The sequence below is a fragment of the Pongo abelii genome, chromosome 10 (assembly GCF_028885655.2).
Source record: "Pongo abelii isolate AG06213 chromosome 10, NHGRI_mPonAbe1-v2.0_pri, whole genome shotgun sequence".
Taxonomy (NCBI): Eukaryota; Metazoa; Chordata; class Mammalia; order Primates; family Hominidae; genus Pongo; species Pongo abelii.
The window spans coordinates 21,704,254-21,848,432 of record NC_071995.2 but is presented as its reverse complement, the minus strand read 5'-3'; the positions used below and the strand labels follow the sequence as shown (position 1 = coordinate 21,848,432).

General features: G+C 35.0%; 1 protein-coding gene across 1 annotated transcript; it reads right to left on the bottom strand.

The window, feature by feature from the left end:
* Positions 1-27,696: 27,696 nt before the first annotated feature.
* Positions 27,697-108,842, bottom strand: LOC134759462 (putative solute carrier organic anion transporter family member 1B7). The gene is made up of 13 exons (XM_063711967.1): positions 108,706-108,842; positions 105,097-105,229; positions 102,886-103,007; positions 101,478-101,624; positions 101,187-101,285; positions 80,960-81,202; positions 77,307-77,471; positions 75,602-75,797; positions 72,251-72,416; positions 63,820-64,004; positions 51,082-51,146; positions 41,875-41,992; positions 27,697-27,895 (listed from the first exon to the last, which is right to left on the bottom strand). The coding sequence occupies exons 1-13, from the start codon at positions 108,788-108,790 to the stop codon at positions 27,697-27,699; spliced, it is 1,923 nt and encodes a 640-aa protein (XP_063568037.1). The 5' UTR covers positions 108,791-108,842.
* Positions 108,843-144,179: the final 35,337 nt, after the last annotated feature.

Genomic DNA, 144,179 nt, shown 5'->3' with positions numbered 1-144,179 from the left:
TGTTGCCTATAAGAAACACTTCACCTATAAAGACTCATACAGACTGAAAAATGAAGGGTTGGAAAAAGATATTCCATGCAAATGAAAACCAAAAAAAAAAGAGAAGGAGCAGTAGAAGCTATTCTCTGCACTATAGACCAAATGGGCATAATAAATATTTACAGAAGATTTCATACCATGACTGCAGAATACACATTCTTCTCCTTGGCATATGAACAATTCTCAAGAATGAACCATATGTTAGGTCACAAAACAGGTCTTAAAACATACAAATTTTGAAATTGTATCAAGTGTCTTCTCAACACAATAGAATAAAACTAGAAATCAATAAGAGGAATTTTGAAAAATATATAAACACATGGAAATTAAACAATATGGTCCTGAATGAGCAGAAAGTCAATGAAGAAATGTGAAGAAAATTGAAAAATTTCTTAAAGCAAATAGTAATGAAAATGGAACACACCAACACATGTGGGTTATAGTGAAAGCAATACTAAGAGGGAAGCAACTACATTAAAAAAGTAGAAGAAATTTAAATAAACAACCTAATGATACATCTTAAAGAATTAAAAAAGTAAGAGCAAATCAAAGGCAAAATTAGTAAAAGAAATAAATAACAATATCAGAGAAGAAATAAATAAAATTGAACTGAAGAAAACAATACAAAAGATCAACCATATGAAACTGGTTTTAAAAAAGATTAAAAAAAACTGACAAAGTTTTAGCCAGACTAAGATAAAGAAAAGATCCAAATAAACAAAATCAGAGATGAAAAAGGAGACATTACAAATGATATTGCAGAAAGCCAAAAGATCAGTAGGGGCAGCTATGAGCAAATATATGCCAATAAATTGGAAAATCTAAAATAAACAAATGCATTTCTAGACACATACAACCTACCAAGATTGAACCTTGAAAAAATCCAAAATCTGAAAAGATTAATAAGAAGTAAGAGATTGAGGCCATAATAAAATCTCCCAGCAAAGAAAAGCCTAAGACTCAATGGCTTCACTGATGGATTTTACCAAACATTTTTTTAAAATCACTCCTACTCAAACTACTCCAAAAATATACAGCAGTAGGGAATATTTTCAAAATCATTCTGTGAGGCCAGTATTATCCTGATAACCAAACCAGACAAAGACACATTAAAAAAGGAAACTATAAGCCAATATCCCTGATGATCATTGATGCAAAAATGCTCAACCAAGTAACAGAAGATCGAATTCAACAATACATTAAAAATATTCATCATAACCAAGTGGGATTTACTTCAGAGATGCAAGGATGGTTCGACATGTGCAAATTAATCAATGTGATATATCACATAAAGAGAACAAAGAACAAAAACCATATGATCATTTCAATTCATGCTGAAAACACATTTGATAAAATTCAACATCCCTTCATGATAAAAACTTTAAAAAGTAAGAATATAGGAAGAATATAGTTCAACACAATAAAAGCTGTATACCAAAGCTGTGTACCACAGATTCACAGCTAATATCATACCAAATTGGGCAAAACTGAAAGCCTTTTCTCTGAGATATGAAACATGAGGAGGATAATCACTTTCACCACTGCTATTAGACATAATATTAGAAGTCCTGTCTAGAACAGTCAGACAAGAGAAAGTAATAAAGGTCATGAAAGTTGGAAGAGAAGAAATCAAATTATCATTGCTTGTAGATGATATGATCTATTTTTAAAAACCTGAAGATTCAACCAGAAAAACTATTAGAACAGATAAACAAATTCAGTGAGGTTTCAGGATACAAAATTAACATGCAAACATCAGTATTATTTTTACAATCCAACAATAAAAATCTGTAAGAGAAATTTTAAAGCTGTCATTTACAATAGCTTATAAGTAAAATTAAATATCTAGGAATTAACTTCACCAAATAAGTGAAGTGTCTTTACAATTGAAACTATAAGACACTGAAGAAAACAATTGAAGAGGATACCAAAAAAATAAAAAATAGTCAAGGATTGGATGGATCAATATTGTTAAAATTTCTATATTACCCAAAGCAATCTACAGATTCAATGTAATCCTTATCAAAATACCAACGACATTCTTCACCAAAATAGAAAAAACCATCCTAAAATTTATATGAAACCACAAAAGACCCAGAAGAGCCAAAGATATTCTGAGTAAAAAGAATGAAACTGAAGGAATCACATTACTGACTTCAAATTATACTAGAGCTACAGTAACTGAAACAGTATGGTACTGGCCTAAAAACATACATATAGACCAATGCCACAAAATAGAGAACCCAGAAACAAATCCCTACATCTACAGTGAACTCATTTTCAATGAAGTTTCCAAGAACATACATTGGAAAGGAAAGGAGATAGTCTCTTCAGTAAATGGTGCTTGGAAAACTGGATATCCATATGCAGAAGTGTGAAACTAGACTCCTGTCTCTTGACATCTACAAAAATGAAATAAAAATACATTCAGAAATTAAATCTAAGACCTCAAACTATGAAATTACTACAAGAAAACATCATGGAAACTCTCCAGGACATTGGAGTGGTCAAAGATTTTTTGAATAGTACTCCAGAAGTACAGCCAAAGTAAAAATGGACAAATGGGATCACATCAAGTTCAAGGACTTCCATACAGAAAAAAAAGACAAAAAAACTGTAGAAACAACCAATTAAAAGGGAGAAAATATTTGCAAACTATGCATCTGACAAGGGATTAATAACGAGTATGAGGACATTAAATAACTCTACAGGAAAAAAATGTAACAACCTAATTAAATAATGGGCAAAATATCTGAATAGACATTTCTCAAAAGAAGACATACAAATGGCAAATGGGCATACAAAAAAGTGCTCAACCTCACTGATCATCAGAGAAATGCACATCAAAAGTACAATGAGATATCATTTCACCCCAGTGAAAATGGCTGTTATCCAAAAGACAAGCAATAACAAATGCTGGCAAAGATGTGGAGAAAAGGGAACCTTCATATAGTGGTGGAAATGTAAATTAGTACAACCACCATGGAGAACAGTTTGGAGGGTCTTCATAAAATTAAAAATAGAGCTACCATAAAATCCAGCAATTCCACTGCTGAGTATACACCCAAAAGAAAGCAGATCTGTATATTGAAGAGATATCTATACTTCCATGCTTGTTGCAGCACTATTTGCAATAGTTAAGATTTGGAAGCAACCTAAGTGTTCAGCAACAGACTAATCGTTAAAGAAAATGTGGTACTTATACACAATAGAGTACTATTTAACTGTATAAAAGAATGAGATCCTGTCTTTTGCAACAACATGGGTGGAACTGGAGGTCATCGTGTTAAGTGAAATGAATGAGGCACAGAAAGACAAACTTTGTATGTCGTCACTTATTTGTGGGAGGGAAAATTTTAAAAAAAATTGAACTCTCAAAATAGAGAGGATAGTTACCAAAAGCTTGAGGGGTTAGTGGGGTGCCACTAAGGGGATGTGGGGATGGCTATTGGTCACAAAAAGATAGACAGAATAAGACCTAGCACTTTGTAGCAGAATGGAGTTACCATAGTAAGCAGTAATTTATTGTATATTTTAAAATAACTAAAAGAGTAAACCTGAATTGTTTGTAACACAAAAAGGATAAATGCTTGAAGTGATGTCTACCCCACATTCTCTGATGTGATTGTTATGTGTGGTATGCCTGTATCAAAATATCTCATGTACTCCATAAGTATATATACAACTACTATGTACCTATGCAAATTTAACATAAAAGTGTTTATTTTTAAAATAGACAGATGTCTACATCAAAGCATATAAGAACAATATTAGAAAAACTCTAGTCTTTAAAGGCTGTTTGTAGTGTCAGATATTGCCAAAGGACCACTTTCCCTGGTTCAGGAGAGGCCTTAAGACCAATGTTTACACCACCCATTGTGTCTTAATTTAGAACACAAACATTACATTTCCAAAAACAATCTCAGAGAATGAAACTTTTAAAAAGTAGCTTCTATGATAAAACTGGGTTTAATAAAGGTCGAGGTACATATTAAAAACTAAATCTACTCATATTATTTAGTAACATATGGATAAAATTAAAAAGGAAAGGATTTTAGAGCTCGAAGAGGACTTACTGATTAATATAGGGCTTCTGGTACAAGAGAGTAGAATGAACAGACATATTTCTATTTACTCCTGCTTCTCCCTCCTATTGAAATGACAGTCAATATATACAAATGATGGAAATCCCTAATGCTGAATAGAATGGAGGAAGGAAGGGTGGGGAAAGTGGGTGTCAATACACTATGTTTATTTATGTGTTCTATAAGCAGGGGGTCCCCAAAGGCCACAGACTGGTACCGGTCGGTGGCCTGTTAGGAACGGGGCCACACAGCAGGAGGTGAGTCACCTGAAAGCAAGCATTACCTCCTGAGCGCTGCTCCTGTCAGATCAGTGGCAGCATTAGATTCTCATAGGAGCACGAATCCTATTGTGAACTGCACATGTGCAGGATCTAGGTTGTGTGCTCCTTAGTAGAATATATCTAATGCCTGATGAACTGAGGTGAAACAGTTTCAACTCGAAACCATCCTCCCAACCACCCACGGTGTGTGGAAAAATTGGTGCCAAAAAGATTGGGGACTGCTGCTATAAAGGGAGTGAGAGTGTCTGAAGGGATACAACAGAGTGGAGGAAGCTAGAAATACAGAATGCGCTTAGAAGGAGCCTGGATTGGAGGTGGAAAACTGAGTTGCCAGTTCAGAGTGTGAGTTGGCAGCTGGGTAGAAAGCAGGCCAGTTAATTGAAGGACTTTGTAGAGATTCTTTACAGGCTAATATGATATCCCAAATGACTGGATGCATTATCTATAAAAGAAAGCAACTGAGATGAAAAACAATGTGTAGAACAGGCTTAGGGGGAAGAATTATGGGTTAAGTTTTAAGTTCATGAAGTTTGAAACTTTATCTCTGAATGTATTAAAAATAATCAAGATTCAAGATGAGGGTAGCCTTGAAACAAGGGAGAGGAGCTCAAATCATTGGAAAAGCGGAATGTAACTTTGACGTAGGTATAGTATTAAGGTCTAAGGACATGAAATGTGAAGCTGCTTTTTGTTGGGGGCAAGGAGGGAGCAAGAATAATGTTCTGGAAGCTAAAGTGAGAAGCAAGGTCTTGCCCTTTATCCACAGAGTTGTAAGACAAAGTAAACACCCATTGTATGATAAGGTTTCAGAGGAAGCAGATTCACACTCATTTGCTGAGTGTGCAGTGGTGAACAGAATGCTCATTTATGAACTGTAAGCTGGGAGAAAAGGTGGAATATAGGAGGTATATGGAGGTTAGAGTTATGGAAATTATAAAAGAATGAAAACTAACTTGCAATTCTGGAGCTTTTCAGGTGACTGACATAAATGGGAGCAAAGGACATAATGAGATTAATTCTTATGGATTCAAGGCAGTCAGTATTGGTGAGACGGTGAGTGTCAATATTAGGGTAAGTATGCCTGGACTACTTGGCAACCCCTTGCCATGGAGGCAAATTGGAGAAGTAGTAACTCATTCAAGTACCTGTGGCCCTTTTATTGACCACTATTGATAGGTTTGAGGTGATTGGAGAAAGCTGAGTCTTTCTCTGTGCATAATTCACCCACTTAAACTCCTCCCTCAATGCAGCAATGTAGGCCCAGAGGGACATGATTGTGGACTTAGTACTGTGAGCTCACTCTTATTCCCTCATGGGGGAGATGGTATTTTACTCTGAAAGCATAGGTTTCTCCTTTGACACTTCTTTGTGGGGGAAAGCAGATCAGAGAAAGTGGGTGTTGGAGCATTTTTGGATCCCTTATGATCTCTGTCATTGGCATCCATGAGGTCTGGGAGTTCAGTTCTTATTCTGAGCACTGGCACTACCCTCATGAAGGAGGAGATAATAACAGCAGACAAATGCAGAAGAGAGAAACAAAACAGGTGGTGAGAAGCTAAGGGTCAGTTTTTTTTAAAAATTTGATATCGTGAGAAGTCTCAAGTTAATGACATTAAAAACTGTGGTTTAACATATTATTTATATTTCCAAATGCAATCAATATTTACAGTAATTTAAAAACTACTTCAAAAAATGAAAATTGGGAAAATACAAATAGAAGGAGAGGAATAATGATATCTAATACTTTATGGCATGGAGTTAAAAGGTGTTTTAAACTTGGTAAATTAAGATTTAGTAGTATACATATATTAGATTTATGGAGTTCACTACTAGTGGAACTAAAAACAAAACTGCTTAAAAGTGTTTGTCTGTGGGTCATTGGACTAGTCATAAGGAGGGTCACAGGACAATACATTTGTGTTTCATTTCAATTCCTTTTGTGTCATTTGATTTTTTTTTCTAGTACAGAAAAAAACATGATTGAAAAATAACACCTTGGCCAGATATGGTGGCTCATGTGTGTAATCTCAGCACTTTGGGAGGCCAAGGTGGGAGAATTTCTTGAGCCCAGTTGAGTCCAGGAGTTCAAGACTAGCCTGGGCAACATAATGAGACCTTATAGTTTCAGCTACTTGGAAGGCTGAGGTGAGACGATTGCTTGAGCCTAGGAGACTGAGACAACAGTGAGCCATGATTGTGCCTCTGCACTCTGGCTTGGGCTAAAGAGCAATACCCTGTCTCTAATAATAATAATAATAATAACCATGTTTATAAAGAACCTCACATCAGTAAAAATAATAATAATAAATGAAATAATGCATTTTATCAAAGGGGAAGAAACTGAGTCCCCAAATTATAAGAGTTATTGAAGATCCCCAATAGATGTTTATGGAACAATTGATTTCTCATTTCATTTCATTTCATTTCTTTATTGTAGAGGATGTTGGTGTGGGTATGGGAGGCAGGTGGTAACTTATTAAGTTGTAAGATATAGAATTCAAGTTGATATCTTTTTATTAGGATGAATAAATATACACAGAAAAGAATTACAGAACAACAAGTAAAAGTACTAGTTAATTTCAAATCCTATGGAAATGCGGTAAGTCACTAACTAGAGTTTTTTGCCTATGCTTTTAATGCAGGTCCTGGTGAGAAATGATGACTGCAGATTGATGAAGAGGAATAACAAAATCCAGTCCTTACTAATGTAATAATAGTAGCAAATATAAGAATGTCTCCTTTGCTACTGGCTACAGTTCAGTGGTTACCCCTTAGGCCAATGAGATATTGGCAGAGGCTTGCTAATTAGGAAGGAATTTCCTTCTGAAATAAACCAACAAAGCTTTCTGAGAAGACATTTTTCTTCTTCTCTTCTGAACTGGGGATACTAGCCATGGGGAGCTGTAGCCACCTTCCAGTCATGAGGAAATAAGCCTAGGGAAGAAAGACAACACAGGAAGGGCAGCGGAGCTGGGAGGCTGCTGGAGGGTCATTACCCAAAGCAGCACTGAATATTTACACCAACAGGGATAGGGGTAGGTGTTGTGGAGTTTTACGCTTCTAGGTTTTTTTTTCTTTTTCTTTTAGAGACAAGGTCTCTCTCTTGCACCAAGGCTAGAGTGCAGTGGTATGATCATAGTTTATCGTAGCCTTGAACTCCTGTGCTCATAAGATTATAAAATTTAAGGGAAGGCCTTTATAAGAAAATAATCCAAGATTATAAATAAAAATGAGCATATGAAGGAAATATTTACTTAGACTGAGAAAAAACTTACAACGAATTCCATGTGATATGCTTCGGGATATGATCATGACTTTAAAAAAAGCAAACAAATCTTACAGCAACCATTATATTAAAATGGGAAATATTAAAAGCTTTCCTGTTGATGTCATGAGTGAGAAGATAATGTCTGCTATCACCATTTCCATTAAACATTATCCTGGATGTTCTAGTCAGAGAAATGGCAAGAAAAAGAATTTAAATTTAAGAACAAGAAAAGAAAAAAATAAAATGTCAGTGACATATGGTATACGTAGATAATTTAAAAGTTACTACATATAAACTCTCAAAATTAATGTTAATTTTTACAAGTTATCTGGATAGAATAAAATATACACAATCAAATGTAGTGATTTATACATTAGAAGCAGTAGAAAATAATATTAGTAAAGTACACTACTTAGTGTAGTTTTAAAAAAATTGAAGCCCAAGGAATCGATTTCATAATGAATGCCCCAGACCACTACTCCCAAACTACAAAACATTATTTAAAGACATTAAAACCTATATCATGCTCATTAGTTGAAAAACAATATTGTAAAAATGTTGGTTCTCCAAAGATACATCTACAGTTTCAGTGAAATATCAAACAAAATCCCAGTAGTCTTTGAAATGTGGAAATTGATGAGATAATGTTAACCTTTCCCTTAAAATGTAAAAGGCCAAGAATAATGAAAGCAATCTTGAGGAAGAATGAAGGTGGAGGAAGCCAGCATCAGATATTAATTCCTATAAAGCCAAAGTAACTGAGTCAATGTGGGACTGACAACTCATCTGTTATCTTTTCCCCTGCTGATCTCTTCTTCACCTCACTTGGGATTCCACACTAGGAACTGGGCTACTCTCCTATCTAACCACTAGTCTAACCTTACTAAGTTTCTAACACTTCATATCAGACCTCTCCCCTGTTCACCCCCCACCACAGTGATGTCTTCCTCATCCTATTCAGGTATTAACACCCATGCTAGGATACTCCATGTATAGATATTCTCCTTGTTCTCTGTGATTTATGTCTCCACTCGGCTGAGCCAGGGTACCCAGATTTTTGGTCAAACATCATTCTAGATGTTTCTGTGAATGTATATTTAGAAGATGTTAACATTTAAATCAATAGACTTTGAGTAAAACATATTACCTTTCCTATTAAAAGTCTTAATAGGAAAAGATTAACCTTTCCCGAAGAAATCCTGCCAGCCCACTACCTCTGGACTTGAATTACAGCATCAATTCTTTTCTGGGTCTCTAGTTTGCAGGACTGCTTTGTCTCTCTCTGTCTGTATGTGTGTGTGTGTGTGTGTGTCTGTGTCTGTGTGTGTACAGCTGACCCTTGCACAACACAGGTTTCAACTTCACAGGTCCACTTATATGTGGATTTCTTCAATAAAAGTAACACCAAGTGTGCCTGCTTCTCCTAAGCCCTCCTCCACCTCCTTCACTTCTTCTACCTCTGCCACTCCTGAGACAGCAAGAGTGGCCTATTCAATGTGAAGAAACAGGAATAAAGATCTTTATGATGATCCACTTCCACTTAATGAATAGTAAATATATTTTCTCTTCCTTATGATTTTCTTAATAACATTTTCTTTTCTCTAACTTTGTTGAATGAATACAGTACATAATACATACAACATACAAAATGCATGCTAATCAAATGTTAATGGTACTGGTAAGGATTCCAGTCAACAGCAGGCAATTAGTACATAAGTTGTGGTGAGTCAAAAACTAGATGTGGATTTTCAACTGTGAGGTTGGCATTTCTAACACTCATGTAGTTCAAGGGACAACTACAAGTATACACAGATACAAACACACACATACAGACTCATGCATATGTATTAAGATATACATAGAAATGTTCTTTTTCTCTGGTGAACCCTAATTGCTTTTAGTTAGTTCAGTGGGTTCTGACACACCACTGAATTCTCACTCTCCTTGGACACTCTTCTAACACCACTTAGGCCCTTGGGCTCTGACACCACACTCAGGTGTTTATAGTTTCTCTTAGAGAACCACCCCCTTTCTTACCTGATATACAGTCCCACTTGCTAGGTCCCATCTAATAGGTCAAGTTCAAATTATTCAGAAAGAAAAATGGAAAAGATGAAAAAAGGAAAAAGAAAGGGAAAGGAATGGAATGGAATGGAGAAGAAGAAAAAAACAGAATATTTAATAAGTTTTGAAAGTGAATATTATAATGGATGACCCACGCCTAGAGAATAGATACATACATCTACTTATGTCTCACCCTTAGCTCAATTATGCCTAGGACTGGATTAACAAATGCCATTACACAATATCATGGCTTTAAAACTTAAATTCATTACACGTTTTCTCCTGCTCTAGGATGAATAGAAAGAAACACTTTGTTTATAATAATGGTCTATCTAAAATGTTTTCCAGTTTGTTCATACGGGCACAAGAAATGTTGGAAATAATTTTTAAATGTATGGTCATTTATCTAGTTTTAAAAGATATCACTCAAGTAATTTTTAGATTCAACAAATAACTATCTGAGTAGATTATTTTTATGTTTTTGAACAATGTAGCTACGTTGCTTTTATTTTTTCTAGACATACAGGACACAAATTACAGAAATGGTCCATGTGGTGAGGCAGCTGTTATTTCATATCCCAGCAAAAGATCTCAGAGCTTTGTTAAAAACAATTGTTAATAAAGTAAAGCTTCATGATGATAAAAGCAAAGTGGAAAACCTTTCTATAGTTGGTCCTAAGAAAAATGTAAGAAAAATTTATGAAAAACAAAATCAAATTAAAGACTATCACAGGACTTTTCTAGCCCTCAGATGTTTATCATTACTGTTGAAGTCAATTATTGAATAAAATACTACTTCAACCTATCTTGATAACATGAAAAATTTGAAAAATTCAAGATACCCTTCAACAACATCATTTTTGATGACTAAATGACTGCACTAGAAGTTGAAAGAGATACATTCTTTCTGTTAGTAAAGATACACTGTGCTACTTTTTTGGAATAGCTAATATGGCAGAAAGTTATATAGGTCCTTAATATGAGTTGAAAATCTTATTGTTTAATATTCTGCATGTTTTCTTAAGGCCTATGAGAAAAGTCACTTGCAGATCTAGTGTAGTATATACCTAATAACATCTAACAAGTTTGCCACCCTGGAAATGTTCTTGCAGTTATTCAAAATATCAGATATATTTGCAAAATTACACTTTTTCTTCCACCTTCAGTATTAATGGCATCATTTTATTTTTCTTTTTCAGTTGTTTAGAGACCTTATATTAATGAAAAGATTAGATTAAGAGTATGAGAGATACTGTGAGGGGAACATCACTAAAAATCTGAATGGAGAGATGTGAGGGATCAATCTTTTGGTAAAATAATCCAGGGTTACTTAAACTCTGATTGATCCTGTCTGTTTCAGTAAACTCTTTGTTTACAGAATGCATAATGTACGAATTATTAGAGACTCTATTAAGAAAAATCAGGTGAGGGAAAGGAAGAGAGGTACTCTCATATAATTCAAATTGGTTTTGAAAATTTATGAAGGCAATAGAAACATATTTCCCTTTATACTAAAGGAATAAAAATGAGACTTTCACTTTCCATCAGAGATGCAGGGAGCAGGAGTGTCTCACCTACATCCTTATGATAGGAAAAAAAGATGAATAAAATATGAATAAAATGCAAATCATAACTTTTCTTGAACCCATTAGTCATTTGAGCTTACGGGTAAACAGCTAACTTAAAATCTCGAGAGTGATGGGCTCCTGTAGGAAGAAACAGGATTTGAACACTTGTTTACCTGGGGCAGAAGTCACCCAATGCTGTATAAATAAGTATAATGAATCAGCTAGAAAATTTTAAGAAGTTGCTAAAACCAAGGATGGGTTGACAAGAGAAAGTGAAGGCCCTGAAGGCTGCAGACATAAGGGGCTTTATGCCTCTTGCAGCTGATTTCTTTAGTAGCCTCACTATGTACTCTATATGAAGATTAGAGATAATCTTTAGAGAGCCCCATCGGTACTGACTGGGGCATGAGAACAGCAACTATTCTTCAAGCCCTATTCAAGACCAATCTCTCCTTTCTCCCTTAAAGAATAAAAGTCCTTATCTTCAATAGGGAACAACAACAAAAACTATGATTTGAGGTACTGGTGAAAACGCTTGCAGCTGGGAAAGGAAGCCAGGAGAAAACTCCACTCCTCAGAAAGGAATAGATCATCCTCAAGGCCAAGATTTACAGAGCTTGCCTAATATTGAGCTTCATGGGAACATCACCCTAATGCTAATGAGTATCTAGTAAAAATCAGAGTGGAATATAGCTGGGACAGCTGCAAGATACAGATTGTTTCTGGGTAATACAGCAAAAGGGGAAACCAAATCTAGACAGGGGGGCAGATTCTATATACATATTTTTCCTAAAATATTTAAAGCTTTTGATATTCCCAGGGTAATCATAGCAACAACAAACTTGAAACTCAGCCCTATTATTGACACAATCCCCTACAATACATGCCTAGCAGAAGGAAAGATGTGATTATCTCCATGTAAAATAAATATTTACTTCAGTATTGACATTCCTATACTCCATTTGTGGATTTCAACCAAAAATTCTGAGACATCAAAAGGCAATAAACACACATACTAAACAGATATAGCAATCATCAGAACCAAACTGCAATATGACACAGATGTTGGAATTATCAGACAAAGGTAGATTTATTTTTAATGCATGTGAATCAAAGAAACATTTTTTGTAGAGAATTTAAATGTATATAATATTTTTTTGGTAAGATCAGTCCTAAACCAACTGGTGAACAGACAATTTTTTTTTGTATTTACAATCTCACTTTTCTGCTCTTTTCTCTCAGTTTGTGCATATCCTCATGTTCTATTTTCACTCCTGTCAAAAACCTGCTTCTTAAAAAAGAAATATATCACTCACAATACACAGTGAATGAAAACATTTCTTTTCCAACCTTGTTGGAGATTAAGTCTTAATTCAGAGGCATAAATTTATAATGATGGAACTTGGGACATCATCAAAGTTTGCAGTGCCAATTGGCTGGTGGTTAGAGTTGTGTATGTGGATATTAAGAAGATGTTGTCTCCATGTAGACAGAGCTCTCTTGAGGATTCTGATATCATGTCACTTTAAGGCCTTCACCAGTGGGCAGAATGGAACCATGAATTAGATGGGAGAATTCTTGCTTTCCTGGAAACACACAACCTCCCAAGTTTGAACCAGGAAGAAATTGAAACCCTAAACAGATCAATATTGAGTCCTAATTTGAATCAGTGCTAGAAACCCATCCAACCAAAAAAGCCCTTGGCTGATGGATTCACAGCCAAACTTTACATATATATAGAGAGAAGTGCTGGTACAAATTCTTTTAAAACTATTCAAAAAAAGTTAAAGAGGAGGGACTCCTCCCCAATTCATTATTGAAACAAGCATCATCCTGATACCAGAATCTGACAAAGGACACAGGGAAAAAAGAAAACCGCTGGCTAATATCCCTGATAAACATAGATGCAAAAATCCACAACGAAACACTAGCAAATCAAATTTGACTGTATAACACAAAATTAATTCACCATAATAAAGTGGGCTATATTCTTATGATGCAAGAGTGTTCAACATACACAAATAAATAAAGGTAATTCAGCACATAAACAAAATTAAAAACAAAACCCATAGGATTACCTCAATAGACACAGAGAAAGCATTTGATAAAATACAACATCTCTTCATGAAAAAACCCACCCACAACTAGGCGTTGAAGGAACATACCTCAACATAATAAGTATCATCTATGACAAACCACAGGCAATATCATACGGAATGGGCAAAAAGCTGGAAGCATTCCCCTTAAGTACTGAAATAAGAGAAAGCTGTCTTACTCTCACCACTCCTGTTAAACTTAGTACTGAAAGTTCTAGCCTGAGCAATCAGGCAAGATAAAGAAATAAAAGTCATTCAAATAGGAAAACAGGGAGTCAAATTATCTTTTTTGCTGATGATAGGATTCTATACCTCAAAAACACTAAAAATTCTGCCAAAAGACATTTCTACCTGATAAAAAACTTCAGCAAAGTCTCAGGAAGCAAAACCAACATACAAAAATCAGTAGCATTCTATATACCAATAATATTCAAGCTCAGAACCAAATCAAGAACTCAATCCCATTTACAATAACCATATAAAAATACCTAGGAGTAAACCTAATCAAGGACGTGCAAGACCTCCATGAGGAGAACAACATAACAATGTTGCAAGAAATAAAAGATGATACAAACAAGTGAAAAAACATTTGGTCCTCATGGATGGGAAGAATAATATCATTAAAATGTCCATTCAGCCCAAAGCAATCTAAATTGCATTGAATACGCTACTCCTATCAAACTACGAACATTATTTTTCACAGAATATAAAAAAACTATTCCAAAATTCATACGGAATCAACAAAGAGCCCAAATAGTAAATGCAAAAAAAACAAAGAAAGAGACATCACACTACATGACTTCATACTACACTCTAAGAATATGGTAATCAAGACAGCATGGTACTGGTACAAAATAAACACATAGACCAATGGAACAGAACAGAGATGCCTGAAATAAACCTGCTTGTCTACAACAAATTCATCTCTGAAAAAGTTGACAAAAATCAACAGTGGAGAAAGGACACCATATTCAATAAATGGTGCTGGGAAAATTGGCTAATCAGATGCAAAAGAATAGTATTGGACCCCTACCTCTCAGTGTATATAAAAGTAAACTCAAGATGAATTAAATAATTAAATGTAAGACCTCAAACCAAAAATATTCTAGAAGAAAACCTAGGAAATATTTATCTAGATCCTGGATAGGAAAATAATTTATGATAAAGATCCCAAAAGCAAGTGCAACAAAATCAAAAATAAACAATTAGAATTTAAGCCAAAGAGCTCCTAAACAGTAAAAGAAACTGTAAATGGAGCAAACAGGCAACCCACAAGACACGCAAAAAAAATCTCCATACTACACATCCAACAAAGGACTAATATTCAGTGTTTATTAGCAACTTAAATAAATCACAACACAAAAACCCAGCTGAAAAGTGAGTAAAGGATATGAGCAGACATTTTTCTAAGAAGACATAGAAGCAGCCACTGAAAATAAAAAAATAAAAAATTATAACTAATCATCAGAGAGATGAAAATCACAACCACAAGGAGATATCACTTCACACCTGTCAGAACTGTTATTATTTAAAAGTCAAAAAATATCAAGCTTTGGTGAGGTTATGGGAGAAGGGAATACTTACACATTGTTGTTGGGATTGCAAATTAGTGCAGCCTCTGTGGAAAGCAGATTGACTATTTCTCAATTGACCCAGTAATCCCATTACTAGGTATATATTCAATGGAAAATAAATCATTCTATCAAAAAGACACAGGCACTCATGTTCCTTGCAGAACTATTCACAATAGCAGAGAATGCAATGAACTTAGGTGTCCATCAATGGTGGATTGGATAAAGAAAATGTGGTATGAATACATTATGGAATACTACACGACATAAGAAAGAATAAAATCATGTACTGAGTAGCAATATGGGTGCAGCTGGAGGCTATTATCCTAAGCAAACTAAGTAAGAAACACGTTTCCACTTATAAGTGGGAGATAAATCTTACATTTCCACAGACATAAACATGAGAAAAATAGACAATGGGGACTCCAAACAGAGGGAGAGAGAGATGGGGACAAGGGACAAAAAAATCTTCCTTTGGGATAATATTTTCTTTATCTGGGTGACAGAATCTATAGAAGCCCAACCCTCAGCACCACACAATACGCTCTTGTAGCAAACCTACACATGTACCTCCGAATCTAAAATTTCAAAAGGAAATTAAAATAAATAAATTTCATCATAAATAAATGGTCCTACTAGATATTTACAGAAAACTTTACCCAATAGTTGAAGAATGCATATTCTTTTAATCAGTGCATGGAAAAAATCTCCAGGATAGAAATATGTTAGGACACAAAACAAGTCTCAAAAATTACAAAAAATCAAATTCATGTTAGGTATCTTATCTGACCATATAAAATAAAACTAACATTATAACAAGAGTAACATTAAAAACTATACAATAAGTGGAAAGTAAACAGCATGTTCTTGAATGACCAATGAGTGAAGAAATTAATAAAATTTTAAAAATTCTTTAAAACAAATGAAAATAGAAACACAATATACCAAAATCTATGAGACACAGTACAATCGGCATTAAAAGGCAAGTTGCAATAAAGGCCTACATCAAAAACCTAGAAAGATTTCAAATAAAAACCTGAGTGTACACCTCAATCAACTCAAAAAAATCCAATCACACCCAAAATTAATAGAAGAAAAGAAATAATTAAGATCAGAGCAGAACTAATTGACGAAGAGTGTAAAAAAAATAGAAAAGATCAACATAAAAATGCTGGTTCTATAAAAAGAAAATGAAAATTGACAAACCATTAACTAGATTAAGAAAAAAAGACCCAAATAAATAAAATCAGAAATAAACAAGGAAACTTTACAACAGCTACCATAGAAATATGAAGAATCATTAGAAGATGCTCTGAAGCACTATTTATTTCCAATAAATTTGAAAACCCAGAGAAAACTGATACATTTTTGACTCACAACCTATCATGACTGAATGAAGAAGGAATAGAAAATCTGACAGGCCAATCATGACTGAATGAAGAAGGAACGGCAAATCTGACAGGCCAATCATGACTGAATGAAGAAGGAACGGAAAATCTGACAGGCCAATCATGACTGAATGAAGAAGGAACGGAAAATCTGACAGGCCAATCATGACTGAATGAAGAAGGAACGGCAAATCTGACAGGCCAATCATGACTGAATGAAGAAGGAACGGAAAATCTGACAGGCCAATCATGACTGAATGAAGAAGGAACGGCAAATCTGACAGGCCAATCATGACTGAATGAAGAAGGAACGGAAAATCTGACAGGCCAATCATGACTGAATGAAGAAGGAACGGAAAATCTGACAGGCCAATCATGACTGAATGAAGAAGGAACGGCAAATCTGACAGGCCAATCATGACTGAATGAAGAAGGAACGGCAAATCTGACAGGCCAATCATGACTGAATGAAGAAGGAACGGAAAATCTGACAGGCCAATCATGACTGAATGAAGAAGGAACGGAAAATCTGACAGGCCAATCATGACTGAATGAAGAAGGAACGGAAAATCTGACAGGCCAATCATGACTGAATGAAGAAGGAACGGCAAATCTGACAGGCCAATCATGACTGAATGAAGAAGGAACGGCAAATCTGACAGGCCAATCATGACTGAATGAAGAAGGAACGGAAAATCTGACAGGCCAATCATGACTGAATGAAGAAGGAACGGCAAATCTGACAGGCCAAAAGCAAGTAACATGGTTGAATTAGTAATAAAAAGAGTTTCAACAAATACAAGTTGAGGACTGTATATCTTCACTGTTGAATTCTACTGGTTTCTACTGGTACCATTCTTTTTAAGAAGAATTAACTCATTATTCTCAAACTATTATAAAACTGTGAAGCAGAAGGAATTTTTCCTAACTCATTCTACAAGGTCAGCATAACACTGTAATCAAAACCCAATCAGGACACCAGGAAATAAGGAAACTACAGGCTAGTATTCCTGATAAACATAGATGCAGAAATACTCAATAAAATACTAGAAAACTTAATTCAACAACACATCGAAAAATAATATACAATGACTGTGTGAGATTTATCAAAGGAATGCAAGGATGATTCAAAATATGTGAATCAATAAGGTCTTATCAGTAGAATGAAAATCATGTGATCATCTTAATAGATACAGAAAATGCTGTTGACTAAATTCAATATTCCTTCATGATAAAAAATTCCTAATAAATTATGTGTGGAAGAAAAATACATCAATATACTAAAGGTCATATATGAAAAACCCACATCTAACTATTTCCTAAGTAATAGAAATCTGGGAGATTTTTCTCTAAGAAATAGAACAAGTGTGTCCACTCTCACCATTCTTAATCAACACAATACTGGAATTTCTAGCCAGAGCAAATAAGCAAAAAAAAAAAAAAAAAAGAAGGGCATTTAAATTGGAAGACAGGAAGTCAGGTTGTCCAGTTTTGCAGATGACCTGATCTCATATATAGACAATCTAGAGACTCTACACAAAATTAATATACAAAAAATTAGTGGCATTTCTATACATGAATAATGAACTAGCTGAAAAAGAAATAAAAAAGATAAACCTATTTACTGTAGCTCAAAAAAAGACCTACGAATAAATTTTCCAAAGAAGTGAAAACCTCTACAGGAAAAAGTGCAAAATACTGATGAAAAATATTGAAGAGGATACAAATAAATAGACATTCTGTGTTCAAAAATCAGAAGAATCAATATTGTTAAAATGACACTACTACCCAAAGCAGTCTTCAGATTAATGCAATTTATATCAAAATACCAACAACATTCTTCACAGAAATGGAAGAAATTTCCAAAATTTTTACAGAATCACAAAGTCCTCAAATCACCAAAGCAGTATTGCACAAAAAGTACAAAGCTAGAGTCATTAAACTATCATACCTCAAAATACACTATAAGGCTGTGGTAATCAAAACAGCATGATACACAGGCCAGTGAAACAGAATACAAAATCTAGAAATTAATTCACATATTTAAAGCCAACTGTTTTTTTTACAAAGATGCCAAGAACATTCATTGGGGCAAGATTAGTCTGCTAGATAATAGTGCTGATAAAACTGAATATACATATGCAGAATAATGAAACAGGGCTCCCATCTCTTACTTTATACAAAAATCAATTAAGAATGGATCATAGTACTAAATGTTATACCTGAAGCAACAAAACTACTATAAGAAATCATGGGGGAAATTTTTCAGGACATTGGTCTGGGAAAGATTTTATGAGTAAGACTTTTAAAGCACAGGCAACAAAAGCAAAAATGAATAAATGAGATTATAACAAACTGAAAAGCTTCTATACAGCAAACAAAATAATCAACAGGGTAAAGAGCCAGTCTACAGAATGTGAGAAAATATTTTCAAGCTACTGATTCAACAGGTGGTTAATATCCAGAGTATACAAGGAACTCAAACAGCTCAACAGCACAGAGAAGCAATTTAATTTTAAAAAGGGGGCAAAGAGTTTGTACAGACATTGCTCAAAAGAAGACATACAAATGGCTAACAAATATATCTTTTAAATCATCAACATCACTACTTAAAAGGGATGTGCAAATAAAAAACACCCTGAGGTAATATCTCACTCTAGTTAGAATGGCTATCATAAAAAAAAAAACACGCAAAAAAAAAAAATGCTGGCAAGTATGCAGAGTAAAGAGAGTTCTTACACACTGTTCATAGAAATGTAAACTAGTACAGCCACAAAGGGAACAGTATGGAGGTTACTCAATAAACTACAACGGAAAAACCTTATGATCTAGCAACCCCCCTACTGGGAATTTATCCAAAGAAAATGAAATCACAGTATTGAGGAGACATCTGCACCTTGATATTTATCTTATTCCTATTCATAATAGCCAAAATATGGCATTAACCTCAGTGTTTGACAGTAGATGAACAGATAAAGAAAATGTAAGATAGAAAGAAAGAAAGGAAGGAAAGAAAGAAAGAAAAAGAAAGAAAGAGAAAGAAAGAAAAGAATGTTCTTCCATTTGTTTGGGTCCTCTTTCATTTCATTGAGCAGTGGTTTGTAGTTCTCCTTGAAGAGGTCCTTCACATCCCTTGTAAGTTGGATTCCTAGGTATTTTATTCTCTTTGCAGCAATTGTGAATGGGAGTTCACTCATAATTTGGCTCTCTGTTTGTCTGTTATTGTGTACAAGAATGCTTGTGATTTTTGCACATTGATTTTGTATCCTGAGACTTTGCTGAAGTTGCTTATCAGCTTAAGGAGATTTTGGGCTGAGACAATGGGGTTTTCTAGATATACAATCATGTCATCTGCAAACAGAGACAATTTGACTTCCTCTTTTCCTAATTGAATGCCCTTTATTTCTTTCTCCTAACTGATTGCCCTGGCCAGAACTTCCAACACTATGTTGAATAGGAGTGGTGAGATGGGGCATCCCTGTCTTGTGCCAGTTTTCAAAGGGAATGCTTCCAGTTTTTGCCCATTCAGTATGATATTGGCTGTGGGTTTGTCATAAATAGCTCCTATTATTTTGAGATACGTCCCACCAATACCTAATTTATTGAGCGTTTTTAGCATGAAGTGCTGTTGAATTTTGTCGAAGGCCTTTTCTGCATCTATTGAGATAATCATGTGGTTTTTGTCTTTGGTTCTGTTTATATGCTGGATTACGCTTATTGATTTGAGTATGTTGAACCAGCCTTGCATCCCACGGATGGGAAGAATCAATATCGTGAAAATGGCCATACTGCCCAAGGTAATTTATAGATTCAATGCCATCCCCATCAAGCTACCAATGACTTTCTTCACAGAATTGGAAAAAACTACTTTAAAGTTCATATGGAACCAAAAAGCCCACATTGCCAAGTCAATCCTAAGCCAAAAGAAAAAAGCTGGAGGCATCATGCTACCCAACTTCAAACTATACTACAAGGCTACAGTAACCAAAACAGCATGGTACTGGTGCCAAAACAGAGATATAGTCCAATGGAACAGAACAGAGCCCTCAGAAATACTACTACACATCTACAACTATCTGATCTTTGACAAACGTGACAAAAGCAATGGGGAAAGGATTCCATATTTAACAAATGGTACTGGGAAAACTGGCTAGCCATATGTAGAAAGCTGAAACTGGATCCCTTCCTTACCCCTTATACAAAAATTAATTCAAGATGGATTAAAGACTTACATGTTAGACCTAAAATCATAAAAACCCTAGAAGAAAACCTAGGCAGTGCTATTCAGGACATAGGCATGGGCAAGGACTTCATGTCTAAAACACCAAAGCAATGGCAACAAAAGCCAAAATTGACAAATGGGATCTAATTAAACTAAAGATCTTCTGCACAGCAAAAGAAACTACCATCAGAGTGAACAGGAAACCTACAGAATGGGAGAAAATTTTTGCAATCTGCTCATCTGACAGAGGGCTAATATCCAGAATCTACAATGAACTACAACAAATTTACAAGAAAAAAACAAACAACCCTATCAACAAGTGGGCAAAGGATATGAACAGACACTTCTCAAAAGAAGACATTTATGCAGCACAGACACATGAAAAAATGCTCATCATCACTGGCCATCAGAGAAATGCAAATCAAAACCACAATGAGATATCATCTCACACCAGTTAGAATGGTGATCATTAAAAAGTCAGGAAACAACAGGTGCTGGAGAGGATATGGAGAAATAGGAACACTTTTACACTGTTGGTGGGACTGTAAATTAGTTCAACCATTGTGGAAGACAGTGTGGCAATTCCTCAGGGATCTAGAACTAGAAATACCATTTGACCCAGCCATCCCATTACTGGGTATATACCCAAAGGAATATAAATCATGCTGCTATAAAGACACATGCACATGTATGTTTATTGTGGCACTATTCACAATAGCAAAGACTTGGAACCAACCCAAATATCCATCAATGATAGACTGGATTAAGAAAATGTGGCACATATACACCATGGAATACTATGCAGCCATAAAAAATGATGAGTTCATGTCCTTTGTAGGGACATGGATGAAGCTGGAAACCATCATTCTCAGCAAACTATTGCAAAGACAAAAAACCAAACACTGCATGTTCTCACTCATAGGTGGGAATTGAACAATGAGAACACTTGGACACGGGAAGGGGAACATCACACACCGGTGCGTGTTGTGGGGTGGGGTGAGTGGGGAGGGATAGCATTAGGAGATATACCTAATGTAACTGACGAGTTAATGGGTGCAGCACACCAACACGGCACATGTATACATATGTAAGAAACCTGCACTTTGTGCATATGTACCCTAGAACTTAAAGCATAATAAATATATATATATATAAAGAAGGAAGGAAGGAAGAAAGAAAGAAAGAGAAAAAATATGCATATTTAGAGAGATGTAGAGAATACTATTTAGCTATAATAAAGAATGAAATCTTGTCATTCACAGCAACACAAATGGAATTGGACAACATTGTATTAAATGAAGTAAGCCAGGAGCAGAATGTTTTGCACCACATGTTTTTACTCATATGTAAAAGCTTAAAAAAGTTGATCTCATAAAAGTAAAAAGTAAAAAAGAGGATACTAGACTGGAAAGGGTAAGGGGAAGGGAGGAATAGGAAGAGATTTATTAAAATATACAAAATTACAGCTCAAAAAGGAGCAGCAAAATGGCAGTAGTAAGGTCTTACTTTCAATAATCACATTGAATATATATAGACTGAATTCTGCAGTTGAAAGACATAAATTTGATGGAGTGGATAAAAATAACAAGGCTCAAGTATATTTTGCCTACAAGAGACTCATTTCACCTGTACAGACATGCATATACTGAAAGTGAATGAGTGAAAAAAAGATACTCATACAAATAAAAACCAAAACAAAGCAAGAGTAGCTATACTTATAACAGATAAAATAAATCTCAAGTAAAAAATACATAAAGAGACAAACAAGGCTACTATATAATGATAAAAGGATTAATAAAAGAGCATATAACAATCATGAATATATACACAACCAACATCCATCAAAGCATTTAAATACATGGAGGATACATTAATCAATCTAAAGGGAGAGACACACAGTAATACAATAACAGTAGGGAATTTCAACACCCTGCTTTCTGCAATGGACAGATGATTTACAGAAAACCAAGAAGAAAACATCAGATTTAAACTGCACTCTAGACCAAATGGACCTAACAGATATTAACAGAACATTCCATCCAACAGCTGAAGAATACACATTCTTCTACACTGGATGTGGTATTTTCTACAGGACAGATCATATGTTAGTCTACCAAAAAAGTCTTAACAAATTCAAAAAATTAAAATCATATCAAGTATCATTTTTCATGAAAATGAAGTAAACGAGGAATTAACAATAGGAGGAGCTCTGAAATGCTACATATACATGGAAATTAAACAACATGCTTCTAAACAACCATAAATTGATAAACAAATTAAAAGAAAAATTTTAAAAATTTCTAGAGACAAAAGAAAATAAAAACACAAAATACTAAAACTTATGAAATACAGCAAAAGCAGTCATTAGAAGGAGGTCTATAGCAATAGATATCTACATCAAGAAAAGAAAAAAGCTCTCAAATGAACCACTAAATGAGGGATCTCAAGGATAGAAAAGCAAGAATAGACTACACTCACAATTAGGAGAAGAAAAGATATAATAAAGATCAGAGTAAAATAGAGACTTAAAAACAATAGAAAAGATAAATAAAATAGAAAGCTGATTTTATGAAAAGATAAGTGAAATTGACAAACTTTTAGCAAGACTAACCAAGAAAAAAAGAGAGGAGTAAAATAAATAAAAGCAGAAATAAAAAAGAAGGCATTACATCTGATACCACAGAAATACAAAAGATCATAAGAAACTACTATGATATGTCAACAATATGAGTAATCTAGAAGAAATGAATAAGTTCCTAATCACAAAAACCTACTAAGGGTGGGGCAGGTTGGGAGGAGGGGTGAGGGATAAAGACTACATATTGCTTACAGTATATACCACTCAGGTGACAGGTACATGAAAATCTCAGAACTCATCACTAAAGAAATTATCCATGTAACCAAAATCTGTCTGTAACCCAAAAACTATAGAAATACAAGCAATTTATCAAACCTGCCAAGATTGTATTAAGAAGTAGAAAATATGAACCAACAAATAATGAGTAATGAGATTTGAAGCAGTAATAAACTCTTCCATTAAAGAAAGTCCAGGACATGATGGCGTCATTGCTGAATTCTAGAAAATATTTTTAAAAGAACTAATAAATTTTTCACAAACTATTCCAAAAAAATTGAAAAGGAGGGAACTCTTTCAAACTTATTATATGAAGCCATAGTTACACTGATACCAAAACCAGAGAAAGACATAGAAGCAATACAAGTACTTGACGTCAATATCCCTGATGAACTTAAATGTAGAAATTGCCAACAAAATACTAGTAAACCAAGTTTAACAACATATTAAAAAAATTCAGTGGGATTCATATCAGGGATGCCATGATATTTCAACATATGTAAATCAATAAGCATGATACATTACATCAATAGAATCAGATAAAAATTTTATGATCATTTCAATAAATGCAGATGCATTTAACAAAATTTAACACATCTTCATAATAAAAACTCTCAACCAATTAGGTATAGAAATAACATACTTCAACATAGCAAAGGCCATATATGACAAATCCACAGGCAGCATAATGCTGAATGAGGAATTGTTGAAAGCTTTTCCTCTAAGATCGGGAACAATATGAAGCTCCCCACTCTTACCAGACCTATTCAACATATTATGGAGGTCCACAAAGGACTCTGAATAACTAAAGTAATTCTGAGCAAAAGGACAAAGCTAGAGACATCACACTACTTGCCTTAAAAATATACTACAAAGCTATAGTAATCAAAACAGCATTGCATTGGCCCCCCCCCCAAAATTAGAAAAGACAAAAAGATCAATGGAACCAAACAGAGATCCCAGAAATAAATTAATGCATTTACAACCAAAAGATTCAAAAAAGATGCCAAGAACACAAATTGAAGAAAGCTCGGTCTCTTCAATAAATGGTGTTAGGAAAACTGAATATCCACATACAATAGAATAAAGCTAGACCTCTATTTCTCACCACATACAAAATTCCATTCAAAATAGACTAAAGAGTTAAATGTAAGATCTGAAACTATGAAAGTACTAGAATAATGCAAGAAGAAATGCTACATAACTTTGGTCTGGGCAAGGATTTATTAGGTGAGATCTCAAAAACACAGGCAACAAAAGCAAAAATAGAGTAATTACATCAAACTAAAAAATTTCTGCATGGTAAAAGAAGCAATCAACAGACTAAGGAGAAATCCTACAGAATGGGAGAAAATATTTGCGAATTTATATCTGACAAGAGATTAATATCAAGAATTTATAAGGAACTCAAACAATTCAATAGGAAAAACCTAATTTAAAAATGGGCAAAGACATTTCTCCAAGGAAGATATAGAAATGGCCAACAGTTATATGAAAAAAATGCTCAATATCACTAACAATCAGCGAAATGCAAACAGAAGCCAAAATGAGATATCGCCTCACCCCAGATAGAATGGATATCATCAAAAAGGCAAAAAAAAAAAAAAAAATGCTGGCAATACTGTGGAAAATGGGAAAGTTTTATACACTGTTGGTAATGTAAATTAGTACAGGGGTTATGAAAAACAGTATGGAAGTTCCTCAAAAATTTAAAAATAGATCTATCATATGATCCAGCAATCCCACTACTGGGTATAGGGCCAAAGGAAAGGAAATAAATATGTTGAAGAGTCATTCTGCACTTTCATGTTTATTGCAGCACTATTCATATTATCCAAGGCATGGAATCAACCTAAATGCCATCAACAGAGAAAAGGATAAAGAAAATGTGATGTAGATATACATAATGAACTCCCTTCAGCCACAAAAAGAGATGAAATCCTGTCATTTTCAATAAAATAGTTGAGCCTGGTGAACATTATGTTAAGGGAAATAAGCTAGGTACAGAAAGAAAAACACTGCATGATATCATTCATGTGAAGAATCTAAACAAACTGATCTCAAAGGCATTGAGAATGGAATAGTGGTTACCAAAGATGGGAAAAACAAGGGAAGTGGAAGATGGGGAGAGGTTTGTTAATGGGTAAAAAGTTAAAGTTAGGTAGGAGGAATAAGTTGCTGTATAGTAGGGTGACTATAGCTAACAATAATGTACCTTTCAAAAAGCTAGAAGAGAGGATTTTGAACGTACTCACAGTAAAGAAATGATAAATGTGTAAGGTGATCAATATGCTAATTACCATGATTTGATCATTACACAATGTATACATGTACTGAAACATCACATTGTATTCCATAAATATGTAAGATTTTATGTGTATGTGTGTTTATGTGTGCATGTGTATGATCCCATCAAATTTGTTATATGACACCTACAAACCTGGCAAATGTGTGGTTTTCCTCAAGTTTCTGTTTGTGTGATTAATGTATCTTTTCTCTAGTTTACAGACTGGGGAAACATTAGTACATATATTAATTATATATAAATACTTTTTTATATATGTGTGTATGTATATGTGTGCATGTATATATACATATACACACACACTGGAAGTTATTTATATATGTGTATGTGTATATATGTGTGTTTATATATATGAAGTTATGTGTGTATATATATATAGGAAATTATATATATAGGTATTTGTGTATGTATATATATAACTTTCAGGCCATTTCCCAGATTCTAGTAATATTTATTTTGTGTGACTTTGCTACACTCAGATATACCTTGTTTTATCATATGGCTTTCTGTCTATCAAGGAATACTAGCATCATGCGGAATTTTTTAAAGATGTCCAAGCTATATCACAAATGCTTGAATTTGGAATCTCTAAAGTAGGTCTATAATTATATTTGTTGAAAATATATTTTTACACTTGACTCTGATACAAAAAAAATTTTTAAATCAATTAAGAATAAGAAACTACAACCTCTAGCATTCATTACAGTAGAGTTGTTCCTACTAGAAGATTCAATATTTAAATATTTGATCTCATTTTCCCTATTTCTTGCCTGGCTTGTAGAAATGTGGAAGATATCTTTTTGTGTATGATGAACCAACAAACAAGTATGCAAGAGAGTGACACAGATTTTATTTCTCTCAGAGAACAGACAGATGCAATGAAGACATACCTTATCAATGGGTTTTGTTTCTAAAGTCAAAGTCAGCTTTTCTTAAACCATTTCCTTATACAAGAAGATGGGGAGCTGAATGTGGAAAAATGCTATTCTAACAAATAATTCAATAATTGCCAATGAAGAGTGTTCTTTCTTCTCACTACAGATGAAATATAAGAGATGTATCTAAGACCAGAGCTTTTACTTTCTCTAACTGGAGTGAAATTAAAATTGATGGATATTTTGTTTTTATTTTTATTTTTATTTTTTTCTTCTTTTTTTTCCTTCTGATTGTCTTGTTTATGTTAGCCACTTAAGTACATAAAAAAAAAAACAGGCAACACTTCCTCAAAGTGAATAAAAATGGAATCAAAAATAAAAAAAAAACCCATTTCCATAGACCTAGCAGAAACTTAACACATGCTATAATATGTTGCCTGACAATTATACCTTGCAAATATTTGACTATTTCTATTTTTTTAGTAGTATCTTAATGGGAGGTTGGAAGAAAATACATCAAGGTGGCTAGCAAACACAATTTCAAATTATAAAGTAATGATATTTATAATTTCTGAGTAATGTACAATTTAACATGAAAAATAGATATCATTATAGCATAAATCCAGGCTAGATTTTAGGCCTAAGTAAAATGTCTAAATGGTTTTGTTTTGTTTTAAAAAAGGCATAAGGCTTTTCTCCTTATTTAGGCTATTAATCTATCTCCGCCTTTTTACTTCCACTTGTATTCTAGTCATTGGTTTTATTAAGAGTTACAACTACCTGAGCAAGTACTTTTTCTTCTATTACATATTAACTATTCCTCTCACTTTAAATTTTTATGAATTATCTACTCTAAACTACAAATGCTTGTGTAGCTATGTCCTAACCATGGGTACCATTTTTTATAGTTTGTTTCATTATAAATTCACAGGCTTATTCATTGTTGCATCATAAGTGAAGAATGTGGGAATTCTCAGTGAAAAGACCCAGAACACCACAAAAATAACGTCTTACTGAATCAATACATTAGTTGGAAACAGCAGCAAAATTACTTTTTTTTCCTCCTCTTAATTACATGCTTTACTGTTCTTCAGCAGAAGGTACAAAATGTTCACTGTCATATAAGAATTCTAAGTTTGCTTCATCCATTACTTGTCTTTCATTTTCTGATACTTTGGTATCCTTTCCATGGAATTTTTTCTTTACAACAAAAATAAATACAATAAGTAAAACAAGTACTGGGAATAGTAGGGCTACCTTCAAGCCGAAGAAGGCTCTTCTGTGAAAAGAGAATAAAGAAAATAGATTATTAAATTGTGTAAAATATTTTACATTTTTTTCTCCCCAGTTTGCAGACCTTAAAAGAAAAAAAAAAACAGAAGTTATACATACAAATATTAAGAAAGCAATTCTGTTTATTCTTTTCATTGGGGAATAAAAAACTTCCCTATTTTTATTTTTATTTTTAAATATGAAGCTAAAGAAACTAAACTCCGGCTTTCTCTGGCCTTCCTCTGGGAGGGAGAAAAAATACATCTCCATTCCCCTCAAACCATCTCATTCTACCTAAGGGCAAGAGAGAGAAACTGAGAAGCAAGTTCGAAGTTCACAATCCACAGGTACAGGCTCACTAAAAGATTGAGACCTTATCATAGAACTGTTGAATGCTACTTTTTCTCCAGCACCTTACACCACATTAATAAACCCTTATATACAGCTGTTCCTTTTGCCCAGTACCTTTTGTCTGGCTGTCAAGAAAAAATTGCAAGTCTCATACTAAAAGGCAATAAACACAGTCTGAAAAGAATAAGACTTAAAGCCAGATCCAGGTATATAAGGGATGTTGGAATTATCAAAATGGAAATTTAAAACAACTATTATTAATTTGCTAAGGGCTCTAACGAATAATGTAGACAGCATGCAAGAACAGGTGAGCAATGTAAGCAAGGAGATAAAAATTCTAAGAACCAAAAAGAATCACTAAAGATTAAAAAATACTGTAACAGATATGACAAATACCTTAATTTTTTTATTATTAGATAGATCACAGCTGAGGAAACTATCTCTAAGTGTATCCCAATACAAACCTCCAAAATTAAAAGCAAAGAAAAGTAAGACTAGGGAAAAAAAAAAAAAGGGATAGCCAAGAACTTTGTGATAACAACGTGTGTATAATGGAAATACTTGAAGGGGAAAAAGGAAGGAAAAAAAGAAATATTTGAACGAATAAGCACTGAAAATTTTTCTTGAATGAATGTCAGACACTAAGCTACAGACCCAGGAGGCTCAGAAAACACTAAGAAGAAAAATTGCCAGAAAAATTATGCATAGGTTTGTTGTTTTCAGACTGTAGAAAAGCAAAGATGAAGAAAATATCCTGTAAGAAGCCAGAAAAAAAAACAAACCTTATGTATAGAGGAGCAAAAGATTACATCAGACTTCTCTTCAGAAACCATGCACTCCAGAAGAGAGTGGACTGAAATATTTAGTGTTAAGAGAAAAACACCTCCAACTTAAAATTCTGTACCCCGTGTAATTATCTCTCAAAAGTCACATTGAGATAAACACATTGTCACACAATAAAAAACTGAGGGACTGTTTTGCCAGTACATCTGTCTTTCAAGAAATGTTAAAAGAAGTTTGTAAGAGAGAAGGAAAACGATATAGGTCAGAAACTTGGATATACATAAAGAAGGAAGAACATCAGAGAAGAAATCAGTTAAGGTCAAATAAAAACATTTTTATTCTAAATTGATTTAATAGAAAACAGTTTGTTCCAAACAATAATGGCAACAATGTGTTTAATAGTATTTAATTTACATGCTTATTCATATGTTTATGTATGATTACACAGAAGTGGAGTAAATGACAGCAATGACGCAATGGATAGGAAGGAAGAATGAGGGTTATTTTGGTATTATTAGGTACTCTTATTATCTGTGAATTTATAAAGTGTTATTTAAACGTAAACTTGGATTTGTTCTAAATATATGTTGCAAACTCTAGGAAAACCAGTAAATGTTTTAATTAAAATGGTACAACTAATAAACTAAAAAATAAGATAAAATAAAATTATATAAAATGCTGAAATAAAACAACAGGAAGACAAAAAGTGGAAGAAAAAAATAGGAACAAATAACAAGGGCAGCAAATAGAAAATAGTAACAAATATGATAATATTCATTCAATTGCACTGGGAATCACTTTTAATGTCAATGATCAAAATGCATCAATTAAAAGACCAAAATTAGCTGGGCATGCGGCTGATGTCTGTAATCCTAACATTTTGGGAGGCCAAGAAAGGAAGATTGTATGAGTTCAGGAATTTGAAACCAGACTGCGCAACAAAGTCAGACCCCATCTTTACAAAAATTCAAGTATTAGCCAGGCATGGTGGTGCACACCTGTGGTCCCAGCTACATGGGAGGCTGAGGCAGGAGGATCCCTTGAGCCCAGCAGGTTGAGGCTACAGTGAGTCATGTTCAAGCCACTGCTTTCCAGCTTGGGTGGCAGAGTGAGACCCTGTCTCAAAAAATATTAATAATAAGATTGTTGGTGGATTAAAACAAAGAACCAAATGATATAGTTCATAAAAAACTCACTTTAAATATGAGGACATATAGGTTAAAAATAATTAGACTGAGGAATTAATACTAACATTAATCAAAAGAAAGTGGGAATTACTATATTAATTTAAAACAGAGCAGTCTTCAAAGCAAGAAAATTGATCAAGGATTAAAAAAAGGCATTACGTAATAACAAAGGGATCAATTCTCTTATTGTCCCTTGAAAAATATAACAATTCTTAATATGTAAGCTTGTAAGAATGGAGTGTCAAAATATGTTAGGAAAAAATAATAGAACTGCAAAAAGAAATGAAGTCCTCAACATCGTCAGCAGGTTCCTGGAAACTAGTAAATTTAAGTGAAATTTTGTATTGTATAATGAAACCAATTTTACCACAGATAATTGGTGTAAACAAGAGTTAAGTTCCTATGGCATACAGTATATTGTTTTGCTTATTGTCAGTTTCTAGGAACCTACTGACAATAAGTAGAGAATTAATGTAAATGAATCCATAATTGTGTTTGGAGACTTCAAAATGCCTCTATCAGAAATGGACAGATCTAGCAGGCAAAAATCCAGTAAGGACATAGTTTAACTCAATGACACTATCAATCAACAGCATGTAATGAACATCTGTAGACTACTCCATCAAACAGCAACAGACTACAAAGTCTTCCCAAGCTCACATAGATTATTCATTGAGATAGACCACATTCTGAGCTATAAAACTTATCTTACAAAATTTAAAAGAATGGAAATCATGCAATGTCTTTCCTCAGACCACAATGGAATTAAACCAGAGATCAATAACAGAAAGATAACTGAAAAATCATAATATATGTGAAGATTAAACAATACACTTCTAAGAAACATATGAGTCAAGGTGAAATCTCATGAGAAATTTAAAAAATATTTGAAATAAGAGAAAATAAAGTTATAGTATCAAAAGTTATGGGATGACACAAAAACAGGCTTAGAGAAAAATTTGTAGCATTAATGCATACATTTAAAATGAAGGAATATCTGAAATCTAGAGCTTAATCTTTTACCTTAACAAAGTAGAAAAAGAAGAGTAAATTAAATTCAAAGTAAGCAGAACAAAAGAAATAATAAAAAGCAGAGCACATATCAATGAAATTTAAAACAGAACACGAACAGAGAAAAATCAACAGAAACAAAAGCTATTCCACTGAAAAAAAAAAAAAAAGTAGTAAAATTGATGAGCCCCTTGCCAGGCTAATTGAGATAGAAAGGAAAATAAGATTTACTAATATCAGAATTGAAAGAGGGAACATCACTGGAGATCCCATTTACCTTAAAAGGATAAAAAAAGGAATATCATGAACCGCCCTATAGCCCTAATTTTAATAACCTCAATGAAATGGACCAATTCCTTGATAGATACGATCTACCTAAATTCACACAAGAAGAAATAGACCATCTGAATAGGCCTATATATGTTAAAGAAATGAATCAATAATTAATAACCTTCTAAAATAGAAATCACCAAACCAAGATGGGCTCATGGGTGAGTTCTATCAAACAGTCATATAAGAATTCACACCAATTCATTATAATCTCCTTCACAGGATAGAAGCAGCAGGAATAGTTCCTGTCTCATCCCATGAGGTCAGCATTATCCTAATACAGAAAGCAGACAAACATATTACAAGAAAAGAAAACTACAGAGCAATACATCTCACAAATATAGATGCAAAGAGTCTCAAAAATAGCTAATTTAATCCAACATTATATAAAAAATTATATGCAACAACAAAGTGGAATGTATCTCAGGTTTACAAGACTGGTTCAACTTCAAAAATGAATTATATAATTCGTTATAGTAACAGGCTAAAGATGAAAAAAATCACATGATCACATGAGAAAATGCAGAAATGCATTTGACAAAACCAAACACACATTCGTGACTAAAACTCTCATTAAATTAGGAATAGAGAACTTTATCAACCTGATTTAAAAAAACTGCCAAAATCCTACACTTATCATACTTAATGTCAAATAACCCAAAGATTTCCTGTCAAGGCCAGGAACAAGGCAAGGATGTCGCCTCCCACGACTGATTTTCAAGATGGTACCAGAAATCCTAGCTAATATGATTTAAAAAAAAAATGAAAAGGGAATGAAATGTATACAGGTTAAAAGGAAATGTATACAGGTTGAAATGTATACTAGTACTGGAAATCCTAGCTAATGTGATTTAAAAAAAATTGAAAAGGGAATGAAATGTATACAAGTTGAAGGGAAGAAACAAAACTGTCTTTTTTTTACATATGTGTATGTAGAAAGTCTCAAATAATAGACAAAAATGCTCCTGGAACTAATAAGCTATTATAGTAAGGTTGCAGGATACAAGATTAATATAACAAAATGAAAAATTTTCCTATATATTATCAATGACCAAGTGGAATTTGAAATTAAAAACACATTACCATTTACATTGGCACCCCTGAATATGAAACATGAGGTAAAAATTTAATAAAATACATATAAAAGCTGCATGCAGAACACTATAAAATTCTGATTACATAAATCAAAGAAGAACTAAAAAAAGAAGTGATATTGCATGTTCACGTACAGTACAGACTCAATATTGTCAAGATGTCAGTTCATCCCAGCTTGATATACAGATTCAATGCAATCCCACTCAAAATCTTCATTAATTATGTTGTGGATATTGACAAACTAATTCTAAAGTTTATATGAAGAGGTAAAAGATACTGAACAGCCAAGACAATACTCAAGGAGAAGAACAAAATAATAGTGTTGATACTACCTGACCTCAAGACTCATTATAAAGCTGCAGTAATCAAGACAGTGTAATTTTGGTAAAATAATAAAAAATATATCAGTGGAAAGAACAAATAGCCCAGAAATAGACCCACTTAAATATAGTCAACTGATCTTTAATAAAGAACAAAGGCAATACAATAAAGGGTTAATATTTTCAATAAATGGTGCTGGAATAACTAGATATCCACATGCAAAACAGTGAATTTACGCTTCACAAAAATTAACTCAAAATGACAAATGTAAAATGTAAAACTATAAAAATGTAAAATGTAAAACTATAAAACTTCTACGAGGTAACACAAGAGAAAACAACCTAGGATTTGTTTATGACTTTTTAGATGCAACAGCAAAAGCACAATTCATTAAATAAATCATTGATAAGCAGGACTTCATCAAAATTAAAACCTTCTGAATAGAACAGTTATCCAGGCATGTATCTCAGGTTTGCAAGACTGATTCAACATTTAAATATGAATTTGTCTTGGCTATTCAGTATTCAACTGTCTTGGCTATTCAGTATTCAAATATCCATCATATAATTCATTATATTAATAAGCTAATAAGATAAACAATCACGTAATTACATCAATAGGAAGCTAAGACAGGAGGATCGCTTGAGCCCAGGAGTTCAAGACTACAGTGAGCCAAGAAGGTGCCACTGCACTCCTGTTTGGGCAACAGAGCAAGACCCATTTCTGAAAAAAAAAACAAAACAAATTCTTCTGAGTAAGTGAGAAATACGCTGTCAAGATGATAAAATGAGAGTCAGAGGACACAGACTGACAGAAAATATTCACAAAATACATCCAAATAAATGTTTTCTAAAATATACAAAGAACTCTTAAAACCAAACAATAAAAAAAAACCCAGTTAAAAAATGGGCCAAAGACCTTAACAGATACTTCTCCAAAGAAAATGTAGAGGTGGTAAATAAGCATATAAGAAGATGCTTCACATCTTATGTCATCAAGGAAATGCAAATTTAATGCAAATTTAAACAACAATGAAATACTACTATATACCTATTAGAATGGCCAAAATCCAGAACACTAAACATTAAATGTGGATAAGGAAGTGGAGCAGCAGAAACTCTCATTCATTGTTGGTGAAAATGCAAAATGATACTGACACTTTTGAAGCCAGTCTGGCATTTTTTAATAAAATATACATATTTTTGCCATATGATCAAGTAATTGCACTTTGGTGTTGATCCAAAGAGCTGAAATCTGTATCTACACAAAAACCTGCACACAGATATCTATAGAACTTTTAATTATAATTGCCAAAACCTGGAAGCAATCAAGATGTCCCTCAGTAGACAAAACTGTGGTGTATCTAGACAATAAATTATTGTTCAGTGCTAAAAAGAAATAACCTATCAAGCAAACACCTGGAGGAAACTTCAATGCATATTACTGAGTAGAGAAGCTACTCTGAAAAGGCTACATAGTGTATGATTTACTACTATGTGATCTGAAACAGACAAAACTATGGAACAGTGAAAAGGCTAGTGGTTTCCAGAGATTAGAGGGAAAGGAGGGATGAATTGGCAGAGCACAAAGGGTTTTTAGGGCAGCAAAACTATTTTTTATGATAGTGTAATGGTGGATTATATATCATTATACAGTCATGCAAACCCACTGAAAGTTCCACAACAAAAGTGAAACCTGATGTAAACTATGGATCATGAGTGATAAAGATATGTCAATATGGGTTGTCAATTGTAACAAATCTACCACCCTGATGGGAGATGTTGATAACAGGCAAGGCTATGCATGTGTGGGAGCAGGCAGGATATGGGAAATCTCCGTGCTTTTTTCTCAATTGTACTGCGATTCTAAAACTATTCTAAAAAATAAAGTCCTTTAATAATCATAAGATAATCATTTAACTGTGTATTAATTGGGAAATAACTGCTCTTTTAAAAATTTCCACTTTAAACAATCCAGCAGTGAACACAGGTGACTAAAATAAAAGTAGTAAGGGCCATGTGTCAGCTACAATATGCCAGGAGAGTTGTAAAGAGGGATGGTTATTTCTAGCTGGCTGAAGTGGTGCAAACTTTTGAAGAAAGGGTGTATGAGATAAGCTTGAAGTATGCACTGGATGTCAGAAGGCTAACACTTGCCTTAATTGGCTAAAATCAAGGTATTGGTAGAGCTGCATCTTTTTATTTTATTTTATTATTTATTTATTTTTGAGATGGAGTCTTATTCTGTTGCCCATGCTAGAGTACAGTGGCAAGATCTTGGCTCACTGCTACGTCCACCTCCCAGGTTCCAGTGATTCTCCTACCTCAGCATCCTGAGTAGTTGGGATTACAGGCACCTGCCACCATGCCAGGCTAATTTTTGTATTTTTTAGTAGAGACGGGGTCTCACCATGTTGGCCAAGCTGGTCTCTAACTCCTGACCTCAAGTGATCCACCTTCCTTGGCCTCCCAAAGTGCTGGGATTACAGGCATAAGCCACCGCACCTAGCCCTGCATTTTTTTTTTTCTGTAAGCTCTACAATCTGTATCCTTGTCTTTTCCCACTTCTAGAGGCGACCTACATTCCTTGGCTTCTGGGCCCTTTCCTCCAACTTCAAAACTGGCAACAATACGCATAGTCGTTCTCACATCACATCCCTCTGACCTCTTCTGTTGCTTCCCACTTACATACACACATACATATATATGTGTGGGTGTACACAACACACACACACACACACACACACACATTTCCTTTTAGTTCTACCAAAACCTTCACTAAAGGAAAAGAAACTAATATGGGTTTTTAAAAAAATTGTTTTAGAGGTCTTTTCATACTGAAACTAAAGTAAGTAAAGTAATGCTATCCTAAAATGTGATGTTAATGTTTGGACTTGGTGATCATTGCTTTGGGGAGATTCTGAGGAGCACCTTGCCAGTTGTCCTAAAATGGGTTATAATTCCAATTAAAAATAAACACTTTTGGCCAGGCACAGTGGCTCACCCCTGTAATTCCAGCACTTTAGGAGGCCGAGGCGGGTGTATCATGAGGTCAGGAGATTGAGACCATCCTGGCTAACACGGTGAAATCCCGTCTCTACTAAAAATACAAAAAATTAGCCGGGCCTGGTGGCGGGTGCCTGTAGTCCCAGCTACTCAGGAGGCTGAGGCCGGAGAATGGTGTGAACCCTGGAGGCAGAGCTTGCAGTGAGCCGAGATTGCGCCACTGCACTCCAACCTGGCCAACAGAGCGAGACTCCGTCTCAAAAAACAAACAAACAAACAAGCAAAAATAAACACTTTCTTAAAATAATGTCATTAAAGTAAATTTAGTAAGTGTTGCTTTTTTATTTCTTTCCATACTTTTATTCATGGAAATAAAATCTACCATTTAGGAAGGCATTTTATATAATAAGACTTAAAGTTAGGAGAATGTGGGGTAGTGAATGCTGCTTTACTACAATTCCAGGAAAAGCTGGATCATTACTTGTTGGGAATGTTGGATGTGAATTTACACATTAAGTGAGAGAAAGTTCTAGTAGATTTGACCCAGGGAGTTTTCTCCAGGGATTTAACCTGAACTAAGAAACATTCTCCACTTTACATAAATAATAGCATGCTCCACGTATTCTTCATGCTTTGTCTTTTTTTTTAATGTAACAATATATTGTGAATAGGGTCCATATTAGAAAATACATATCTCCTTTCTTCTTTTTTTAAGAACTCAGAATATTCATTTGTCTGCATATGTCATTATTTGATACCTTATTGATTGATATTTACATTGTTTTCAGTATTTTGGGAATATAGCTTGCTAGAGGATAAATTCCTAGAAGTACTCCCACTGGCTCAAAATCATTTACTTTCCAATCAACACCTTTGTTGACAATCTGGGTGACTTTTAATTGCAATTCTCTTATTGTCAATGAATAAAAAAATGATGTTCATATTTTCATGTTTCATAACCTCTAGTGACTTTTTTGGAAAATGTTTGATGATTTTTTTTCTTTACTAGTTCCTATATCTTTTGGCAATTTTAGTTTTACAGAAAAACTGTACAGAAAGTATGGAGGGCTCCCTGCCCAACATACGCACAGTTTCTCCTATCATTAACCCCTTGTATTAGTACAGCACATTTGTTCCAAATGATGAAAGAATACCGATACATTATTAAGTCCATATTTTACATTAGAGTTCACTTTTTATGTTGTAAATTTCCAAAGGTTTGGCAAATGCATATTATGATGCAACATTATAATATCATATAGAATAGTTTCACTAGCCCAAAAAATGTCTTGTGTCAGACCTATTCATCCATCCCTTCTCCCCACTGAGCCCCAAGAAACAACTGATCTTTTCATTGCCCATTGTTTTGCCTTTTCTACCAAGTTATACAGTTAAAATTATACAATCTGAAGCTTTGTAGGCTGCCTTCTTTTATTTACACATTTAATTTTCCTTTCTTTCTTTTTGTAGATTAATAGCTCATTTTTTTTAATTGACTGATGTGATTTGGATTTGTGTCTCTGCCCAAATATCATGTCAAATTGAAGGAGGGGCCTGGTGGGAGATGACTGGATTATGGGGGTGGATTTCACCCTTTCTGGTCTCAAGATAGTGAGTGAGTTATGAGATCTGATGGTTTAGAAGTGTGTGGTACTTCCACTTTTGCGCTCTCTCTCTCTCTCCTGTTGCCATGAGAAGATATGCTTTGTTTCCCCTTTGCCTTCTGCCATGATTGTAAGTTTCCTGAGGCCTCCCAGTCATGCTTCCTCTAAAGCCTGTTGAACTGTGAGTGAATTAATCCTGTTTTCTTCATAAATTACCCAGTCTCAGGTAGTTCTTTATAGCAACCTGAGAATGGACTAATACATTGATGACTAATATTCCATTGTATGAATGTACCACAGTTCAATTATTTGTTTACCTATTAAAGGACATCTTAAATGCTTCCACTTTTTAACATTCAAATGCAGGTTTTTGTTTGTGGACATGTTTCCAATTAATTTAGCTAAATATCTGGGAGCATGATTGCTTAATCATACAGTAAATGTATCTTTTGCTTTGTAAAAAACTTTGACTCTGTCTTCCAACATGGCTGTACCATTTTATATTACCTCCAGCAATGAAAGAAAATTCCTGTTATCTCATTCTTGCCAGCATTTGGTGGTGTTTTTGTTAATTTTTAAGAGCTTTTTATATACATAGGACATTTGTCTGTGTCTGACTTAGAAATTCTTCTAATTTATCTTTTGTTGTTGAATTTCACTTAAAATAAGTTTTGGTGATGCAGTTTTTAAAATATTTTATTATTTGTTCCTTTTCTTTATCTGTTTTGTTTTAATATTTATTTTAGGTTCACGGGTACATGTGCAGGTTTGTTATATAGGTAAATTGTATGCTATGCAGGTTTGGTGTACAGACTTGTTGTCACCCAGGTAATAATCATAGTCACTTATAGGTAGCTTTGTATCTTCACCCTCCTCTCACCCTCCACCCACAAGTAGACCCCAGTGTCTCTTGTTCCCTTATTTGTGTCCATATGTACTCAATGTTTAGTCCCACTTAAAAGGGAGAACATGTGGTATTTGATTTTCTGAATCATAGGCTCACTTATGATTCAATATCACTAATTATTAGAGAAATACAAATCAAAACTACAATGAGATACCATCTCACACCAGTTAGAATGGCTATTGTTAGCAAGTAAAAAAATAACAGATACTGACAAGGTGGTGAAAAAAAGGGCACACTTATACATTACTGGTGGGATTGTAAATTAGTTCTGCCATTGTAGAAAGCAGTCTGGTGATTTATCAGAGAATGTAAAACAAAATTACCATTCAGCCCATTAATTGTATTACTGGGTATAATCCAAAGCAATAAAAATCCTTCCACCATTTTTTTTTAAATTATCATTTGGGGCACTTGGGTCATACTTAGTGTTATGGGTTGGTTGTGTCCTCATACGAATCTCATCTTAAACTATAATTCCCATCATCCCCAAATGTCATGGAAGGGACCCAGTGAGAGGTAACTGAATTATGGGAATGGTTACCTCCACACTGTTCTTGTAGTGAGTGAGTTCTCATGAGATCTGATGGTTTTATAAGGTGTTTTTCTCCCTCTTTGCTTGGCACTTCTTGCTGCTGCCATGTGAAGAAGGATGTGTTTGCTTTCCCTTCTGCTGTGATTTTAAGTTTCCCGAGGCCTCCCCAGCCCTCCAGAACTGCAAGTCAATTAAACCTCTTTCCCTTATAAATTACCCAGTCTTGAGTATGTCTTTATTAGCAGTGTGAGTATGGACTACTACAGTAAATAGGTACCAGGTAAGGGGGCACTGCTGTAAAGATATCCCAAAATGGGGAAGCAACCTTGGAATTTGGTAACAGGCAGAGGTTGGAATTGTTTGGATGGCTCAGAAGAAGACAGAAAAATGTGGGAAACTTTGGAACTTCCTAGAGACTTGGAGGGTTCAGAAAATAGGAAAATGTGGGAAAGTTTGAAACTTCCAAGAGTCTTGTCGAATAGCTTTGAACAAAATGCTGATAGTGATATGGATGATAAAGTCCAGGCTGACGTGGTCTCAGATGGAGATGAGGAACTTGTTGGGAGCTGGAGTAAAGGTCACTGTTGCTATACAAAGAGTTGGGTGACATTTTGCCCCTACCCTGGAGATCTGTGGAACTTTGAACTTGAGAAAGATAATTTGGGGTATCTGGTGGAAGAAATTTCTAAGTGGCAAAGTGTTGAAGAAGAAGCGGAGCATAAAAGTTTGAAAAATTTGCAGCCTGATGATGCAGTAGAAAAGAAACCCATATTGTGGGGTGAAATTCAAGCCAGCTGCAGAAATTTACATAAGTAATGAGAAGACAAATGTTAATTGCCAAGATAATGGGGAGAATGTCTCCATGGCATGTCAGAGATCTTTGCGGCAGCCCCTCCCATCACAAAACAAGAGGCCTAAGAGAAGTACTGGTTTTGTGGGCTGGTCCCAGGGACCCCTGCTGTGTGTAGCCCAGAAACTTGGTGCTACAAGTCCCAGCCACTCCAGCGATTTTTAAAAGAGGCCATGGTACAGTTTGGCCCATGGCTTTAGAGGTTGCAAGCCCCAAGCGTTGGCAGCTTCCATGTGGTGTTGAACCTGTAGATGCACAGAAGTAAAGAAACGAGGTTTGGGAACCTCCACTAAGATTTCAGAACATGTATGGAACTGCCTGGATTTCTAGGCAGAAGCTTGCTGCAGGGATGGGGCCCTTATGCAGAACCTCTGCTAGGACAGTGTGGAAGGGAAATGTGGGGTTGGAACCCCCACACAGAGTCCCCACTGGGGCACTGCATAGTGTGGCTGTTGGAAGATGCTCACCATCCTCTATACCCCAGAATGGTAGACCTACCACCATCTTGCTTTGTGTGCGTGAAAAAGCTGCAGACACAATGCCAGCCCTTAAAAGCAGCCTGAAGGGAAGCTGTACCCTGCAAAGCCACAGTGGTAGAGCTGCACAAGACCATGGGAGCCCACCTCTTGCATCTGTGTAACCTGGGCGTGAGACATGGAGCCAAAGGAGGTCATTTTGGAACAATAAGGTGTAAAGACTGCCCTATTAGATTTTCAGCTTGCATGGGGCCTGTAGCCCCTTTGTTTTGGCTAATTTCTCCCATTTGGAATGGGTGTATTAACCCAATGCCTGTACTCCCCATTGTACCTAGGAAGAAACTTATCTGCTTTGACTTTACCAGCTCATAGGCAGAAGGTACTTGCTTTGTCTCAAATGAGACTTTGGACTTGGACTTTTGAGTTAATGCTGAAGTGAGTTAAGACTTTAGGGGCCTGGTGGGAAGGCATAACTGCGTTTTGAAATGTGAGGACATGAGATTTGAGAGGGGCCAGGGACAGAATGATATGGTTTGGCTGTGTCCTCACCCAAATCTCATCTTGAACTGCAGTTCCCATAATCCCCATGTGTCATGGCAGGGACCCATTGGGAGGTAAGTGAATCATGGAGATGGTTACCTCCATGCTCTTCTCATGAAAGTGAATGAGTTCTCATGAGATCTGATGGTTTTATAAGGGGCTCTTCTTTTCCTTCACTCTGCACTTCTCCTTGCTGCTGCCATGTAAAGAAAGATGTGTTGGCTTCCCTTTCTGCCATAATTGTAAGTTTCCTGAGGCCTCCCCAGACCTAAGGAACTGTCAGTCAATTAAATCTCTTTCCTTCATAAATTATCCAGTCTCAGGTATGTCTTTATTAGCAGTGTGAGAATCAACTAATACACTTAGAAACACATTTTTCCTTCCTAGATAATTAAAAGAAATCCTATGTGAGTAATTCTAATACTTATAATTTCACATGAAACGTTTGTGTATTTGGTCAATATATAAATTTCAAATTAATGTTTCTATAATTGGTAAGGTAAAATTGCAGCAGCTTCTTTTCTTCCAGATGATCATCCAGTTATCTTAATGTCACTAAGAGAATACCTTTGCCTATGAAGAGTATTGAAACACTTTTTTCCCATATTTTCCTCAATGACCATATAACCAGAGCCCAGCTGGTCATTCTATGTCTTCCTGGAGAAGCCAGAGGAGAAGAATTTTGTAATAAAAAGGGATTCAAGTACAGATCCCAGCTGTATTTCTTTTAGTTGTGCTATTTTGGACAAGTTATTCATTATTCTTGAAACTTATTTTCTTCATATTTAAAGAAGGAGAAAATAGCGATTTTCTACAGTTTCTATGATTATTAAAATGAGATACCAGAATGCCTGAAACGATACTAAATACAAAGCAAGTGTTCACTATATGGTAGCTATCATTATTAATATTATAATAAACTAAAATGATAGACTTAGGAATTAACATAGTCAAAGAAAAAATCTATTAATAAAATGTATTTACGACAACTTACCCCAAATACGTGGAATTATATATCCTACAAGCCCCTCGTGCTCCACAGCTGTTGGTGGACCACTTCATACATGTTGTATCAATCAGAGCCCCAAAATATATTGGAACTAGAATACCTCCTGCAACATGAGATAAGAAGATATCAATCCAAGGAAAATGTTTCAAATATAACTGGGTGATATTCTACATTGATATATTTTGAGTTAAAAAAAGTTTAAAATTTTGGAAAATTATTCCATTGTTTTGGCCTACATCTACCCAAGAATCAAAATTATTAGGAAGCTCAAAAGCTTAAGTCATATGGTAATGTCATAGACATAGTTGATCTACTCTTCCCTCCCTATATTCATAGGGAAGAAGGAGGATTATATACCTATATACTCTGTTCTTCCTATAATGTTGATTAACTTAAACCTGACTGGTAAAAGGGGAATGTTATTAGTAAAACATGGAAATCATGTTGATTCATATACAATTTTTCTTAGGCAAGAAAGACTGGATTACTGGGAGTCAAATTACAACCTTATGGGAAAAGGAAAAAGCTCTCACCTCAACTGCTGTAAAGTCAAAGATTTTTAATACTATTTTAAGAAAATTAAAAAGTGAATGCTTACATCAGGATTCCCTCCCCCAGAGATGTTCAGGCCTAGTTTCAAAGAGTGCTCAGCTATTGGCCAGTTTTACTTCTTTCTGGGCTCAGAACCCCATTTCCTCCTTCTTGGTGCTCTTAAAGACCACAGTCCAGCATTTTCTTTCCATTGATTTAATGCTTTTCTTGATATCTCCTAAAGCAGCTTAGGCTGTACAGGTTAGGGTTGCTGCTAAATTTTGTTTCTGTTAGTGGTCTTATCACAACAGTGCATACATTTCAGTGGTCTGTCCCTAAGTCAATTTTTATTTGTAGTGCCTGGTTTCACAGAAAGTACAGCATTCCAGGAATACATACGTTGTTTATAGGAGAGGTATACATTTTGAGATTAAGTCCTAGTTTTAAACATAGGTAATTTGGTCAAAATTTTGAAGGACATCATAGTAGAGAGCTATCCTTCAGATGTTAGAACTGAAGCATACAAGATTTTACTTTGTTCTTGTTCTATTTTGTGACTCACACTTTTCAGATTTTATTTTATCACAAAACATGACAGTGATTTATATATGGCAGTTTACTGATTCTGCTTATTTTTAATCATTCTCAATTTCTGAGAGTAAGAAATATTAGAATCACAAGGGAATGGTTTCTGAGGCCAATGTATCTGAAGCAATCTAATGCTGACAAAATGGGTGAGAAATTCTCAGATTTCAAAAACCCAGGAGCACCTTTGAAAAATAAAAAATAGATGCCAACAATTTATTTTCTTCACATTATGCCACTGGTTTAAACAAACTTTATGAAGTAAATGTGTTAACTAACACTTAATTACTGGAATTAAAAACCTCTGATGACCTATTTTCTAAATAACTTTTTCAATTTAATACACTATATATTATAATAGGCCTTCCACAATTTACACACATATCATATTTAAGACGATTGTTTGTGAATTGGAAGTTTGGTACTAAGTGTGGATTTTTCCCATAGAGGCATTTGAGCTTCATTGTGGCATATGGTGGACACATCGAAATTGGATGTTCACTATTAGGATGGCCAGATTTATTTTTTTCTATTTTATGTTGCTAAAATAATTTCTATTTTCATAGTCTCATTTCAACCCATCAAAAGAAATACTAACTACCCAGAACTATTTTCAGCCTCTGTGTTCAAGTTCCAGGAGTGAGGTATCTTCATTGAATCTGAAGGTAGAGAACTGCCAACATTATAGAGGCTGGAAGATTAGGGACACAGAAAGGGAATACTGGGAAGAGAACTGATGTAACCCTGCAGCATCTCCATCTTCTCTCTCCTATTCCCTTTGCACTTGTTTTTACCTTTCAGGATCTGTGACCTTCTCACCAAATACACTTCATGACAACTCCATTGTAATTTGGCCATACCTTTTTCTTTGCTTGCAAGGGTCCTGGAAACTGACCCCTCCCACTTCCTTTTCCTTCTGCCATCAGTGGTTACCTATGGGCCATAATCAGTCCTTTGCACCAATCCCTAGATGAATGACGCCCTCTTGCTACCTCCCAGGAATAAGCATATAAGATTTACAGTTCTTATGAAGGAGCACTCACAGGGGTTAGGCTAGACATTGTTTAACAACAGGCATCTGTGCAGTAAAAAAGGCAAATGGCAACAAGGGAGAAAGGGTAATTTTCTAAATCTTTTCTAATCAACTTTGAATATTTAAAATATAGGCCTCTAAAAGGTGGCAGATAGGAGGCAGGACTAGCTTGCAGCTCTCACTTGGACAAACAGAGCAGCATGTGGAGACTCACATTGTGAACTTTTTCTCCAAGAACTACCACAGCAACATAGTGGGAAAGCTGAGAGAATCCACAAACCCTTTGAAGAAACTGTATCACCAGCTGCAGGCTCCCTGAGATGCCAAAAAACTGAGTCAGCTTCCTTTCTCAGCAGGGAGGCTGGTGGTTAGGGGCAAGTTTTTAGCCTTCGTCACCAAATACCTGGTAATAGACTCAGTGCTGTTGGGGGTCACAGTGGCAGTGAGATCAGCCTGTAGGACTGCATGCTAGATAGGAGCAGGGTAAGGCCTGTTACTGCTGGTCCTCCCACACCCCCCTGCCACTCACCTGGCCCCCCACCACTTCTTTTGAAACCTGTGTGACTCAGCAGAGGCAGCCATAATTCCCTTGGGAACATAACTTCATTGGCCTGGGAACCACACCCTCATCCCCCACAGCAGCCACAGGAAGCCCTACCCAACGAGAGTCTGAGCTCAGACATGCCTGTCTCTGCCCCCACTTGATGATCTTTCTCTACCTGCTCTGGTTGCCCATGACAAGAACATAATCTCTTAGGAGCTCTATGGCCCTGCCCACCAACTGAGAAACCTGAATACTTAACCAGGTGACCCTAGGGCAAGTTTTCTTCCTCTCCATAGTACCGCAGCTGATGTACTCTTGAAAGCACCACCGCCTGGCTGGAGGCCAACCAACACAAAACCAGTGAACTAAACAAAAATACAACCAAGGACCCTCACACAGTCCACTTCACTCTCCTGCTACCTCTGCCAAGTAAATGCTGGTATCTATGGCTGAAAGACCTGAAGATGGATCACATCACAGGGACTCTTTGCAGACACTCCCTAGTACCAATCCAGAGCCCAGTAGCTCCACTGGGTGGCTAGACCCAAAAGAGTAAAAACAACCACTGCAGTTCAACTATCAGGAAGCCCCACCCCTAGGGGAATGGGGAGCATGCCACATCAAAGGAGCACCCTATGGGACAAAAAAATCTGAACAGCAGCCCTTGAGCCCCAGATCTTCTCTCTGTCATAATCTACAAAATGAGCAGGAACAATAAAAACAATTCTGATAATATAACAAAACAAAGTTCTTTAACACCCTCAAGAGTCACACCAGTTCACTAGCAATGGATCTAAACCAGACAAAACCTCTGAATTGCCAGGAAAATAATTCGGGAGGTCCATTATTAAGCTAGTCAATGAGGCGCCAGAGAAAGGTGAAGTCCAACTTAAGGAAATAAAAAACAGGATACAAGATATGAAAGGAAAATTTCTCAGTGAAATAGATAAGATAAATCAAAAACAATCACAACTTCTGGAAGTCAAGGACACACTTAGAGAAATGCAAAATGCACTGGAAAGTCTCAGCAATAGAATCAAACAAGCAGAAGAAAGACCTTCAGAGCTGGAAGACAAGGCTTTCAAACCAAATCAATTCATCAAAGAGAAAGAAAAAAGAATTTTTAAAAATAAACAAAGCCTCCAGGAAGTTTGAGACTAGGTTAAGCATCCAAACCTAAGAATAATTGGTGTTCCCAAGGAAGAAGAGCAATCTAAAAATCTGGAAAGCATATTTAAGGGAATAATCAAGGAAAACTTTCCCAGCCTTGCTACAGATCCAGACATCCAAATACAAGAAGCTCAAAGAACACCTGGGAAATTCATCACAAAAAGATTATCACCTAGGCACGTATTCATCAAGTTATTTAAAGTCAAGATGAAGGAAAGAATCTTAGGATCTGTGAGGCAAAAACATCAGCATCAGGTAACCTATAAAGGAAAACCTATCAGAATCCCAGCAGATTTCTCAGCAGAAACTGTGCAAGCCAGGAGGGATTGAGTTCTTATTTTTAGCCTCCTTAAAGAAGAAAGTTATCAGGCAAGAATTTTGTCTCCAGCAAAACTAAGCTTCATAAATGAAGGAAAGATACAGTATTTTCCAGACACACAAATGCTGAGAGAATTTGCCACTACCAAGCCAGCACTAAAAGAACTGCTAAAAGAGCTTTAAATCTTGAAATAAATCCTCAAAAGACACCAAAATGGAACTTCCTTAAAGCATAAATCTCACAGGACCTGTATAACAATAACACACACACACACACACACACACACACACACAAAACCCAAGGTATTCTGGCAACTAGCACGATCAATAGAATAGTACCTAATATCTCAATACTAATGTTGAATGCAACTGACCTAAATGCCCCACTTAAAATATATAGAATGGCAGAATGGATAAGAATTCACCAACCAAGTTTCTGCTGTCTTCAGGAGAGACTCACCTAACACATAAGGATTCACATAAACTTAAAGGAGTGGAAATAGATATTCCACATAAATGGACACTAGAAGTGAGCAAGAGTAGCTATTCTTATATTAGACAAAACAGACTTTAAAGCAAGGGCAGTTTAAAAAGACAAAGGGGCACATTATATAATGATAAAAGAACTAGTCCTATAGGAACATATCAGAATCTTAGATATATATGCACCTAACCCTGGAGCTCCCAAATTTATATAAAAAATTACTACTAGACCTAAGAAATGAGATAGACAGCAACTCAATAATAGTGGGGGACTTTAATACTCCACTCACAGTGCTAGACAGGTCATCAAGAGAGAAAGTCAGCAAAGAAACAATAGACTTAAACTATACCCTAGAATAAATAAGCTTAACAGATACTTACTGAACATTCTACCCAATGACTGCAGAATATACATTCTATTCATCAGCACATGGAACATTTTCCAAGATAGACCATATGGTAGGCCACAAAACATGTTTCAGTGAATTTAAGAAAGTGGAAATTATATCAAGTACTCTCTCAGACCACAGTGAAAGAAAATTGGAAATCAACAGGAAAAGGAACACCAAAAACCATGCAAATACATGGAAATTATATAACCATCTCCTGAATGATTGTTGGGTCAACAATGAAATCAAAATGGAAATTTAAAAAAGTTTTGAACGGAACAAAAATGTGAAAAAACTTACCAGAATTTCTGGGATACAGCAAAAGTGGTGCTAAGAGGAAAGTTCATAGCTTTAAATGCCTACATCAAAAAGTCTGAAAGAGCACAAATAGACAACATAAGATCACATCTTATGGAACTAGAGAAATAAGAACAATCCAAACCCAAAGCCAACTGAAGAAAAGAAATAACAAAGATCAGGGCAGAACTAAGTGAAATTGAAACAACAACAAAAAAATATAAAATATAAATGAAACAAAAATCTGGTTCTTTGAAATGATAAATGAAATTGATAGACCATTAGCAAGCTTAACCAAGAAAAGAAGAGAGAAGATCAAAATAAGCTCAATTAGAAGCTAAATGGGAGATATTACTACTGATACCACAGAAATACAAAAGATTATTCAAGGCTACTATGAACAGCTTTAAGTGCATAAACTAGAAAATCTAAAGGTGATGGATAAATTCCTGGATATAAACAACCAGGAATAAATAGAAACTCTGAACAGACCAATAAAAACCAGTGAGATTGAAATGGTAATCTAAAAACTGCCAACAACAACAACAAAAAGTCCAGAAGCAGACAGATTCACAGCTGGATTCTATGAGGAATTCAAAGAAGAATTGTTACCAATCCTATTGACACTATTCCACAGGATAGAGAAGGAAGGTATTCCTCCTAAATTTTCTATAGAGCCAGTATCTCCCTAATACCCAAACCAAGAAAGGACATAACAAAAAGAAAACTACAGACCGATATCCCTGATGAACATAGAAGCAAAAACCCTCAACAAAATACTAGCTAACTCAATCTAACAGAAGATCAAAAAGATAATACACCATGATCAAGTGGGGTTCATATCAGGGATGTAGGGATGATTTAACATCCACCAGTCAATACATCATGATACACCACAAAAACAGAATTAAAAACAAAAATCACATGATCATCTCAATAGATGCAGAAAAAGCATTTGACAAAATCGGGCATCATTTTATGATTAAAACTCTCAGTAAAATTGACATAGAAGAGACACGCCTTAAGGTAACAAAAGCCACCTATGGCAAACCCACAGCTAACATTTTATTGAATGAGGAAAAGTTGAAAGCATTCCCCCTGGAAACTGAAACAAGATAAGGATGCCTACTTTCACCACTTCCATTAAACGTAGTACTGGAAGTCCTAGCCAGAGCAATCAGACAAGAGAAAAAAATCAAGGGCATCCAAATTGGTAAAAAGGAAGCCAAACTGTCACTGGTGATGATATGATTGTAAACATAGAAAGCCCTAAGGACTCATCCAAAAAGCTCCTAGAGCTGGTGAATGAATTCAGCAAAGTTTCAGGATACAAAAATCAATGTATACAAATCAGTAGCTCTGCTATACACCAACAGTGACTAAGTGGAGAATCAAATCAAGAACTCAACCCCTTTCACAATAGCTGCAAAAATATAAAATGATTCTTAGGAATATACCTAACAAAGGAGGTGAAAGACCTTTAAAAGAAAAACTACAAAACACTGCTGAAAGAAATCATAGATGACAAAAACAAATTGAAACACATCCCATGCTCATGGATGGGTAGAATCAATATTGTGAAAATGACCATACTGCCACAAGCAACCTACAAATTCAATGCAATTCCTGTCAAAATACCACCATCATTCTTCACAGAACTAGAAAAAGTAATCTTAAAATTCACATGGAACCACATAAGAGCCTGCATAGCCAAAGCAACACTAAGCAAAATGAAAATATCTGGAGGCATCACATTACCTGACTTCAAACTATACTGTAAGGCCATAGTCACTAAAACAGCATGGTACTGGTATAAAAATAGGCACATAGAGCAATAGAACAAAATAGAGAACCCAGATATAAAGCCAAATACTAACAGCCAACTGATCTTTGACAAAGCAAACAAAAATATAAAGTGGAGAAAGAATACCCTAATCAACAAATTGTGCTGGGATAATTGGCAAGTCCCATGTAGAAGAATGAAACTGGATCCTCATCTCTCACCTTATATGAAAATCAACTCAAGATGAATCAAAGACTTAAATACAAGACCTGAAATCATAAAAGTTCTGGAAGATAACATCAGAAAAACCATTCTAGACATTGGCTTCGGCAAAGACTTCATGACCAAGAACCCGAAAGCAAATACAACAAAAACAAAGATAAATAGATGGGACTTAATTAAACTTAAAAGCTTTTGCACAGCAAAAGAAATAATTAGCAGAGTTAATAGCCAATCCACAGAATAGCAGAAAATCTTCACAATCTATACATCTGACAAAGGACTAATATTCTGAACCTACAAACAACTCAAACAAATCAGCAAGACAAAAACCAAACAATCTCATCAAAAAGTGGGCTAAGGACATGCATAGACAATTCTCAAAAGAAGATACATAAATGGCCAACGAGCATTTGAAAAAATGCTCAGCATCACTAATTATTAGGGAAATGCAAATCAAAACCACAATGCGATACCACCTCACTCCTCCAAGAATGGCCATAATCAAAAAATTAAAAAATAATAAATGTTGATGTGGATATGGTGAAAAGGGAACACCTTTACACTGTTTGAGGGAAGGTACACTAGTACAACCACTATGGAAAACAGTGTGGAGATTTCTTAAAGAAATAAAAGTAGATCTACCATTTGATCCAGCAATCCCATACTAGGTATATAGCCAGAGAAAAAGAAGTAATTATATGAAAAAGATACTTGCACATGCATGTTTATAGTAGCACAATTTGCAATTGCAAAAATATGGAGCCAGCCCAAATGCCCATCAATCAATGAGTGGCTAAAGGAAATGTGGTCTGTATATATCATGGAACACTACCCAGCCATAAAAATGAATGAAATAATGGTATTCACAGCAACCTGGATGGAATTGGACACTACTATGCTAAGAGAAGTAACTCAGGAATGGAAAACCAAACATCATATGTTCACACTCATAATTGGGAGATATGTTATGAGGATGCAAAGGCATAAGAATGATACAATAGACTTAGGGGACTCAGGGGAAAGGGTGGGATGTGGGTAAGTGATAAACGACTACACATTGGGTACGGTGCACACTTTGGTTGATGGGTGCACCAAAATCTCAGAAATCACTACTGAGAATTTATTCATGTAAGCAAACATCGCCTATTTTCCAACAACCTACTGAAATAACAAAAAATAAATTTAAAAACAATTTAAAAAGGCCTTTAGCCTCTGGAGTCTATAATCTTACTCTTCGCCAATAATAAACCACAATTTTCTGATCTTTCTTTTATTCAGAGCATGCTCTTAATCTAAGATGCCCAATTCTAGAGTCTGAATTCTCATTCCTTTTTGCATTAACTTCTGCTACTGTTTAGCTGCTCAGCCTTACAGGACCAGGTAGTGGGAAGTGGCACAGTTAATGTTATCTCCTGTTGTTTTATACAACTTCAGCCTGACCAGATTCCTAGGACTCCTAAGCTAATTGAGGCCTGTCCTAAATAATGCCTCCATTTAGAAGGAAGACTCTCCACTCTGCCTACACCTGGAAGAAATATTCTTATTTTTCTGAAAGAAGGAAAATTTCAAATACTACCTATCTTTCCGTTAGAAAAAGTATAATATAAATACAATGATTCCTTGCTCTTAACAGATTGGCTTTAATGAGAATTAACAATCAAATGCTCTGCTAGGCCACTCAATTTTCCTCTTATTATTTTCATTTATCACAACAATGGAAATGATTCTTACTTATTCCTTTTTTATACATTCTCATAGTTGAAAATTAATTACATTGTCTTTAAGCCTTAACATGAATATTTACATGTTAAATTTCTAATCTGTATATTTATCATACCTAGCGATCGCATAATCATTGAATGGAAGCCGATTGCAAGTGCTTTCAATTCAGGTTGAACAATCCTGTAATATGATTAAAGCAAAGAAACAATACACATCATTAAAATATCAAACTGAGCTAATATCAAAACATTTATCAGTATCGTTTTTCTTCATGATCGAATGAGAACCCTTAAGTGAATGGCCTACATTAAATATAGTTATATTTTCAATTGTTTTAAAAGGCAAACACCTGGGTGGTAATAATAATTATTTTTATTTCTTATTTATTCTATGCTTTATGATTTCAGGACAGTTTAACAAATATTTTCATATTTGATCCTTATGAAAATCCAATAAAAAGGTGATGAACAGACTTGTTATGTTTATGAAGAAAATGATTTTGTGTGGACTATTTAGTTAAGGTAGCTCATATGAAAATATTATATACCTTTATCCAAAAGTAATTCTTAGCAGTTCTCTTTTTGCCATCTTATTTCTGTCATCAGTGTTAACAGAGTAGTTTACTAATATGATTCATAAATTATATAACACAACCAGAAGGGTCAAAAACTTTTCTGTATTCTAGTGTCTTGTGTATTTAACTGTCATATTAAAGGTAAAGACTATACTTCTATCCTCACTTAGAAACTAACTCACTCTTGCATTTCCCCAATTTCATTTTTATGTGTTCAATAAACTGATTACACTACCAGCCCTGTGATAACTTAGTATATATCAAGTGAAATAAAATTATTTTGCATTAGTGGAGGGGGTGGATTGGGATAAAGGAGGGTGACTGCAGCTCAAAAAACCCAGTTTTACTGAAAGAGTATATTAATTGATGAAAAAGGTGTTTTTATCTTGAACTCTTGGATGGTTATTCTTTCAGAGAGCTATGTAGCTGTCATCAATCAACAAACATTCACTGAGCACCTAGTAAGAGATACTATGCTAGTTAATGTTCCTAGGAGTAAACAGACAAATTATGCTTCTTCTCATCTAAGTGACTTGGATAAGTATATCACTTAATTTCTCTTAGCCTTAGTTTCCTTGTTGGTTAAGTGAGGATAATAATGCTTATCTCATGTTATAAGAATCCAATAAAATGAGCTAGCACTCTAAACTTCAACTTAATTTACACATAATCACCTCTATACTTTACAGAACAGCTACCATTTATTGAGATTCTGAAAAGAATTCAACAGAATTTGTAAACTTTTAAAAGGCAAAAGTTAAATTAAACATAATATATTAAAAGTTAAACATAAGATAGTTATATATTAGGAGAGACAATAAATGGAAAGTGTGTTTTGGCTCGCCTTTCACCAAGTACAGCAATACTTTGTTAGCCCAGTTGAGGGCACAACACCACACTGAGGACAATGAATCCATGCCTGCTATATAAGGAGGAAATTTATTTCATAAAGAGATGGTCAGGAGAAAATCACCAGGAAGGGTAGGTTAGCTTTTCTATGGAGATGTTACTCTCAAATATCAGATTTCTCAAAGGAGATTTGGGGAAGGGAGAGATTGCACTTCACCCCTGGTTGAGTTCTCTGACAATTGCCTGACAGGCATTTTTCACTGTAATTCATTTTCAAAAGTTGCAGTTTGTATACTATACGCGCAAGGCAAACTGACATTTGTTATCAACTTGTATTTTCCCAGGGAAAGGGTTAGCATGCAGGAGAACTGGGGGACTTGCAGATAGGGTGAATATTTTCCCAAGAGTGGGCCTGAAATCTTCAATTCAGTGGAAATGATGGATGTGTGTGATATAGTAACATACATATACAATAACAATCATACACACTCACTCCTACATTTCCATGCATGCACACTCACACTACTCCTTGCTCATGCTCGCTTGCGTGTACACACTCACACACTGTTATCGTGAAAGATATTTTTCACTGTAGATTGATGTTTTGTTTTTATCAGCTTACATCATGCCTCACACTGTTGTCACCAGCAGAATGCCAAGATTTTTAGATCTTCTCTGGTACCAAGACTCTCATTCCACATGGTTTAATACACATTCTTTAATCCAACTCACTCTCCTCTTTTCCCATCACTCAAACCCTGTTATTTTGCCCATGGAAACTCTTGTTTCTTACCAGCAAAATGTTTACTTTTTTTTTTTTTCAGATGGAGTCTCGCTCTGTGGCCCAGGTTGGAGTGCAGTGCTGTGACCTCAGCTCACTGCAACCTCCACCTCCTGGGTTCAAGCAATTCTCCTGCCTCAGCCTCCCCAGTAGTTGGGGTTACAGGTGCCCACCACCACAACTAGCTAATTTTTTTGTATTTTTAGTAGAGATGGGGCTTCACCATGTTGGCCAGGCTGGTTTTGAAATCCTGACCTCAAGTGATCTGCCTGCTTCGGCTTCCCAAAGTGTTAGAATTATAGGTGTGAGCCACCGTGCCTGGCCAACTTCCTACATTCTTTTTAGCTCTTTTACTTTCTTGTTCTAAATGAAATCTAACTCCCATTAACACTCTTTCCTTGCAACTCTATCAAGTTTTCCTTCCACAGCCTCCATATCAACGGGCCTGAAATGTGGAAGTCCTTATTGATCTTTTGTTTTTACCACTTCCATACCTGAGTCTCTCCTCTGAAAGACCTCTAGATCCCAGTAAGAGGTGCACCACCCTAAAATACTATCCTCTACCTTCCTTGTTGAAGTTAGCTGTAGACTGGCACAGCACAACTCTCATCATTTCTTGACAATTTTCACTCTAGGGTCTCTGTCATTTTCATCAAAATGATTTCTGCCCCTTTTCCTAGTTATTTTAATATTCATATAGATTATACTCCCAATGCTCTGCCCTTCCAGTTTCTTGGCCTTTTCTCTGGAAAGTCATATTTCTTTCACCCACAATCAGTTCATCAGTACCCACTTTTAAAATTCTCCATTTTGAGCATCCCACTCCTCGTAACCACCTCTAAAATTTTAAAATTACTCCCTTTCATACATCTGCTGGACTATACCCCAGCCCTAGCTCTTTAGGCTTATGACTCCTCTGACCTCTTCACAGGCCATCTCTAGTTTCACCTCTTCATGTCCTCTCTCATCATGATCTTTTGTTATAATCAGTCCTTTGCATATATCTTGAACATTTTGTCTGTCTCATCCTTTATTGTATTGGACAAGCAAAAATGCTTTTATCTAAACCTCTGCTTTCTCTACATCTATGTACAGTGTGCTGCATGGATGGAGGAAATAATTCAACCATGCTGGTTGGGCTCACTTTAAATTCACAAGCCAAAATATTCAGGGGACCTCCAGTGCAATTGTCCAATATTTTACTAGTCCATTTTGCCAGTCAGTATATTTCTCCAATCTTCAAGATTACTAGGTAACATTTTCTGATATGAACACTCTTTCTTTTCTTTATCTTCCTTCTCATCTGATTACATTGCTTTTTTATAACAGAGAAAGTAGAATTAGATAAAAAAAAGTTTAATACTCTTCATCACTACAGGTAGACATTTACCGGCTTTTTACTCATATAGACAATTTTCCCTTCTACAGAGAAAAACTCTGTGTCCTTGTTAACATCTCTTTTCACCTTCCTCTGTAATTACTTTCCCTCTCTCCTGCATTATCAGTTTCCTTCATCTGTACTGCTAATTTTCATTAGTATGCAAGCATGGTATGATTTCTAGCATTGAACATAAACAGAACTCTTGATGACACAATCATGCTAACTACCACATCTTTTCTCTGCTTCTTCTTATAACACTTCACCTGAAAAGAACTTTCCATACTGACTGTTACACTTTCCTTTCTAGCATTTTTTCTTGATCCTCTTCAATATAGACTTTCAGATTCTATGCAGCACACATTACAGTCACATTTTCAAAGGGAGAAAAATCCTGTTAAAACAAAATAAATTCAAAATAAGGAGAGATAGCTTATCTAAATGAGGAAGAACCAGATAAACAATTTTGGAAGTATAAAGAAGAAAGAGTTTCACAACATCTCCAAAGGACCACACTAACCTCCAGCAGTGAATTCTAAAAAAAATAAAATCTTTTATATAGTCAATGAAGAGCACACACCTGTAGTCCCAGCTACTCAGGAGGCTGAGGTAGGAGAATTGCTTGAAGCCAGGAGGTGGAGGTTGCAGTGAGCCGAGATTGTGCCACTGCACTCCAGCCTGGTGACAGAGTGAGACTCCAACTCAAAAAAAAAAAAAAAATCCAAAATATTGATTCTAAAGAATTCTAAAGAAGCCTCCAAGAAATAAAGCCTTTAAGAAATACATGATTATGTAAAGGTTGAGATCCAAAGTTGAAAGCCATCACAAATACACCAGAAAAATGATGTAGCATATAAAAGAAAATATAGATTTTATTGAGAAAAACAGACACGACTTTTGAAAATGAAAAATATTTTGATGGAATTGCAAAATGGTTTTGAAAGCTTTAACAACAGGCTGAACAAGCAGCATAAATGATTTAAGAGCTGGAAAACAGGTCTTTTAATTAAACCCAGTAAGACAAATATAGAAAAATAAATTGTGAAACTTAACAAAGCCTTCAAGCACTTTGTTATCATGTAAAGGTTATCATGTAAAGCATCCAAACCTATGAATTATAGGTATTCCAGGGGGAGAAGAACAGAAAGTAAAAAGTGTGGGTAACTTGTTTGAATAAATAACTCAGGAAAACTTCCCTGGTCTTGCTGCAGACCTAGACATCCAGATATAAAAATCTCAGATGATTCCTGGGATATGTATTTCAAGAATAACCTAAGAAAAACATATAGTCCTCAGACTATCCAAAGTCAACATAAAAGAGGCAAGGGAGAAGTGTCTAATCATCTACAAAAGAAATCTCATCAAACTCATACCAGAGTTTGCAGGAACCTTGTAAGCAGGAACCTTAACAAGCCAAAAGAAACTGGGGTCCTATTTTGAGTCTTCTTACAAAATAAGGCCAGACAAGAATTTTTTTATCCCCCTCAACTAAGATTCGTAATTCAAAGAGAAATAAGGTATTTCCTAGATAATAAGCAAACACTAAACATATTTGTCACAGACTGGCACTACAAGAAATACTTAAAGGTGTTCTAAACACAGAAATGAAAGAGCAATACTAATCATTATGGAACACACAAAAGCATAAAACACACAGATCTTATAAAGAAATTACCTAATTGATGCCCCAAAGCAATTAAGAACTAATTAACAATATTATGGAAACAAAACCTCAAAAATCAATACTGACCTTAAATGTAAACAGACTAAATCCTCCACTTAAAAAAATATAGGCTGGCAGAATGTTTAAAAAAAAAAGATCCAACTTTATGCTACATACAAGAAACCCACCTAACTAAACTAACCGGTATAGACACTTTCAGAGTCAAAGTAAAGGGGTGCAAAAAGATATCCCATGATAACATAAACCAACTATAGCTATACTTGTGTTAGATCAAACAAATTTCCAATCAAAAATGGTCAAAAAATGAAAAAGGTTATTATATTTTATAAAGGTTCAATTCAACAAGAAGATATAACAATTCAAACATTGTAGCACTCAGATTCATAAAATAAATACTACTCGACTGAAGAAAAGAGAGAAATGCCAATACAACATTAGTAGGGTCCATAAATAACCCACTGACAGCAACAGGAAATCATGGAGGCTAAAAATCAGCAAAGAAAGCTGGTAAATTGAACACTAGACCGAATGAACCTAACAAATATTTGCAGAACATCTTATATTACTACCACAGAATATAGATTCTTCACAGCTGCACATGAAACATGCTAAAAAATTGACCATATGCCATGCCACAGGCAAGAGTGAATACTTTTTTTAAAAATCAAAGTTACATCAAGTACCTTTTCAGAACACAGTGAAATAAAAATAGAAATTAGTACATAGAGGAATTCTCGACACTATACAAATACACGGTAATTAAATAACTTGTTCCTGAACAATTATTGGGTCAATGATGAAGTCAAGGCAGAATTATTTTTAAAAATCAAAATGAATGAAAACAAAGACAGCATGTCAAAACCTCTGAGATGCAGCAAATCAGTGCTAAGAGGGAAGTTTGTAGCATTAAATGGCTATCTAATATTATGCGTTATGGAACTAGAAAATCAAGAACAACCCATACCCTAAACTGGCAGAATAAAGTAATAACAAAGAACAAAATTAAATGAAATGTGGGCAAAAAAGTTTACAAAGGATCAGTGGAAAAAAAAAAGTTGGTTATCTGAAAATATAAACAAGATTGCTAGACTGCTAGTAGATTAACCATTAAAAGGAAGAAGATTCATATAAGCACAATCAGAAATGATAAAGGTGACATTAAAACTATTACCACAGAAATACAAAAGATCATTAGAGACTACTATGTACATCTCTACATACACAAACTAGAAAACCAGAGAAAATTGATAAATTCCTGGAAACAGACAACCTCCCGAATTTGAACCAAGAAAAAATAGAAATACGGAACAAACAAATAATGAGTAATGAAATTGAATCAGTAATAAAAAAGAAATCTCATAACAACAATAAAAACTGCAAGAATAGTTGGCATCACAGCCAAATTCTACCAAAGAAACAAGGAGAAATGATACCAATTCTACTAAAACTGTTCCAAAAAATCAGGAAGGAAGGAATCTTCCCTAACTCATTCTATGAAGTCAGCATCACCCTGACACCAAAACTAGGCAAGTAAACAATAAATAAAAAAAAAACTACAGATCAATATTCCTGATCAACATAGATAAAAATATCCTCAACAAAACAGTAGAAAATTAAATTTGGTAGCACATCAAAAGGTTCATCACAAGAATGAAGTGGTCTTTATTCCTGAAATGCAAAGATGGTTCAACATATGCAAATCAATATATGTGATTCATCAAATTAACATAATTAAAACCAAAAAGCATATAAAATCAACTGATACAAAAAAAAGCACTTCATAAAATCGAGCATTCTTTTATGATAAAAACCATTACTAAACTAGGCATAGAAGAAATATACCTCAAAATAATGAAAGCCATAAAATGCAAAGCACAGCCAACAACATACTGAGGGAGGGAAAATTGTAAGCATTACTTCTAAGAATGGGAACAAAGTGAGGATGCCTACTTTCACCACTCCTGTTCAACATAGTATTGGAAGTTCTATCTAGAGCAATCAGACGAAAAAAAGGAATAAAAGGTATCCAAATTGGAAAACAAGTGTTCAAATTATTTCTGTTTATTTATGATATAATCTTATACCTAGAAAATCCTAAAGACTCCTCTGAAAGTCTCCTAGACTTGACAAACTACTTCGGTAAAGTTTCAGGATATAAAACCAATGTTCAAAAACGAGTATAATTTCCATACACCAATAATGATATAGCTGAGAACCAAATCAACAAATGAATCCCAATACAGTTATCTATCTGATAGATAACTGATAGATAATATAGTTGTCTATAACAAGATTTTTTTTACTGATATATATAATAGATAAAAAATAAAATACATAGGAATACATTTAACCTAAGAGGTAAAAAATCTCTACAAAAAGAACTGATGAAAAAAGTCATATATGACAAAATCGAATGGAAAAACTTTCCACACCCATAAATTGAAATAACTAATATTATGTAAAATGACCATCCTGCCCAAAGCAACCTATATTCAATGCAATTTCCATTAAATTATCAATATCATTTTTTATAGAATTAGAAAAGAAAATCCTAAAATTCATATGGAACCAAAAAAGATCCTGAAGAGCAAATTCATCCTAAGCAAAAAATAAGCTAAAGTTATTACCTTACCTGACTTTATATTATACTTCGTCTATAAGCCAATATAAATAGTAATAGTATAAAAATAAATGCATAGATTAATGGAACAGACTACAGAAGCTAGAGATAAAACCACATACCTACAACATACTGATCTTTGACAAAGGCAAAAAATATATATACACTGAGGAAAGCACACCCTATTCAATAAACGGTGCTGGGAAAATTGGAGAGTCATATATGCAGACATAAAATTGAATCTCTATCTCTCACCATATATAAAAATTAACTCAAAATTGGTTAAAGACTTAAATGTAGGGCCTGAAACTATAAAAACTCTTAGGGGAAAACCTAGGAAAAACTCTCCTGGACATTGGTCTAGGCAAAGGATTTATGATTACGTCCTCAAAAGGAAATACAACAGCAACAACAAATATACACCAATGGAACTTAATTAAACTTAAAAACTTCTGCTAAGTAAAAGAAATAATCAACAGAGGACACAGACAACCCACTGAATGGGAGAAAATATTTGTAAACAATGGCTCTGATAAAGTGCTAATATCCATAATATATGAGGAACTCAACTCAATGAAAAAAAAAAAGAAAGAACCTCATTAAAAAGTGGGCAAAGGACATGAACAGACATTTTTCAAAGGAAGACATACAAGTGTTCAATAAACATATAAAAAATCCCCAACATCACTAATCATCAGAGATATTAAAATCATAGTATCATCTTATATCCTTATGATAGCTATTATTACAAAGTCAAAAAAACAAGAGATGTTGGTGAAGATGAGGAGAAAAGAGAATGCTTATACACTGTAGGTGGGAATGTAAATTAGTACAACCTCTATGGAAAACAGTATAGAGATTTACCAATGACCTAAAAATTGAACTACCATTCAATCTAGCAATCCCAGTACTGGATGTACACCTAAAGAAAAAGAAATGATTTTATTAAAAAGACAACCTGTGGCTGAGTGAAGTGGCTCATGCCTGCAATCCCAGCACTTCAGGAGGCCAAGGCAGGCAGATCACCTGAAGTTAAGAGTTTGAGACCAGTTTGGTTGACATGGTGAAACCCCATCTCCACTAAAAATAAAATAATAAAATAAAATAAAATAAACTATAAAATAAAATAAAATAAAATAAATAAAATAAAATATAAAATAAAATAAAATAAAATACAAAAAAAATCAGCCAGGTATGGTGGTGGGTGACTGAAATCCCAGCTACTCAGAAGGCTGAGGCAGGAGAATTGCTTGAACCTGGGAGGCGGAGGTGGCAGTGAGACAAGATCCTGCCACTGCACTCCAGTCTTGGCAAAAAAAGTGAGACTCTGTCTCAAAACAAAAACAAACAAACAAGCAAAAAATACCTGCACTTGTATGCTTATCACAGCTCTAATGACAAAAGCAAAGTCGTAGAATTAATCTAAAGGTCCATTAACTGACAGTTAGATTAAGAATTTGATATATATGTATATGCCATGGAATACTAGTCAGCCATAAGAAATGAAGTCATTTGCAGCATTATGGGTAGAACTGCAGGCCATTATCCTTAGTGAAATGAGTCAGAAACAGAAAGTTAAAAAATGCATGTACTTACTTTGATGTGAGAGCTAAATAGTGAGTACACAAGGACATACAGAGTGAAATACTAGACTATTAGAGACTCTAAAGTGTGGGAGTTGGGAGAGGGTGGCAGGGATGGGATGGGAGGGTGGGAGGGATGAAATACTATCTATCAGATACAATGTACACTATTCGGATGATGAGAACACAAAACCCCATACTTCACTGCACAATATATCCATGTTTCACAACTGCACTTGTACCCCTAAATCCATTAAAATGAAACACTTTTTAATAACCAAAACAGCCTTATTTTTCCCTTCCTTCTTCATGCACCAGTTTTGTTTGGGCTAACAGTGATGAGCATATAATGAAATCCAATGGTCACTTTCTAGTACCTAATTCTTGTGAACTGTCAGCGGCCCTTGACATAGTTGCTTTACTCACTACTTCATATATTCTTCATTATGCTTCAAGAACATGATCTTTTCTCAGTTTTTCTCATAACTCATGGGACTTCCTCAATTTCCTTCACTGGCTTCTTCTATCATTGATCTCTAAAGTTAGAGTGCTAGGTGTTGGTCCTAGGATCTAGTTTCTATATATACTGAGTCCCTAGAATATCTCAATAGTGCATTGAATTTAAATAGCATCTGTATGTTGCTAACTCTAAAATTTATGTTTCTAACTTTAGTGTTTCTCCTAAATAGTGGATTCTGCATATGACATTGTTGGTAGATATCTAACAGGCAGCTCAGTTTTAGAGACACAAGAAGTCTTACTTGTCCACTTTCCCAAAACTACTCTTCCTTAGTCTTTCCCATTTTGTTCGATAGTACTATCATTTTTCTAGAACTCAGACCAGAACTTTCAGATCATCCTTAAATTCTCTCTCTCGCCTGCCGTATTCAGTTGAGCAGCAAATCATATTGGCTTTGCCTTAAAAACAAAACAAAGACTGAGAAAGACTGAGACTCAAGTCGCTTCCCACTTCCTTTATCATAACCATGCTCAATCAAGACCCCATCTTGTGAAGAATGATTACAGCCTTATGTTTTCCATGATTTCATTCTTGTCTTCCAAAAACACACTCCATCTCCATGCACAGTTAGAGTGTTCTTCTCGTTAGGTAAGCCATAAGCATTAGGTAATACTAATGCTTAAACCCTCTAGGGCATCTGAACACGTTTAGAATAAGTTCCAAAGACTTTCCTGGAACAATATAATCTGTATCATGCTAGCTCTGTCACTGTACTTCATACCTCTCTCTTTCTCACACACTTTTTTCTGACCATGTATATGTTAAGTATGTTCCACACCAGGGCCTTTACCTTTGCTCTACCTGCCTAGATTGTTCCTTCCCTGTCCCCATTTAGCATGGCTTGTAGTTTCACTCTTCATCTCTTCATTTAGGTCTCTTATCATACAATTTCCAATGCACAATGTCTGAACTAGTGTCTCTTACCTATCCCTACTTTTTCTATTTTCTTACTCTGATTCTTCTTTCTAGTGTTGCACACTTACCCTATTTTACATATTTACTTGCTTATTTGTTTATTAGTTCTTCTCCTATGCCAATCCACCCCCCATTCCCCATCCCCACTGGATGCCAATGAAGTTTTATCACTTTCATTCACATTTCCATCCTCATTGCATGGACCTGTGGCTGACACACATAATAAATATGTACTGGATGAGTAAATGCCTACACTCCTGCTTAGTCTAGTTTTAGCAATAGTCTTATGATATAAACTTTAGAAAATCATTAATAGAATGAAGTTCATATTTTATATTTGTATTCTCTAGTCAGCTTCACAAAACATTTCTTCAAAGAAAATCAAAGGCTGGTGAGAGATTAATAAATGCTTTTGACAAGTGGTAATGTTGATTTCATAACTTTCTTAATTAGATAAATCATAACTATCATCAAGGATGAAACAGTATTTTTAAAACTCTCCTTATGAAAAAGTTTCAATTAAGAAGCTGAAACATGTTGAGATGTAAACTGGTATGATATTTTGAGGTGAATTTTTATGTTAATGAATCTGTAATTTAGCAAATATATGCTTCTCCCTCTGAGTAGACATTTTATATTGAAGATGAAGATATATTTGTGGAATATTTACTATAAATAATTTGATAAAACTTGCAGTCAGAGTCAAAATTTAACAACTGTAAATTTAGTTTACAGGTTTATTTTCATGTTAACAAAACTTAAAAACACATTTTTTTTTCTACCACGTCATGCTGTTGGCTGACCATGACTGTGATCAACTAGTATGTTTTAAAAGTACAATTAGATGTTAACCCAGGTCATTCTGCTTATCATGTATATTTTTAACATCTACATGCCTGTCTTTACATGTTTACAGTTTTAGGTGATTGAATTATTATATTGGCCGGTAGGGCACACATTATCTGCTTCCTCCCTAATTTTCCAAACTTATCTTATGCCACACCCCTCTCACTCAGTATGTTCCAATGAACTGGATTCTTTTTAGTCTTCAAACACACTAGCGCTTTCCTGTCTTAAGGAAGCAACACTTAGACCCTCTCCCTGAAAGCCCTTCATTTGGCTTTTTCTGTATGCCCTTAGATAAAATATCACTTCTTTTAAGATGCGCTTTGTAAATCCTTTCCCTCATATACCCTCATTTCACTCCCAAATTTTGTTTCTCTTTTTATTCCCTTTATCAGCAGTCTTTTTCCTTATTAAGACTAAGAGCAATTTGTAATTATGTGTTTATTTTTAAACTTATTTGTCTCACGTCACTTGTCGTTTTTCAAAGCTATGAGACAACAAGTACCTTATTGGTTTTATTTACCAAGAAATATTCTTCATTAAGCATCACATGCTGTCTAAATATCTGTTTAACGAGTGAAGAAAGGAATGAATTCTTTACATATACTTTTCTTCCGTCTGCAATCGTATTAAGGGATACTAGGTCAGAAGCCATGCTGTGGGTGAATTTACAGCATTAGAATTTCATTACACACTGAAGTTTATATTTATATCTTGTTGGCAAAACTTTTTCTGTCAATGAAGTCAACAGATGATTTTCTCTAACTGGCCCATTAGGATCCAAGGCAACTCAAAATTAAAAGTTCTTTTTGAATCATATAGAGATTCTTTTACAATTGAGGCAATTGTCAATCAGTGTGTGTGTCTTAAGATTCTTAATAAAAGAAGAATGTATAGAGCCTAGATTTCACAATGGAAGTATTAGAGACAAAATTATATTATTAATGATAGCATTGAAATATCATAATAATTCTAAGAAAATGAATTCCCAGAAAATTAAAATGTAACAACATATGAATTTGAGCTAAATACGGAAATATGTATATCATTGGGTGTGCTTTTAGTTTAATATACATGATAATGTTTTAAAACATCATACTTACCTAATCACCAGCACGGAATATGAGGTAAGTCCAATTGCACAGAGGAAAGCATCTAAGACTTGAATTACAAAATAAACGTAAGATTTCCTTGTACAAGCATCATCTCTTGGGCATTCACCCAAGTGCGCTGAGTAATTTTTGTTCTGGATACCAGTTACTTCCACACAGCTACAGTTATAAAACACCTAAAAATAATTTTTGAAATATTACCAAATACATTTGCCACACGCAACTGGGCTATGAATACATTCCATTATATTTAAAGAAGTCTCAAACTAAAATATTTACAGTTTTAAAAATATTATGAAAATACAGTTGCTTAATAATGAAAGGCAAAATTGCTTCCTGAATTACTTTCTGTGTAAGATAATGGAATTGAATATTAACATTTAATAAATTCTTAATTTTAAAATTGGGAAATAATTTAAGAAATTAGTGTATGAAAGTGTATATAATTTTCTCATTAATATAAATTGTTTTCAATATTGCTCTTTCACCCACACTTACTTCCTAAAATATGCATTTTTACTTACTTTGACAATCTCTACTAAGTATTAGGGACATGCCTTGGGGAAGGATTATCCCAAAACTTCAGAAAATACAGCAGTTTGAAAGGGGCCAAAATCTGGAACTAGAGCCACTCTTGAAAATAGGACAGAGTACAGAAGAAGTAGAGATGGTCATGGATGCCAGAATTCTATTTAAGCAGGCGAAAGCAGCATTCAAGACCATAATGACAGATAATAAAATAGATAATATTATTGCTAGAGAGGTCCAACACAACAGAATGTCCTGACTAATGGTAAGAGTACAGAAGGGGAACATTAGGATCAAATGATTTGAGACATTTAATCAGGCAGTGTTTTGTTTTTTTTTTTCTTTTATTATTATTATTATTATTGTTATTATTATACTTTAGGTTTTATGGTACATGTGCGCAATGTGCAGGTAAGTTACATATGTATACATGTGCCATGCTGGTGCGCTGCACCCACCAACTCGTCATCTAGCATTAGGTATATCTCCCAATGCTATCCCTCCCTACTCCCCCCACCCCATAACAGTCCCCGAAGTGTGATGTTCCCCTTCCTGTCTCCATGTGTTCTCATTGTTCAATTCCCACCTATGAGTGAGAATATGCGGTGTTTGGTTTTTTGTTCTTGCGATAGTTTACTGAGAATGATGATTTCCAATTTCATCCATGTCCCTACAAAGGACATGAACTCATCATTTTTTATGGCTGCATAGTATTCCATGGTGTATATGTGCCACATTTTCTTAATCCAGTCTATCATTGTTGGACATTTGGGTTGGTTCCAAGTCTTTGCTATGGTGAATAATGCCACAATAAACATACGTGTGCATGTGTCTTTATAGCAGCATGATTTATAGTCCTTTGGGTATATACCCAGTAATGGGATGGCTGGGTCGAATGGAATTTCTAGTTCTAGATCCCTGAGGAATCGCCACACTGACTTCCACAAGGGTTGAACTAGTTTACAGTCCCACCAACAGTGTAAAAGTGTTCCTATTTCTCCACATCCTCTCCAGCACCTGTTGTTTCCTGACTTTTTAATGATTGCCATTCTAACTGGTGTGAGATGGTATCTCATTGTGGTTTTGATTTGCATTTCTCTGATGGCCAGTGATGGTGAGCATTTTTTCATGTGTTTTTTGGCTGCATAAATGTCTTCTTTTGAGAAGTGTCTGTACATGTCCTTCGCCCACTTTTTGATGGGGTTGTTTGTTTTTTTCTTGTAAATTTGTTGGAGTTCATTGTAGATTCTGGATATTAGCCCTTTGTCAGATGAGTAGGTTGCGAAAATTTTCTCCCATTTTGTAGGTTGCCTGTTCACTCTGATGGTAGTTTCTTTTGCTGTGCAGAAGCTCTTGAGTTTAATTAGATCCCATTTGTCAATTTTGGGTTTTGTTGCCATTGCTTTTGGTGTTTTAGACATGAAGTCCTTGCCCATGCCTATGTCCTGAATGGTAATGCCTAGGTTTTCTTCTAGAGTTTTTATGGTTTTAGGTCTAACATTTAAGTCTTTAATCCATCTTGAATTGATTTTTGTTTAAGGTGTAAGGAAGGGATCCAGTTTCAGCTTTCTACATATGGCTAGCCAGTTTTCCCAGCACCATTTATTAAATAGGGAATCCTTTCCCCATTTCTTGTTTTTGTCAGGTTTGTCAAAGATCAGATACTTGTAGATATGTGGAATTATTTCTGACGGCTCTGTTCTGTTCCATTGATCTATATCTCTGTTTTTGTACCAGTACCATGCTGTTTTGGTTACTGTAGCCTTGTAGTATAGTTTGAAGTCAGGTAGTGTGATGCCTCCAGCTTTGTTCTTTTGGCTTAGGATTGACTTGGCGATGCGGGCTCTTTTTTGGTTCCATATGAACTTTAAAGTAGTTTTTTCCAATTCTGTGAAGAAAGTCATTGGTAGCTTGATGGGGATGGCATTGAATCTGTAAATTACCTTGGGAAGGATGGCCATTTTCATGATATTGATTCTTCCTACCCATGAGCATGGAATGTTCTTCCATTTGTTTGTATCCTCTTTTATTTCCTTGAGCAGTGGTTTGTAGTTCTCCTTGAAGAGGTCTTTCACATCCCTTGTAAGTTGGATTCCTAGGTATTTTATTCTCTTTGAAGCAATTGTGAATGGGAGTTCACTCATGATTTGGCTCTCTGTTTGCCTGTTATTGATGTATAAGAATGCTTGTGATTTTTGCACATTGATTTTGTATCCTGAGGCTTTGCTGAAGTTGCTTATCAGCTTAAGGAGATTTTGGGCTGAGACAATGGGGTTTTCTAGATATACTATCATGTCATCTGCAAACAGGGACAATTTGACTTCCTCTTTTCCTAATTGAATACCCTTGATTTCCTTCTCTTGCCTAATTGCCCTGGCCAGAACTTCCAACACTATGTTGAATAGAAGTGGTGAGAGAGGGCATCCCTGTCTTGTGCCAGTTTTCAAAGGGAATGCTTCCAGTTTTTGCCCATTCAGTATGATATTGGCTGTGGGTTTCTCATAAATAGCTCTTATTATTTTGAGATACATTCCATCAATTCCTAATTTATTGAGAGTTTTTAGCATGAAGGGTTGTTGAATTTTGTCAAAGGCCTTTTCTGCATCTATTGAGATAATCATGTGGTTTTTGTCTTTGGTTCTGTTTATATGCTGGATTACATTTATTGATTTGCATATATTGAACCAGCCTTGCATCTCAGGGATGAAGCCCACTTGATCATGGTGGATAAGCTTTTTGATGTGCTGCTGGATTCTGTTTGCCAGTATTTTATTGAGGATTTTTGCATCAATGTTCATCAAGGATATTGGTCTAAAATTCTCTTTTTTTGTTGTGTCTCTGCCAGGCTTTGGTATCAGGATGATGCTGGCCTCATAAAATGAGTTAGGGAGGATTCTCTCTTTTTCTATTGACTGGAATAGTTTCAGAAGGAATGGTACCAGCTCCTCCTTGTACCTCTGGTAGAATTCGGCTGTGAACCCATCTGGTCCTGGACTTTTTTTGGTTGGTAAGCTATCGATTATTGCCACAATTTCAGAGTCTGTTATTGGTCTATTCAGAGATTCAACTTCTTCCTGGTTTAGTCTTGGGAGGGTGTATGTGTTGAGGAATTTATCCATTTCTTCTAGATTTTCTAGTTTATTTGCATAGAGGTGTTTGTAATATTCTCTGATGGTAGTTTGTATTTCTGTGGGATCGGTGGTGATATCCCCTTTATCATTTTTTATTGCATCTATTTGATTCTTCTTTTTTTCTTTATTAATCTTGCTAGCGGTCTATCAATTTTGTTGATCCTTTCAAAAATCCAGCTCCTGGATTCATTTATTTTTTGAAGGGTTTTTTGTGTCTCTATTTCCTTCAGTTCTGCTCTGATTTTAGTTATTTCTTGCCTTCTGCTAGCTTTCGAATGTGTTTGCTCTTGCTTTTCTAGTTCTTTTTATTGTGATGTTAGGGTGTCAATTTTGGATCTTTCCTGCTTTCTCTTGTGGGCATTTAGTGCTATAAATTTCCCTCTACACACTGCTTTGAATGCATCCCAGAGATTCTGGTATGTTGTGTCTTGGTTCTCGTTGGTTTCAAAGAACATCTTTATTTCTGCCTTCATTTCGTTATGTACCCAGTAGTCATTCAGGAGCAGGATGTTCAGTTTCCACGTAGTTGAGCAGTTTTGAGTGAGATTCTTAATCCTGAGTTCTAGCTTGATTGCACTGTGATCTGAGAGACAGTTTGTTACAATTTCTGTTCTTTTACATTTATTGAGGAGAGCTTTACTTCCAAGTATATGGTCAAGTTTGGAATAGGTGTGGTGTGGTGCTGAAAAAAATGTATATTCTGTTGATTTGGGGTGGAGAGTTCTGTAGATGTCTATTAGGTCCACTTGGTGCAGAGCTGAGTTCAATTCCTGGGTATCCTTGTTGACTTTCTGTCTCGTTGATCTGTCTAATGTTGACAGTGGGGTGTTAAAGTCTCCCATTATTAATGTGTGGGAGTCTAAGTCTCTTTGTAGGTCACTCAGGACTTGCTTTATGAATCTGGGTGCTCCTGTATTGGGTGCATATATATTTAGGACAGTTAGCTCTTCTTGTTGAATTAATCCCTTTACCATTATGTAATGGCCTTCTTTGTCTCTTTTGATCTTTGTTGGTTTAAAGTCTGTTTTATCAGAGACTAGGATTGCAACCCCTGCCTTTTTTTGTTTTCCATTTGCTTGGTAGATCTTCCTCCATCCTTTTATTTTGAGCCTATGTGTGTCTCTGCACGTGAGATGGGTTTCCTGAATACAGCACACTGATGGGTCTTGAGTCTTTATCCAATTTGCCAGTCTGTGTCTTTTAATTGGAGCATTTAGTCCATTTACATTTAAAGTTAATATTGTTATGTGTGAATTTGATCCTGTCATTATGATGTTAGCTGGATATTTTGCTCGTTAGTTGATGCAGTCTCTTCCTAGTCTCGATGGTCTTTACATTTCGGTATGATTTTGCAGTGGCTGGTACCGGTTGTGCCTTTCCATGTTTAGCGCTTCCTTCAGGAGCTCTTTTAGGGCAGGCCTGGTGGTGACAAAATCTCTCAGCATTTGCTTGTCTGTAAAGTATTTTATTTCTCCTTCACTTATGAAGCTTAGTTTGGCAGGATATGAAATTCTGGGTTGAAAATTCTTTTCTTTAAGAATGTTGAATATTGGCCCCCACTCTCTTCTGGCTTGTAGGGTTTCTGCTGAGAGATCCACTGTTAGTCTGATGGGCTTCCCTTTGATGGTAACCCGACCTTTCTCTCTCGCTGCCCTTAACATTTTTTCCTTCATTTCAACTTTGGTGAATCTGAAAATTATGTGTCTTGGAGTTGCTCTTCTCGAGGAGTATCTTTGTGGCGTTCTCTGTATTTCCTGAATCTGAATGTTGGCCTGCCTTGCTAGATTGGGGAAGTTCTCCTGGATAATATCCTGCAGAGTGTTTTCCAACTTGTTTCCATTCTCCCCGTCACTTTCAGGTACACCAATCAGACGTAGATTTGGTCTTTTCACATAGTCCCACATTTCTTGGAGGCTTTGCTCATTTCTTTTTATTCTTTTTTCTCTAAACTTCCCTTCTCGCTTCATTTCATTCATTTCATCTTCCAGGGCTGATACCCTTTCTTCCATTTGATCGCATCGGCTCCTGAGGCTTCTGCATTCTTCACGTAGTTCTCGAGCCTTGGTTTTCAGCTCCATCAGCTCCTTTAAGAACTTCTCTGTATTGGTTATTCTAGTTATACATTCTTCTAAATTTTTTTCAAAGTTTTCAACTTCTTTGCCTTTGGTTTGAATATCCTCCTGTAGCTCAGAGTAATTTGATCGTCTGAAGCCTTCTTCTCTCAGCTCGTCAAAGTCATTCTCCGTCCAGCTTTGTTCCGTTGCTGGTGAGGAACTGCGTTCCTTTGGAGGAGGAGAGGTACTCTGGTTTTTAGAGTTTCCAGTTTTTCTGCTCTGTTTTTTCCCCATCTTTGTGGTTTTATCTACTTTTGGTCTTTGATGATGGTGATGTACAGATGGGTTTTTGGTGTGGATGTCCTTTCTGTTAGTTTTCCTTCTAACAGACAGAACCCTCAGCTGCAGGTCTGTTGGAGTACCTGGCCAGCCGTGTGAGGTGTCAGTCTGCCCCTGCTGGGGGATGCCTCCCAGTTAGGCTGCTCGGGGGTCAGGGGTCAGGGACCCACTTGAGGAGGCAGTCAGCCCGTTCTCAGATCTCCAGCTGCGTGCTGGGAGAACCACTGCTCTCCTCACAGCTGTCAGACAGGGACATTTAAGTCTGCAGAGGTTACTGCTGTCTTCTTGTTTGTCTGTGCCCTGCCCCCAGAGGTGGAGCCTACAGAGGCAGGCAGGCCTCCTTGAGCTGTGGTGGGCTCCACCCAGTTCAAGCTTCCAGGCTGCTTTGTTTACCTAAGTGAGCCTGGGCAATGGCAGGTGCCCCTCCCCCAGCCTCGCTGCTGACTTGCTGTTTGATCTCAGACTGCTGTGCTAGCAATCAGCAAGACTCCGTGGGCGTAGGACCCTCTGAGCCAGGTGCGGGCTATACTCTCCTGGAGCACCGTTTCCTAAGCCCGTCGGAAAAGCACAGTATTCGGGTGGGAGTGGCCCGATTTTCCAGGTGCCGTCTGTCACCCCTGGAAGGGGAACTCCCTGACCCCTTGCACTTCCCGAGTGAGGCAATGCTTCGCCCCTGCTTCGGCTGGCGCACGGTGCACTCACCCACTGACCTGCGCCCACTGTCTGGCACTCCCTAGTGAGATGAACACGGTACCTCAGATGGAAATGCAGAAATCACCCATCTTCTGCGTCGCTCGCGCTGGGAGCTGTAGACTGGAGCTGTTCCTATTTGGCCATCTTGGCTCCTCCCCCCTCAGGCAGTGTTTGTAGGTAGGTGGCTTTTAAAAAAATCTATTCTGATTCTAGGCTAAACAAAAGTTTAAGGGAAGTTCGCCTTTAACCTGCTAGTGCTAAAGACTAATTATTGAAGGAAGAATTTTAAAATAATTTAAATCTATACTTTTATGGTTCCACCAAGCTTCCTTTTATCCTTCTTTTTTCACTAAGAATAATATGGAGCAATCTTTTATGGAGAAAGCACACCGGCCAATAAAACCAAACTTTGATACAGAGAACATCATTTTAAAAAGAGATTTCTTTTTTTACTGAGGATTTAGTAAAGGAATTTTGCAGTAGCCCCCAGATGGTATAGCCATTGTTCATATTAAGAAGATGTCTCCATGTAGACAGAGCTCTTTTTAGGATTCCAATATTACGTTTCTTTCAGATCTTCACTACTGGGCAAAGTGAAACCAGGGATTAAATGAGGGCACCCTTACTGAAGGATATTATAGCAGATGAATATGAGATGTGGGCTTTTAAGTATAGTCTGTGGGCCATATATGTTGTACAAGTTTATTAAAGTTATGGCCTATCTTCAAGGAACCTAGGATGCTTTATTCGTCAAATTTCTCCATGCCTTTCCATAATATATCGGTATGACAATGGGCAAGGGAAAGATGAAAAAGGTTTAAAAATGAAACATAGAAGAGTGTGGTAGAGAGTAGTCATCATAGCTGACTATGTTGCTAATGTTGGTAATAGGAAAATGGCCTGAAAAATGAATACACAACTTTGTGAGATGTTGAGTGAATGGTAGGTATGGGGAATAGCATACCCAATTTCCAACTATTGGGAGTTACCCAGGATATTAGGAAAAACCCATGGCTCACATGGAAAAAAACCCATTTGAGTGAAGAAAAAAATGGAATTTCAAATGGATATGTTGGGAATAAGTGGGCAGGATACTAAATTATCCTGAGTAAGAGAAGTGCCAGTTGTGAGGAAATCAACATAGGAAATCAAGAATCTGGCAGTCAAGTAAGCATGAATCCTTGATTAATTTATTGGAAAGTCAAAAGCCCCAGTGAGCCCCTAGCTAAACTCACCAGGATGTATATATAAAAATGCACATAGATTGTTGTCCTAGTAAAGTAGGTAGTTCTGACAACAGGTTAATCAGGACTTTCCCCTAACTTCTGATGGATAAATTAATTCCAAATTAATTGAAATCATGTGCTTCAGTCAAATCAGATGCTTCTTAGAAATCCTAAGTGGATTAAATTCTAATAGGTCATATTTCTACACTCTCAAGAAAAAAGTGGGGTAATCTCAAAATTCAAATAACAGAAAAACTTGGTTGTGTCCTAAGCAGGACTTTATACGAAGCTTTGTTTATACTTCACAGCCATCACAATGACAGATAATATTGGAATCTTTTATCTTTATACTGGATACTTTAGCTATAGGAAGATGTGATAAGCAATTATTAAAAAATCAAATCTGTGATTTTGATTAAGGAGAGAAGGAAAAACAAAAACAAATACTCACTATGGGCTCTTTATTACCACTTGAAGATTTGCATCCTGCTAGACAAGGTGACAGGTAAGTTATTCCATTGTTTCCACAGACTGGTTCCCATTGACTTTCATCACAATTGCACTCTGAGTTGCAATAAGAAAGTGGTACATCTACATGAGATCTTACTGGACTATTTCTGAAAATATATGATAGACATATATCAAAAAGAGAGAAAGAGAAGAGAGAGGAAGAAAAGAAGGAAGAGGAGGAGAGAGACAAGGGGGAAGTAGAGGGGAAATAAAGGAGGAGGGAAGGTGAGGGAAAGAAAAGAGAAATGAAATAAAGGATTTTCTTCAATTAGATCAAGAAATTTGATCTGATGATGCCAAAATAGGTTTTTAAAAATGCTTTTAATTTTTTTAATGCTTGTAACTCTCTTTCTTTACCAAGACATGATTTGTTACTTAGAAAAAGTAAAACTTAAAAAAGAAATAAGAGATTAGATAAGACTTAGACAAGAGGTTGTTATGATTCCATCAAGAAGGTTCACATTAGAAAAGTAACTTTATTTTTCTAGACTCAGTTTTTTTTTGGTGAGGTAATGGCGTTAGATTGAAGTTCCTCTCAGGTCACTATAAAGTTCTGTGAATCTATGGATGCTAGTTAATGTGGTTGAAGTTTAAAATCTGTATCTTAACTACATAAAATAAGAATTCATTGTGGTTAGAGCCGAACCTCTGAAGAATGAAAAGCAAAAAATAATAGAATCAGTTGAAAAGGGCTAAAAAAGTTCTGTATATTTTTTAAGTGACACTACAATGTTTTTAAACTGATTTACTTTATAATATGGCTATAAATTATTAAATATAATTTTAATCATGGCTAAAATTATAAAGCATATTATTTGTATAAATTTTCTGCTTCAAGATTTTAAAAGCTATTTTGTTTTGCAAAAATTTGTTAATGATTGAGGATTGATGAAGTACCTTTGAATGAGTATGTCACTTAAATTAAGAAAAAAGTAGATCGGTAATTTAGAAAACACATTATTAATAATTTTATTTAAAGTCATCTAATTCTTTATTCTGCTTGAGGACATCCTACTGGGAGTAGTTATGGAGAATGGTTTATGATTACTATGGTCTAAATATTTGTGCACCCCCAAATTCATAGATTGAAATCTAATCTCCTATGTGAAGGTATTAAGAGATAGGGCTGTCAGGATGTGATCCGGTCATGAGGATGAACCCTCCTGAATGGAGTTAATGACCCCTTGCATATTCCACCATGACTAAACACAGCTTGAAGGCACAATCTAAGAACTAGGAAGTGTGCTTTTACCAGATACCAAATCTCCCAGCACCTTGATCTTGTATGTTCCAGCCTCCAGAACTGTGAGAGATATATTTCTGTGTATTTACAAACTACACAATATTTTGTTATAGCAGCTCAAATGGACTAAGATAATGACCCAGTCCAGAAATTGCAATCAGTTCCTCCTGTGTTCAGATTAGTTCTGCCATAGCTTACCAATGTGACTACTCTTTGTAAAAAATGTCAACCTCATAGGGACTTTTGGGGAAAAATAATTTTGGGACAGTTTTCACACATATTTTTTCTTAGGAGTCCTTCAGAGCCTTAAAAAGCATTGAAGGACCCAAAGTTTTTTGTTTTAATTAGTTATATCTATAGACAGTCTATTAGAAATTAATATTAATACATTTTAATACATAAGCACACATATTTTTAACTGTCAGACCGGTGGCATCAACACATATCATATAGTCTTAAAAATATCACTATATCTTCATAAGATAATGTGAATAAAAAAGGTAAAGTCTTTGTATCATTATAAAAATAGGTTAGAATTTGTGGACCCCTTGGTAAAGTCTCAAGGACCCTTAATCAGGGATAATTCGGAGACCTCTGCACTAATTTTACTTACAAAACAAGTCCTAGTGACTAAGATTTCACAAATGTTGAATACATTGATTTTATTATTTGCTATCATTAGATTATGAGTTCCATGAGGGAATTGATGTTTCCCACAAATAATCACCTTTCAGGAAGGACTCAGTAAATTTAATTAAATTGAACAAATCCTGTATAACTCTTGCTTCCATCTTTTCAGTAGATGGCACAGTTACTATACTTGTTTTCAGGAAACTAGCTTTATGCTAAAGCCTGCCCTGAAAAACAGGAAGCCTTTGAAACTAATGGTGTGATATAAGATCAATAGGGAGTCGTTGTGTGACTTTAAGCAAGTCATAATTCTGTAGGTCTCATATAATAAAGGAAGTGATATATGAAAGTTGGGCTGCATGATCTCTAAGGTTCTCTTACCTCTAAAATCCAGTGTTCTAGGTACAATGTGTATTGACTTACCAAAGTAGGTGATAGTTGATAGGAAAGATCAAAAACAATTTAGATTTAGAAGCATGCAGGAAAATAATTCATGATTAGTTTAACAAGCCTCCAAGAACAGGATGTTATTTAGATAAGAAAATGAGAATATTTGACAAATTAAAATCAACACCTCATAGAATCCAGATTTTGAAAGCTCAGAGCCAATAGTAACAGCACTAAAGAACATGGTTATTGAACTGTAATCTGAGTATCTTTGCTTGTTGCTTGACGACGAACCTTCCTAAACTTACATTGTTGGCTATATTTAAGTGATTATTAAAAGTCTGTGTAGGAATCTTGCTCTTGATTTGGGGTAGAGACTGTAGTACTAAAAATATTTGACAAAACATGATAATAATGGAAAAGAAAAGATATCCCAAGGTCTAACATACAATTATAAACAGAATATATCTTAATGCTATTTCCATTGTAGACTACCAGAGGAAAAAAATATTAGTTTGCAAAAAAGGAGAATTAAGTACAATATGAAAAAGTGTTATTTAATAAAGACAGTTGTTAATATCAAAAAGAACTGTAGATTAAGGTTATTCAGTCACTTTTGGAGAAGGTAATTTATATTACTATTATGATCCATCCAAAATGTTAATGGTTAAGACTAAGAGTTTTAGAGTCAAAACCCCCAAATTTGAGTCAGAATCTTAATATTACTAGCCATATAATTTATCTATTTCTCTAAATTTTACTTTCTCATTTATAAAATGCAGGTAAAAGTACCCACCACTCATTATAATTACCCATAAATTGTAGGTATTATTACTTCAACATATGTTGCTTTTCTTTAATGAAGGAACAAAATAACTTTAAGGTCTTAAGGAGTGAACATTTTAAGAATTTCAAAAATGAAATTTCTCTCAATGAAAAGAAAGCTTAATTACAATTGTTTTCTACCCTATTTTCCTTACACATAGTCTTTTAATTGGATAGTTAACATATTATGCAATTATATATACAAACCCATCATAGGTCAAGGTTAGGCCGGCAACTGATTTGCTTTCACAGATTAGAAAGAAATATAAAACTTGAGATAAGAGATGCACTGTTGCAGAACAAAATGCCAATTTGGCAAGTCCAACTAAAGACAATTTGAATTTTTTAATGATATATCCTCCTGAAAACATGCCAATTGCAACAGCAGGTAAGGCGAGGATTCCTAGAAATAAAAGAAGAGAAAAAAGCTGTAAATATATATATACACCCACCCACACACACACACACACACACACACACACACATATTTAAATATATATATTTAAATATATATACACACATATTTAAATATATAGATATATATGCATATTTAAATATATTTAAATAAATGTATATATAAATATATATTTTTTTGGATATGTGTTTTTATATGAAACACAGTATGAGGTTGGGTAAACCAAATTTATCCCATCTTCTCACTTCTTTAAGAGGAGGGTGGCAGACTAAAGTAGAGGTAGGGGACCAGTGTATCATGTAAGAGAGACAAAAATAATTTCTTCCTCCCAGTTATGAGGGTTTGGTTTCTTCAAGAGCAAAAGGCAATGGCTAAGAATATTTGTATGTCTGAACAGATTATTTCTATGAAGCATGTTCTTTTTTTCTGGAAATCAACAACAACAAAACAAAATCTTTTTTCCTATGAGATTTTGAGCCTGCCATCTAAAACCCTTTACATCTCTCACAGTAGAGTTCCAACCCTCAGTAGCTTACTTCAAATTTTCCCAGAAATTTAGAATTGAATTCCTGAAGTAATATCTCATCCTTATTCATCAAAACATATATACCCTGCTATAATAAAAAAAGATCAACATACAGGATTAAAAATGGTTAATTCCTCCTATAATTTTACCATTTCATTGTCCTGTAAGAGTTATTAAAGATGAAGTTTCCTCTAACAAAAAATTCAGATCAAGTTATTGGGAGCCAAAATTTAACTTTTAAGTTTAAACTTTTAGGTTCAACAGGGAGATCATCCAGGTGCCTGGTCTAGTGCTTCTGTACATTCATTTTCTAATTATTATTTTCTCATGTACTCATGACCTAGTCACATACCACTTGATAAATTTTTTAACTCATCACATATTGATCAAATTTCTACAATGTTTCTACAAATTGATAGATAGTTTTGTACAATAGATAGATTTGTAGAATAGTTACTACAAAGTGTTATAACTTCTTCTTAATGGCAGGTCTTAATATGACACTGAAAATAGATACTGTAGCAAAAAAATTGTCTCTAAAGTATGATGTTTTTGAATCATGCATATTTTGTGAGGCATTTAAATGGATTCTTTTTTAAAAAACGTCAATATCCTATGTTTTGTCAGTGGCTGAGGCCTTATTTCAGTCCATGAATTGTAGGTTTATAATGGTTATATTACAAAAGGGTTTGTCTCAGGATCTCAGCACTATAAGATCCAATTATGCAGATACTACCTCTAAATGTTTTATTCAAAAGCAACTTTGGTTTTAGAACTCATCTAACATGAGATGCAACTTCAAATGCAGAACAATGGTTATATCACAATATTGACAAATGTTACGAAGTTAGAGAGATAATAAAAGTATATTTAGTAAAATGTGAAATCACCTTCACAATAAAATATGTCTTTTAACACAAATACCAGTAATGTTGCATTTATCAAGTAAACACGTAAAAAGTATGTCTTACCCAACAAAAAGTTAGTCTTAGATGCAGACCAACCATACTGTTGCTCCACCATTTTAATGATATAAGTAATAGAAGCAATGTAGCTACTCATGTGTAACAATGTAAAAATTACAAATATAACATACAGGGGATTGGTAAGGATGCTTTTCAAAGACTGGAAAAAGCCTGTAGAATTATAAAAGTAAACAAAATATTTCAATGTAATTAAAATACACTAATATCTGAATTTTGAAAATATAAGTTTTATAAGATTAAAAATTACAAAACTACACACAGAAAGAGCACCCTTCAATCCTACTATTAACAGTTTAACTATATTCCTTCAATATTTTTCATATGCATATTATTATTTATTGGTTTAGTTCATTTTACTTCCAAATAGGATCATGCGTAAATGCTGTTTTGTAACTTACTTTGTTCACTTAACATTTTATTATCCTTGGCACTCTACCATACTATTACATATAGATTAATTAACTTATTTATTCATTCCACAAATGTTTGGTTTTCAATTGGGTACTAGGAAATACATTAAGCGTCCCAGAAAAAAAAAAAACTGAATCAGAAATGTGATGTTCACAGGGCGCAGTGGCTAATGTCTGTAATCCCTACACTTTGAGTGGCAGAGGCATGCAGATTGCTTGAGCCCGGGATTTAGACACCAGACTGGGCAACATGGCAAAATCACCCCTCTACAAAATATACAAAAATTAGACTGGCATGGTGGCATGCTCCCATCACTTCAGCTACTTGGAGGGCTGATGAGGGAGAATAACTTGAGCCTGGGAAATTGAGGCTGCAGCAAATCATATACATGCCACTGCATTTTAGCCTAGGGGACAGAGCCAGACCCTGTCACAGTGAAGGAGAAGAAGAGGAAGAGGAAGAGGAAGAAGGAAAAGGAGAAGGAGAAGAAGCAAGAAGGATAAGGAGGAGGAGGGGAAGAAGAAGAAAAGAAAGTGATGTCCCTTGTGTATTAGCACTTAATAATATAATTATTATATTAAAATAAAATTGTTAAATATAAATTTAAATTAAAGACAGCATAATCTGAGATACAGAAATAAAATCTCTGATGTTCAAAAATTTTAAAGACAAAATTAGTATGAGGGCTCAGACTTATTTTTTCCCTGGTATACAGCTTTTGTACCATAAAATACTGCCTCAGTAAATCTGGCAGTATTATAAATCACCTGTGTTAAGATGCAAGAAAGAGAGGCAGGGGATAAAAATGTTGGTCCCACGGGACATTATGACAGTAATAGCACAATAACCTATGCCTACAAATAGGTGTGATAACAAATTTCTAACTTCTGCCCATGGCAGAAATTTTATATTCTGGGTCTGTGATTGCCAGGTCAATCAACTATAATAGAAGTTAAAAGTGGAAGGTACTACTTAGAACAAAAGGAAGTTTTAGAGTACAGCAAGACAGGCCCGGAAATGGTTATTGAGAGATGGATGGTATGGGCTTTGAAAGATCTTGTTCTCTATAGACCTCTAAAGATTTTCATTAGATATGAACAATACTAACAGTAGTTTCTTTAAAAAATAGTTTCCTTTGATTATAATAGTACAAAATACATTTTGGGAAATGGCACAGAACAGTAAAGAGGTAAGAAAATATATAGTAAGAATAAACAATATTTAAAATTGTTAGGCCAAAGTGCTAAACTTCCCTCTATTGGTCTCCCCTGTGAGTAAGAACCACCACTGATTTGTGAGGCATTCTAAGAGAGTCGTGATCTTTGGTCAAAATGAATGAAATGTGTAGATTAACCAAACTGTTACATTTTTGTGGCAGATAGCAATTTGGATGTCATCTGGTCTGAACTTCTACACAATTGTGACTTATTACTTATTTTTAATAAACAGATCAATAAACAACTCAAGTGACATGAAGCTGACTACCTGAGAGCAATTTTCTCAACTTTTGAACAGTTCTCATTGTTTAAAAATTGTCTTTGTAATGAACTGAAATTTTCCTTTCTTTCTAACCAATTAGTCTTAGTTTTCATCAAGAACATAGAGAATAAATCCAATATGTCTTTTCTCCTGACTATAGGTATTTAGGTATGTTATCCATTCCTAACAGGCACTTATTAATAATTAAGATTCTCTTTACTATTCACGTCACTAGCCCCCCACCCCGCCCCGCAGAAAACCAGCTCCTAATATAGACAATGTTACTATTGTACCATTTTTGTATCTTCATTATCCTCTTGATTATTTCTGGATTCACAGTCAACTCTGACTCTTATAGGTTTGAAAATCCATTAATTATTATGGATTTGATTAGATAAAGCAGAAACATGGCATACACAAAATAAAAATTCCTTGATATGCTATTTTTAGTAAGCTTATTAAAAAACTTTTAAAACAGTGGTGTGCTGGTAAATGTTTAAGAACAGATTTGTTGGTTGGGAAACCTGATTTGTAGGATTTCTCAATTTCCATGGTAACGTATGGTGGTAAATTCTCCTACCATGGACAATTTCAAGCTACCAGTGCAGCTGAAATTGAACAATCCACTCTCATGAGTGAATACACAAGGCTCCAGCATCCATCCCATTGCTCTTGGGTTAGTGTGGTGGAGAGGAGAAAATAATAACAACAAATGGGAAGTGAAAGAACTGATGAGAAGGAGAGCGTGGGTTACCTTGGGAAATTTGTAACCTTACTTCAATAAAAACTTGAAACATTTGCCAAGAGTTTAGGTGTTGGTTGCACTACTTCAGGTTTTACAATTTCACCATTTTGTCCCAATCTGAAAACCACTGTCAATGCCTTACCATTTCAAATATTTTGCTCTGACTGCTGTCAGATCATTCTCTCAATTACTGCTTCTCTGTGGTTCTCCATTAGCCCTCCAGGGCTCATATTCAAAAGAGGAGTCACTATCAAGTGGTAAAGGATCCTAATTCACATTACGGACTTCAATTACTTTAATTACAGCTATTGCTTCCACTTCATTTTTGAATACTTAGGTAAGCTATAATTATATATATTAAAATTATATATATAATCTTATTAAAATTATATATAATCTTATTAAAATTATATATAATTTTAATTACCAAGAAAAATAATCTTATTCCAATTACCCACAGAGAAACTTCTCCTGAATTCCTTCTCCTTATTCTATCTCTACACTTGAAAATAGTTAAGTATAACCTTACCACTATTTAAGATACTTTACTACAATGATCTATATACTTCTCAATATTATCCACTAGGTTTTTGGAAAATAAAAGTGATGTTCTGTCACCAGGGCATAGTGTGGTGGCTGGTACCTTTTGTTGAATAAGTGAATAAATGAAATATTATAATCTTTTTAACCTTCACAGTTTACACTATATAATGTTAAAATGAATACATACTCTTTGGCTTATGAGGAACAAATGTTTTATTTGTAGCCTTTGATTGGTTTCTGCCTGCTAAAGAGCAAAATCCTAATCCACTTCTGCTTGTTATGTGCTCAAGAAATATTTGTTAACTTTAGTATGACTTTTAGAAAAATAATTCAGCTACATTTAGTGCAGAAGAAAGCTAACTCTTGATGATTTGAGTATGCTTTATTATTTCAGAATACTCATCACTCCCTTTCATTGAAATTAACAACTCCAAGTTGACAATGAATGTAAAATACTTACCAGTCACATTTTTGGTAATATATTTTCTTTGGTTGGTCAAATTAACTATTTGATTCCTTTTATCATTTGTTTTTAGCACGTGCAAAAATAGTGAAACTTTCCTTTCTTTCTGTGGTTTGTTTGGATTTAGAGGCAAGAAAAAGAATGGTATAGAAGAAATAATGGATACTATTCCAGACACAAGGAAACCAAGCCACCAAGCTCCAACCCAACGAGAGTCCTTAGGAGTTATCCTGATAGTGCCTAGAATAAAAGAAGCCAGTCAAAAGTCATTTTGAAATACAGTAGGTTCTGGGAAATAATGATTGCAGTCCTCCACAGACGAATAAAGTAAAGTATATGTCATAAATTCTAAGACACTATTTTCTTCTTTTCATATTTTGTTATCTCTGAAACTAGAATCAGTCTAACATTTGATGACATCTTGCAGTTGCTGTAGGCCAGAAATCAGTCATGATGTTGTTCTCATTTCTGGAGCTTGTGTGCACTTGGTGGCTTTTCAGATTTCATGACTGGACAGCTGTCATCATTGGAGTCTTAACCCCATGGACCATTTAGTAACTATTCATGGAAAAAATATGAATCCTCATTGTTGTCTGAAAATGTGGTGGGCACAAGGGTGCTTGCATCATTGAACTTCAAGTTCTAGGTAGCTCAGTACAGAAAGAGAGAGATTCCATTGTTTTGGAGAATGTAGGGCAAAAGAACAAGAGTCTTTGTCTAGTAATCGAGAAAATTCTTCTGGATCTTATCTGAGGCCACCAAGGCAGTACCTCTATAACACTGCACAAACCACAGTATTAATCATCATGGGGCCTAAGTCACTTCAAACAACTAGGAAGCATATTCAAGATTGATGGGTAGAAGCAAACCCAGACTGCAAAAACTACAATAAATATCTAGCTCATCAAGGCCCAGACAGCAATGAACATTTATTAGTGCCAAGGTCAGCCAGGAAAACATGACCTCACCAAATAAATTAAATAAGGCACTAGGAACCAATCCTGGTGAAACAGACATCTGTGTTCTTTCAGACAGATTTCAACATAGCTGTTCTGAGGAAACTGAAAGAAATTCAAGATGACACAGAGAATGAATTCAGAATTCTATCAGATGAATTTAACAAAGAGAATAAAATAATGAATACCAACACTACTCAAACTATTCCAAAAAATAGAGGAAGAGGGAATACTTCGAAATTCATTCTATGAGGCCAGTATCACCCTCATACCATGACCAGACAGACACACATCAAGAAAGGAAAACTACAGGCCAATATCTCTGATGAGTAATTATGCAAAAATCCTCAACAAAATCCTAACAAACCAAATTCAACAATATATTAGAATGATCATTCACCATGATCAAGTGGGATTTATCCCAGGAAGGCAAGGATGTTTCAATATATGGAAATAAATAAACTGAACACATTGTATCAATGGAATAAAATATAAAAATCATGTGGTCATTTCAATTGATGATGAAAAAACATTTGATAAAATTTAACATTCCTCCATAATAAAAAAAACTTTAAAAAACTGGGGATAGAAGAAACATAGCTCAACATAATAAAAGCCATATATGACAGACCTACAGCTAGTATCATACTGAAAGGCAAAAACTGAAAGCCTTTTCTCTATAATCTGTAACACTACCAGGATGTCCATTGTCACCATTTTTATTCAACATAGTACTGGAAGTCCTAGCTAGAGCAATCAGACAATGAAGATATAAAAGGCATCCAAATTGGAAAGGAAGAAGTCAAATTATAGTTGTTTGTATATGATATGATCTAATATGTAGAAAAACCTAAAGATGCTACAAGGAACCTACTCAACCTGATAAACAAATTTAGTTAAGTTGCACAGTGCAAAAACAACATAGAAACCAGTACCATTTCTATATGCTAACAGTGAACAATTTGAAAAAGAAATAAAAAAGTAATCCCATTTACAATAGCTGCAAATACCTTGGAATTAACTTAACAAAAGAAGTGAAAGATCTCTATAATGAAAATTTTAAAACATTGATGAAAGAAATTGAGGAGGGCAACAAAAATTGAAAAAATATTCTATGTCCATGGATTGGAAGATTAATGTTGTTTCAATGTCCATACTACCCAAAGCAATCTACTGATTCAATGCAATCTCTATCAAAATAACAATAATATTCTTCATAGAAATAGAAAAATCAAACCAGAAGTTCATATGCAACACAATGACACAGAATAGCCAAAGCTATCCTAAGAAAAAAAAAAAAAAAAGCTGGAGGAATCCTATTACCTGACTTCAAATTTTACTACAGAGCTATAGAGACCAAAACAACATGCAGTATGCTATGGGCATAAAAACAGACACATAGACCAATGGAACAAAATAGAGAACCCAGAATCCATACAACTACAGTGAACTCATTTTAGACAAAGGTGCCAAAAGCATGCACTGAGGAAAAGACAGTGTGTTTAATAAATGGTGCTGAGAAAACGGGATATCCATATGCAGAAGAATAAAACCAGGCCCCTGTCTCTCACTGTATGCAAAAATCAAATCAAAAGTGATTAAAGACATACATCTAAGACTTCAAACTATGAAACTACTACAAGAAAATATTGGTGAAAATCATCAGGACATTAGTCTGCGTGGAAAAAAAATATTGAGCAATACCTGACAAACACAAGCAACCAAAGTAAAAATACACAAATGGGATCACATCAAGTTAAAAAGCTTCACACAGCAAAAGATACAATCAGCAAAGTGAGGAGACAACTTATGCAATGGGAGAAAGTATTTCCAAACTCCCCCTCTGACAACAGATTAATAACCTGAATATATAAAGAGCTCAAACAACTCTATAGAAAAAAATCTAATAATCTGATCAAAACAAGGGCAAAGCACTTGAATAGACATTTCCCAAAAGGAGACAAACAAATGACAAACATGCAAATGAAAAGGTGCTCAACATCGTTAATCATTAGAGAAATGCAATTCAAAACTACAATGAGATATCTGATGAATGATATATCTCACCCCTGTTAAAATGGCTTTTATCCCAAAGGTAAGCAATAACAAACGCTGGTGAGAACACAGAGAAAAGGAAATGAACTTTCATACACTGTTGGTGTGAATGTAAACTAGTGCAACCACTATGGATAACAGTTTGGAGTTTCCTCAAAATACCCAAAATTGAGTTACCATATGATTTAACAATCCCACTGCTGGGCATATACCCAAAAGAAAGGGAATCAGTATACTTAAGACATATCTGCACTCCTATGTTTGTTGTAGCACTGTTTACAATAGCTGTGATTGGGAAGGAACCTAAGTGTCCATCAATAGATGAATTCATAAAAAAGATTTGGTATATATGAAATACTATACAGCCATAAAAAGAATGAGATCCAGTCATTTGCATCAACATGGAGAGAACTGGAGATTATCATGTTAAGTGAAGTAAGCCAGGTACAGAAAGACAAACATCACATGTTCTCACTTATTTGGGGGATCTAAAAATCAAATCAATTGAACTTGTAGGCGTAATGAGAAGAAGGATGTTGCCAGAGGCTGGGAAGGGTAGCAGAGGATTGGAGGTGGGAGGTGGGGACAGTTAATGGGTACAAAAAAAAAATAGAAAGAATAAGACCTACTATTTGATAGTACAATAGGATGACTATAGTAAATAATAAATTAATCGTATATTTTAAAATACCTTAAAGAATGTAATTAGATTATTTGTATCTCAAAGAATAAATGCTTGAGGGGTTAATACCCCATTATCCATGATGTGTTTATTTCATATTGCATGCCTGTATCAAAACATCTTATGTACCCCATAAATACATACACCTATTATATACTCATAAAAATTAAAAATAAAAAAACTTAAAAACAAAGCAAAGAGACTAAAACTATTAAAATCCATCAAGCAGAAATTTAAGAGTTGAAAAATTCAGCTGACATACTAAAGAATGCTTCAGAGTCTCTTACGAGCAGAACTGATCAAGCAAAAGAAAGAATAATGTGCTTGAAGATAGGCTGTTTGAAATTGCACAGTCACAAGAGACAAAAGAACAAAGAATGATGCACACCTAAAAGATACAGAAAATAACCTCAAAAGGGCAAAACTAAGAGTTATTTGCCTTAAAAGGGAGATAGAGAAAGGTAGAAAGTTTATTCAAAGGGATAATATTACAGAACTTTTCAAACCTAGAGAAAATATCAACATTCAAGTACAAGAATGTTAATGAAAACCAAGCAAATATAACCCAAAGAAGAGTACCTCAAGGCACTTAATAACCCAACTCTCAAAGGTGAAGGATAAAGAAAGAAAAAAACTTTTACCCTAGAATATTATGTCCAGTAAAAATATAATTCAAAGATAAATAAGAAATAAAGACCTTCCCAGATTAAAAAAAAAAAAAAACTGGGGGATTTTATTTACACCAGGACAGTCCTATAAGAAATGCTAAGGGGAGTTCTAAAATCTGAAAGAAAATAACGTTACTGAGCAAGAAGAAATCATCCAAAGTTAAAAAAACTCAGTGTCAATAGTAGGCACACAGAAAAATACCGAATATTATAATGCTGTAATTATGGTGTGCAAACTACTCTTAAGTAGAAAGACTAAATGATGAAACAATAAAAAATAATAACTGCAATAACTTTTTGAGACATACTCAGTAAATAAGATATAAAGGGAAAAAATATTTAAACATAAGAGGATGATGTTGCAGTATAGAGGTTTTATCAGTTTTCTTTTCTTTTCTTTCTTCTTCTTTTTTTTTTTTTTTTTTGAGACATAGTCTTGCTCTTATCACCCAGGATAGAGTACAGTGGCACGATCTCAGCTCACTGCAACCTCCACCTTCACAAGATTCTCCTGACTCAGCCTCCTGAGTAGCTGGGACTACAGGTGCCTGCCACCACACTTGGCTAATTTTGGTATTTTTAGTAGAGATGAGATTTCACCATGTTGGCAAGGCTGGTCTTGAACTTTTGACCTCTGGTCACCCGCCTGCCTCTGCCTCCCAAAGTGCTGGGATTACAGGCATGAGCCACTGTGCCCAGCCTGTTAGTTTTCTTTTTGCATATTTATTTTTTATGCAATCATTTTAAGCTGTTACCAGTTTAAAATAGTGGGTTATAAGTAAGTGTGTGCAAGCCTCATGGCAATCTCAAATCAAAATACATATGACAGACCAAAAACTAAAAAATAAAAGGAAGAAATTAAATTATTCCATTAGAGAAAATGACCTTCACTAAAAGACAGACAAGAAGGGAGAAGAGAAGACCCCAAAATCACAAGAAAACAAATAACAACATGGCAGGAGTAAGTCACTACCTGTTAATAACATTGAATGTAAATCAACTACAGTCTCCAATCAAAAGAAATAGAGTGTCTGAATGGGTGATCAAACAAGACCTAATGATCTGTTGCCTACAAGAAATGCAATTCACCATAAAAATAAACACAGGCTGAAAATGAAGGGATGGCAAAAGATATTATTACATGCCAATGAAACCAAAAGGAGTTACTATACTTACAACAGACAAAATAGATTTCAAGACAAAAACTGAAAGAAGAGACAAATAATGTCATTATGTAATAACAAATGGTTCAATTCGGCAAGGGAATAAAAGGATTGTGAATATATTTGCACCAACACTGAAGCACCAAGAAATATAAAGCAAATATTATTAGAGTGAAAAAGAGAGACAGACTTCAATACAATAATAGCTGGAAATATCAACAACTCACTTTCAGCATTGAAAAAACCTATTAGACAGAAAATCAAGAAAGAGACAGACTTAACCTGAGCTATGGAACAAGTGGACCTAATATATATTTACAGAATATTTTATTCAAGGGCTCCAGAATAAACATTTTCTCTCATCAGCATATGAATCATTCTTAAAGACAGATTATATATTAGGTCACAAAAGAACTCTTAAAACATTAAGAAAAAAAAGAAATCACATCAAGCATCTTCTCTGGCCACAATGGAATAAAACTAGAAATCAATAACAAGAGGAATTTTGGAAACTATCCAAACACATGGAAATTAAACAATATGCCCCTGAATGACCAGTGGGTCAATGAACAAATTAGAAAGCAAATTGAAAATTTTCCTGAAAAGAATGAAAATAGAAGCACATACCAAAACCTATGAGATAAGATACGGTAAAAGTAGTACCAAGAGGGAAATTCATAGCTTTAAGTGCTCACATCGAAAAGAAGAAAAACTTCAAGTAAGTAATCTAATGATACATTTTAAAGAACTAGACAAACAAGAGCAAACTAAACCCAAAATTAGTAGAAGAAAATAAATAATAAAGATGAAAGAATAAATAAATAAATCTGAGATAAAACAGTGCAAAAGATGAATAATACAAACAATCTGTTTTTTGAAAACATAAATACAATGGACAGAAATTTATCCAAACTAATGTGAAGAGGAAAGACCCAGATATGTAAAATCAGAGATGAAAAAGAATACATTACAAATGATATTGCTGAAATTTAAAGGTCCACTAGAGGCTACTATGAGCAAACATATGTCAATAAATTGGAAAATCAAGAGGAAATGAATAAATTCCTAAATATATAAAACCTATTAAGATTGAACTGAGATCCAAGACCTGAACAGACCAATAACAAGTAATGAAATTGAAGCTGTAATTAAAAGTCTCCCAGGAAAGAAAAGCCAAGGACCTGCTGGGTTCACTGCTGAATTCTACCAAACATTTAAAGAAGAATTAATATCAATCTTGCTCAAACTATTCTAAAATATAGATAAGGAGAAAATATTTCTAAACTCATTCTATTAGGTTGGTGCAAAAGTAATTGCAGTATTTGCCATTGGTTTTAATGGCAAAACCAACCTAAGACAAGGTCGGAATTACCCTGCTATGAAAACCAGACAAACATACATCAAAAGAAGAAAACTACAAGCCAGTATCTCTGATGAATATTGATTCAGAAGTCTTCAACGTAGTACTAGCAAACCAAATTAAATAAAACATTAAAAAGATCACTCATCATAACCAAGTTGGATTTATCCCAGGGACATAAGAATGGTTTAACACGTGCAAATCAATCATGACACAGATATCAACAGAATGAAGGATAAAATCCATATAATCATTTCAATTACAGCTAAAAAAATCATTTGATAAAATTCAACAATGCTTCATGGTAAAAACCATCAAAAAGCTGGGTATACAAGGAATACACCCAAATGTAATAAAAGTCACATATAACAGGCCCACAGAGCTAGTAGCATACTGAGTGGGCAAAAACTGAAATCTTTTTTCTAATATCTGGAATATGACCAGGACACCCAGTTTCACCACTGTTATTCAACATAGTAGTGGAAGACCTAGCTAGAGCAATTAGACAAGTGAAAGATATAAAGGGCATCCAAAAGGAAAGAAAGTCAAATTGTCCTTGTTTACAGGTGATATAATCATATATTCAGAAAAACCTAAGACCCCACCAAACAGAAGAAAACTATTAGAACTGTTAAACAAATTTAGTCAAATTGCAGGATACAAAATCAACATATAAAAACTAGTACCATTTCTATATGTCAATTGTGAACAATCTGAATAAAACAATTAAATCTCATTTACAATGACCACAAAAAAATTAAATGTGTGGAGGTCAACTTAACTAAAGAAGGGAAAGATCTCAATAATGAAAGCTTTAAAACACTGAGGATAGAAATTGAAATCAAGACACAAAAATGGAATTATATTCCATGTTCATGGATTGGAAGATTCAATGTGGTTAAAATGTCCATACTACCCAAAACAATCTACAAACTCAATGCAATCTCTATTATAATGTTGATGACATTCTTCACAGAAACAGAAAAAAAAAATCTTAAAATTTGCATGGAATCACAAAAGACACAGAATAGGCAAAGCTATCTTGAGCAGAAAAGAACAAAACTGAAGGAATCATATTATCTCACTTCAAATTATTCTACAGAGCTACACTAACCAAAACAGCATGGTACTGGCCATAAAAACAGATACATAGACCAATGGAAAAGAATAGATAACCCGGAAACAAATCCAGACACGTAGAGCAAACTCATTTTTGACAAAGGTGCCAAAGAACATACACTGGGGAAAAGATAGGCTCTTCAATAATGGTGCTAGGAAAACTGCATATCTATATGCAGAAGAATGAAACTAAACCCCTATTTCTTGCCATATAAAAAAATCAAATCAAAATGCGTTAAAGATGTAAATCTAAGACCTCAAACTGTGAAACTATTATAAGAAAATCTTAAGGACAATCTTCAGAACATTAGGCTGGGCAAAACATTTTTGAGTAATACTTCACAAGCACAGGAAATACAAGCAAAAATGGCCAAATGGGATTCTATCTAGTTAAAAGCATCTGTAAAGCAAAGAAAACTATCAATAAAGTAAAGAGACAACCCACAGAATAAGAAAAAATATTTGTACACTACCCATTTGGCAAGAGATTAATCACCAGAATATATAAGAAGTTCAAACAACGCTATAGGAAAAAATCTAATAATCCATTTAAAAAATGGGCCAATGGTTTGAATGGACATTTCTCAAAAGAAGGCATACAAATGATAAACAAACATACGAAAAGGTACTAAACATCATTATCATCAGATAAATGAAAATTAAAACTGCAATAAGATATCTCACAGAAGTTAAAATGGCTTATATCCAAAAGAAAGGCAATAATAACTGCTGATGAGCATGTGGAAAAAAGGCACACTGTTGGTGGGAATGTAAATTAGTACAACCATGCTGGAGAAGTGTTTGGAGGTTCCTCAAAAAACTAAAAATAAAGCTACCATACAATCCAGCAACTCCGTTGCTTAGAATATACCCCAAAGAAAATAAATTAATATATTGGAGAGATATCTGCACTCCTACATTTGGTTTAGCACTATTTACAATAGCCAAGATTTGGAAGCAACCTGCATCTAACACCAGATAAAGTGAAAATATTATACATACACACAATGGAGTGCTATTCAGCCATAAATATGAATGAGATCCAGTCATTTGCAACACAATGGATGGAACTAGAGGTCATTACATTAAGTAAAATATGCCAGGGACAGAAAAATCAAATATCACACTTTCTCACTTATTTGTGGGATCTAAACATCAAAACAATTCAACTCATGGAGATAGAAAGTAGAAGAATGGTTACCAGAGGGTGGTAAGTGCAGTAGGGGTTTGGGGGGAAAGTGGGGATGGTTAATGGGTACAAAAATAGTATTTAGAATGAATGAATAAGATTTATTGATGGCACAGCTGGGTGACTATAGTTAACAATAATTTAATTGTACATATTAAAATAACCAAAAGAATATAACTGAATTGTTTATAACACAAAGATAAAATGCTTGAGGGGATGGATATCCCATTTTATGTGATGTGATTATTACACATTACATGTCTTAATCAAAATATCTCATGTGCCCATAAATATGTACACCTACTATGTACCCACGAAAATTAAGAATTTAAAATTTAAAAAGTAAACAAAAACAATATGTACCTGTGCAATAAAAAAGAAAGAGACATAAAAGCCCCAGACAAACAAAAGTTGACGGAATACTAAACCCATAAACCTGTGTAAAAAATAATAAATAAAATAAAGGAAAATTTTCTACTTAATACAAAATGATGGCAAATAGCAATATAATAGCATTAAAAGGACAAAAGTCATTGGTAAATGCAAATACATAGACAACTACAGATTAATATATATCAATTGTGGGTAAGTTATTTTAATTAAATTATAAAAATTTAAGTGACAAAAGCATTAAAATAAGTATATCTAAAATATATTTATGGATACACAATATAAACAGATGTAAACTGTGACTTCATTAAGATAAAGTGAGAGCAGGCTAATCAGTGTAGAATTTTTCTATGTAATGGAAGTTAATTTATTATCAGCTTAAAAGAGACATTTATATTTTATGTAAGTCCCATGATACCCAGAAAACGTTTATAGAAGTAGCAAAAAAGGAAAAATAAATAAACATATGATTACAAAAATCAACAAACCATAAAGAAAAACAGCACCACAGGAAAAGAGGGGAAAATCACTGCAAGACACAGGAAAACAGCTTAAAAATAGCAAAGTTAATCCTTATCAATAATGACCCTAAATATAAATGGATTAAATTCTCCAAACAAAAGATACAGAGTTGCTAATTGGATAAAACTACCTGCTGTCTATAAGAGACTCACTTTAGATCTAATAACACACATAGGCTGAAAATGAAGAGTTGGAAACAGGTATTCAATACAAATGGTAACCAAAATAAAACAAGGGTAGGTATACATATATTAGACAAAATAAACTTTACATCAAAACTGTCTCAAGAGACAAAAAATGACATTATAAAATGATTTTTAAAAGTTCATTCACCAAGAAGATACAATTATGGATATATTATAGACTCAACCTCAGAGAATATAAATATATGAAGCAAACATAGACAGAATTGAAGGAAAAAATATAGAGGAATAAAATACAGTCATCTCTTGGTACCTGCGGGGGATTGGTTCCAGTACTCTCCATGGATACCAAAACACAAAGACGCTCACATCCCTTATAAAAAATGGTGACATGCAGTGGCCTTCCATAATAGGCTGACTGTAATAGTAGGGGACCTTAATATCTGCACTTTTAGTTATAATAGAACAACCAGAGAGAATATCAATGAGGAAACGGAGAATATTACAGATCAACTGGACCCAATTGTCAGTGAGCACTTTATTCGTTAACAGTAGAATACATATTCTTCTCAAACAGAAATGGAACAATTTTTAAGATAGATCACATGTTACAACACACAACAAGTATTAACAAATTTCAGATTAAAATCATACTAATTATCTTTTGCAACCACAATGGAATAAAACTAGAAATCAATAGAAGAAGCAAAACTGGAAAGTTCACATGAATGTGCATATTAAACACAAATCTTTGAAAAATTGATTGTTCAAATCAACCAAAAGTGTATTTAGAAAATATTTTGAGACAAACGAGACTGAAAACAGAGTATTAGAAAACATGAGATGCAACAAGAGCAGCAGTAAGAGGGAAGTTTATAATGATAAATCCTACGTTAATAGGCTGAGTTTTATTCCTGTAGACTATAATCAGAGGTTAACTTCTCAAATTTCTGGTCACTAGAAGCATCTGGGAAATTGTTTATTGTCAATAAACACCAATAAATTTTACATAATTATAGCAGTAAGAAAAGAATGATGTCAAATAAACATAACTTTACACTTCAAGAAAATATAAAAAGCAAACCAAATTTAGCCCAAAGTTAGCAGAAAGAAAAGGTTAGAAAACAAACAAATAAAATGAAGAATAGAAAAAAATCAACACAACTAAGAGTTGAGATGTTTTTCGAAAAGTGAACAAAATTGATGAACTTTAATCTAGACTAAGAAAAAGAGAGAAGTTTCAACTAAAGTAAGAAAAGAAAGTAGAGAAATTATAACTAATACCACAGAAATAAAATAATCATAAGAGATTACTATGCACAATTATACATAAAAAGTTAAATAACTGGGAAGGAATGAATAAATTCCTAGATACAAAAAAAAAAACGCACCATGACTAACCCATGAAGAAAGTCTGAATAGACCCACAAACAGTAAAAAGATGAAATCACTAATCAACAACCTCTAAACAACAAAGAGCTGAGGACCAGATGGCTTTACTGGTGTTAGAAAACTTTTAAAGAAAAAATTAATGACAATCCTTCTCAACCTCTTGCCAAAAATTGAAGAGGAAGGAACAGCTTCAAACTCATTTTATGAGACCAGCATTACACTGATATCAAAACCAGACAAAATCATCAAAAGAAAACTACAAGCCAATATCCCTGATGAATACAGATGCAAAGAATCCTCAACAAAATACTACCAAACATAATTTAAGAGCACATTAAAAAGATATTATGCCATAACCAAGTGGGATTTATACCTGAAATGCAAAGTTCAACATACAAAAATCAATCAGTGTAATAAACCACATTAACAAAAGACAAAATTACACAATCATATCAGTAAATTTCAAAAAAGCACTTGATAAAATTCAACACTCTCATGATAAAAACTTCCAACAAGCTACAAATAGAGGGAAATTTGCTCAACATAATCATGGCCACACATGAGAAACCCACAGCGAACATCAAATTCAAGAGTGAAAAAAGGAAAGCTTTTAGGAAAAAGGAAAGGATGACTATTCTCACCAATTACATTCAACATAGCCCTGGAATTGTATGCCAGAGCTATTAGTCAAGAAAAAATAATAATAAAGTGCATCAAACTAGAAAGGAAGAAGTAAAATTATCTCCATTTGCAGATGACATGACTTTATACATAGAAAACCCTAGACTTCACACACACACACACACACACACACACACACACACACACGCACACACACACACATCTGTTAAAATTAAATAAACAAGTTCTGGAAAGTTGCAGGATAAAAAATTCATAAGAAATGTTCGCCTTTCTATTCACTAACAAATAACTATCTGAAAAGGCAATTGGGAAAACAATCCCATTCACAATTAAATAAGAAGAAATAAAACACGATAAATTTAACTAAGCAGGTGAAGACTTGTACACTGAATACTTCAAAACATTGATGAAACAAATCAAAGAAGCCACAAACAGTTAGATATATCCTGTGTCCATGGATTAATGAATCAAATAATGTTAAATGTCCATACTACCTAAATATAGCTACAGATTCAATGCAATACCTATCAAAATCCCAATGACACCTTTACAAAAATATAAAAAATAATCCTAACGTTCATATAAACCAAAAAATGACATCAAATAGCCAAGCAACCTTGAGAAGGAAGAAAGCTGATAGCTCACATTTCCTGATTATAAATATTTTCCAAAGCTAAAGTAATTAATACACTATGGTACTGGCACGAAGCTGGATATAGAAACCAGTAGAATAGAAGAGAGAGCTCACATAAATATATACAATCATCTGATCTTTGTCAAGGGGCTACAATGGTGAAAAGATTATTTCTCCAACAAATGGTGTTGAGAAAATTGGATATTCACATGAAGTTATACTATTATCTTACATATAACAAAAAAATTAACTCAGACTGTTTTGAAGACCAAAATTTAAAACCAGAAACTTTAAAACTCCTGGAATAAAATCTAGGGAAAGTGCTTCATTAAATTGGTCATGACAATAATTTCATGGATATAACACCAAAAGCACAGGCAACAGAGGCAAAATTAAACTAATGGAACTCCATCAAACTAAAAAGCTTCTGCCCAGCAAAAGAAACAATCAATAGAGTGAAAAGGCATACAGAATACATGAAAATTTATTTGTAAAGCATTTATGTGATAAGGGGTTAATTTCTAAAAGATACAAGACATGCTTATAACTCCATAGCAAAAAAATTAAAATAATCTGATTTAAGAATAGGCTAAAGACCTGAATAGAAATTTCTCCCAAGAAGACACAGAAATAACAACAGGTATATGAAAAGATGTTCAACATCACATATTATCATGGCAATGAAAATCAAAAACACAATTAGATATCCCCATACACCCGTTAGGATAGGTGTTATCAAAAAAAAAGAATAAGAAAAATGTTGGCATGAATGTGGAAATATTTGAACACTTACAAACTGTTGGTAGAATGCAAAATGATGCACCTAGTATAAAAAACAGTATGAAGATTCCTGAAAAAATTAAATATAGAACTACCACATGATGCAGCAACCTCACTTCTGGGTGTAGAATTAATTCAAAAGAATCAAAATCAGGATCTCAGAGATATTTGCACTTGCATGTTCATTGCAACACTCTTCACGATAGCCTTGATGTGAAAACAACCTAATGACTACTGAAAGATGAATAAATTAAGAAAATATGATAAATATGAACAATGGAATACTATTCAGTCTTAAAAAGAAAAGAAATTCTGCAACATGTGATAACATGTATGAACTTTGCTGACATTATGCTAAGTGAAATAAGCCCATCACAGAAGAATAAATACTGAGTGATTACATTTATGTGAGGCATATAAAAGAGTCAAACTCATGAAAGCAGAAAGTAGAATGGTGATTTACAGTGGTTGAGTAACAGGGGAAATAGGGAGTTGCTAGTCAATGGGTATAAAGTTTCAGTTATACAAAATGAATAAGTTCTAGAGATCTGCTGTACAACATTGTGCCTATAGTTAATAATACTGTATTGTACAGTTGACCTTCGAATAACATGAGATTTAGGGTGGCTGACCCCTCACACAGTTGACAATCTATGTATAACTTTTGGTTCCCCCAAAACATAACTACTGATAGCCTACCGTTGACCAGAAACCTTACCAATAGCATAAACGGTCAACATATATTTTCCATGTTATATGTATTATAGACTATATTCTTACTATAAAGTAAGCTAGAGAAAATGATATTTAGAAAATCACAAGGAAATATATTTACTATTCATTAAATAGAAGTGGGTCTCATAAAGTTTTTCATCCTCATCTCTTCACATTGAGTAGGTGGAGGAGGGAGGGAAGGCATTGTTCTTGCTTTCTGTAGGGTAGTAGAGGTGGAGGCAATGGATGGGGTAAAAAGGAAGACAGGAAAGGCAGGTACACACAGTGCACCTTTACAGAAATACATCAAAATTCCTATTTGACTTTGATGTTTAATCACTTCTCTAAAAATGTTTCTATATGATACCAATCCTTCTTCCACTGTTTGCTTTTGTTTCAGTGCCCACATTACAGAAAGTTCCACGTTGTAAAATACATCGAAACAGTCTTGAATAATCAGAACACTTCTGCCAGATTGTCTAATGTCAATTTGTTTCTGACACTGATTCTTCTATGTTTTTTCCTCATCATCTGAGATTGGTTCAGCACTTATCTTCATCAAGTTGTCTTCTGCTGACTCCTCTGATGTGGTGCCAATTAGCTCTTGAATGTCTCCAAGATCCATATTTTGAAATTCTTCACATCTTTGTTTGCCATATCTGCAATCTCTTTGTAATTTCCTTGAATGACCATGTTGCAAATCCTATGAAGTTATGCACTACATCAGGACAGTTTTCTCCAGTAGAAATTTGTTTCCTGCTTGATGGCTTTTTGTGGCTTTTTCTATAAAGATGATGGCAACTTCAATGGTGTAATCCTTTCAGACTTTTATAATGTTCTTTCTATAGGGGTTCTCTTCTACAGTATTGACAATCCTTTCTTTTGTTTTTTTTTTTTTGGTGGTTTACATAAAACAAACTGCATTTTTTTTATTTTTTTATTTTATTATTATTATACTTTAATGACAATCCTTTCTATAGCGTAACGTGTAATGAGCCTTAAATGTCCTTATAACCTCAGATCTATGGGCTGAATTAGAGACATTGGGATAAAGCAGACCACTTCAGCACCTTCAGTATTCAATTCATGGAGTTCTGGATGACCAACAGCATTGTCTATTACCAAAACAACTTTAAAAAAGCAAACCCTTTCTGCCACCATATTCCTTATACCATATACTTGGGGAACAAAGTATCAATGGAAACTGTCAGAACTTTTTAGTAAAAAAATGTTCTTATTGTTCAGTCCTTCTTGTTGTACAACCAAAACACTAAAAAGTGTTTTTTATCTTTCCCCTTCAAGGCTTAGGGATTAGCAGTTGTATAGGTAAGAACAGTTCTGATCCTAAACCCCACTGCATTTGCGTAGGACATCAGAGTTAGCCTATCCCTTCCTGCCTTAAATCCTGGTGCTCACGTGTCTTCCTTATTAATAAGCGTACTTTGTGGCATTTTTTTCCAGAATAGGGAACTTTCATTTAATTAAAAACCTGTTCGGGTAGATGTCCTTTCTTCTCAGTGATTTTCTTAATGCTATCTAGAACACTATTTCTGTTGCCTCCTGATTAGCAGAAGCTGCTTCTCCAGTTATCTTGACACTTTTCTGAGGCAAATCTCTTTCTAAAATTTTCAAATTATCCTTTAGTGACATTAAATTCTCCAGCTTTAAATCCTTCATTTTCCTTTTGCTTTAAGTTGTCATATAACGACTTCACTTTTTCTCAAATCATGTTTGAGTCTTACAGGTATACTTTTTAAAAATTTTTTATTTAATTTAAGTTCCAGGATACATGGGCAGGGTGTGCAGATTTGTTACATAGGTAAACGTGTGCCAGGGTGGTTTGCTGCACCTATCAACCCATCACCTACGTATTACTCCCAACATGCATCAGCTATTTTTCCTGATGCTCTCCCTCCTGCTGTGCCCACTCCCTGACAGGCCTCAGTATGTGTTGTTCCCCTCCCTGTGTCCACATATTCTCATTTTTCAGTACCCACTTATGAGTGAGAACATGTAGTGTTTGGTTTTCTGTTCCTGTTAGTTTGTTGAGGATAATGGCTTCCAGCTTCATCCACATCCCTGCAAAGGACATGATCTCATTCCTTTTTATAGCTGCATAGTATTCCATGGTGTATATATAGCACATTTTCTTTATCCAGTCTATCCTTGATCTGCATTTGGGATGATTCCTTGTCTCTAATTTAATAGCAGTGTTGCACCTACATAAAAGCTGCATTTTCAATATGAGATAAAAACTATTTCACTAAAAGCACAGGTTTTGTGCCCACTGGTGTAGCTGCAGTGAGGCTTCATGTTGCTCCATTTCTCTCTCTCTCTCTGTCTTTGTGTGTGTGCGTGTGTGTTTACAATGGTCCCTCTACTGGGTACACTTATATTGAAACAGTGGCCAGCTGCAGAGCTCAAACTACAGTACATATTAAACAATTTGACTTTTTCTTGTAATGTCATGTCTTTTCTGTGCTTCTGGGAGCACTTCCAGCACTTCATATGGCTCACACAGTGTTATTTAAGGTTGATGGTATTGCACTAAACAAAATGAAAAATACACAGGAACCACAGGAGTTCACTTTTTAAAGTGATTCATCATTTACTGGAGAGTGATGAAAACCACTCACATGGAGATGATGAATGACACGTGATATTTTAAGTAAATACTCTCAACACTTGAGCTAACTGCAATAACAACAGGAGATGGTTACATAATTTTTATGGCAGTAAAATATGCACTACAGTTAATTTTATTCAGTTATGACTTAATACTGTATTGTTATGTTTGGTTGCATTTCTCTTGACTGCAAATGGCATCATGTAAAATCTATAAGAGTTTTTCTGTGTAAAGTTTAAAAGTTTTAACTTTTAATAATAGATTTGTGCATATTTTGTTGTAGTAAATTATAAAGTAGTTTAGCATCTATATATGTTTTATTTATTCACGATATATCTGTATCTTAACATTTTCTAATTTCTAAGCTTTGTAGTTTATCTGTAGGTTTCTTCATATTGTCACAAATCTCAAAAAATGTTTCCAATACATTTATTGAAAGATCTATGTATAAGTGGATCTGCACAGTTCAAACCTGTGCTGTGCAAAGGTCAACTCTACTTTTAAAAATCTGTTAAGAAGGTAGATTTTAATTTAGTTGTTCTTACCACAATAAAATAATAAAATAATAAGAATTGAGAAAACACACACACGGAAAAACACACACCATAGAACTTCGAAGCACGATTAAATGATGCCATTACTCTGATCTATAAGGAAACTCATTGACATAAGAAAATACTGACATAATAAAATATTGACTTGATTTAAAACTATTTAGAAATAAATTATTTTCCATGATGAATCTGTCTTTAAAATTGATTTATGTGATCATATTGTTTTATAATTATATTGTTTTATAATCAACAACACAGACTGAATTCAGGAAATGATTGGTTAAATCAGTAACTCCATATACATGCGAAGTATTTATTTATCGCCTGTCAGAAATGTAATTTTGAGGACTTTTTTGGTTTTTTCACTGGTCTTTGTATAGGAACTAAAGAACATAACCTAGCTAGATATTGTCTGACAGTGTTTCCCTTGGGTAACATACCATGTTAAAATGTGGAAAATTCTACCAAAAAAAAAAAAATCTTAGTTTCTGGATGTTCTAGAAAACCAACCAGAAGGTCTTTTCAATGCTGCGTCCAAAATTCTGCATGAAAAGTGCAGGCCAGAGCTGGGTGGCGCCCGAGCTTTTGGGTGTGTGGTGATAGCAGTTTACCAACAGCAACCCTTCCCATTCTAACCATCAAACCCTAATTTCCGGTCTTTGACACTCTTTACTCATTTGTGTTATCCCTTTGGCTTGTGTAGGAATTGAAGTTTGCCAAAGTATACTTTATAATAAGTGCACTTCATGCTTCTCACTGAGTAGAGAAGATGTGATAATATTTGAACAGACAGGAGTAGAAATTGAATAACCGTGAATTCTAAAATGCTGTAATTATTTCTGAATAGAGTAGAGAGACTGCAAAACTATTACCCTAAAGACCTAAAGCCCTTCACCACTTATTTTGTACTCAGTGATAAAAGCAATTATGAAACTGGAATCAAATGACTAAATATAATATATAATGTGTAGCTACAGTAAGTCACATTTCTAAAATGGAAGATATAAATCATCATCAAGTATTTGCTTTTGTTTTACATTAGAAAGCACTCTCAAATTTGTTGGCCTACTGTGATGTCTATTCCTCTCAGAATGAATCCTTTGGTCTCATTGGAGTGATCTATTTAAGTCCTGGTGAGATAGAAAATCATATTCGTTTATTCACAAACACTAATCAGTTATTATTTGTTAAGACAGACACCATTCTGTCATGTTCTCAAAGAGATGGTGGGTAAGTACACACATATTTACAGATTGTTGTGAGAAGGGCTACAATAAAGACATGCTCTTGGTCATTAATAGGGGCACCGAATTGGAGACCAATGGAAAATGATTAAGTAAGGGTTATCTGAGGAAAGCTACATGTTGAAAGAGACTTTAAGAGCTATGAAAATAAAAGAGATAAAAGTTTTTCCAATTTTAAATAAAGGGGAGTGTGAGATTACAGGGTACAGAAATTCAGTCAATCATTGAATTAAGGTACAGATACTCAGCAAGAGAGGGAATATAGGGAACAAAGTGGGTTTGGAAATAAGATGATGAGACCAGCATTTGACAGGTTGAGTTTTAGGTAGTTATTTAAAAAAATCTAAGAAAAAAATTAATAAATAGTAGAAATATATATTTAAACAAATTATAGAAAAAATCCATTACAATTAGTAAATTACATAGAATTTTTTTGTGTTTCATTAGTGTAAGAAGCAGATTATAGTAGATGAGAAGTACATGGGAGATGAGACGATGAGGCACTTAGATGATTTTTTTCTAGGTACTTGACCTTGAAGATGAATTGAGAAACAGTTAATCAACTGGAAAGTCATTTGGGGATATAAAAAATGTACATGTGTAAATAGATGGGAGAGACTTGAGAGTGTTTGCTGAGGAAAAGAGAGGATGCAGATGAAGAAGAGGCAGAAAGATGAAATCTAAACCCCAGTTGGATCGATTAATATTAGTTAAAGATAGATACTTTTTCATAAGTATGGGTAAAACAAGATAAATATTAATATAGTACAGGTACATCTGTAGAAAGGAGGGCATGAAGTCGAGGCAGATATTACAACATGGGCTCTCATTCTTCTATGAGAGGAGAAATAAAGCCTCCGAGAGTGAAGACAAAAGTCATAAATTTTATTTATGTGTCCTCTCCTTCATTCATTTGTTCTACAAGCACTCATTAAATGTTGCCATAGGCCAAGCCCTCAGTGAGAGCCAGGAAAAATGACCATAACCAAAGCGCACTCTGTTGTCTCTTAAGCCACCCACACCATAAGCCAATGAAGCAGCCACAAGGAGATGTTAGCAAAGCAAACTCTGAATTCTACACATCCACCAAGTCACCATCAACTGAAAAATAAAATGTACTGGACTTGGCAGTCAGTTTTCAGAGAGGGACATTTTAAGTAATCTAAAATAAGTTTGTTAAAAATCTCTATTTACACATAGTTTTATAAGCAAAGTATAAAAAGGAGCTGAATTTCATTTTTATTCTGATTATTAATGCATTTATTTCCTACCTGTAACTTTTGGAAAATAGTAAGCAAAGTACTATTGAAAAAGTAAATTTAATTATTTGGAAGAATGGTGTCCTGCACTTAAAAGGCACTATCATGATACCTTGTTCCGATTGTACTTACTCAGATCCACATATCCGATATCCACATACATTTTAGCAAACAGAGATCCCAGCATAAAGGCAAAAACTAGACCAGTCATTCCCATTGCATTCACAGTACCTGTCAGTATTACAAAACAATTTAATCAGATACCGCAAATACTTGGTTTTTATTCAACATGTTTTTAAAAGTAATATTACACAATACATTTCTCCAAATATTTTTTCTAATAAAGAATACAATTAATGATACTATTATTTCAAAGGTAGACCTAGGGATTAACCATGCAATTTAATATTTTCTGTTTATTACCTAAATACAAGGAAGAATGTCCTTCTTTTGCAAAATCATCAATGTAAGAAATCCCCAATGGTACTATGGGGGTTTCCCCTATACCACGGAGCATATTCCCCATGAAGACATAGATCCACATGTGTGACCCAGATTTCTTCACACAACCTATCGAGACAAGAGAGTGTTTTATTTTAAACATTATTTTTAACATTCCTATTAGAAATGTAACTACTTTAAACCCTTTGCTATTCTATTTTTTTTCTAATTACAAGTGATTCATATTCACTTTGCAAAGTTTGAAAATAAGGAAGGGCACAAAGAAAACAAGTAAAAAATATCTATAATCACACTACACACAGAAGATCATTGCAAATGTTACTCTAGATCTTCTACACTTTTGGTGCACAAAATATGCATAATATTCATTATGTACAATATATAAATATCTAGTTTATTTTTAAGCTGCATACATAGTTATCTCTATATTATCACAATTTCCCCATGTTGTTAAGATTTCTTCTATGTGAAAATGTTAATGACTGTATAGTAGTGCGTTGAATAACAGTTCCCTCATTTGTTTAAACAATCTCCTTTTTTAGTTACAAAATATTTCCATTTTTTATTCTGTTAAACACAGATGTCATGGCTATAATTGTAAATAAGTCCTTGTGCACATTCCTGATTATTTTCTTAAGACTTATCACTAAAGTAGGTAAGTATATTTTTGTTCTTTAATATATATTAAAAATTAATCTCCAGAAAAAGTTATAAATTTTCAAACTTCCAGAAGTATATAAAATGTGAAATCTTATATTTCCTCCTTTCCATTTCTTTTCATTAAACTTTTGGGTTATAATTATAAATTATTATTTGTGTTATAATGGCACAAAATCTTCAAATGCTATAATATTTTGCATTTTTTATGAAGAGCAAAGTTACATTATTCACATATTTCTGTCACTTCCTGCTTTTTAAATTTTAAACGTGTACCTTTTTTGCCAGTTACCGACTAAATTTGTTCTCTTTCCTCATCTACTTATAAATATCCTTCATATATATTACAGTCACCCCTTGACATGTATAGAAGGATGTTTGTTTCAGGACAACTCATGTGTACCCAAATTCATGCATACTTAATTCCTCTGGTTGGCCCTGTGGAAACTACCTATAGAAGTAAGATCTCCATATGGGTGGGTTTCTCCTTCTGTTTGGTTGGATAAAAGCCACATATAAGTGAACAGGTGTAACTGCAATCTATGTTGTTCATGGGTCAACTGTGTATATTAACAGTATGATTTTGTCTGTATGTAAGGGTTAAATATTTTTCCTATTTGTTCTTAAATCAATTTTGCTAAAAAATCACATTTTATAGATGTAATTCGATATATAAATTTTATACTTTTTAACTGTCAGTATTAATTCTTACCTCTTTCTATTATCTCAGGTGGTGTTCTATTGAGTGATAACATTTGATTAATTAAACAGTTTGGTAAGTTTGATGTTGAATTTTCTGATGGATCAATATTGATTTCTTTAGAATACCTGTAACTATAAGAGTAACACTGGATTGAACATTTTGCTTATCTGCTGAATATTTTCACCTTTCCCAAAAATGCAGAAAAATTTTCCCCTTTGTTGACACTGTCTTCGAATTACCAGACTTCTCTTTGTCAATTTCCCAGCATGTATGTCAGAAGAGATGATAAGTGGGGGTGGGGGTGGGGCGGGAATGGGAGTATCTACTAAGACAGATAATTCAACACACCATGGATAAAGTGGGTTATCACTTTTCTATAATCCTAGGAGTGCTTATATTCTGGTCAAGATGTAAAATATCCTGTTTCACCTGTTTTTTTTTTAATCTGTTAAATATATCTATTTATCCCTTTGAGTTATCACCAAAGATAGTAAGTCTGTCTGATTTTCTTTCATGGACACACACACACTAATACTTGACTCTTCAAAACTCAATTAAAAATTTCTAACCTATTTTAACTTTATGAGGAAGAACTTAATAAGAACAAAAGAGATGGTGCTGAATTAGAGACAGATGCTGATATCCAAAAGTACTAAGGAGCTCTGTGAGCTCTGAGGGCAGCACATAGTGTGCCAGGTATTATGTTCAGCTTCAATGAACTAGAAATAAAGCTCAATTTTTGTACTTTAGAGATTTCACACTCTCTGAGATAAAAGCATATGATCAAAGACACAATAAGTTTAATATGTAAGGTCCCAAGTTGTCACATACACACACAAAAGAGATGATCAGCTTTGCTTGGAGGTGGTGGGTAGATCAAAGAAGACTTTGCAATGTGCGTGACAGATAAAATGAATATTGAAGATGGATAGAAGTTTAACTGGTAGACAAAGGAAGAAAAGTATTCATGGCTGTAGAAACAACAGGTGCAAAGAGATGACATACTCTGGCACATTTAGAGAACTGTAAGCCTGGAATGTGGCCCTCAAATGTGGGGAGCAATGGAAGACGAAGCTGTGATGGTTGCATCTAAGCATGTTCTCCATAAAAATCATGAAGAATAAGATAGTAAGAAGATTAGAAGGAATTATGGGACACTGAAATTATGGTGTCAGAAGTAGAGAAAAAGGACGGGCATGATGAAGAGGCCACAAAGGTAGAAAAATGAATCAAGATTATGGACTATGATGAGTATTAGAGCAGTACCATTAAGAAGAAAGTTCTTATAAAGGTCAAATGTAGGAAAAGAACAGAATTAATATGATGACCAAAAGGCATGATTGCTGGATATGGCAATGAGTAAGTAATTGGTGTCTCTAACAGGGACTGCTCATTGTCGCTCAGTATCCTTTTTTTTCTCCTTCCATAGTAACAGAAGTTGGGATTTTTAGCTGGAAACCATGTCCTGGAATAAAGTCTTTCCCCCCCCAGTATCTATATACCTATGTGCAAAATGTAACCAATTTCTGGTAAATGTGAAGCCAGTGGAAACATTTTGCTTCTGAAAATGCTCCTTAAGCCTCAGTCTGTGTGCATTTTTGGTTCTTCTCCTCGTTCTTCTTCCCTTCTTCTATCCTGCTGCCAGAAAATACATTGCCACAATTTGTACCATGAGGCCAAGGCCATGCAAGGCATAGCACTATGATGAAAAGAATAAAATCATATTATCCTTGGACTAACTACATTAACTTTTATGTAAAAAATAAGCGCTGTCTTTTTTAAGTTTTAGCTATTTCCAGTTTTCTCTTATGAACACCTTACGCTAATCATAACTACGCAGTTACTTTAGAAAGAACAACTTTGGTGTAATGCTGTTGGGAAAACTTATATGCAGCAGGTGAAGCTGTGAAGTCTTACTGAGTATTATTAAAATCTTACAGGCAAAGACATGAAGTACACGTGTTATACTTCGTGTAATAAATAGCTTATTTATTTCATTTGAAACTTTACATCTTATGTAATATTATTCTTATTTCAAAGTCTATGAAAGCCATAATGAATAAAGCAATACATTAACTATCATATAAAAGAAATATACTCCATTTCTAGACATACTTAGTGAATATTCTCAAAAGACAACTATTTAAAGGATAAAATAAAATTCTACTGCTAATTTACAAGTTGCTGATAATGAATGGCTCAGTGCTGTTTAACACTTACTATCCCATGAAGAAATGTGGTAAAGCCATCAAAATACTTCCAGTGCCCATAAGAAGACAACCAATTCCAATTAACTTTGGTCTGTGTAGTTTAGATCCAAAGTAACTTACAAATACAATCACGAACAAATTTCCTAGAAAGAGAACAAAATTATGTTGACATGACTTAGTTCAATTTTGTATCTGATAGAACTGAATGCCCCAGAATGACTGCGAATAAAGCCCAAGACATCATACCTTCCCTCAAAGACCATGTAATTTAATTGTGAAGATCAGCTCTCCTGCATTAAACCACTAATTGAAATTTGTATAGTACTAATGATAAGTAGAATAGGTTTTATATGCAAACAAAACACTTAGGTAATTTGGCAATATGAGAGAAGCAAAATGTTATTGAAAGTTTGGAGTTTACTGCATTGCGTTGGGATGGAAAAATGTCTTCCTAATCTGAGAAATCTTTTTATCATCATTCATGCATTATTAAAATTTATTTCCAGCATTCTTTAAGTTTATACTATATACCTACCACGGTGCTCAGAGTCAGAAATATAAAAAAAGAATAAACCATGGTACCCGTTCTCTAGACACACATTAGTAATAAAATAAAACAGATGAATAGAGATACTATTAGGTTACGGAAATAGCTTAAATTATGGGCTTTGTGAAAATCTCCTGGAGGAGACGTCATTTGAGATTTAATGTTGAGTATAAATTATTTAGATTAAAACGTGGAAGAAGAGCAATCAGAGCAGACCAATTCGGATTTATCTGTAGCCTGATATATAACAATTAACAGACAACAATTAATAATTATTGAACATTGATGAAAAATAGTAGCATGAAAGAAGAGCATCAAAACAGACCAGCAGATAAAGCAACATAAGCATAAGTACTTAAACAAGATTAAACTAAAAACAGTAAAAACGTTTTTTTAAAAATTCTGTTAGCATATTTAGAGGTACAAGGGCATGTAGCATCCATAAAATCAGAATGGCAGACTAAAAGTAACAAAAGAATGATAAAGTATTGTTATAAATTTAAAATATTATTAAAAATTTACAAATTAGAACTTGATATAATAAGATGACATTAGAGAAGATTGATGAAACATAAGGAAAATAGGTAGAAATTTAGAAGAAAATAATTTAAAAGCAAAAATATCCAGAAAATATATTATTTATATCATATATGTTACAGAATAATAATAGAAAAAAACAAATAGAAAACAGAAAATAAACTCGCTGGCCGGGTGAGATGGCTAACGCCTATAATCCCAGCACTTTGGGAGGCCAAGGCGGGTGGATAATCTGAGGTCAGGAGTTCGAGACCACCCTGGACAACATGGTGAAACCCCGTCTCTACTAAAAATACAAAATTAACTGACATGCTGGTGCATGCCTGTAATTCCAGCTACTTGGGAGACTGAGGCAAGAGAATCTCTTGAACCCGGGAGGCGGAGGTTGTAGTGAGCTGAGATCATGCCATTGCACTGCAGCCTGGATAGCAAGAATGAAAAACTGTTTCCCTCCTCCCCCCGCAAAAAAAAAAGAAAAGAAAGAAAATATTGGGAGGCCAAGGCTGGTGGATCACGAGGTTAGGAGGTCGAGACCATGGTGAAACCCCGTCTCTACTAAAAATACAACAACAACAACAACAAAATTAGCTGTGCGTGGTGGCGGGCGCCTGTAGTCCCAGCTACTCGGGAGGCTGAGGCAGGAGAATGGCGTGAACCAGGGAGGCGAGCTTGCAGTGAGCCGAGATCGCACCACTGCACTCCAGCCTGGGCGACAGAGCGAGACTCCGTCTCAAAAAAAAAAAAAAGAAAAGAAAAGAAAGAAAAAGAGAAGAAATTCACTGTGTTAGAGGAAGACTTAAGATGAAAGTTTCTGCTTTTATCCAGCAGAATTAATATAGAAAGAGACAGTCTCAGATATATGCTGGTATATTTTCAGAGATTTAGAGATAAAAAAGAGATTCATAGTGCATAAAAATTACAATGGCATTAATTTCTTATATACAACACTGAATGTTATGAAACAGTAGATAAATAATTTAAACGTTTTGAGAAAAAGGGATTTTGAATGTTTAATTCCATATCCAGACAAATTATCACTTAAATATGCTAGTCAAATAAGCACATTTTCCAAGAAAATATGCTACATTTTAAATTCTTCCTAAAAAAATAATTACAGTCATCCCTTAGTGTCCATGGGTTATTGCTTCTAGGATGCTCTGTAGATACCAAGATTTGTGGATATTCAAGTTCCTTAAGTAAAAAGGTGTAATATTGCATAAAACCTATCCCCTATCCATACCCTCTTGTATACTTTATATCATATCTAGATAATGTCTAATACTTAATATAATGTAAATACTATGTAAATAGTTGTTATTCTGTTGTTGTTATTTGTATTATTTTTACAATTGTATTGCTACTTTTTAATTTTTATATTTTTTGAGTATATCTTGCATCCACGGTTGGTTGAATCCATGGATGTGGGAACTGTGTATACAGAAGGTCATCTATACATGAAGCTACATTCCAGAAAGACTAAAGATGAGATTTGAAGTCACAAGATTCAAGAAACAGAGGAAAGCAAAGAAACAAAACTGATAATGATGTTCAAATAAGTGCTGTAAACAGCTTCAAAGTTTAACAAAAATACAAAGGATCAATTTCTTAACAAAAGGAGACATTCAGTGAATTAAACTTTAAAACTAATAACATTCTAATTCTAAAATCCTTGATGATTTCATTGAACCTGAGAGGTGAAAGAGTGAAGGACATGTAGAGTGTAATATCTTTGAATCACAAATATTTTGAATTGATTTAAAGAGATGTCTTCCTTTGACAATTACTTTTAAAATATTATTTAGTTAAGCATATTGTAAATACAGTTACATGAGAAACAAAAATTATATACAATATTTGCAGTTTATATAATAGACAATTGGGAGGTCCCTCTAAATAATTAGAAAGTGAAAAGAAGAGGGAAATTTAGCAGAGACTGTGAGCTAGCAATACATAAGAAAAAAATTTCAATTATTATTTAAAACTTCACTATTGTTGCAGAAATACAAATTAAAATGAAGGCAACAAAGCAATATCTTCAATGTTCCCCCAAAAAGACTTTAACCCCTCAATTGTGTACCCCGTTAGACACTAGAATCTAGTGTAGGTTGCTCCTATACAGTCCCTCCCTCCTAAAACCATAAGAATTATAGTCCTCCCCCAGACTTTCTTCACACTGGGGCACCTTGAGGCAAGGGAGGTAAAGCTTCACAAGGCATTAATTTGCAAACAATGAGTTTGTGTAGGATTAGAGTTTTTCAACATCATCACTATAAACATTTTGGGAAGGATTGTTCTTTGTTGGTAAGTCTGTCCTGTGCATTGCACAATGTTTAGCAGCATCCCTGGCCTCTACCCCTGGGTACCAGTAGCATCCTCCCTTCCTCAGCTTATTTATGGCAACTAAAAATGTCTTCAGATATTGTCAAATCACTCATGAGGGACAAATTTACACCTGGCTGAGAGCCAAGTGTTAAAAACGGTTTGTTTTTTTAACATATGCAAGTATGGTTATTAAAATAGAAAAAAAAAAGCTACCTATTTCGAAGCTTCCATCAATTAAACCAGCAAGAGAAGAGGATATCTCAAATCTCCTTTCTATTTGAGTGCTTGATATTTTCATAAAAATTCCAGCTAGTGCTTTAGCAACATAGCTGAATGACAGGAGTGTCAAGAAGATCTGAAAAACAGCAGAAAGAGAAAATTGATTAATTAAAGAACTGTATAATGTTTATAGGTATGTGGAATTAAAATAGTTTTTTTCTTTACTTACAAACATTATTTTTATCTTAAAAAGCATACTCATCTTTTTTCCTATACAAGTTGGAACTTGTCAGCCCTATAACTTTTTTTTTAGTGATTTTTTTTTATTTCATGAGTTTTGGGGGTACAGGTGGTTTTGGTTACATGGAGAGGTTCTTTAGTGGTGATTTCTGAGATTTTAGTACACCTGTCACCCAAGCAGTGTACACTGTACCCCATATGTAGTCTCACCCTCATTCACCTCCCAACCATTCCCCTGAGTCCCCAGAGTCCATTATACCACTGTAATGCCTTTGCATCCTCATTGCTTAGCTCCCTCTTATAAGTGAGAACATACAATATTTGGTTTCCCATTCCTGAGTTACTTCACTTAGAATAATGGTCTCCAGTTCCATCCAAGTTGCTGCAAAAGACATTATGTCATTCCTTTTTATGGCTGAGTAGTATTCCAAGGTGTATATATGCCACATTTTCTTTTATTGTTTTTATTTTTATTATTTATTTTTTATTTTACTTTAAGTTCCAGGATACATGTGCAGAAAATGCAGGTTTGTTACATAGGTATATGTGTTCCATGGTGGTTTGCTGCACCTATTGACCCATCCTCTCAGTTCTCTCCCCTTGCCCCCCAACTCCCAGCAGGCTCTGGTATGTGTTGTTCCCTCACTGTGTTCATGTGTTCTCACTGCTCACCTCCTGCTTACGAGTGAGAATATGTGGTGTTTGGTTTTCTCTTCCTGTGTTAGTTTGCTGAGGATGATGGCTTCCAGCTTCATCCATGTCCCTGCAAAGGACATGATCTCATTCCTTTTTATGGCTGTGTAGTATTCCATGATGTATATGTACCACATTTTCTTTATCCAGTCTAACATCGATGAGCAATTTGGGTTGGTTCCATGACTTTGCCATTGTAAATAGTGTTGTAATAAGCATACTTGTACATGTGTCTTTAGAGTAGAATGATTTATAATCCTTTGGGTATATACTCAGTAATAGGATTGCTGGGTCAAATGGTATTTCTGATTCTAGATCCTTGAGGAATTGTCATACTGTCTCCCACAATGATGGAAGTAATTTACTTTCCTATCAACAGTGTAAAAGCGTTCCTATTTCTCCACAGCCTCACCAGCATCTTTTGTTTCTTGACTTTTTAATAATCGCCATTCTGACTGGCATGAAATGGCATCTCATTGTGGTTTTGATATACATTTCTCTAATGATCAGTGATGTTGAGCTTTTTATCATGTTTGTTGGCCATATAAATGTTTTCTTTTGAGAAGTGTCTTTCATATTCTTTGCTCACTTTTTGATGGGTTTTTTATTTTTTTCTTGTACATTTTTGCAATCTATCCATCTGACAAAAGTCTAATATACTATAACAGTATTATCACTACACTAGTAAAGCATGATTTTCTAACTTGGTTGCAATATTCGATTGTTAGAGGAGTATAATCAGGGTTGTTATTTTTAAATTAATATTGTTAACTGATTTATAGGAAGCTAGACACTGTTCTCAGATGGCCACAATGGTGAGCTATTTTTTATTTCCATGTGAATAGCGTAGGCTAACTGGGAGGAGGGTGGTGGTACATTCGCAAAGACAGCATTTCCAGGAGCCAGCTAAAATATTGAACTTTGTGGAGGCAAAGAGGAATTTTATGACCAACAGAAATGACTGTATCAATGTGAGATGTAGTGGTTATAGATGTTTTAATTTCCAATTTTACTTTAACAAAATGCATTGATTCATCCTTTCTCTTAAAGCTCACATCTACATCCTTAAGCTATTCCTTTAGCCCCACTATTAAAATATTACCCGCTTCTGAACTGCAGGTTTGTGTTCCCCCCAAATTTTTATGTTGAAACCCAAATTTCCAGTGTGGTGATAATTGGAGATGGAGCCTTTTAGGGGTACTTGGTCACAAGAGTAGAACACCCTAATAATAAAAGAAATGAGAGATTCTCTCCCTCTCTCTATGCCATATGAGGACACAGTGAGAAGATAGCCATCTGCAAACCAGAAAGAAGCCCTCATCAGAACTCAGTTATGCTGGCACCCTGATCTCAGACTTCTCAGACTTCAGAAATGTGAGAAATAAAGTTCTGTTCTTTAGTTAGCAATCTTTGCTATTCTACCATTCTAAACTAACTAGGAGACCCCTTCTTACCACCTTCTATATTCCCAGTGGTCTGCACCACCACGTCTTGCCTCAATTACTGCAATAGCCTCTTGCTACATCTTTCTAGTTCTGCACAAGTCTGCCCAAAGGCATCTTCTCAAAACGGTAGCTAGAGAAATCCTTTCAAAATAATTTAAAAATAAATAGATCATGCTGCCACTCAGTGTCTTCCCATGCGCCTTACAGCAATATCAAGCCTTTCCAATAACCTACAAGACCATGAATAATCTATCTTCTCATCTGAGAGGAGTCAACTCTGACAGCTTGTACATACAGAAGTACATACAGTCTTTGTGTCAGAGAATAGTAATGAAAATTGTTCAATCATAATCATTTCAGAGACTATTATGGGCACCTCTTTTCACACAAACTAGAAAACCAAAAAAAAAAACAGATGGATTCCTGGAAATATACAACATCCCAACATTAAACCAGAAATAAATTGAAATCCTTTTTTTTTTTTTTTTTTTTTTGAGATGGGGTCTCACTCTGTTGCCCAGGCTGGAGTGCAATGGTGCAATCTCAGCTCTTGAAACCTCCACCTCCTGGGTTCGAGCAATTCTCCTGCCTCAGCCTCCTGAGTAGCTGGGATTATAGGCATGCACCACCATGCCCGTCTAGTTTTTGTATTTTTAGTAGAGATGGGGTTTCACCTTATTAGACAGGCTAGTCTTGAACTTCTGACCTCATGATCTGCCTGCCTCGGCCTCCCAAAGTAATGGGATTACAGGGATGAGCCACCACGCCTGGCCCTGAAATATTAAATAAGACTGATAGACATCTAGCTAGATTAATTAAAAAAAAAAAGAGGGAAGATCCAAATAAACACAATAGGAATGACAAATGACACCAACCCCAGAGAAAAACAAAAAAGCCTCAGAGACTATTATGAGCACCTCTTTTCACACAAACTAGAAAACCACAGGAGGAACACCTCCAGGCACAGGTTTGCACAAGAGGTAGAGTCACAATTCTTCTCTATGTGGAACATCAACATTCTTGCAGACAAGATGTACCTGTCTGATATAAATAGCCAGAACACTGGGTCAAGGGTGTGTCTGGAATGGGAATAGCTTTCCTGTAGACCTGACAGAGCTGCTGAGGTGGATATGGTCCTTCTCTCTGTTAAGATCTCAGTGAGTTTCACTGAGATCACCCTCATCCACCTTTGTCAAGAATAGGACCTCTGCCCACCATCGGGTATTGCAATTACCCACCCAATTTAGCCACAGCTGGTTTTTAAACATGGACACCTCCCACACTGGACTAAAGCCTGAACTATTTAACCCAGTAACTAAAATAAATAGGAAAAAATAAACAAAAAAGTGCACACCAGAGTGGAATGAGATAAGCTTCAAGAGACCTCTGTCATTCCAACTCTATAGGAGATTGTGAACTTGCTTACACACTGAGCACATTGCTACTACAACTAGCATCAGAGAAAGCCATCATACAAAGACTCTCTATAACCAAGGAATTCATACAGTTTTTCCCCATTAAAGTACAAAGAGCCAAATTAAGCTACAATAAACTATAAACATTAAAATCACATACTTGGGGGGGAGAAATTAAATAAATACAACAGTCAAATTAAAAATGAATTTAAGAATAATTAGGCTGGGTGCAGTGGCTCACACTTGTAGTTCCAGCACTTTGGGAGGCCAAGATGGGCGGATCATGAAGTCAGGAGATCAAAACCATCCTGGCCAACATGGTGAAACCCCGCCTCCACTGAAAATAGAAAAATTAGCTGGGCGTGGTGGCAAACGCCTGTAATCCCAGCTACTTGGGAGGCTGAGGTAGGAGAATCACTTGAACCCAGGAGGCAGATGTTGCAGTAAGCCGACATCGTGCCACTGCACTTTAGCCTGGTGACAGAGCAAAACTCTGGAAAAAAAAAAAAAAGAAGCATTAGAAGAAATACTCTACCCAAATAAGAGAAAAACAAACAGAAAGACAATTTTGTTAATATGACAAAATAGGGTTCTGTAACACCTCAAAAGATTATACTAGCACTCTAGCAATTGATCCAAACCTAGATGAAATCTTTGGAATACAAAATAAAGAATTTAATAGGTTGATTATAAAGCTACTCAAAGAGATACTTGAAAAAGGTGAAAACCTACATTAAGAAATGAAAAAAAAATTCAGGATATGAAGGAAACATTTTATAAAGTGATAGATATCTTAAAGATAAACCAATCAGAACTTTTGGAAATGAAAGACAAATTTAGAAATTACAAAATGCAGTGAAAAGTTTCCACAATAGACTAGAACAAATAGAAGAAAAAAATCAAAGCTCAAAGACTAGGCTTTTAAATTTACCCAAACAGACAAAAATAAAGGAAAAGAATAAAAATAAATGAAGTTTTCAAGATCTATGGGATTATGGAAAAGGGCCAAACCTAAGAATAATTGGTGTTCCTGAGGGAGAAAATAAAAAGTCTTGGAAGCATATTTCAGGGAACAATTGAGGAAAATTTCCTGGCCTTGCAATAAATTTAGATATTCAAATATGAGAAGCTCAAACAATTCCTGGAGATTCACTGCAAAAAGGTCATCACCAAGGTATGTAGTCATCAGGCTACATAAAGTCTGTATGAAAAATGACTTCTGAGAGCTCTAAGTCAAAAGCATTAGGTAACATATAAAGGAAAACCTATAAGACTAACAGCAGACTTCTCAGCACAAACCTTACTAGCCAGAAGGGATGAGGGTCCTATCTTCAGGCTCCTTAAACAGAATAACTGTCAGGCAGAAATTTTGTATCTGGTAAAACTAAGTTATATAAATGAAGGAGAAATAAAGTCATTTTTAGACAAACAAATAATGAGGGAATTTGTTACTACCAGACCAGCCTTACAAAAAATTCTGAAAAGGGTTTTAAATCTTGAAATAAAAGCTTGATATGCACCAAAACAGAATTTGAAAGCATAAAACTCAAAGGGCCTCTAAAAGAATTACACAATTTAAAAAAATATCTAAGTAACCATTCAAATGATGAGCAGGAAAATACCTTATATCTAAATATTAATGTTGAATGTAAGTGTCCAAAATGCTTCACTTAAGAGATACTGATCAACAGAACGTATAAAGAATCACAAACCAAATATCAACTTTCTTCACATGACTCACATAATACATAAGGATTCATAAAACTCAAGGTAAAGGGGTGAAAAAAGATATTGCATGGAAATGGAAAACAAAAGTCAGCAGAAGTAGCTATTCTTATATCAAATAAATCAGACTTTAAAACAACAGCAGTAAAAAAAAGACATAGAACATAATTATATAATGAAAGAAGGATCAATCCAACAAGAAGATATTAATTTTATATGCACCAAACAATGGAGCACCTAGATTCATAAAACAATTACTACTGGACCTAAGAAATGAGATAGACAGCAATACAATAATAGTGGATGGCTTGAAGACATCACTGACAGCACTAGACAGATTATCTAGCCAGAAAAGCAATAAAAAATGGACTTAAACTACATTCTAGAACAAATGAGCCTAACAGATACACATGAATTTTACAAAACATTTTGTCCAAGAACTGCGGAATAACATTCTTGTCATCAGCACTTAGAACATTCTGCAACATAGATAATACAGTAAGACAGAAAACAAGTCTCAATAAATATTTGGAAACTCAAAATCATAAATATTTTCTCAGACCACAGTGGAATAAAACTGGAAATGAACTCCATAAGGAATCCCCCAAATTATACAAATACATGAAAATTGGACAATATGCTCTGGAATAATTTTTGGGTTAACAATGAAATCAAGATGGAAATTAAACTTCTTTGAAATAAATGATAATACTGACACAAGTTATCAAAACCCCTTGGATACAGCAAAAGAAGCTCTAATAGAAAAGTTTATAATACTACATTCCTATATTAAAAGTATGAAAGATCACAAACTGGCTGGCGCAGTGACTCTTCCCCCGCTGTTAATCCCAGCACTATGGGAGGCTGAGGCAGGTGGATCACTTGAGACCGGGAGTTTGAGACAAGCCTGGCCAACATGGTAAAACCCTGTATCTACTCAAAATACAAAAGTTAGTCCGGTGAGGTGGCAGGTGCCTGTAATCCCAGGTAATCAGGAGGCTGAGGCAGGAGAATTGCTTGAATCAAAGAGGCATACATTGCGGTGAGCCAAGATGGTGCCACTGCACTCCAGTCTGAGCAATGGAGTGAGTCTCTGACTCAATAAATAAATAAGAATAAAAATAAAAATAAAAAAATCACAAAAAGACAACCTAATGTCACACCTCAAGGAACTACAGAAACAAGAACAAACTGAACCCAAAGCTAGCAAAAGAAAAAAAAAAAAAACAAAAACAAAGATAAAAGCAGGACTAAATAAAATGGAAACAAAAAAATAAAAAAGATCAGTGAAACGAAAGATGGTTCTTTGAAAAGATAAACAAATTTGATAGAACATCAACTGGATTAAACAAGAAAGGAAGACAGAAGATTCAAATTAGCTCTATTAGAAGTGAAACTGGAGACATTACAATCAATACCACAGAAATACAAAAGATCATGCAAGGCTACTATAAGCACCTCTATGCACACAAACTAGAAAACCTAGAGAAAATGGATAAATTCCAGAAAAAATACAACCATGCTAGATTAAATCAGGATAAAATACAAACCCTGAACACATTAATAACAAGCAGCAAGATAGAATCAGTAATTTAAAAAATTACCAACAAAAAAAGACCAGGGCCAGATAAATTCACAGCTGAATTCTACCAGATATTCAAATAAGGATTGGTATAAACCCTACTGAAACAATTTCAAAAGATTAAGAAAGAAGAATTTCTCCCTAAATCATTCTGTGAAGCCAGTGTCACCCTTACACCAAAATCAGGAAATTATATAATGAAAAAAGAAAACTACATACCAGTATCCCTGATGAATATAGATGTAAAAATCCTCAACAAAATACTAGCTAACTGGAAGCAACAGAAGATCAAAAAGATAATACACCATGATTATGTAGGTTTTATCCCAGAAATGCAGGGATGATTTAACACACCAAGTCAGTAAATGTGATACATCACATTAACTGAATTAAAAATAAATATCATATAATTTATCTCAATAGATGCAGAAAGAGCATTTGATAAAATTCACCATTCCTTTATGATAAAAACCCTAGACAAACTATGTGTAGAAGGGACTTGCCTCAAAATAATAAAATCCATATATCACAAACCAATAGCCAACATTGTATTGAATGGGGAAAATTCAAAACTTTCCCCCTAACAAGAGAAAGACAACAAGGATGCCCACAATCACCAATCCTATTCAACATATTTCTGAAAGTCCTAGCCAGAGCAATTAGGCCAGAGAAAGAAATAAAGAACAACCAGGTTGGAAAAGAGGAAGTCAAACTATCACTCTTCACTGATGATATGATTGTATACCTAGGAAAACTCTAAAGACTCCTCCAAAAAACCCCCAGACTTGATAAAACAATTCAGTCAAGTCTCAGGTTACAAAATCAATGTATGCAAACTGGTAGCAGTGCTATACATCAACAAGGACTAAGCTGAGAGTCAAAGCAAGAAATTAATCACTTTTACAACAGTTGCAAATATATATATATATATACACACACATATACATAGTGTGTGTATATATATATATACACATATATACACACACATATATATATATATAATCTAAGAATATACTTAACCAAGGAAGTAAAGATCTCTACAAGGATAACTATAAAACACTTCTGAAAGAAATCATAGATGACACATATACATTCCATGCTCATGGATTGGAAGAATCAGTATTCTAAAAATGACCTTACTGCCCAAAGCAATCTGCAGATTCAGTGCAGTTCCCAAGAAAATGCCAGCATCATTTTTCACAGAATTAGAAAAAGCAATCTCAAAATTCACATGGAACCAAAAAAGAGCTCAAATAGCCAAGGCGATCCTAAGCAAACAGAAGAAATCTGGAGGCATCATATTACCAGACTTCAAGTTATACTACAAGTCGGTAATTACTGAAACAGCTTGACACTGGTATAAAAGTAAGCCTATAGAAAATGGAACAGAATAGAGAACCCAGAAATAAAGTCAAATACTTAATATCAACTGATCTTCAACAAAGCGTACAAACACATATATTGGTGAAAGTACACCCTATTTAATAAATGATGCTAGGAGAACTGGCTAGCCACATGTAGAAGAATAAAACCAGATCCCTATTCCTTATCCCACACAAACATCAACACAAGAAAAATTAGAGACTTAAATCTAAGACCTGACTTCATAAAAATTCTAGAAGATAACTTCAGGAAACTCTTCTGGATATTGGTCTAAGTGAAGAATTCATGACTATAACCCCTAAAGTAAATGCAACAAAAACAATAAATAAATGAGACCTAATTAAACTAAAATGCTTCTGCACAAGAAAAAAAATTCATCAGAGTAAACAGACAACCTACCAAAATGGAACAAAATATTTACAAACTATGCATCTGACAAAGGACTAGTATTCACAATCTATAAGGAACTCAAACAAATAAATAAGAAAACACCAAATAATCCCATTGAAAAGTGGGAAAATGACATGAATAGGCATTTCTCAAAAAAAATGCAAATGGAGAACAAACATGAAAAAATGCTCAAAATCACTAATCCTGAGGGAAATGCAAATTAAATCCCAATGAAATACAACGTTACTACTGCAAGAATGTCCATTATTAAAAAATCAAAAAACAATACATGTCAATGTGGATGTCATGAAAGGGGAATGCTTATATACTGGTGAGGATGTAAATTATTACAACCTCTATGGAAAACAGTGTGGAGATTCCTTAAAAAACTAAAAGGATATCTATTATTTGATCCAGCAATCCCACTATTGGGTATACACCCAAAAGAAAAGAGGTCATTATTTGAAAAACACACATGAACACATATGTTTATAGCAACACAATTCATAGTTGCAAAGATGTGGAAACAATATAAGTGCTCATAGACTAATGAATGAATAAAGAAAATGTGGTATATATACACCATGTAATACTACTCAGCCCTTAAAAGGAACAAGATAATATCTTTTTGCAGCAACTTGAATGGAGCTGGAGGCTGTTAATCTAAGTGAAGTAACTCACAAATGAAAAACCAGACACCATACATTCTCATTTATATCTGGGAGATGCAGGCATTAATACACAATGTCAGGCAGAGTTAGATAATAAACTTTAGAGACTGAAAAGGGCGAGGTTGGAAGGGGAGGGTACAACTAGTGTAAAATGTACACTAGTTGGTGGGCAAGTGCACCGAAACCTCGGAATTTACCACTATATAATTCATCCATGTAACAACAACAAAAAAAACACTTGTACCCCAGAAGCTATTGAAATTTTAAAAATCTTAAAAATAAATTAAAATTCACAGTTATTAGACTATTTTTTGTTGCCTTCAATACAGTTACATGATCTAGGTCAGCCTCTGGTAATCACTGCTTTCTATCTCAATGTATGGATTTGGGATAACCGTTCAGCCTTCCATTCCATGTGTCCTCCAGTGTAAAGTTAGAGAAGCTCCAAAGTCCTGCTCAACAAAGCATCTGAGTAAAAAAGGTAGAGCTTATTAGCCTTGGGCATTCTCTTCCACAGGTAATTCCCTCAATATCCCTGCAGTACTGGATCATAATCTCCCCCCAAATCAGTTTCTCATTCAGGGGCTGAGGAAGTCATGGATTAAAAAAATGTTTGGCAAACCACAGAGCAATATGGTTTACTGGTAGCTGGTTTTCATTTTCAGGTTCATCTTCTTCCCCTCTTTCTGACCTTCTGGGGTTTACAATAACTGAGATTCGTAAGGACGCAAAGGCAGGCAGTCTTCCCCTGTGCTCACTACTATAAAGAGTGAGTATCACAACTAGGTAAATGTGAACACACAGGACAAAATATCAAGAATATTGAGGAAAATAAATCCCTTCAAAAGAGAGAGACAGAGAGAAAATAACTGGTATGCAGACATCATAGAAGTAGATGTTTTAGAAGACAACAGGAATTTAAAGTAAATATAATAAATACACAAAATATATAAGGAAAAATATTAGCAAAATGAAATAAACTCAAAATAAGATTTAAAATGTACAAGTGTAAAACATGAAGTACAAAATATGTAATAGTTTAAAATAATATATGGATAAAAACAAGAAAGTATGAGTTAGAAAATGAAACAGAATTTTACTTTAAAAATTTGGAAATACATACATATACATGAAAGTGTAAAGTATATAAAGATTTTAATTAAAATTAACAATAAATTAATAATGAATTCCTTAAAAAGAAACAAATTAATTAAAGAAGATAAATATTTAAAGAAATAATAATTGCTAATTTCCCAATATTGAACAAAAATGTAAAAACCTCAGGATGAGATTGCCCATTGAAAACCCAGTGAAAGACGTAAGTAAGAACACATACATATATGGAGAAAGTTTAGTAAAACATAAGAATATCAATGGCAATAAAAAAATGTTGAAATCTTTGAGGAAAGAAAGCATTTTACTTTTTAACAGCAAGTGTGGATATACAAAAGATTAATAATACTTTTACAGTGTTGAAGTAAGAGAACATGAAATCCATAATTTTGTATTTAGCCAAATAGTCATTCAACTATAAGAAAACATATTATTCAAGCATATAAGGTCTCAAAAGTTTGGCAGGAAAAGATTCACACTGAAATCCACTTTGGAAGAAATACTTAAATGAAACAAGAATCAAATACAGATGATATTGTGTGAGATTTGTAAAACAAGGTGAATAAAATACTTGGTAATTTTGTTATTGTCTTTAAAAAAATAAGACCAAAAATAGAAAAGAAGGGAAAATAGGTATAGTATCCAAAATTTAAAATTTTAGATTGAAAATCCAGATAGTATTAGAGAGTATAGAGGTTAAGAAGGCATACCAAAGAACTTGAGAACTTATGTTTTAGTCTGTTTGGGACTTCTACTGAAAACAGCAAAATATGGCATATAACGAAACTGGGAATGTTATAAACAGCAGCAATTTACTTGTCACATTTTTAGAGGCTGAAAAGTCTGTGATCATGGCACCACCAGATTTGGTAGCTGGGGAGAGGGTCATCTGCTCACTGTAATCTCACATGCTGGAAGGGGAAAAAGAGCTCTCTGGGGCCTCTTTTATAATGACACTAAGCCGATTAATGAGGGGTCTGCTTTCATGACCTAATCAATTGCCAATATCCCTACATTTGAATGGTGGGAGGGCACAATATTCAGACCATAGCAATATGCTACAGTTTGCCTTGTTATAAAAATAGGTATATCAATTCAAGCAGCATAAGAAAATGTTTTTTTGTTTGTTTGTTTTTTTCTGATCACCTTTTATTTTTTATTTTTATTTTTTTTTCTTTTTATTATTATTGTTATACTTTAGGTTTTATGGTACATGTGTGCAATGTGCAGGTAAGTTACATAAGTATACATGTGCCATGCTGGTGTGCTGCACCCACTAACTCGTCATCTAGCATTAGGTATATCTCCCAATGCTATCCCTCCCCCCTCCCCCCACCCCACAACAGTCCCCAAAGTGTGATGTTCCCCTTCCTGTGTCCATGTGTTCTCATTGTTAAAAGTCAACTCAGAAGGGAGTAAATTGGCATAATATTCCAAGATAGTAGAAAAAAATCTGACTATATAAAATATAATAAATGTAAATGGACAAAATTGCTAGTTTAAAGCTAGAGATTTTTCAGTTTGAATATTTTCCAAAAAATCTAAATATGTGCTCTTTATAAGAGGTAATTCTAAATTGTGAGGAAGTGTTGATGATGCTAAAGGAATAAGAAATGTAACAATTAAAAGAAAATCTTATAGCTGTATAAATAATAGCCCAGACTTATAGAAACATCATAATGGATAGAGTTGTCTACATATTGATATATGTAAATCACCCTGAAAGATAAAATGATTATAAAATAATCGACTTAACAGCTGCAAAATATTAAACAAAAATCAACAGAATTATTGTAATTAGAGGAAATTTCAATGTATCTGTTTTCTCAATTATAATAGGCCACTAGTCAAAATATTAGCAAGGACATAGAAGACCTAAATAACACAATTAACAAGACTGACATCTTAGACACATATAAAATTCTACATCCAACAATTCAAAAGACATGCATTTTTCTCAAGTACATAAGGGAGAATTACAAAAATTGATGATATATTTGGACATAAAAAAGTCTCAACAGTACACATGGACACAAAGAAGTGAACAATAGATGCCGAGGCCTACTTAAGGGTGGAAGATACAGGGAGGGTGAGAACTGATCAAGTACATATTGGTTACTATGCATATTACCTGAGTATTAAAGTAATCTGTCCACCAAACTCTCATGACACACAATTTACCTATGCAACAAACCTGCACATGTACCCGCTGAACCTAAAATAAAAGTTAGAAAAAAAGAATTTCAACAAATTTCAAAAAGTAGGTATCATACAGACAATATCTGCCACAATGCAACTATGGCAGACACTAGTAGAAAACACTTCTAAAGAAAAATCCCCATATATTTGAAGGAAAATCTTATTTTTAAATAATTTGTGTATTAATGAAGAAATTATAATAAAATTTTAAGTAAAAGTTTAGAAACAATAAGGCATGAGATAAGTGAATACTATTTAAAAAAATATGTTGGGACTTCTGGTTTCCAGTTCTGCAGACAAGGAAGTTGGAGGGTGCCATTTTGTCCTAACAACAAGAAAAAACACTAAACTGACTGAAAAGAAACAATTCTTCCTGGATCCATAAAAGAGGTGACGACATGTAGCAAACTACTGTCTCCAAGATTGAAGAGACCAACCACATACAGGGAGTTATAAGCTGACTTCCTGGAGCAGAAACTCATAAACAGAAACAACAAAGTAAACAATGCCAAGGCAAAAAAAAAAAAAGAAATTTCTGCACTATAATCGAATTGCTGATTGCTGGAGTCTCAGTTGTGAACAAGTCTGACTAAACACTCCAGGGGGACTCAGTCGAGGACTCCACTTTTTATGAATGTTCTCCCCAAAACCCCAACCTGGATCCTATAGTAAACATTGGAGAAAAAATTCTCTCGTTCCATCAGTGTGAAGGCAAGAGCATTCGGCTGTTAATAGGGATTATAGGACTTGCCTTCAGGAGAAATTAGTTAATTGGAATCTCATAAGCTCTGGTGTTGTCTGAGCCTAAGTGACCTGAGGTAAAGGAAATATCCAACTTCAGCCAGTCCTAGGCTTCCATATGAGAGAGAAAAATACTCAGTTCCAGCCCACTATAGCCATTCTGTTCTGCCTAGGAAGGAAAAATTAAAACAAACTAACAAAAAAACCCACGAGAAGCACTTGTGAAATTTACAGTCCAAAGGTACAGGTTTATTAAAATATTGATACCAAAGCACAGAATTATAGGATGCCTCCTCTCCTGACCATGCCTTACCAAGACATTATTAAAGGCCTATGCATATCAGGTTTTTAAAACCCAATACATTCTGGCTCGCTATCAAGAGAATATTACAAGTCACCTGAAAGGCAAATAACACAATTAGAAGAGAGAGAGCAAGAATCAGGACCAACTCAGGCATGGCAGAGAGGTTGGAATTATCAGACTGGGATTTTAAGACAACTGTGAGCAATATGCTAAGGGCTGTAACAGTAAAAAAAAAAAAAAAAAAAAAAAAAAAGAAAAAAGACAGTATGTAAGAACAGTTAAGCAATTTAAGCAGAGATAAGATAAAATTTCTAAAAAAAGAACTGGAAACAAATGCTAGAGACCTAAACATTGTGGCAGAAATGAAGAATTCCTTTGATAAGCATACTAGTATACTTGACATGCCTCACAAAAGAATATATGAACTTCAGGATATATCAATTAAACTCTTCAAAACTAAAAAGCAAAAAGAGTAAAGACAGAAAATAATCCAAGCAAAATATCCAAAAGCTGAGGGATAACTATTAAAGGAGCAACGTACATATAATGGGCACACTCAGTAAAGAAAAAAGAAAACAGGAAACAGAAGAAATAATTGATTCAATAATAACTGATTATTTCCCCAAATTTATGTCAGACATAATAAACTACAGATCATGGAAGTTCATAGAAAAACAAGCAGGATAAATGCCCAAACATAATCTGCCTATTAATATCATTTTCAAACTACAGAAAATAAGCAGACAAAGGAAAAAAATCCAAATAAAGCTAGAGGGGAAGCAATGCCTGCCTATATAAGAACAAATATAAGAAACTGCATCTGACTTCTCAGGAGCCATGGCCACACAAAAAGTGGAATAAAATATGTAAAGCATCGATAGAAAAGAAAAAATTACAAACCCTGTGTAATTATCCTCTAACATGAAGGAGAAATAAGGATTTCTCAGGCAATAAAAATTAAAGAAGTTTTTTGTCAGTGTATTTGCCTGGCAAGATGTTGAAAGAAGTTTTTTTAGAGAAAGAAAATACTATAGATCAAAAACTCAGAACTTCATAAATAAAGGGAGATATGGCAGAAAAATAAGTTAAGGTAAAATAAAAAGTATTATTCTTATATGTAATTGATCTAAGGAATAGTTATTTAAAATAATAATTCTACAATGTATTTGATTATGCATGCTTACACATACATTTAAAAAATGTAACAATGGTACAATAAATGGGAGAGAAGAATAGAAGAATAGAACCCTTTTTTTGTTTTTTTGAGACAGAATCTGTTACCCAGGCTGGAGTTTTGTGGCATGATCTTGGCTCACTGAAAACTCTGCCTTCTGGGTTCTAGCAATTCTTATGCCTCAACTTCCTGAGTAGCTGAGATTACAGGCATGTACCTCCATACCTGGCTAATTTTTGTATTTTTAGTGGACCACGCTGGTCTCAAACTCCTGGCCTCAAGTAATCCACCCATCTCAGCCTCATAACGTGCTGAGATTAAAGGTGTGAGGTACCACATCTGGTTAATAATTTGTTTTTATAAGCTACTCACACTATCCATGAAGCAGTATGGTGTTATGTGAAAGTAGACTTGAATTAGTTGTAAATGTATATTGCAAACATCAGGGCAACTACTATACAAGTCAAAGAAATGTAATGAATATGCCAAGAAAGGAGAAAATATAGTATCATATAAAATGCTCCTTTAAAACCACAAAAAGCACAAAAAGAGTTGAAGACAAATATAGAAACAAAGATCAAGAACAGATAAAAATACAGTAAGAAATATGGCGGCTATTAATTCAACTACAGTCAAGCACCACATAATGACATTTTAGTCATCAATGGACTGCATATATGATAGTGGTCCCATTAGTTTATAACACTATATTTTACTATACCTTTTCTATGTTTAGATACAAAAATACATACCATTGTGTTACAATTCCTGCAGTATTTAGTACAGTAACGTGCTGTACAGGTTTTTAGCCTCAAAGCAATGGGCTATGCCATATAGCCTAATTGTGTAGTAGGATATACTTACTAGGTTTATGTAAGTACACTCTATGATGTGTGAAAAATTGAAAAATAAAGACTAACAATGCACTTCTCGGAATGCATTTCTGTCATTAAATGTTACATGACTATGTATTAGTAATGAATGTTAACATCAATGATCTGAATGCAGCAATTTAAAGATTGAGAGCATCACAGAAGATCAAATAACAAGAGCCTACTATATGTTGTGTACATGACACTCACTTTGAATATAAAAACACATATAGATTAAAAGTACATAGATGGAGAAGAATATTCCATGCTAACAATAGTCACAGGAAATCAGAAGCAGCAAAATTAATTTCAGATATAGCAAACCTCAAAGCAAGAAAAGTTATAAGAAGTTAAAAAAAGGGGGTGGGAGGTATTACATTATGATAAGATCAGTTCTCAAAAAATATACAATACTCCTTAACATATATGCATCTAACAATAGATCATCAAACTCTAGGAAGTAGAACTGCAAGGAGAAATGGATGAATACACTATCATGGTTGGAGACATCAACACTCCTCTAAGAGAAATGGGCAGATCCAGCAGGCAGAAACAGATAGAACATAGTTGACTTTAACAACACCTTTAATCAACTGGATATAATACACATCTGTATATTACTTCAGTAACAGCAGTAGAATAGATATTCTTCTTAAGCTTACATGGAAGGTTCACCAAAAGAGACCACACTCTAAGCCATAAAATACATCTTATTAAAAAAAAAAAAGATGTGATAACATTTGTTCTCAGACCACAATGGAATTAAACTAGAATCAGTAACAGAAGGATAACTGGAAAATCCACAAATATGTGGAGATTAAAAAACACATTTTTAAATAACACATAGGTCAAAGGAAATCTCAAGAGACATTTTTAAATATTCTGACTAAATAAAAATAAAAACACAATTCATCAAAATGTGTGAGAGGTTGCTAAAGCAATGCTTAGAGGGAAGTTTACCGCACTGAATGCATATATGAGAAAAGAGGAAAGATCTGAAATCACTATCTAAGTTTCTATCTTAGGAAACTTGAAAAAGAAGACCAAATGAAATTCAAAGCAAGAAGTAAAGAAATAATAAAAATTAGAACACAAATCAATGACATCAAAAACCGGAATTCAAGGGGTGGGTGTGGTGGCTCACGCCTATAATCCCAGCACTTTGGGAGGCCGAAGCCGGTGGATTACGAGGTCAGGAGATTGAGACCATCCTGGCTAACACAGTGAAACCCCGTCTCTACTAAAAATACAAAAAATTAGCCGGGCATGGTGGCGGGCGCCTGTAGTCCCAGCGACTCGGGAGGCTGAGGCAGGAGAATGGTGTGAACCTGGGAGATGGAGCTTGCAGTGAGCCAAGATCATGCCACTGCACTCCAGCCTGGGTGACAGAGCGAGACTCTGTCTCAAAAAAAAACAAAAACAAACAAAACCAAAAACAACAACAACAACAACAAAACAGGAATTCAATAGAGAAAATATACACAACTGAAGACTGGTTCTTTACAAAGATCCATAAAATTGCTAGGCTTCTAACCAGGTTAACCAAGGAAAAAAGAGAGAAAAAACACTAATTACTATTATTAGAAATAACAGAGGGGATACTACTACAAATTCCACAGACATTAAAATGAAGGAAAGAATATTAAGAGCTGTGAGACAAAACCCCCAGGCAATCTATAAAGGAAAACCTATCTTATTAACAGCAGATTTCTCAGCAGAAACCCTATAAGCTAGAAAGAATTAGAGTCTTATTTTAGCCTCCTCAAATAAAACGATTATCAGCCAGGAATTTTGTATCCAGTGAACCTAACCATTATATGAGGGAAAGATACAGTCTTTTACAGACAAACAAATGCTGAGAAAATTCACCAGTGCCAGATCACCACTACCGGGTCACCACTACAATAACTGCTAAAAGGAGCTCTAAATCTTGAAACAAATTCTGGAGACACATCAAAACAGAACCTCTTCAAAGCATAAATCTCAGAGAACCTATAAAACAAAAATACAATTTAAAAAGAAAAAACAAAAACAAAAAACAAAGGTACACAGGCAATAAACAGCACAATGAATGGAATGGTACCTCACATCTCAATACTAACATTGAACGTAAATGGCCAAAATGCTCCACTTAAAAGATACAGAGCTGCAGAATGTATAAGAATTCACAGACCAAGTATCTACTGCCTTCAAGAGACTCACTTAACATAAGAACTCATATAAACTTAAAGCTAAGGGGTGGAAAAAGGCATTTCATGCAAATAGGCACCAAAAGCAAGCAGAGATAGCTATTTTTTTTCTTTTTTTTCTGAGACAGAGTCTCACTCTGTCACCCAGACTGGATCTCCTGCCTCAGCCTCCTGAGTAGCTGGGACTACAGGCGCCCGCCACCATGCCCAGCTAATTTTTTGCATTTTTAGTGGAGACAGGGTTTCACCGTGTTAGCCAGGATGGTCTCAATCTCCTGACCTCGTGATCCACCCACCTTGGCCTCCCAAAGTGCTGGGATTACAGGCGTGAGCCACAGCGCCCGGCCAGAGATAGCTATTTTTATATAAGACAGAACAAACCTTAAAGCAACAGCCATTAAGAAAGACAAACAGAGATATTATATAATGGTAAAGGGCATTGTCCAACAGCATAATGTCATAATCCTAAACATATATGCACCTAACACTGGAGCCCCCAAATCTATTAAACAACTACTAATAGACCTAAGAAATGAGATATACAGCAACACAATAATAGTGGGAGACTTCAATACTCCACTGACAGCACTAGTCAGGTCATCAGGACAGAAAGTCAACAAAGAAACAATGGATTCAAACTATAGCTTGGAACAAATGGACTTAACAGATATGAACAGAACATTTCATCCAACAACTGCAGAATAAACATTCTACTCAACAGTGCATAGAATTTTTTCCAAGATAGACCATATGATAGGCCACACAACAAGCCTCAATAAATTTAAGAAAATTGAAATTATATCAAGCACTCTCTGAGACCACAGTAGGATAAAACTGGAAATCAACTCCAAAAGGAACCCACAAAACCATGCAAATGTATAGAAATTAAATAACCTGATCCTGAATAATCATTGGGTCAAAAACGAAATAAAGATGTAAATTAAAAAGTTCTTCAAGCTGAATGACAATAGTGACACAACCTATCAAAACCTCTGGGATACATCAAAGGTGGTGCTAAGAGGAAAGTTCACAGCCCTAAACACCTACATCAAAGAAACTGAAAGAACACAAACTGACATTCTAAGGTCATACCTCAATGAACTAGAGAAACAAGAACAAACCAAACCGAAACCAGCAGAAGAAAGGAAATAACCAAGATCAGAACAGAACTAAATGAAATTGAAACAAAAACAAAAGAGAAATGAAACAAAAACTGGTTCTTTGAAAACATAAATAAAATTGATTGACCATTAGCAAGATTAACCATGAAAAGAAGAGAGAAAATCCAAATAACCTCAATAAGAAATGAAATTGGATATATTACAACTGACACCACAGAAATACAAAAGATCATTCAAGGCTGCTATGAACATATTTATGTACATAAACTAGAAAACCCAGAAGAGAATGATAAATTCCTGAAAATGTACAACCCTCCTAGTTTAAATCAGGAATAATTAGATACCCTGAACAGAACAATAACAAGCAGTGAGTTTGAAATGGTAATTTTAAAATTACTCACAAAAAAAGTTCAGGACCAGATGGATTCACAGCAGAATTCTACCAGATATTCAAAGAAGAATTGGTACCAATTCTTTTGACACTAGTCTACAAGACAGAGAAAAGGGAAACCTCCCTAATTCATTTTATGAAGCCAGCATCATCCTAATACAAAACCAGGAAAGGACAAAAAAGAAAACTACAGACCAATATCCCTGATAAACATAGACACTAACATCCTTACCAAAATACTTACAAACCAAATCTAACAATATATCAAAAAGATAATCCACCATGATCAAGTGGGTTTCATACAGGAGATACAGGGATGGTTTACCATACACAAGTCAATAAATGTGATACACCACATAAACAGAATTTTTAAAAAATCACATGATTATCTCAATAGATGCAGAAAAAGCATTCAGTGAAATCTAGCATCCTTTAATGATTAAAACTCTCAGCAAAATCAGCATACAAGGGACATACCTTAATGTAATAAAATCCATCTATGACAAACCCACAGCAAACATAATACTGATTGGGGTAAATTTGAAAGTATTCCCTCTGAGAACTGGAACAACACAAGGATGCCAACTCTCACCATTCCTCTTCAACATAGTACTGGAAGTCCTAGCCACAGCAATCAGACAAGACACAAGAGAAAGAAATAAAGAGCTTCCAAATTGGTAAAGAGGATGTCAAACTGTCACTGTTTGCTAACAATACAATTGTTTACCTCAAAAACTTTAAAGACTCCTCCAGAAAGCTCCTAGAACTGATGAAATAATTCAGCAAAGTTTCCAAATACAAGATTAATGTAGACAAATCAGCTCTTCTACACACCAAAGGTGACCAAGCTGAAAATCAAATCAACAACTCAACCCCTTTTACAATAGATGCAAAAAAAATACTTAGATATGTACCTAACCCAGGAGGTGAAAGACACCTACAAGAAAAACTACAAAACACTGCTGAAAGAAATTGTAGATGACAAAAACAAATGTAAACACATCCCATGCTCATGGATGGGTAGAATCAATATTGAAAAATGACCATACTTTCAAAAGCAATCTACAAATCCAATGCAACCCCATCAAAATACCACCATCATTCTTCAAAGAATTAGAAAAAAACAATTTTAAAATTGATATGGAACCAAAAAAGAACCTGCATAGCAAAAGCAAGACTAAGTAAAAAGAACAAATTTGGCATCATCACACTACCTGATTTCAAACTACACTATAAGGCCATAGTCACCAAAACAGCATGGTACTGGTATAAAAATAGGCTCACAGATCAATGGAACAGAATAGAGAAACCAGAAATAAATCCAAATACTTACAGCCTACCTGTCTTTGACAATGCAAACAAAAACACAAGTGGGGAAGGGACACCCTTCTCAAAAAATGGTGCTGAGATAATTGGTTTGCCATATGTAGGAGAACAAAACTGGAGCCTCATCTCTCACCTTATAAAAAATCAACACAAGATAACATTGGAAAAACGCTTCTAGGCATTGGTTTAGGCAGTGATTTTATGACCAAGAACCCCAAAGCAAATGCAATAAAAACAAAGATAAATAGCTGGGACTTTATTAATCTAAAGAGCACTTACATGGCAAAAGGAACAGTCAGCAGAGTAAACAGATAACCCACAGAGTGGGAGAAAATCTTCACAATCTATATATCTGTCAAATGACTAATATCCAGAATCTACAGTGAACTCAAACAAATCAGCAAGAAAAAAAAATCCCATCAAAAAGTGGGCTAAGGAAATGAATAGAAAATTCTCAAATGAAGATATACAAATGGCTGACAAACATGAAAAAATGCTCAACGTCATTAATGATCAGGGAACTGCAAATCAAAACCACAATGTGATACCACCTTACTCCTGCAAGAATGGCCATAATCAAAAAATCAAAACACAGTTGGCATACATGCAGTGATCAGGGGACACTTCTATACTGCTGGTGGGAATGTAAACTAGTACAACCACTATGGAAAACAGTGTGGAGATTTCTCAAAGAACTAAAAGTAGAACTACCATTTGATCCATCAACCCCACTACTAGGTATCTCTCCAGAAAAAAAATTTAATAGCAGCACAATTTACAATTGCAAAATCATGGAACCAACACAAATACCCATCAACCAATGAGTGTATAAAGAAACTGTGGTATATATATGTAAGATGGAATAGTACTCAGCCACAAAAAGGAATAAATTAAGGGCATTCTCAGTGACCTGGATTAGTTTGAAGACTATTGTTCTATGTGAAATAACTCAGAAATGGAAATGTATATTCTCACTGATATGTGGGAGCTAAGCTATGAAGATGCAAAGGCATAAGAACAATACAATGGACTTTGGGAACTTAGGGGGAAGAATGGGAGGGAAGCAAGGGATAAAAGACTACAAATAGGGTGCAGTGTATACTGCTCAGTGATGGGTGCACCAAAATTTCATAAATCACTACCAAAGAACTAACTCATGTAACCAAACACCACCTGTATGCCAATAACCTATGGAACAATAAAAATAAAAATTGTAGAAACAGACAAGTATGCATGCACAAAGGGGCACACACACACACACACACACACACACACACACACAGAGTTATATAAATGAGCCAAAGATTAAAAAACAAAATAAACTCAATATTAGGCATATAGGAGAATATCTTCAAACTGATAAAATATGTTTCAAAAATAAGCATACTAAAATCTGGAACTAAGCAAATGTAATGACCATCACATGCATTCAACACACGCATGTTTTATGAAACATGAATTTTACAAAACATTTTACAAAACATAACATTTTACAAAAACTTAATATTTATAAGGATTTAAATGTATTAATTATGACTATAATTTTCAAATTATATATCTACCATCTTATGTTGTCAAACTCTTAAAGGACTACAAATTATTAGAAATTGGAGAGTTCAGCAAGGTTACTGGATATATGATATACATTTCATGATATGTCTTCTTTTTTTTTTTTTTGGAGATGGAGTCTCACTCTGTTACCCAGGCTGAAGTGCAATGGTGTAATCTCAGCTCACTGCAACCTCTGCCTCGCAGGTTCAAGTGATTCTCCTGCCTCAGACTCCCGAGTAGTAGGGATTATAGCATTCACCACCGTGTCTGGCTAATTTTGTATTTTTAGTGGAGACACAGTTTCACCATGTTGTTCAGGCTGGTCTCAAACTCCTGACCTAATGAGCCACTTGCCTTGGCCTCCCAAAGTGCTGGGATTACAGGTGTGAGCCCCTGTGCCCATTCTACATTTAATTATAATTCTATATGCCACTAAAAAACACCAGACAACATGATTTAAAAAGAATATATTGGGGCACATTCCAAGATGGCCGAATAGGAAGAGCTCTGGTCTGCAGCTCCCAGTGTGATCAATGCAGAAGATGGATGATTTCTGCATTTCTAACTGAGGTATCTGGTTCATCTCATTGGGACTGGTTGGACAGTGGGTGCAGCCCATGGAGGGCCAGCTGAAGCAGGGCAGGGCATCACCTCACCCAGGAAGCACAAGAGGTCAGGAGATTTCCCTTTCCTGGCCAAGGGAAGCTGTGACAGACTGTACCTGGAAAAACAGGACACTCCCACCCAAATACTACACTTTTCCCAAGGTCTTAGCAAACAGCAGACAAAGAGACTCTCTCCCATGCCTGGCTCAGCAGGTCCCATAACCATGTAGCCTTGCTCATTGCTAGTGCAGCAGTCTGAGATCGAACTGCAAGGCAGAAGCCTGGCTGGGGGAGGGGCATCCACCATTGCTGAGGCTTGAGTAGGTAAACAAAGTGGCCAGGAGGTTCAAACTGGCTGGAGCCCACCATAGTTCAACAAGGCCTACTGCCTCTAGACTCTACCTCTGTGGGCAGGGCATAGCTGAACAAAAGGCATCAGACAACTTCTGCAGACTTAAATGTCCCTGTCTGACAGCTCTGAAGAGAGCAATGGTTCTCCCAGCACAGCATTTGAGCTCTGAGAATGGACAGACTGCCTCCTCAAGTGGGTCCCTGAACCCTGTGTAGCCTAACTGGGAGACACCTCCCAGGAGGGGCTGACAGACACCTCATGTAGGTGGCTGACCCTCTGGGAAGAAGTTTCCAGAGGAAGGATCAGGCAGCAATATTTGCTGTTCTGCAGCCTCCACTGGTGATACCCAGGAAAAAAGGGTCTGGACTCCAACAGACCTGTAGCTGAGGGACCTGACTGTTAGAAGGAAAACTAGTGAACAGGAGAATATCATCAACCTCAACAAAAAGTTCATCTACACCCAAAACCCTATTTGTAGGTCACCAAATCAAAGACCAAAAGTAGATAAAACCACAAAGATGGGGAGAAAACAGAGCAGAAAAGCTGGAAATTCTAAATATCAGAGAGTCTCTTCTCCTCCAAAGGATTGCAGCTCCTTGCCAGCAGTGGAACAAAGCTGGATGGAGAGTGACTTTGACAAGTTGACAGAAGTGGGCTTCAGAAGTTCATTCATAACAAACTTCTCCAAGCTAAAGGAGCATGTTTGAACACATCACAAAGAATATAAAACCTTGAAAAAAAGATTAGACAAATGGTTAACTAGAATAAACAGTGCAGCAAAGACCTTAAATGACCTGATGGAGCTGAAATCCATGGCACAAGAATTTTGTGATGCATGCACAAGCTTCAATAGCTGATTCAATCAAGTGGAAGAAAGGGTATCAGTGATTGAAGATCAAATTAATAAAATAAAGTGAGAAGACAGGTTAGAGAAAAAAGAGTAAAAAGAAAGGAACAAAGCCTCCAAGAAATATGGGACTATGTGAAAAGGCCAAATCTACATTTGATTAGTGTACCTGAAAGTGATGAGGAGAATGGAACCAAATTAGAAAACACTCTTCAGGATACTATCCAGGAGAATTTCCCCAACCTACCAATGCAGGCCAACATTCAAATTCAGGAAATACAGAGAACACCAAAAAGATACTCCTCGAGAAGAGCAACCCCAAGACACATAATTGTCAGATTCACCAAGGTTGAAATGAAGGAAAAAATGTTAAGGGCATCCAGAGAGAAAGGTCGAGTTACCTACAAAAGGAAGCCCATCAGACTAACAGGAGATCGCTCTGCAGAAACCCTACAAGCTAGAAGAGAGTGGGGGCTAATATTCAACATTCTTAAAGTAAAGAATTTTCAATCCAGAATTTCATATCCAGCCAAACTAAGCTTCATAAGTGAAGGAGAAATAAAACCCTTTACAGGCAAGCAAATGCTGAGAGATTTTTGTCACCACCAGGCCTGCCCTAAAAGAGCTCCTGAAGGAAGCACTAAACATGGAAAGAAACAATCACTACCAGCCACTGAAAAAACATGCAAAATTTTAAAGACCATCAATGCTATGAAGAAATTGCATCAATTAACAGGTAAAATAAACAGCTAACATTATAACGACAGGATCAAATTTGCACATAATTATATTAACCCTAAATGTAAATGGGCTAAATGCCCCAATTAAAAGACAGAGGCTGGCAAATTGGATAAAGAGTCAAGACCCATCAGTGTGCTGTATTCAGGAGACCCATCTCATGTGCAAAGACACACATAAGCCCAAAATAAAGGGATGGAAGAAGATCTACCAAGCAAATGGAAAGCCAAAAAAAAAAAAAAAAAAAAAAAAAAAAAAAAAAAAAAAAAGCAGGGGTTGCAATCCTAGTCTCTGATAAAACAGACTTTAAACCAACAAAGATCAAAAGAGACAAAGAAGGCCATTACATAATGGTAACAGGATCAATTCAACAAGAAGAGCTAACTATCCTAAATATATATGCACCCAATACAGAAGCACCCAGATTCATAAAGCAAGTCCTTAGAGACCTACAAAGAGACTTAGACTCCTACATTTTAATAATGGGAGAATTTAACACCCCACTGTCAATATTAGACAGATCGATGAGACAGAAAATTAACAAGGACATCCAGGACTTGAACTCAGCTCTGCACCAAGCAGACCTAATAGATGTCTACAGAACTCTCCACCCCAAATCAACAGACTATACATTCTTCTCAGCACCACATTGCACTTATTCTAAAATTGACCACATAATTGGAAGTAAAGCACCGCTCAGCAAATGTAAAACAACAGATACCATAACAAACTGTCTCTCAGACCACAGTGCAATCAAATTAGAACTCGGGATTAAGAAACTCACTCAAAACCACACACAACTACATGGAAACTGAACAACCGGCTCCTGAATGACTACTGGGTAAATAATAAAATGAAGGCAGAAATAAAGATGTTCTTTGAAACCAATGAGAACAAAGACACAATGTATCAGAATTTCTGGGACACAGCTAGAGCAGTTCGTATAGGGAAATTTATAGCACTAAATGCCCACAAGAGAAAGCAGGAAACATGTAAAAGTGACACTGTAACATCACAATTAAAAGAATTAAAGAAACACGGGCAAACAAATTCAAAAGCTAGCAGAAGGCAAGAAATAACTAAGATTGGAGCAGAACTGAAAGAGATAGAGACAAAAAAACTCTTCAAAAAAATCAATGAATCCAGGAGCTGGTTTTTTTCTTTAAAGATCAACAAAATTGGTAGACTTCTAGCAAGACTAATAAACAGGAAAAGGGAAAAGAATCAAATAGATGCAATAAAAAATGATAAAGGGGATATCACCACCGATCCCACAGAAATACAAACTACCATTAGAGCATACTATAAACACCTCTATGTGAATAAACTAGAAAATCTAGACAAAGTGGATAAATTCCTGGACACATACACCCTCCCAAGACTAATCCAGGAAGAAGTTGAATCTCTGAATAGACCAATAATGCTCTGAAATTGAGGCAATAATTAATAGCCTACCAACCAAAAAAAGTCCAGGAACAGACAGATTCACAGCTCAATTCTACCAGAGGTACAAAGAGGAACTGGTACCATTCCTTCTCAAACTATTCCAATTAACAGAATAAGAGGGACTCCTCCCTAACTCATTTTATGAGGCCAACATCAGCCTCATACCAAATCCAGGCAGAGACACAACAAAAACAGAATTTTTGACCAATATCCCTGATGAACATCAATATGAAAATCCTCAATAAAATACTGGCAAACTGAATCCAGCAGCTTATCCACCATGATCAAGTCAGCTTCATCCCTGGGATGCAAGGCTGGTTCAACATATGCAAAACAGTAAACGTAATCCATCACATAAACAGAACCAAAGACAAAAACCACATGATTATCTCAATAGATGCAGAGAAGGCCTTTGACAAAATTCAACAGCCATTCATGCTAAAAACTCTCAATAAGCTAGGTATTGATGGAACGTATCTTAAAATAATAAGAGCTATTTATGACAAACCCACAGCCAATATCATACTGAATGGGCAAAAACTGGAAGCATTCCCTTTGAAAGCAAGCAGAAGACAAGGATGCCCTCTCTCATCACTCCTATTTAACATAGTGTTGGAAGTTCTGGCTAGGGCAATCAGGCAAGAGAAAGAAATAAAGGGTATTCAGTTAGGAAATGAGGAAGTCAAATTGTCCCTTTTTGCAGATGACATGATTGTATATCTAGAAAACCCCATCGTCTCAGCCCAAAATCTCTTTAAACTGATAAGCAACTTCAGCAAAGTCTCAGGATACAAAATCAATGTGCAAAAATCACAAGCATTCCTATACACTAACAACAGACAAATAGAGAGCCAGATCATGAGTGAACTCCCATTCACAATTGCTTCAAAGAGAATAAAATACCCAGAAATCCAACTTACAAGGGATGGGAAGGACCTCTTCAAGGAGAACTACATACCACTGCTCAACGAAATAAAGGAGGACACAAACAAATGGAAGAATATTCCATGCTCATGGATAGGAAGAATCAATATTGTGAAAATGGCCATACTGCCCAAAATAATTTATAGATTCAATGCCATCCCCATCAAGCTACCAATGACTTTCTTCACAGAACTGGAAAAGCCTACTTTAAATTTCATATGGAACCGAAAAAGAGCCCGCATTGCCAAGACAATCCTAAGGAAAAAGAACAAAGCTGGAGGCATCATGCTACCTGACTTCACACTATACTACAAGGCCACAGTAACCAAAACAACATGGTACTGGTAGCAAAACAGATATATAGACCAATGCAACAGAACAGAGGCCTAAGAAATAACATCACACATCTACAACCATCTGAACCTTGACAAACCTGACAAAAACAAGCAATGGGGAAAGGATTCCCTATTTAATAAATGGTGCTGGGAAAGCTAGCTAGCCATATGTAGAAAGCAGAAACAAGATCCCTTCCTTACACCTTATACAAAAATTAATTCAAGATGGATTAAAGACTTAAATGTTAAGTCCTAAAACCATAAAACTGTAAAAACCCTAGAAGAAAACCCAGGCAATACCATTCAGGACATAGTCTCCAACTAGGACTTATTTATTTTTTATTATACTTTAAGTTCTAGGGTACATGTGCACAATGTGCAGGTTTGATAAATAGGTATACATGTGTCATGTTGGTTTGCTGCACCCATCAACTCGTCATTTACATTAGGTATTTCTCCTAATGCCATCTGCCCTACCATTTGCTTCATTAGTACTTCATGACTAAAACATCAAAAGCAATGGCAACAAAAGCCAAAATAAACAAATGGGATCTAATTAAACTAAAGAGCTTCTGCATGGTAAAAGAAACTACCATCAGAGTGAACAGGTAACCTACAAAATGGGAGAAAATTTTTGCAATCTACCCATCTGACAAAGGGCTAATATGCAGAATCTAGAAGAACTCAAACGAACAACCCCATTAAAAAGTGGGCAAAGGATATGAACAGACACTTCTCAAAAGAAGACATCTATGCAGCCAACAGACACATGAAATAATGCTCGTCATCACTGGTCATCAGAGAAACGCAAATCAAAACCAAAATGAGGTGCCATCTCACACCAGGTAGAATGGTGATCATTAAAAAGTCAGGAAACAACAGGTGCTGGAGAGGATGTGGAGAAAAAGGAACACTTTTATGCTGTTGGTGGGAGTGTAAATTAGTTCAAACATTGTGGAAGACAGTGTGGTGACTCCTCAAGGATCTAGAACTAGAAATACCATTTGACCCAGCCATCCCATTACTGGGTATATACCCAAAGGATTATAAATCATGCTGCTATAAAGACACATGCATGCATACGCTTATTGTGGCACTATACAGAATAGCAAAGACTTGTAACCAACCCAAATATCCATCAATGATAGACTGGATTAAGAAAATGTGGCACATATACACCATGGAATACTATGCAGCCATAAAAAAGGATGAGTTCATGTCCTTTGCAGGGACATGGATGAAGCTGGAAACCAACATCCTCAGCAAACTATCACAAGGATAGAAAACCAAACACTGCATGTTCTCACTCATAGGTGGGAATTGAACAATGAGATCACTTGGACACAGGGCACAGAACATCACACACTGGAGCCTGTTGGGGAGTGGGGGGCCTGGGGGGGACAGCATTAGGAGAAATATCTAATGTAAATGATGAGTTGATGGGTGCAGCAAACCAACATGACACATGTATACCTATGTATCAAACCTGCACGTTGATACTTTATACTTAAAGTATAATAAAAAATAAAAATAAATAAATATAAAGAATATATTGGCCAGGTGCAGTGGCTCACGCCTGTAATCTCAGCACTTTGGGAGGCCGAGGTGGGTGTATCACAAGGTCAGGAGATCAAGACCATCCTGGCCAACATGGTGAAACCCCATCTCTACTAAAAATACAAAAAATTAGCTGGGCGTGGTGACACGTGCCTGTAATCCCAGTTACTTGCAAGGCTGAGGCAGGAGAATCACTTGAACCAGGGAGTTGGCAGATGCAGTGAGCTGAGATCACATCACTGCACTCCAGCCTGGTGACAGAGTGAGACTCTGTCTGAAAAAGAAAAGAAAAAAAAAGAATGCATTATTTACAATAGTCTTAAATAACATCAAGTATTTAGAAATAAATCTAACAAAAATATATAAATCTTTACATGGATAATTCTAAAACATTTTTAGTGACTTTTTTTTTTTTTTTTTTTTGAGATGGAGTCTTGCTCTGTCGCCCAGGCTAGAGTGCAGTGGCACCATCTCGGCTCACTGCTCGCTCTGCCTCCTGGGTTCATGCCATTCTCCTGCCTCAGCCTCCCGAGTAGCTGGGACTACAGGTGCCCGCCACCACACCCGGCTAAGTTTTTGTATTTTTAGTAGAGACAGGGTTTCACTGTGTTAGCCAGGATGGTCTCAATCTCCTGACCTCATGATCCGCCTGCCTCGGCCTCCGAAAGTGCTGGGATTATAGGCATGAGCCACCTCTCCCGGCCGACGTTTTATAAAATCTAAATAACTGGAGAGTTACATCATATTCATGGGCAATAGACTTAATATTTAAAAAGTTTGAATTATTTCCAAATCAATCTATGAATTCAATGTGTTTAATCAAAATCTTAACAAGGTTTTCATCAAACTTAATAAGCTTATTTGAAAAGTCTATTAAAAATTTTAAAAACACCAAGAATACTGAAGTCATATCTGAAGAAAAGTAAAAAGAGATTACCTACTCTACCAAACATAATGCTTAATATGAAGCTTTAGGCAATATTAGGCAATATCTATCCTTGCCACAGGAATAAGTTAATGGCCAAATGAATAGGTAATAGAGCTCCAAACAGACTGATATATACAAACAGATTCATACCACTTTGATACAGAATAGAAGGCTCAACAGATAAATTGGAAAAATAGGGGCTAGTCAACAAACAGAGCTTAAAATAGTTATCCATACGGGGGAATGTTGGAATTAAATTTCTGCTTCATATTCCACATAAAAATTAACTTCATATAAATCAAAGATTTTAATTTCAAAAGCAACATGTGTAGATATAAATCTTTCTCACTTTGGAAGAACAAGATATTCATTAAAAAAACTTATTACTTGTGTAAATCCTCAATTATAAAATTATAGACAGGCTCAAATATGTTAAAATTAAAGACTTTTTTGTAAAAAGTTCATTAAGAAAATGAAAAACCATTTAAAAGCCTACAAGATGTTCTTCTCACATATAATAATGAATTCATATTACAATATTTTCTTCGTATAAATAACTCATATAAACAAAAAAGGACAAATAATCTAATATAAACATAGGCAAATATATGCACAGGTTTTCATAGAAGAGAAAACATATATGGATAATAAACATGTGGAATGATGTTCGAACTCACTAGATATCAAGGAATACAAAGCAAGACAAAAATGAAATATTGCTTATTTAAATTGCAAGAATCAAGAAGTCAGAAAACACAAAGTGTTGGAGAGGACATACGCTTATATTTTCACTTCTATGTTGCTGGTGATCAAGTAAATTCATGTAGCCACTTTAAAAAGAAACAGCATTATCTCCTAAAATTGAACATTTATACACTTCATGTTCTAGCAATTTTGGTTGTAAGTATTATCAAGAAAAACTCTTGGTACAAGGTAAAACAATGCATTAGTCCATTTAAAAGAAAGGAGGTTAAATAACTTATTTAACTGTGTTCTGTGTTCTGTGAGTTGTATGAGTGTGTGTTCTGTGAGTGTTCTGTGAGCTGTACAGGCTTCTGCCTCTGGGGAGATGTCAGAAAACTTACAATCATGGTGGAAGGTGAAGGGGAAGCAGGCATGTATTCCTACGGCTGGCAGAAGAGAGAATGAGAGAGGAAGGAGGTACTACACACTTAAACAGATCATAGGAGAACACTGTCAAAGAACAGCAAGGAAGAAGTCCGCCCACATGATTTAAACATCTCTCACCAGGCCCTTCCTCCAACATTGAGGATTACTTGAGATTCTGGTAGACACCAGAGAGCCAAACCATATTCCACCCTAGTCTCTTCCAAATCTCATGACATTCTCAAATTTCAAAACACAATCATGCCTTCTCAGCAGTCTCCCAAAGTTTTAACTCATTACAGCATTAACTAAAATGTCCAAATCCCAAGTTTTATCTGAGACAAGGCAAGTCCCTTCCACCTACGAGCCTGTAAAATAAAAAACAAGTTATTTACTTCCAAGATACATTGGGGGTACAGGTAAACACTCCCATTCTAAAAGGAAGAGATTGGCCAAAACAAAGGGGCTACAGGTGCCATGAGAAACCCAACAGGGTTAAATCTTAAAGCTTAAATCTTATAGCTTAAGTCTAAAATCTTATAGCTCCAAAACAATCTCCTTTTACTCCATGTTTCACATACAGGCCACACTGAACGTAGGGTTGGGCTCCCAAGGACGTTGGCAGCTCTGTATCTGTGGCTCTGCCGGGCTCAGCTTCCAATGTTGCTCTTAAGGGCTGGCATTGAGTGCCTGTGGCTTTTCCAGGTGCATGGTGCAAGCTGTTGATGGATCTACCATTCTGGAGTCTGGAGAACAGTGGCCCTCTTCTCACAGCTCCACTAGGCAATGCCCCAGTGGAAACTCCCTATAGGGCCAGCAACCCCACATTTCCCCTGTACATGGCAATAGTACAGGTTCTTCTTTAGGGCTCTGCCCCTCCAGTAGACTTCTGCCTGGACACCCAGGCATTTTCATACATCCTCTGAAATCTAGGCAGAGGTTTCCAAGCCTCAACCTTTGCCCTCCGCATACCTGCAGGCTTAACAACATGTGGAAGCCTCCAAGGCTGGGGACTTGCACCCTATGAATCAGCAGCCTTAGACATATCCGGGGCCATTTTAGCCATGGCTGAAGCTAGAGTGGTGAGGATGCCAGGTGTCATGTGCCAGGCTGCAAAGAGCAGTGGCGCCCTTGAGCTTGGCCCACAACCATTTTTCTCTCCTATGCCTCCAGGCCTCTGATTGAAGGGGTTCCCATGAAGTTCTCTGAAATGCCTTGGAAGCATTTTCCCCATTGTCTTAGCAGCATTCTGCTTCTCTTTATTTATGCAAATTTCTTCAGCCAGCTTGAATTCTTTCCCAGAAAATGGGTTTTTCTTTTCTACTACATGGTCAGGCTGCAAATTTTTCAAACTTTAATTCTCTGCTTCCTTTTTAAATATCAGTTCCAGTTTCAGATCATCTATTTGTGAACACATATGCTGTTGGAAGCAGCCAGGTCATATATTGAATGCCGTACTGCTTAGAAATTTTTTCTACCAGATACCCTAAATCATCTCTCTCAAGTTCAAAATTCTACAAATCCTTAGAGCCGAGGCACAATGCTGCTAGCCCGTTTTGCTAAAACATAGTAAGTGTGACCTTTACTCCAGTTTTCAATAAGTTTCTCATCTCCATCTGAGACCTCCTCAGCCTGGACTTCATTGTTCATATCACTATCAGCCTTTTGGTCACAACCATTCAACAAGTTTCTAGGGAGCTCCAAACTTTCCCTCATCTTTCTATCTTTTTCTGAGCCTTTCAAACTGTTCTAGCTTCTACTCATCACCCAGTTCCAAAGTTGCTTGCACATTTTCTGGTATCTTTATAGCAATGCCCCACTTCTATGTACCAATTTTCTGTATTAGTCCATTCTCAAACTGCTATAAAGAACTACCTGAGACTGACTAATTTATTAAAAAAAAAAAAACAGGTTTAATCTGCTCATGGTTTTGCAGGCTGTACAGGCATCTACTTCTGGGGAGGCCTCAGGAAACTTATACTCATGGTGGAAGGCAAAGAGGAAGCAGGCAAATCTTCACATGGTAGGCAGAAGGTGGGGGAGGTGCTGCATACTTTTAAACAAGCAGAACTCAGGATAACTCTATCACAAGAACAGAAAAGGGGATGCTTGCACCAATGATTCAATCACCTCCCACCAGGATCCTCCTCCAGCATTGAGGATTAAAATTCAACATGAGATTTGGGTGGGGATACAGGGCCAAACCATATAAATCAGAAAATATGAATGAAAATATTTACAACAAAAGTATTTAGAATAAAAAAACTCTAAAAGCAATCCAAAAAAGAAACTCAACGTGAGTAGAGAAATAAATTAAACTATATTAGTACAATAAAATTTTATATAGCCTTTAAAATGCATAAAGTACTATATGAAATACTATTGATGAATCTTAACATTAAAATAACGAGTAAAAATGTAACTTGATAAGCACCAAGATAGCCCTTTATGTAGCTAAAACAATTAAACAATCTAAGTTTTAAAGGAATGCATATAGATATTACCAATTTACATTAAAAAATGGTGAAACAATCATCAACACATATTTAAGTTAGTCTTCATCTCAGATGAGAAGCAGCAGAATCCAGGAAAGTAAAAAACAATGTAGGCAGATATAAATTTCTGTCTTGTTTTAGTTTGTGCTAAGTAGTAATTTCATGGGTGTTTGTTATGTTATTACAAATATATAAATTCATAAATGAATATATAATAAAGAAATACATTAACATGGCTCAGTCAGTACATCAGTGATTAAAATTGGTCATAAATCAATACTCTGGTGTCTAATGAGAAAAAATTAAATACAAAAGAACGTACAATAGGCTTTTTAAAAATTTCTTTTCCCTTTTAAAAATATTGAGTGCAGATTTGATTCACTCATTTTCATGACATGTATTAAATACATAGTAATTATACCAAAGTAATATTAACACAAGTATGAAAAGGGAAAAAGGAAGAAAAAGGAAAGGGAGAAGCAGCAGCAGTGGCAGACATTTCCACCAACTTGGAACAGGGTATTGAGCACAAAAATATTTATTCATCTACCCTTTCAGTCATTCAGCTAATATAAACTGACACTCATAATGTTTGACACAGAAGGCAATGAATCAAACACCTATGTTTTCATGGAGCTTATGTTATAGTACAGAGAGATGGATAATAAATAAATTACATATATATGTAATATATCATATACATATACATACATATAATATAAATTATATATATGTAATATGTAATATACATACATATATAATTTATTGTCTATCTGTACTAGAGAGAATATATGTATTCTTTATGTATATAAAAATATATTTACATATACATTTATATAAATATATATATTAGGGTTCTCTAGAGGGACAGAACTAATACGATCAATGTATATAGGAAAGGGAGTTTATTAAGGAGAATTGACTCACACGGTTACCACATGATAGGCCTTTTACAAGCTAAGGAGCAGGGAAGCCAGTCTGAGTCCCAAAACCTCAAAAGAAGGAAAGCTGACATTGCAAATTTCAGCCTATGGCTGAAGGCCCAAGAGTCCTTGGCAAAACACTGGTGTAAGTCCAAAAGACCAAAAACTGAATAACTTGGAGTCTGATTTTCAAGGGCAGGAAGCATTCAGCATGAGAGAAAGATGAAGACCAGAAGACTCAGCAAGTCAGGTCCTTCCACTTTCTTCTGCCTGCTTTATTCCAGCACTGCTAGCAGCTGATTAGATGGTGCCCACCCAGATTGAGGGTGGGTCTGCCTCTCCCAATCCACTGACTCAAATTTTAATCTTTATTGGCAACACTTTCACAGACACACCCAGGAACAATACTTTGAATCTTTCAGTCCAATAAAGTTGACATCCAATATTAATCATATATATATATATACAGTTATATATGATATAACATATATATAATTATATATGGTGTTATATATAATATAATGTATATATAGTGTTGCATATAATATAACATTAGGCAGAATAATGACTCTTAAAGACATCCAGGTCCTAATCTCCACAACTTGTGAATATATTAGGTAACATGGCAAGGGGGTATTAATGTTGCAGATGGAATTAAAGTTGCTAAACAGATAACCTTAAAATAA

Bases quoted from the DNA above. Each gene is read 5' to 3' on its own strand.
- LOC134759462 (XM_063711967.1), bottom strand. From the start codon at position 108,790: ATGAAAATATCAAGCACTCAAATAGAAAGGAGATTTGAGATATCCTCT. The intron at 103,008-105,096 runs GTAAGTGTTAAA...TTACTCTTATAG, and splicing joins CCACATTTCTTCATGGGATA to TTACAGGTATTCTAAAGAAA. The intron at 101,286-101,477 runs GTAATAAACAGA...TAATACTGACAG, and splicing joins ACATTCTTCCTTGTATTTAG to GTACTGTGAATGCAATGGGA.